This window comes from Anolis sagrei, chromosome X (genome assembly GCF_037176765.1).
Source record: "Anolis sagrei isolate rAnoSag1 chromosome X, rAnoSag1.mat, whole genome shotgun sequence".
NCBI lineage: Eukaryota > Metazoa > Chordata > Lepidosauria > Squamata > Dactyloidae > Anolis > Anolis sagrei.
The window spans coordinates 69,408,121-69,552,299 of NC_090034.1; the positions used below are offsets into that span (position 1 = coordinate 69,408,121).

General features: G+C 44.0%; 1 protein-coding gene across 1 annotated transcript; it reads left to right on the plus strand.

The window, feature by feature from the left end:
* Positions 1–28,752: 28,752 nt before the first annotated feature.
* On the plus strand, positions 28,753–83,582 carry LOC132780798 (gap junction beta-3 protein). The gene is made up of 2 exons (XM_060784589.2): positions 28,753–28,976; positions 75,206–83,582. Exon 2 carries the CDS (start codon positions 75,243–75,245, stop codon positions 76,038–76,040), a length of 798 nt encoding a protein of 265 aa, XP_060640572.2. The 5' UTR covers positions 28,753–28,976; positions 75,206–75,242; the 3' UTR covers positions 76,041–83,582.
* Positions 83,583–144,179: the final 60,597 nt, after the last annotated feature.

Consider the following 144,179-nt stretch of genomic DNA (forward strand, 5'->3'; position numbering starts at 1 on the left):
AACCTCCAAAACCTTCTGAAGCTTCCCTCTCCCTCTGTTGTTGACTGTTGGTGTGATATTATAATTTTTTTTCACTAATTAAACCATAAAACTGGCCCAGACATGCGGAAATAATAACGAAACGACCTCAGAACAATAACGAAACGAATACAATAACAAAATACGAAGCATTTACAAAACGTCTTTAAAAATTCGTTTTTTTTAATGATTGCTCCAGAATGGTTCGTTATCGTTTTGTAATTGGAAAAATTAACGAATTATTAACGAATTACGAATTAACGAAACGAAACCGCCCAGGCCTAGAGGTAACGTGTATGTCAGGCCCGTAGCCAGGATTTCGTTTTGGGGGGGGGGGGGTGAATTTTTTTCAGGGGGGGTTTCGGGGGGGCTGAGTTTTGGGGGGGCTGAGTCTGAGTGAAAGAGGGTCTAGCCTAGCAAACCTTTTGTATCATTACCCCAATACCCTCATGCATATGGGATATATTGAGTATGGTGATCAGATCATGATATGAATAAACATAACAGCCTAAATAATGCACCAGTAAGGCCTTTTCGCGAACCACCATGAGAATTGGGGGGGGGGGGGGGCTAAAGCCCCTCGAGCCCCCCCCCCCCCCCCGGCTACATGCCTGGTGTATGTACTTGGGTAGAGTTGCTGCCACCACCTAAATTACTTAGGATATTAGAGATGTTTCCCCTGAGGTAAACTTCTTCCTGCCCACCAGCTCTCCCTTAGCTCCTTAAGATGACTGTGATGTAAAGATGTTAAAACAGATATAAATATTGTCACAGGAATGAATCACTACTGAGGCTTCTTTAAAAGCTGAACTAGAGAAAATGTTTATTTAAAATATTGAACAAACAACTATCTTCTTTAATGAGGCGCAAAAGCTTGAATGGTTACTGAAGTACAATATTCTTGATGGTTACGTTAAACAGGTTCTTTGACTTAGATACAAGTAAAACTCCTCACTCTACAATAACACAGTAGCAGTGAGTTCCCCAGACTAACCTAAACAGGTTGTCCCTAGAGCAATTAGCTACACTCTAAGCAGAGTCCACTATAAGCTAATCTACTCTAACCCAGAGAGCAAACCACTTTTGTAAAAACCCACACAAGCACCCAGGCGACTACTTTGACTACTTACTTACTTACTTTACTTACTTAGGTGATCCCCTCATTGGACGTGTTGGATAGTCTTCCAGGATCAGTATTCTTGTGGATCTGTAGGTGGCTGTGGAGCCCTATTCTTGACCTGCATCTTCTCCCACAGTGAGGGCATCGGTTTCCAGGAGGAAGGCGGTCCCAGTCAGGGTTGGCTTGATGTGCCTTCCTCTTGCTACGTTTCTCCCTTTCGCCCTCCATTCGTGCCTCTTCAAATTCTGCAGCACTGCTGGTCATAGCCGACCTCCAACTGGAGCGCTCAAGGGCCAGGGCTTCCCAGTTCTCAGTGTCTATGCCGGAGTTTTTAAGGTTGGCTTTGAGCCCATCTTTAAATCTCTTTTCCTGTCCACCAACATTCCGTTTTCCATTCTTGAGTTCGGAGTAGAGCAACTGCTTTGGGAGATGGTGGTCGGGCATCTGGACAACGTGGCCGGTCCAGCGGAGTTGATGGTGGAGGACCATCGCTTCAATGCTAGTGGTCTTTGCTTCTTCCAGAACGCTGACTTTTGTCCACTTGTCTTCCCAAGAGATTTGCAGGATTTTCCGGAGGCAGCGCTGATGGAATCGTTCCAGGAGTTGCATGTGACGTCCGTAGACAGTCCACATTTCGCAGGCATATAGCAGGGTTGGGAGGACAAAAGACAAGCACCTTGGTATCCCTACGGATGTCCTGGTTCTCAAACACTCTCTAATTCATTCGGAAAAATGATGCACTCGCAGAGCTCAGGCGGTGTTGTATTTCAGTGTCGATGCTGACTTTGGTGGAGAGGTGGCTGCCAAGGTACCAGAAATGGTCAACATTTTCTAATGTTTCACCATTAAGCTGTATCTCTGGCATTGGAGAGGGATTGGGTGGTGACTGATGGAACAGCACTTTGGTTTTCTCGATATTCAATGACAGGCCGAGCTTCTCGTATGCTTCTGCAAAGGTGTTTAGAGTGGCTTGTAGATCTTCTTCTGAATGCACACAGACGACATTGTCATCAGCATACTGGAGTTCTATAACAGATGTTGTTGTAACCTTGGTTTTGGCTTTCAGTCTGCTGAGGTTAAACAGGTTGCCATCTGTCCGATAGATGATTTCCACTCCGGTGGGAAGCTTCCCATCAACAAGGTGAAGTATCATAGCGATGAAGATGGAAAATAAAGTTGGGGCAATAACACATCCCTGTTTCACGCCTGATTCCACCTTAAATGGGTCACTTTGGGAGCCATTGCTGTCCAAGACTGTTGCGATCTTGTCATCATGGAGGAGCCGCAGGATGTTCACAAATTTGTTTGGGCACCCAATTTATTGGAGGATAGTCCAGAGGGCGCTGCGATTCACTGTGTCGAATGCCTTTGCAAGGTCAATGAATGCCATGTACAGAGGTTGATTTTGTTCCTTGCATTTTTCTTGGAGCTGTCGTGCAGTGAAGATCATGTCCACAGTTCCTCTGGAGGGGCGGAAGCCATTCTGGGATTCTGGGAGGGTGTCTTCTGAGAGGGGTAGAAGGTGGTTTGCAAGGATTCTTGCGAGGATTTTCCCAGCTGAGGTTAGAAGGGAGATACCTCGCATGTTCCAATACTTCATTGGAACACGCAAGCCCTCTCACCACGACCCAGTGACAGTCCATCGAGGGGGAAGTAAATAATCACTCTTGATAGGACTGGGGATAATGAGAATTGGACTCCAACAATGGTTGTGGTTCTGAGGTTGGAGAAAGGCTAAAGGACATTTTAATGTCAGAGATCATATCCAAGAGCCTTGTATCTAAATTCAAACCCACTCTCCTGATTAAACAGAACTGCAGCCTTCCAATATGTTACAGTATCTCAATTCCCATCAGGGCCACATAAAAGGATGTGACGGGCCAAATTTGGCCTGCGGGCCTTGGGTTTGACACATGTCTCCCTGTAAGCCAACGTCTTCTCACTCTAGATGCTGACACAGGAAAACTAACAGACCCCGTTTTCAGCCAATGCTGGAATGCTGTCATTAACTCAAAGCCCTGGATGAAAGAAGCTCCTTTTTGTTGTCTAGCCCAGCCTGTTTGTTCTGCTGCAAGGCATGGGATGGGGACCACGTTCGCCTTCTTTTTTCCCTTCTCATCCTTTTATTCCCCTTTGGGGCAAGAAGGGCGTTGAGGCTTGGCGTTGCTTCTCCTCCAATTTATTGGCTTTGCTAACTGAGCCAAAGTTGCTCACACACCCTTTGCTTTCATGCCCTCGTGTTTCTCCCACAGTTTTTGTTGGATGGAGGGGATTAACCTCTTCATTTCTCCAAGTAGAACTGATGTATATAGAACCAAAGAGCCACTGGGTCTTCGAGTTTGAAGGATCTACTATTTAGTCCAATACCTGTCATATAACCAAAACACTTCTGAAAAATGTCCATCAAACCTCTAGTCAAAGATAACAAAAGAAGGAGAGTTCACCATCCTATTCTAACAGGAAAGAGGTTCTTCCTAATATTTAAGAAGAATTGTTTGGGTTGCATCTATACCAGGCATGGGCAAACTTTGGCCCTCTGGGTGTTTTGGACTTAAACTCCCACAATTCCTAATAATAATAATAATAATAATAATAATAATAATAATAATAAGCAGATGAAACAATCGATCCCATCCTCAGCTGCTGCAAGAAGATCAGGCAGACAGACTACAAGCAGAGGCACAACACCGTTGCTCAGATGATTCATTGGAACTTCTGCCACAAATACCATCTGCCTGCGTCAAAGAACTGGTGGGATCACAAACCGGAAAAAGTTACAGAGAATGAACACGCCAAACTCCTTTGGGATTCCCGATTCAGACAGACAGAGTTTTGGAGCTTAATACTCCTGACCTCACAATCATGTTTAAAAACAAAGTATGGATCGTTGATGTTGCAATCCCAGGTGACTGCAGGATTGCAGAGGAACAACTAGAAAAGCTGACACAATATGAGGATTTAAAAATTGAACTGCAAAGACTCTGGCACAACCTAGTAAAGGTGGTCCCAGTTGTTGTGGTTCAACAACAACAGCATGATGGGGACGAGAGTGAGAGTGCAGCTGATGATGTTGGCTTTCAGTTTTCTCAGTCACAGCCTGTATCTGTAGAGAGGCCGCAGTTCTCACAGGAAAGGAATGCAGATGATAAGACAGACGCTGAGAACCAGGGTCGAGGTGCCCAGGTGTTGAGACTGAGCCCACGGATTGCGGCCAAATGTTGAGATCATCAGTTTGGTGGGAAAGCTGCTTGTTTTGATGTTTAGTGAATATATGCTCTGCTCTGGAGATTTCTAGTTGTCAGTTCCAACGTTGCTTTATGGCTATCTCCGGCTCCGGGCCTTGGGGAAGGCTGCTTCATGCTATTTCATGGACTTTACACTGAACCTGTGCTTCAAGTCTCCTGCTTTGGCAATATGGATTATATTGGATTATAACCTGTACTATTGATCTTTTCACTGCTTATGAACTGCCTTTTGTTTGGAAACCTCACAATAAACTATATACCTCACAACTGTGGCTGGTTTATTGTAGAGAGCAAGGTGAATCTTATTCTTAGACACAACACCAGTGATGATAGGCACACTGGGTGCAGTGCCTAAAGACCTTGGTCTGCACTTAAACACAATTGACGCTGACAAAATTACCATCTGCCAACTACAAAAGGCCACCTTACTGGGATCTGCAGGCATTATTCGCCGATACATCACACAGTCCTAGACACTTGGGAAGTGTCTGACGTGTGATCCAATTCAACAGCCAGCAGAGTGTCTGCTGTGGACTCATCTTGTTGTGTTTCTAATAATAATAATAATAATAATAATAATAATAATAATAATAATACACTTTATTTATAACCTGCCACCATTTCCTCAAAGGGGACTCGGGGCGGCTAACATGAGGCCAAACCCAAAATAATACAACATAATAAACACACAATAACAAAATACATCATAACAAAAGATGAAATAACAAAATCAACAATATAAAACAGCATAGTAAAACCAGACACAGAGGGCGGGCCAAATGTATGAGGTAGTAGTAGTCATTTTATTGATTAGCCCTTAGGCCATATCACAGTAAGAAACAGAACAACAAGGCCTGACAAGACCTGATCACACTTCACGTAGAAAGTTAAAATAAGACACTTATAATAATACAGTAAATACATATGATAAGACATGATAAAACTGATAAACTGATCAAGCTGAGTTTATACATCATATTTCATTATCACCCCTACAATTTACCCCAATCAGCCCTACATATGTAGTTCTCAGACATATTGTTTTGCTTAAGTACAGAGCTGTTTTATATGTTATTTTTGAGTCTTGGCCACACATAAAATACGTTGTTCTGATGTGAGAATCCCAATGCATTGTCCGTTTGATATATGGACCAAGGTGGAAGTCTCTCACCTTTTGATACAATTTGCAATCAAACAATATGTGTGCTATATCCTCAATTTCAGGTGCCCCGCAGATACAACTGCATTCATTATAAGGGATGCTGTTAAATTTCCCGTATCTAACCATTGTCTCGAGCTGGTCAAATCTGGCTCGAGTGAATACCTCCCTGAGATGTTTTGGTATTTGCATTTTTAGGTAGTTAGCAGTTTGAAAGGTACGTTTATATTGACTCAGCCATTTTAGGTTAGCAGTCTTACTGAAGGTGGCTATATCTTTTTGTGCTTCTATATCCAAAATTCTTTGTATAGCACCCTTTCTTACTTGGTCATTTGAGGCGCAGGAATCAGGAAGCCCACAACTTCTTATATAACTTGTCAGTTGTGTAATCCAGGAGGTCGGTAGTTGGGATTTTATCTGTTCTAGTAGGCACAATTTTGGGAGTCTATCAGGCTCCATTACATTGATTTTACACCAGTAATTGTACGCTCTAAGATTAGACTGTGCATTGATTGTGTAGATTTCCAGTTCTGCTCTCACTGCAGCAGCAGAGGTCCTTTTATCTACTCCCAGTATACTTCTCAAGTGCTGAGATTGTGCTTGTTCTATTACTGAGATGGAACTTCAACCCCATACTTCTACTGCATATAAAAGCATAGGTGTAACCTTAGCTTTATACACTTTAATTATTGGGATTAGGGTACCTGGGTAGCTATTAGGGCTGGGCGGTTTCGTTTCGTTAATTCGTAATTCGTTAAAAATTCGTTATTTTTTTTATAACGAAGCGATAACGAACCATTCTGGAGCAACTTAAAAACGAAACGAATTTTTCAATTCATTTCGTAAATGCTTCAGATTCGTTATGTATTCATTTCGTTATCGGTTTGAGGTCGTTTCGTTATTATTTCCGCATGTCTGGGGCAAGTTTTATAGTTGTTTTTTGTTTAATTGGTGAAAAAAAATTATAATATCACACCAACAGTCAACAACAGAGGGAGAGGGAAGCTTCAGAAGTCCCCCCGTCCCATTTGGAGGTTTTTTATTTATTTATTTATTTATTTATTTATTTGATGCATTTATTAACCGCCATTCTCAGCCCTTTAGGGCGACTCATGGCGGTGTACACACATATAAAAGACAATTTACAGAGAGGCAATTACAACAACATATAAACTACATAACAATTACAAACTACACTAAAAATCCGCTTCGTCTCGTAGTGGAATCATAACCAATCTCATATTCCTTGTTCCATTCCAGTCATCTTTACCACATTGTTATAGCACTTAATTAAATGCCCTCTCGAACAGCCAGGTCTTGAGTCTTTTTCGGAAGGACATGAGGGAGGGCGCCTGTCTGATGTCTGCAGGGAGAGTGTTCCACAGCCGGGGGGCCACCACCGAGAAGGCCCTCTCCCTCGTCCCCGCCAGACGTGCCTGTGAGGCAGGCGGGATCGAGAGAAGGGCCTCCCCAGACGATCTCAAGGTCCTCGTGGGCTCGTAGGCCAAGATGCGGTCCGAAAGGTATTTTGGGCCGGAACCGTTTAGGGCTTTGTAGGCCAAAACCAGCACCTTAAATTGGGTCCGGTAGCAAATCGGCAGCCAATGGAGCTGGGACAACAAGGGCATTGTATGCTCCCTGCCACCCGCTCCAGTTGGTAACATGGCTGCCGCGCGCTGAACCAGCTGAAGCTTCCGGGCCGTCTTCAAGGGCAGCCCCACGTAGAGAGCGTTGCAGTAGTCAAGGCGGGATGTGACCAGAGCGTGTACCACCGTGGCCAAGTCAGACTTCCCGAGATACGGGCGCAGCTGGCGCACGAGCCTGAGCTGTGCAAATGCTCCCCTGGTCACCGCTGTTTGTTTCGTTAATGTTTCATAATTTTTTTACATTTACGAAATTTCGTAAATATCGAACTTTTTAAAAGAAAAAATTCGGAATTCTTTTAAATATCGAAACGCAAAAACCCCCAAAAAACGAATCGATTTTAGAAACAAATTTTTCCGTTGTTACCCAGGCCTAGTAGCTATGTGTTTTTAGCTTAAGTATTAGATTCAGGCTAGCCTTTGCCCTGAGGACACTCCTTTGGTGATGAGAAGTCCAAGAACCAGTCTCAGAGAACGTTACTCCAAGGTAAGGGAAGGTGTTTACTTGTTCTATTACCTCACCATCCAATTGCCATCCGTGTCTCTGCTGCCTTTTTCCAAATACCATTATTTTTGATTTTGTCTTGTTGATGATTAGAGAGTTATTCTGGCAATAGGAACTGAGTCTTCTTAACAACCTACGAAGTCCAACTTGCGAGTGTGATGGTAATATCATATCATCAGCATACAGCAGAGTATTAAAATATGTGTTTAGGACTTTAGGCATATGAGTTACAGGGTTTTTCATTACTCCAGGTAGGTCATTGATATAAAGATTAAATAATATTGGTGCTAAAATACACCCTTGTCTTACCCCTTTGTATGTGTTGATCCTGCTTGTCATAGCTCCATTTACCCCAAATGGAGAATGGGAGAAGTTCCAGCAGATTGGAGGAGGGCCAATGTGGTCCCAATCTTCAAGAAGGGAAAAAAGGATGACCCAAACAACTACCATCCGGTCAACCTCACGTCGATACCGGGCAAGATTCTGGAAAAGATTGTTAAGGAAGCGGTCTGCAAACACTTAGAAACAAATGCAGTCATCGCTAATAGTCAACATGGATTTATCAAAAACAAGTCATGCCAGACTGATCTGATCTCTTTCTTCGATAGAGCTACAAGCTGGGTAGATGCGGGGAATGCCATGGATGTAGCGTACCTGGATTTCAGTAAGGCCTTCGACAAGGTCCTCCATGACCTTCTGGCAAGGAAACTAGTCCAATGTGGGCTAGGCAAAACTACGGTGAGGTGGATCTGTAATTGGTTAAGTGGACGAACACAGAGAGTGCTCACTAATGCTTCCTCTTCATCTTGGAAAGAAGTGACGAGTGGAGTGCCGCAGGGTTCCGTCCTGGGCCCGGTCCTGTTCAACATCTTTATTAATGACTTAGATGAAGGGCTAGAAGGCATGATCATCAAGTTTGCAGACGACACCAAATTGGGAGGGATAGCCAATAGTCCAGAGGACAGGAGCAGAATTCAAAACGATCTTGACAGATTAGAGAGATGGGCCAAAACTAACAAAATGAAGTTCAACAGTGACAAATGGAAGATACTCCACTTTGGCAGAAAAAACGAAATGCAAAGATACAGAATGGGTGACGCCTGGCTCGAGAGCAGTACGTGTGAAAAAGATCTTGGAGTCCTTGTGGACAACAAGTTAAACATGAGCCAACAATGTGATGTGGCGGCAAAAAAAGCCAATGGGATTTTGGCCTGCATCAATAGGAGCATAGTGTCTAGATCTAAGGAAGTAATGCTACCCCTCTATTCTGCTTTGGTTAGACCACATCTGGAATATTGTGTCCAATTCTGGGCACCACAATTCAAGAGAGATATTGACAAGCTGGAATGTGTCCAGAGGAGGGTGACTAAAATGATCAAGGGTCTGAAGAACAAGCCCTATGAGGAGCGGCTTAGGGAACTGGGCATGTTTAGCCTGAAGAAGAGAAGGCTGAGAGGAGATATGATAGCCATGTATAAATATGTGAGAGGAAGCCACAGGGAGGAGGGAGCAAGCTTGTTTTCTGCTTCCATGGAGACTAGGACGCGGAACAATGGCTTCAAACTACAAGAGAGGAGATTCCACCTGAACATTAGGAAGAACTTCCTGACTCTGAGAGCCGTTCAGCAGTGGAACTCTCTGCCCCGGAGTGTGGTGGAGGCTCCTTCTTTGGAAGCTTTTAAGCAGAGGCGGGATGGCCATTTGTCAGGGGTGATTTGAATGCAATATTCCTGCTTCTTGGCAGGGGGTTGGACTGGATGGCCCATGAGGTCTCTTCCAACTCTTTGATTCTATGATTCTATGAAATGTATGAGGTAAAATGTTAAAAAGTTAAAACCCTGGGTGAGATAGGGATAAAAGTGCATTTGTAGGGGAGCCTACCATCCGTTTGCCCATGCCTGATCTACACTGTAGAATCAATGCAGGCTGGCACCATTTAAACTGTCTTGGCTCCATACTACAGAATTATAGGAGTTGCAGTTTTACAAGGTCCGTAGTTTTCTCTGCCCAAAAGTGCCAATGCCTCACCAAACTCCAAATCCTAGGATTCCTGAGCATTGAGCCATGGCAGTTAAAGTATTGTCCAACTGCATTAATTTACTAGGCAGAATAACTCCAAGACCTCCAGGGCAACCCAATAGGCAAGTTCCAGCACAAGTTCTCATATTACATAAAACCATGAATAATCAAAACCACAAATGCTAAACCCGCAAATATGGAGGACTAATTGTACTACATCCTCCTCCAGCTCCTCTTTTTGGCACGGAATAAGTTCCAACTATGCAACGATGTACTTTTTAATGACATTTTTGTAGGAAGGAGAAAAATGAGAAAGTTATTGTTTCTTGTCTTCAAGAAGGGAGTGTATGATTTACATCCCTGGTTCGAACTACGTGTGCTTTTGATGTGGCTGGATACATGCTCTGCTACAAATAAGGTTTTGTGCATTTTTTTTAAATGTTCCTTGGATTTTCACTTCACTAAAGACTACAAGGTTGCCTTCAAAACATTTATATTTGAATACACAGGCTGGCAACCTGTTGGTGACATTGTTGTTGTTGTTCATTCGTTCAGTCGTCTTGGACTCTTCGTGACCTCATGGACCAGCCCACGCCAGAGCTCCCTGTCGGCCGTCACCACCCCCAGCTCCTTCAAGGTCAGTCCAGTCACTTCAAGGATTCCATCCATCCATCTTGCCCTTGGTGGTGACATATTCATGCAAAAATCATGCTATCCATGTGGAGTGAATTTTTCACTGTAGTATTTATTTATCGTATCAGAAGTTAACTAGGTACAGTTGTAACATATCTTAAAACACAAACAAAGTTTAAAAATGTATTGTCGAAGGCTTTCATGGCCGGAATCATTGGGTTGTTGTAGGTTTTTTCGGGCTATATGACCGTGTTCTAGAGGCATTCTCTCCTGACGTTTCACCTGCATCTACGGCAAGCATCCTCATTTTCCCAGTTTTTTGTGTAAAATTAGGTGACTCAGCTTATATTCGGGTCGGCTTATACTCGAGTATATACGGTAACTCAAAAACCACTGGACAAATTGACACAAAATTTGGACACAATATACTTAACAGTCCAATAAGTGTCCATCAGCCCTAAACACACACACACACACACACAAAACCACAGTGGAACAGACTTAACCCCCCCCCCCCCCCAAATACACAATATATACATATGCAGTTATATACATATACACATGCACACATTCATACACATCCACATGTGTGTGTGTATGCGCACAAACACACACAAATATACGCACACATATACACACAAATATGCATATAGACAAGCACATTTATTTATTTATTTGCTTTATTTCTATACCACATTTTTCAGCCTAATTAGGCGACTCAATGCGGTTTACACAATACAGGTTATCACAACAATATCCTAAGCAGTTAAAACACATCATACACAACAGACAAAATCAACAATCATTATCATATCATAACGCCTCGATAACAAATCAGAATCAGTTCTCATAATCCTTGTACCATTCCTATGTTCAATTTTACCGTCTTCCTGTGTTCAGTTGCACTGTTTAGCCAAACGCTTGTTCGTAGAGCCAAGTCTTAACCTTCCTCCGGAACGCCAACAGCAAAGGGGCCTGTCTGATGTCTACAGGTAAGGCATTCCATAGCCGAGGGGCCACCACCGAGAAGGCCCTGTCTCTCGTCCCCGCCAACCGTGCCTGTGATGCAGGCGGGACCGAGAGCAGGGCCTCCCCGGACGATCTTAATGTCCTAGTCGGTTCATAAGTGGAGATGCGTTCGGAGAGGTAAGTGGGGCCACACAAATACACAAATATATATATATATATACACACACACACACTTATATAGCACGCGCGCACACACACACACACATATATATATAAATGCTCTGGGCATAATGAGTTCCTTAAAAACAAAAGAACTAATGAACGAAATTTGGCAACAAAACGTCTCACGACACAAGGAGTGACCATCACTCAAAAAATTATGATTTTGTCATTTGGGAGTTGCAATTGCTGGGATTTATAGTTCACCTGCAATCAAAGAGCATTCTGAACTCCACCAATGATGGAATTGAACCAAACTTGGCACACAGAATTCCCATGACCAACAGAAAATATTGGAAGGGTTTGGTGGGCATTGACCTTGAGTTTGGGAGTTGTAGTTCACCTACATCCAGAGAGCTCTGTGGACTCAAACAGTGATGGATCTGGACCAAACTTGGCACAAGCACTCAATAGGCCCAAATATGAACACAGGTAGAGCTTGGGGAAAATAGACCTTGACATTTGGGAGTTGTAGTCACTGGGATTCACGGTTCACCTACAATCAAAGAGCATTGTGAACCCCACGAACGACAGAATCAGGGCAAACTTCCCACACAGAACCCCCATGACCAACAGAAAATACTTAAGGCCATCCAGTCCAACTCCCTTCATCAGGGCAAGAAAACATAATCAAAGTCTTCCTGACAAAGACCTATCCAGCCATAGATATAGACAGATAGATATGATTCACACACATACACAGATATAGTATCATAGATTTGAAAGGGACCCTTAAAGAAGGACAATGATATATTGTATGTTCCAAGGTGGGCAAACCAGACACTCTCCACATCAACACTGACAAAGAAACAACAAGAAATACTGTTTACTCACAAGCATAAAGGAATTACATATATTAGAAACCAACACTTTTTCATTACTTTATTTTCCAGATCAACAGACTGGGCCACAGCAATGCGTGGCAGGGGACAGCTAGTACACACACACACACACATATATAAACACACATATATACACAAATATATACACACATAAAAACATATATACACACACAAAACACATATACACAGACTGGGCCACAGCAACGTGTGGCAGGGGACAGCTAGTATTCATATATTCTGTTATCTTGGATAGTCAGTCTTCTATTGGGGGGGGGGGGATCTCGTCCTTTCCATTTTTGGGCTACTGTAATTCTTGCAGCTGCAGACAAATAAAACGGAATCTTCTCTTTGTTTTTCCCCATTTCAAAATTGGTTATGTTCAATAGATAGTATTCTGATTTCATATCATATCTAATTGTGTATGTGAATTAATGTCCAATATTTCTTGATTGTTTTACATCCCCACAATAGGTGAGAATAAGCTCCTATTAGGAACATGTCTGTATTTTAGATGGATTAGGAACCAGCTGGTTTTCCCTGTAATAGGCAGTAAGAGCAGCTAAAGCTTCGGAGAGCTTCTGTTCAACCATTTCAAAGCTGCCTGCTTGGGTGGTGATGGCATGATCATCAGCAGAAATGAAACTCTCTGTCACAGTAGTGCAATGGACAGATTATGGTGAAAATGGTCAAAAGAGGGACACATAAAGCAACACTACACATTTTGGTTGTGCATTGCATTTTGCGATTGGACATCTCTGCCCCGGAGTGTGGTGGAGGCTCCTTCCTTGGAAGCTTTTAAGCAGAGGCTGGATGGCCATCTGTCAGGGGTGATTTGAATGCAATATTCCTGCTTCTTGGTAGGGGGTTGGACTGGATGGCCCATGAGGTCTCTTCCAACTCTTTGATTCTATGATTCTATGATTCTATGATCATAGATTTCAGTTCTGTGTTGTGCATTTCACATTGCAACACCAAGTCATTGATATGCGTTGTGAAATATTGCTGTCTTACAAGGAGGATTTGCCTAGTGCTGGCTCAGCTTATATCTTCATATGGGCATTTACACTGCTGCAGGAATCTTGGATGGCAGCCACAGTAAAACAAACACTTCAGAACACCATAATATAAGGCTGTCTTTATGCCTGACCTTTCGTTCTTACTCATGATCAGATGTTTACAATTAGAGCTAGATAAGTGGCATCACATAATTCCATTTAATTCACTTCAAGCATTTCATAAATTAATTTGAGAATGCATCCATTCACGGATTGTTCATTTCTGATATCTGAAGGATTGTCATGTGGAAGGAGTGAGCTTGTTTTCTTGAGTTCCATTGGGTAAGATTCAACCTGGAAGAAAGAAGATTCAGACTAAATGTTAGGGAAAACATCCCTGCATTGAGCGAAGGTTATGAAAAGGAGTACTGTGTCTAAATCAGCGGTTCTCAAAGTGTCCTCTGCGGAGCTCTGGGGCTCCGTGAAGCATGCTGTGGAACTCCATGCTTCTCTCCTTCTTCCTCCTCTCTCTCCCCTTTCCTGCTCTTCCCAGTCCCCCACCTCCCTTGCCCAAATAGCCTTTTTTCCTCACCTTCCTTGCTTCCAAAACCCTGCTTCCCTCCCACCACTCAGGGGATGCCTTCGATTGTGCTTTTGCCCTGATGAAGGGAGTTGAATTGGATGGCCTTAAGTATTTTCTGTTGGTCATGGGGTTCTGTGTGGGAAGTTCGACCTGATTCTGTCGTTCGTGGGGTTCAGAATGCTCTTTGATTGTAGGTGAACTGTGAATCCCAGTGACTACAACTCCCAAATGGCAGAAGGGGTTGGACCTGATGGCCACTGGGGTCATTCACTTAAATACTGTTAAGTTTATGTTGGTCAAAAAGTTTTTTTTAATGCCTGATATATATACATTATATATAATACTAGCTGTCCCCTGCCACGCGTTGCTGTGGCCCAGTCTGTTGATCTGGAAAATAAAATAATGAGAAAGTGTTGGTTTCTAATATATGTAATTTCTTTGTGCTTGTGGGTAAACAGTATTTCTTGCTGTTTCTTTGTCAGTGTTGATGTGGAGAGTGTCTGGTTTGCCCACCCTGGAACATGCAACATATCATTGTCCTTCTTTAAGGGTCCCTTTCGGAACCCCCAGTGGCACAGTGGGGTAAACCCCTGTGCCGGCAGGACTGAAGACCGACAGGTTGCAGGTTCGAATCCGGGGAGGCGGATGAGCTCCCTCTATCAGCTCCAGCTCCTCATGCGGGGACATGAGAGAAGCCTCCCACAAGGATGATAAAAACATCATCTCATCTGGGCATCCCCTGGGCAACGTCCTTGCAGACGGCCAATTTTCTCACACCAGAAGTGACTTGCAGTTTCTCAAGTCACTCCTGACATGACAAAAAAGGGTCCCTTTCAAATCTATTATACTATATCTCTGTGTGAATCATATCTATCTATATCTATGGCTGGATGGCTCTTTGTCAGGAGGGCTTTGATTACGTTTTCTTGTCCTGATGAAGGGAGTTGGATTGGATGGCCTTAAATATTTTCTGTTGGTCATGGGGGTTCTGTGTGGGAAGTTTGCCCTGATTCTGTCATTCGTGGGCTTCAGATTGCTCTTTGATTGCAGGTGAACTATTAATCCCAGTGACTACAACTCCCAAATGTCAAGGTCTATTTTCCCCAAACTCCATCTGTGTTCATATTTGGGAATACTGAGTGCTTGTGCCAAGTTTGGTCCAGATCCATCATTGTTTGAGTCCACAGTGCTCTCTGGATGTAGGTTAACTACAACTCCCAAACTCAAGGCCAATGCCCACCAAACCCTTCTAGTGTTTTCTGTTGGTCATGGGAGTTCTGTGTGCCAAGTTTGGTTCAATTCCATCGTTGATGGAGTTCAGAATGCTCTGTGATTGCAGGTGAATTATAAATCCCAGCAACTACAACTCCCAAATGACAAAATCATAATTTTTTGAGTGATGGTCACTCCTTGTGTTGTGAGACGTTTTGTTGCCAAATTTGGTGTGATTTCGTTCATTGGTTCTTTTGTTTTTAAGTGTACTCATTATGCACAGAGCATTTTTTAAACCACTAAGCTGCAGAACTTACTGACCAGAAGGTCGGGAGTTTGAAACCGTGGGACAGGGTGAGCTCCCATTGTTAGCCCCATCTTCTGTCAACCAAGCAGTTCAGAAACATGCAAATGTGAGTAGAGCAATAGGTGCAACTTCAGTGGGAAGGTAGCAGCGCTCCATGCAGTAATGCAAGCCACATGACCTAGTAGGTGTCTAAAAACAACTTCAGCTCTTCAGCTTAGAAATGGAGATGAGCACCACCCTCCAGAATCAGACTCAACTAGACTTAATGTCAAGGGGAAATATTTACCTTTACCTTTACTTTATCTTTACCTTTCTATAATATAATATAATATAATATAATATAATATAATGTAATTTAATATAATATAATAGATAAACATTTGTTAAGACTCTGCAAGAAACTTTTGCTTCAAAAAGGGCTCCATTACTGAAAAAGTTTGAGAACCCTTGGTCTAGATCAGCAGTTCCCAACCTGTGGTCCATGGACCACCACTGGTCCGCAAGAATGAAAATATGGTCTGCGGCCTCACGTTTACTACACCATTCCTTCAAAACCACATGACAATGAGAACGACTGGTCTCACAAAACTCTCTTATAGTGCCCAGGCAACAGGGATGTTGGGTGGGGAGAGGCTAACTACCCGCGAAAGAATACTGCTCCCACATCAGCTCTAGATTATTAAATATGTTTTTCTGTGGGTGAGTAGATGGTGACTACTGGGTGGCATATGTTCTGTATCAGAAACTAGAGGTGATGTGGTCTATCGAATTTAATTTTCTGAATCAGCACCCCAAATAACCAGACCAAAGCTAAAGTTGACCAAAAACTGATTTGTAACCCTTTCGGTACTAATATTGGAGAGTGGTCCTTTGTCAAAATGGTCCCTGGTCAAGTGGTCCCTGGTCAAAAAAAGTTTGGGAACCACTGGTCTAGATTAAGGCAAGTAATGGTGCCTATCTATTCTGCACCATGAATACTGTGTCCAATTCTGGGCCCCACAATTCAAGAGGGATATTGACAAGCTGGAAGGCATCCAGAGGAGGGCAACTGAAATGATCAAAGGTCTAGAGACCATAACCTCTGAGGATCGGCTTAAAGAGCTGGGTCTGTTTAGCCTACAGAAGAGAAGGTTAAGAGGAGACCTGATAGCTATGTTTAAATATGTGAAAGGTTGCCATAACATGGAGCAGGCTTGTTTTCTTAATAACCATCAAGGTTATTAAGATCTTCTGGAGGGGCACGGCTCTCGGTCCCTCCTCTTTCGCAATCGCGATTGGTGGGGACGAGGGACAGGGCCTTCTCGGTAGTGGCTCCTCAGCTCTGGATTTAATCTCCTGATGGAGATTAAATCTGCCCCTTCCCTCCTCACTTTTAGAAAGCTGGTAAAAACATGGCTTTGGAATACTGCATTTGCAGAGTCAATAACTGCTGACTACATGCGCAGATGGCGATGAATTTATGATTTATTCTGACGAATTGACCTTTTGTAAGTTGTATAATTGTATTTTAATGTATTTTTGTACTATTGTATTATGATGTTTACTGTGGTTTATCTTATTGTATTTTAATCCTATGCTGTTAGCCGGCCTGAGTCCCTCTTCAGAGGTCGAGAAGACCGGGTTATAAAAGCTCGAAATAATAAATAAATATTGTTTTCTGCTGTGCTGCAGATTAGGACTCAGAACTATGGGCTCAAATTACAGGAAAGGACATTCTTCCACCTGATCATTAGGAAGAACTTCCTGATTGTACAAGCTGTTCAACAGTGGAACTCTCTGCCTCAGAGTGTAGTCAAAACTCTTTCCTTGGGGTCTTTTATACAAAGGCTGGATGGCCATCTATCAGGGGTGCTTTGATTGTACTTTTCTTGCATGGCAAGAAGTTGGACTAGATGACCCATGTGGTCTTTTCCAACTCTATTATTCTATGATTATTCTATGATTAGTTGTTGTTGTGGGCCTTCAAGGTTTTTTTCTCATTTATGGCAGCCCTGAGGTAAAACTACATGGGGATTTCATGACAAGATTTGCTCAGAAGGAGATTGCCATCTCCAAAACCAAAGGACACTGCCCTCCAAACTCTTCCAGTATTTTCTGTTGGTCATGGGAGAACTGTGTGCCAAGTTTGGTTCAATTCCATCGTTGGTGGGGTTCAGAATGCTCTTTGATTGTAGGTGAACTATAAATCCCAGCAACTACAACTCCCAAATCACAACATCTATTTTTTGAGTGAAGGACATACATTGGCCTGAGAGGTGTCTTGTGTCCAAATTTGGTGTCAATTCGTCCAGTGGTTTTTGAGTTCTGTTAATTCCACAAACAAACATTACATTTTTATTTATATAGATTATTATTATTTTTATTATTATTATTAAATCTTAAGAATGTTCTGCTAATCATATCGTGTCACCTACATTGTTGATAATCCTTCCTCCAAGTTTTACACCTTCTTCCTCCAAATCTGATCCCACTTTACATTGGGTATTATATTTCAGCCTGTATTAAGTAACTCGCCACTGGGGGAAGCGCGGAGTACAATCCAGCTCAAGTCCTGTTCACATCCGAACCGCGGGGAGAACAGAAATTCTGCAGAGTTCTTTGGGATTCTTTGAGCGTACAAGAAGGAAGCTAAAGGCCTCATGCAATCCATATGCTTTTTTAGCACCCCGATATAAGGAAACACAACCTCAATATAAACTCTTCATCATGGCCAGGGGCGGCTCAACCCATCACGCAAAGTAAGCATTCGCAGTATAGCTGATTTTGGCCAGGGGCTCTCTTGAGGGAAAATAGACCTTGACATATGCGAGTTGTAGTTACTGGGATGTATAGTTCACCTAAAATCAAAGAGCATTCTGAACTCCACCAATGATGGAATTGAACCAAATATGGAACACAGAACTCCCACGACAAACAGAAAATATATATCAATGATTGGTGTTGGGGGCAAAATACTGTTTGCTTACTGTTGAAAATTACCTAGGGCCGCCTCTGATCATGGCCTTGTTCCTCTTGTCAGTATGACTCACAACACAGGAATATTCAACAGGAATATTGGAAACTTTTCATCTGTGGAACTGTTGCCACTCAGGTCACTTTTGACCTGGATGGAGAGAGATGGTGACCATCTTTTCCCCGCTTTGTTGTTGCTGCTGCTGTTTGGGTCAACTGTTCCACAGATGAAAAGCAACACGTGGAAGGGACAGCTAGTATTTAATAAAAACCGATCAGCATAATTCAAAATCTGATTGATTCGTTTCCCCCCTGAACACCCTCATTTCCATTGATAGTTTATCATTTAAGGTTACGTTCCAAACGTCCCCATATCATGCTACCAGCGTGAGATTGGTTACTATCTTCCAATTCCTTGCAATTATTAGGGCTGGGCAACCACGGAAAAATTTGTTTCTAAACTCGATTTGTTTTTAGGAGGTTTTTGCATTTCAATTTTTAAAAGAATTCCGAAACTTTTCTTTAAAAAAGTTCGAAATTTATGAAATTTCGGAAATTACGAAACAATTACGAAACAATTACAAATCGATTCGTTAATGGCGGACGCGACCGCGCAATACGCTAAAAAACCTCCAAATGGGACAGGGGGAACTTCTGAAGCTTCCCTCTCCCTCTGTTGTTGACTGTTGGTGTGATAATTATATATATATATATTCACTGATAAAACAAACAACAACTATAAAACTTGCACCAGACATGCGGAAATAATAACGAAACGATTTCGAAACGATTTCGAAACAATTACGAAACAATTACGAAACGAATTGAAAAATTCGTTTCGATTTTTAGTTGCTCCTGAATGGTTCAATATCACTTCGTTATCAAAAAAATCACGAATTAATAACGAATTACGAAATTAACGAATGAAACCGCCCAGCCCTAGCAATTATAAGTCTCATCACTGTGAGTAAAATAATCACCAATTATTTCTTTTCCATTTCTAAATTCAACTTTGTGCCATCCATTAGTAATGGTAACCTAGCATCTGGGGTGATGTTTAGTCCTCTAATGTTACCTATTTCCATAAATATGTTGTTCCAAAAACTCTTCTGCTGAGGGCATTCCCACCATAAATAAAAATATGTCCCTTTGTGCATGCCATATCTCTACCAGATGTTACTTTGCTTCCAATCCATCTGGTGTGGTATACCATCTCCATATGACTTTGTACATATTTTCTTTTAATCTTATTCACAGATATTTAAGTACTCTCCACTTTAGACCCTTTTAGATCCATCAGGGACCCTAGGTCTCCTCCCCATACTTTTTCTAACAGCTTCAGCCATATTTTTTCGCCTATTAATCCATTCTGTATTTTTCCAAATAGAGGGAGAGAGAAAATGTGGAGGCTGTGACAGACTTTGTATTTCTAGGTGCAAAGATTACTGCAGATGCAGACTGTGGCCAGGAAATCAGAAGACGCTTACTTCTTGGGAGGAGAGCAATGTCCAGTCTCGATAAAATCGTAAAGAGTAGAGACATCACACTGGCAACAAAGATCCACCTAGTCAAAGCCATGGTATTCCCTGTAGTCACCTACGGATGTGAGAGCTGGACCTTAGGGAAGGCTGAGCGAAGGAAGATCGATGGTTTTGAACTGTGGTGTTGGAGGAAAGTTCTGAGAGTGCCTTGGACTGCGAGAAGATCCAACCAGTCCATCCTCCAGGAAATAAAGCCCAACTGCTCATTGGAGGGAAGGATACTAGAGACAAAGTTGAAGTACTTTGGCCACATCATGAGGAGACAGGAAAGCCTAGAGAAGACAATGATGCTGGGGAAAGTGGAAGGTAAAAGGAAGAGGGGCCGACCAAGGGCAAGATGGATGGATGGCATCCTTGAAGTGACTGGACTGACCTTGAAGGAGCTGGGGGTGGTGACAGCCGACAGGGAGCTCTGGCGTGGGCTGGTCCATGAGGTCACAAAGAGTCGGAGACAACTGAACGAATGAACAACAACATATTTTTCCAAATAATCCTTTCTTGCTTTTTAAGTTTTCTTAGCCATTCTTCATATTTTTTCAACTCTCTACATCTGGGATTCTTACCTAACCAGTACTTTTCCCAACTATATAGCTGTTGCCTCTCAAACCAATTCAGAATACCTTGTTCTAACTTGTTAAACTTGCCCATCGAATTTTGTATCCATTCCTTTCACGAAAGAACAGTTTCTACCTCCACTCTTTTTTTATTCTCAAGTTCAATTCTCAGGTCTTCTGGGAAATTTTCCAGTAAAACTATTGGGGTTAGGGGAGAAACTCCTGGAAATATATATTTTTAACTTAACTCATGTCTCCATAACATCTTTAGCCAGGTTATTTTTACAATCCTTAATTATTTTGCCTGTTTTTGACATGAAAAACATTTAATAATAATAATAATAATAATAATAATAACAACAACAACAACAACAACAACAACAACAACAACAACAATGAAATGTTATCTCTACGCGGATGATGTTCAGATCTGTCACTCCTTCTCACCTGTCACCAAGGAGGCTGTCCAGACCTTGAATCGGTGTCTAGCTGCTGTGTCGGACTGGATGAGAGCTAACAAATTGAAACTGAATCCAGACAAGACAGAGGTCCTACTGGTCAGTCGTAAGGCCGAACAGGGTATAGGGTTACAGCCTGTACTGGATGGGCCTGAAGTCGCAGGTTCGCAGCTTGGGAGTGATCCTGGACCCACCGCTGAGCCTGGAGCCTCAGGTCTCAGCGGTGGCCGGGAGAGCTTTTGCGCAATTAAAACTTGTGCACCAGTTGCACCCATACCTCGGGAAGTCTGATCTGGCCACAGTGGTCTACGCTCTTGTTACATCCCGTATAGACGACTGCAACGCACTCTACATGGGGTTGCCCTTGAAGACTGGTCCAACGAGCGGCAGCCAGACTGCTCACCGGAGCGACATACAGGGAACACACAACTCCCTTGTTGTGTCAGCTCCACTGGCTGCCAATCCAGTTCCGAGCACAATTCAAGGTGCTGGTTTTGACCTACAAAACCCTTCACGGTTCCGGTCCAGCGTATCTGTCTGAACGTATCTCCCTCTACGTCCCACCCCGGAATTTGAGATCATCTGGGGAGGCCCTGCTCTCGACCCCACCACTATCACAAGTGAGGCTGGTGGGGACGAGGAGCAGGGCCTTCTCAGTGGTGGCCCCCCACCTGTGAAACTCACTACCGGGGGAAATCAGGACATCAACATCCCTCCTTGCCTTCAGGAGAAAGGTAAAGACATGGCTATGGGACCAGGCCTTTGGGCATCCTGACAATTAGATATGGAATCCAGATGGATAGGACTGACAATGTGCGGAAAGTAGAACCTAAACTATGAGTCTGTTAAACGCTGACCAGCAATGAGGTTTGTATTGCTTTTATTGTTTTAATTGCTTTTATGGGTTTTTTGGATGTGTTGCCGATAATAATGATTGCTTATGTTAATTGTTATCATTGCTATAATTGCTATTGTTATTGATGTTATGTACAGGGTTAGTCAAAATGCTAGGCCAATAAGCCATTCAATTGCATTTTGACTAACCCTGTATTTGTTGTCATGTAATGCGGGCATCGAATTGTGCCTTGTTGTGTAAGCTGCCCTGAGTCCCCCTTGGGGTGAGAAGGGCGAGGTATAAGCGACCGTAATAAATAAATAATAAATAAAATGAAACTTTATTTGTACCCCGCTACCATCTCCCCAAGGGACTCAGTGCAGCTTACATGAGGCCGAGCCCAGAATACAACAATAAACAATAACAACAATAATACAAAACTATAAATAAACTCATAAGCAAAAAACAAGCAATAACATTAACACCAACATGACGCGTTTAAAAACCTATGGCTGGGCCAAATGTAATAATTATTTTTTTTAAAATAATGCTGGAAATGACAAGGTGATATATAACTGGGATAGAAGTTTTAGAGAGGGATGAAATGTGCAGACAATCTTAGATCACTAATAAAGTGCGTTTAGGGACATATTGCTGGGAGTTTCCTTATTCTGGGAAGGCACACTGAAACAACCACGTTTTCAGGCTCCTCCTAAAGACTGCCAGAGTTGGGGCTTGCCTAATATCCTTGAGGAGTGAGTTCCAGAGTCGAGGGGCCATAATCTTTTTTCCCCATAATCTCTTTGCCAATATTTACCTTCCAGTTCCAATACTTAAACCAATACTCAAATTGCTTCCTCACTCCGGACCTCTTCTCATCTTTGCCGTTCTCTCATCTCCTCCCCTTTATTGACTTTATTTACTCAAGAAGCAAGCTTCTTAGGGCAAAGAACTAGGTTTTACCTACTCTATTCACTGGATAGTCTATTGTCCCTAATTGAAATGATTATGGCTTACGTGCAGGCCCGTAGCGGGGGGGGGGGGGGGGGGGGGGGGGTTAGGGGTTCAAACCCTCCCTGAAATGTTTCAGATTTTTTTTAAAAAAAAAACCTGGTTTACTCATGAATTTTAACTGGTTAACCAAATTGCCATGCTAAGTCTATGAGATGCAAAAAATCAAGAGTCCCTCCAGAACTGCAAGCACTATCTCAAGCAAATATTAGCAATTTATTCACACTGTCATTACTTGCAGCAATAGCCGATGTAGTTGTTCTGGTACAGCTGTACCAGGAGCTCCAACTTTATTTGCTTTGTATTAAATGTTTGCTTGCAGTCCTAGGTTTCAGGGACTCTGCAGATAGGTGGCTTCTTTGGTTGCAGTCATAGGGCAAGTCACCTGTCCATCCTTGTTAAGTTTTGGTTCCGCCCCTTGCTCAGGGCAATTGGGAAGGGAAGGGAGCCATTTTTAGTTAGTCTCAGCAAGGAAAGCTAATGTACAGGATGTGTGCAAGCTTCCCCTGTACAAAAGCTTCAACCCTTAAGACCTTCCGGGGGAGAAAGGTCTTAAGAGTCTCCAAAGAATTTCCAGGAAAACAGCCCTAAAGACCAAAGAACTCCAGCTGGAGAACATCTACTGCCTTGCTGGTAGGTCCACTCGGCATTCGAGACGCAGTTCAACCCGGTAGCGGAGCCCACATCAGTAAGGGTTAGATTACAGTCCGCCTGGGAGAAGTTAAAAAGGGGATTTTCCTTTAAAGAAGTTATTGAAGACAGTTGCCTGTCCTTCGTGGGCAAGATTAGGAATTCACCAGTTGCCTAAAAGCTTGAAATCATTTGCTTAACTTTACTGAAGACGAGAGAAGTTTCTGTTTGATTGTTCATTAATAAAAGACTTTGTTGTACTTCTCAAGCCATCTAAAGACTGTTTGTGGTGGAAACCTCTGAGAACTTCTCTTTAGGCCCCCTGGCTTCCCGCTGGGCAAAGGTTGCACATCCTGTTCTAAAGGCAATTATTTACAGGCCCAGCACGCGACAGAACAGTAGTGATGCAACCAAGTTGGGGGGGGGGGGATGTTGAATGCTCTCATTAGGAGACCAGACTTGGTGGAGGTGGTTGACAAGGGGGGAGCTGCAGGCTATTGAAGGCTGCTCTGCCCCCTGCTGTGCTCTTTGCTTCAGCGTGAGCTAGGAGGCAGGTTTCAAACCCCCCCTCGCAAATTTTTTTTCTGGCTACGGCCCTGCTTACGTGGTTTGCATATCATAATGAGTCACATTTCTTCCAAGACTAGGGGTGGTTCCAGACAGCCCTTTATGCCAGGAGCATCCGTGTTTAAAAAATGCAGATGTTCATGGGGGCCTGTCTACAACCAGCCCAGAAAGCGTGTTCTTTCTAAGGTGGGTGTCCAGATGTTCTGCCAGGACTGGCCCGGCAAAGCATCTGAGGACTCTTTCCCCCACAGCCCCCAAACCCCTTTTAAAAGTAAAATAAAGTTATCTGGCCTCCATTATAGTTTTGCCGAAACTCTTTCTGTGCGTAGAAATGACGTACTCGCCCCCCCCCCCCCCCCCAGCTCTCTTGGCTTGTCATTTCTACGTGCTGGGAGAGCTCTGACAAGACTATAATGGAGGCCAGGTTAGTTTATTTTAATTTAGTCCAGAAAACTGTGGGAATTGTGTCTGTACTGGAGTCCAGACACTAGACGTTGTGGGGTTATTCCGTGCCTTCCAAGAAGGTGCAGAATAAATCTACTATCAAATTAATTCACCACAAACCAGGGTTTTCCTGGTTTGTGGCGAATTAATTCGGGATTGTCCAGAATGTTCTCTGGACAGCCCCCTTTTTATTGTGGAAGTTTCCGCAATAAAGTTACTGTCTGGATAGGCCCTAGATGTTGGGAAACTAACCTTGAGGGGACAAGGAAAGGGGACTCTTCCAAGCCCTTAGTTACCTCTAGTTGACCACTTAGTTACCTCTAGATTGGACTACTGCAATGCACTCTATGTGGGGCTACCTTTGAAGATGGCTCGGAAATTACAACTTGTCCAAAGCTTGGCAGCCAAATTAATAACAGGGGCGAATTATAGGGAGCGGTCAACCCTCCTGTTTAAGCTGCTCCATTGGCTGCCGTTCATTTTCCGGTCTCAATTCAAGGTACAGCTTATTAACTATAAAGCCCTAAATGGTTTAGGATCCGCCTACCTTCGTGATCATATCGCCCTCCATGAATCTGCCCGATCCCTCCGATCTTCGGGGGAGGTTCTCCTTTCCAGACCACACCTGGAATATTGTGTCCAATTCTGGGCACCACAATTCAAGAGAGATATTGACAAGCTGGAATGTGTCCAGAGGAGAGTGACTAAAATGATCAAAAGTCTGGAGAACAAATCCTATGAAGAGCGGCTTAAGGAGTTGGGCATGTTTAGCCTGAAGAAGAGAAGGCTGAGAGGAGATATGATAGCCATGTATAAATATGTGAGAGGAAGCCACAGGGAGGAGGGAGCAAGCTTGTTTACTGCTTCCTTGGAGAGTAGGATGTGGAACAATGGCTTCAAACTACAAGAGAGGAGATTCCATCTGAACATTAGGAAGAACTTCCTGACTGTGAGAGCCGTTCAGCAGTGGAACTCTTTGCCCCAGAGTGTGGTGGAGGCTCCTTCTTTGGAAACGTTTAAACAGAGGCTGGATGGCCATCTGTCAGGGGTGATTTGGATGCAATATTCCTGCTTCTTGGCAGGTGGTTGGACTGGATGGCCCATGAGGTCTCTTCCAACTCTTTGATTCTATGATTCTGTGATTCACCCCTGCCATTTCCATAGGCCAGCCTTGTGGGAACAAAGGAGAGAGTATTCTCCTCAGTGGCCCCCTGACTTTGGAACTCATTGCCCGGTGAGATTAGGCGAGCCCCCACCTTAGAAACCTTCAAGAAGGATCTCAAAACCTGGCCTTTCCATTGCGCTTTCGGAGAGTAACCAAGTAACCATACAATCTTATATCGCTGCTCCCCTTCAAAGTTAGTTTCTATAGTATATTTCCCCCCTCTGGTATGAAGGTTCTTTTTCAACCCCATCCTGATGAGCTCCTCCCACACATACAATCTGCTCCATGTCTATCCCATCCCGATAGGATACTAAAACTAACCTTGTCTTAGTTTTAGTATTTTGTCTGTACATGCGGCCCGCTCGCGTCACTGTAATTGTGAAGGATTTTATTGTAATTTTGTATTGCTTATTGTATTTTATGTTTTATGCATTTTATTTGCTGTTGTTTGTTGGGCTTGGCCTCGTGTAAGCTGCCCCGAGTCCCCATCGGGGAGATGGTGGTGAGGTATAAATAAAGATGATGATGATGACTTTTATTTCTTTTTTATTTATCGTGTCATCCACAACCAGACCATTGTATTACATTTCTAACAGAACAAAACAAATAAACAGATTAAAAAACACAGATTTTGCAAACTTGGTAGTTGATTAAATGTCCTTTGACCAGTATCTGGCCACTTGGAGTGCCTCTGGTGTTGCCGCAAGAAGGTCCTCCATTGTGCATGTAGAAGGGCTCAGGTTGCATTGCAGCAGGTGGTCAGTGGTTTGCTCTTCTCCACACTCACATGTCGTGGATTCCACTTTGTATCCCCATTTCTTAAGGTTGGCTCTGCATCTCGTGGTGCCAGAGCGCAGTCTGTTCAGCTCCTTCCAAGTCGCCCAGTCTTCTGTGTGCCCAAGGGGGAGTCTCTCATCTGGTATCACTCACGGATTGAGGTGCTGGGTTTCAGCCTGCCACTTTTGGACTCTCGCTTGCTGAGGTGTTCCAGCAAGTGTCTCTGTAGATCTAAGAAAACTATGTCTTGATTTAAGTTGTTGATTTAAGTGCTGGCTGATACCCAAACAGAGGATGAGCTGGAGATGTCTCTGCCTTGGTCCTTTCACTATTGGCTGCTACTTCCCGGCGGATGTCAGGTGGTGCAATACCAGCTAAGCAGTGTAATTTCTCCAGTGGTGTGGGGCACAGACACCCTGTGATAATGTGGCATGTCTCATTAAGAGCCACATCCACTGTTTTAGTGTGGTGAGATGTGTTCCACACTGGGCATGCATACTCAGCAGCAGAGTAGCATAGCGCAAGGGCAGATGTCTTCACTGTGTCTGGTTGTGATCCCCAGGTTGTGCCAGTCAGCTTTCGTATGATATTGTTTCTAGCACCCACTTTTTGCTTGATGTTCAAGCAGTGCTTCTTGTAGGTCAGAGCACGGTCCAGAGTGACTCCCAGGTATTTGGGTGTGCTGCAATGCTCCAGTGGGATTCCTTCCCAGGTGATCGTCAGAGCTCGGGATGCTTGTCTGTTCTTAAGGTGAAAAGCACATGTCTGTGTTTTAGATGGATTAGGGATCAGTTGGTTTTCCCTGTAATAGGCGGTAAGAGCACCTAGAGCTTCGGAGAGCTTCTGTTCAACCATCTCAAAGCTCCCTGCTTTGATAATAATAATAATATAGTGTAGTGTCGTCCTACTTGGAGCTAAAAGTAGCTAAACAAATTTCAGGACAAAGTCCCTCATTTATGGCAACATCCAAAAGCCAGCAGGCAATGGTACCCTGGCTTGTTTCTCCCCAACACAAGCCAGAAAAAGAAACCCAAGACAAGTCATGAATTCCTTCTCCAAGTTACTGGGGAGAAACCAAGCCAGAACACTGATTGATTTGGATATCGCTATAAACAAAAACAGAAGCCAACATTTTGTGGTTTGTTTAACTGCTTCTGCTTTAAATGGGAGAAGCAAGCCAACCTCAGATAGCCCAAGTTTATAAGAAGCCCAGAAAGCTGTATCACCCCATTAGGACAACATCCAAAAATGACCAGCTGCAATGTCAGAATAAGCTTTCAAGTTCATCAGAACTTTTCTTCATCCTAACAAAGCATCTCTTCCCTCTCTCCTCATCCTTGCCTCTCCTTCCTCTCCTCTTCTCCATTCTGTGGTTGAAATCTGGATGTATGCTCCCTAGGTGCTTTCTATGGCTGTCCAACCACGGAAAAAATTGTTTCTAAACTCGATTCGTGTTTAGGGGGTTTTTGCGTTTCGATTTTTAAAAGAATTCCGAAATTTTTCTTTAAAAAAGTTCGATATTTACGAAATTTCGGAAATTACGAAACAATTACGAAACAATTACGAAACAATTACGAATCGATTCGTTAATGGCGGACGCGACCGCGCAATACGCTAAAAAAACCTCCAAATGGGACAGGGGGAACTTCTGAAGCTTCCCTCTCCCTCTGTTGTTGACTGTTGGTGTGATAATTATATTTTTTTTCACTGATAAAACAAACAGCAACCCTAAAACTTGCACCAGACATGCGGAAATAATAACGAAACGATTTCGAAACGATTTCGAAATGATTTCGAAACAATTACGAAACAATTACGAAACAAATTGAAAAATTCTTTTCGTTTTTTAGTTGCTCCTGAATGGTTCAATATCGCTTCGTTATCCAAAAAAAACGAATTAATAACGAATTACGAAATTAACGAACGAAACCGCCCAGCCCTAGTGCTTTCCTTTGCTCTCCAAGAGCCAGGTATGCAGTACATTTATAATGAGGGGAAAAGAAATAGGGCAGCAATGCTCATCTGTTCCTTCCCGCATTCTGGTGCAATTTCCAAAGAGCCTTGGCACCCAGGCCTGCCCAAAGCAGCCCATTAAGCAAGGACCAGTGTCCCAAAAGAGGGGCTTCCCTCATCCTCGAAAAGGAGAAGAAGATGTATTGTTTGTTATGATAGGGCTTTTGGAAGGGGGGGGGATCAGAAACTCCATTAGCCCCTAGGCACCATTTTGGAGCCCAATCAGCTGCAAAACCGGCTGAGCAAAAAACATAAGTCCACACATACACACATACACACACACATACCCGCCTTCACTACTCGAAAAGGATTCCTTTCTCCTTGCACAACATCAGGGCTCAAACCACACCCTCATTAGTCACACAAAAATAAGGCAGCTCATTACAGTGCCATGAGCCGAGAGCGCCTTGCTTGCTTCTCTATGCAAGGCAGGGAGAAAGTTCCATGGCATAAACCCTAAGGTGACGTTGGTGGTGGTCCAACCTTCTCCAGGGTGAAGCCCTTCTGCTTTTCTCTCAGGGAAGCTGGCAAGAGGCAAGGCCAGAGAGGATTCTGAGTTGGTAAGCAAAACTTTAAGTTCTTCCACTTCAGCATCATCCTTGCTGCCTCTCTCTTTTGCTGTCGTCCCGGCAAAGGATTTGGGGGAGCAGTGGATGGAGTGCAAATGTTCTACCTGTCTTTCTGTTTGTAAACCAAAGTTGGAAGTGAGAATTTTGTGCCACGAATTGCGAGGAGTCAGATACCGAGGTGGCAAGATCACGTCGATGGTGTGTTTTCAGGTGGAAAGAATTCACTCTCTGCCTGAAAAACACCATAAACAGGATCTCTGGGTATCTAATCTGATCTCTAATCAGGAAGCAAAGATTATTTTGAAGTGAATTCCATTCCAAAATAGTGTTTTCAACTCTGTTTGGGGACTCTCCGCTCTTCTTTCTTTGCCTAGTTTAGGTCAGAAACAACGCGATCCCTTTGCCAAGGGAAGAAATCAAAAACACATGGTTGGTAAGAGTTTGTTCAATTTACGAAGCAAGATCAGAAAGGCATATGGGTTGTTGCAAGTCTCTGTGTGTTTAATATCAATTATAAGGAATCGTCCTGCTTCACTTCCTAATTTTTTACTTTATGTGATTTGACTCAGTTTAGGGCTTCACTTTGATTTGAAACGCGAAACTAAAGGCAACCAGACAAGTTTAAGGGCGGAAACGAACCTATCTTAGAGGAGATGGGTACAGCTGTGTTCTGGCTCTTTTTTATGGATTTGATCCAGTGAAAGCTGAATATTCTCTGAATACTTTTAGGTTAGGCATGTGCTCAATTCTTCCATTATGGGACCAACAGAGGAAGACTTTATGACCCAAGACACAAGCCGAACACTGCAATCTAATGACAACTAGCTTCCTAGTTCAACTAGCTTCCTAGTTGAACTAGGAAGCTACTCTCGCTGTTTTTCATGAGGTTTACTCCCCTGTAAAGAAGCAACATCACACTAGGTTGGAGCCCCCAGTGGCACAATGGGTTAAACCCTTGTGCTGGCAGGACTGAAGACCGGCAGGTCGGTAGTTCAAATCCGGGGAGAGCGCGGATGAGCTCCTTCTGTCAGCTCCAGCTCCCCATGCGGGGACATGAGAGAAGCCTCCCGCAAGGATGATAAAACATCAAAACATCTGGGCATTCCCTGGGCAACATCCTTGCAGGTGGTCAATTATCTCACACCAAAAGCGACTTGCAGTTTCTCAAGTTGCTTCAAAGATGAAAAAACACTAGGTTGAGAATACTATTCAGAAAAAAGGTATGCTTTAATGCCAATTGTTTATATTCTTAGGAGAAAGCAGTCATGCAGGTTGGGAACACAGCGGACAGGGAGGGAGAATGGCTTTTGATAATTTCCCTCTATTTACAGTCCTAAATCTGCCATCCAGCCCAATTCAAGCGGGTAGTTTGCTCTAAAACTGCTGTTGGCTGCAAATTTCCACCCTTTTAAAAGTGAATCCAGGATTGCCACCAAAAAGATCAAGCAGGTATAGCTTCCAAAGAAATTTTGCTTACAAAGGGAAATAGTAACTATTTCTTACAAAGGGAAATAGTAACTCTTAGGTAACCTATGGGTTACCTAAGAGTTTGTGAAGTCAGCTGATATTTGTTGTTGTGTGCCTTCCGTTTTTTCCAACTTATGATGACCCTAAGGTAGCCCTATTACGGATTTCTTTTGTGGCTGAGAGTGTATGACTTGCCTAAGGCCACCCAGTGGATTTCCATGGCTGAAACCTGTTGTCCGGAATTGTAGTCCTAACACTCAAACCACTACACTCACTCTCCTTGGAATAATTTCCAGATTTGGTTTAACTTTAATTTTGGTCTATTTTCAACAACTTCTTCCTTAACTGGGAAGCAGGTTGTGGATGAAAAAGCAAGTTTTTTGAAATGTTTTTGCTAGGTTTAGGGTTATTTTCATCTCCACACCAGAGAAATAGCAGTCTAGTTGAGGCTCCTTCTTTGGAGGCTTTTAAGCAGAGGCTGGATGGCCATCTATCAGGGGTGCTTTGAATACGATTTTCCTGCTTCTTGGCAGAGGGTTGGACTGGATGGCCCATGAGGTCTCTTCCAACTCTATACTTCTATGATTCTAGGTGCCTTAGAAAGTCAGGGTGGTTTATAGCTTTGGATTAGAACTCCAAAAGACCAGGGTTCAAACATTTTTGAGATACTCAGTTCTTGTGGGTTTTTTCGGGCTATATGGCCATGTTCTAGAGGCATTTCTCCCGACGTTTCGCCTGCATCTATGGCAAGCATCCTCAGAGGTGAGGTCTGCTGGAAATGGGAAAAAAGGGGTTTATATATCTGTGGAATGGCCAGGGTGAGACAAAGGGGCCTTTGTAAGTTGGGCTGGGTGTGAATCTTTCCACTGACCACCTTGATTAGATAGATCGTTCTGTGACTCATGATCAAAAATACAGATCATATGTATCCCTCCTTACAGGATTGTTGAATAGGCTATAATAGAAATAATCATTCTGAGACTCTTATTTGTTCTATTTCTATCCTCACTTTCCTTCTCTTAGTTCAAGACAGGGCTTTACTCCACCTGGGATTTTCCGCACTATACTGTAAAGTAGGATGAGATCATAGAATTATAGAATCATAGAATCAAAGAGTTGGAAGAGACCTCATGGGCCATACAGTCCAACCCTCTGCCAAGAAGCAGGAATACTGCATTCTAATCACCCCTGACAGATGGCCATCCAGCTTCTGTTTAAAAGCTTCCAAAGAAGGAGCCTCCACCACACTCTGGGGCAGAGAGTTCCACTGCTGAACGGCTCTCACAGTTAGGAAGTTCTTCCTCATGTTCAGATGGAATCTCCTTTCTTGTAGTTTGAAGCCATTGTTTCGTGTCCTAGTCTCCAGGGAAGCAGAAAGCAAGCTTTCTCCCTCCTCCCTGTGGCTTCCTCTCACATATTTATGCATGGCTTGGCTATCATATCTCCTCTCAGCATTCTCTTCTTCAGGCTAAACATGCCCAGCTCCTTAAGCCTCTCCTCATAGGGCTTGTTCTCCAGACCCTTGATCATTTTAGACGCCCTCCTCTGGACACATTCCAGCTTGTCAATATCTCTCTTGAATTGTGGTGCCCAGAATTGGACACAATATTCCAGGTGTGGTCTAACCAAAGCAGAATAGAGGGGTAGCATTACTTCCCTAGATCTAGACACTATGCTCCTATTGATGCAGGCCAAAATCCCATTGGCTTTTTTTGCTGCCACATCACACTGTTGGCTCATGTTTAACTTGTTATCGACGAGGACTCCAAGATCTTTTTCACACGTACTGCTCTTGAACCAGGCATCCCCCATTCTGTATCTTTACATTTCGTTTTTCCTGCCAAAGTGGAGAACCAGTAATGTGTAGTGACTTGAGTGCTGGGTAATCATAACAACTAGGGGCATGTCCTAGAGGTTTGGGGTCTACAAAAAGTTTGTCGAGCCATACATTCTCCTGCTCTGGTTTGCCAATACAGAGAAAATAAAGGAATTGATGGAGGCGAGGAGAAAAAGAACTTGGGAAATACCCATTATTTCCAGCCAACCTAGCTGGAGTTGCAGTCCTGAAGAGCTGCAGTCCTGAAGAGGAAGCACTGATAAGCTCCGAAAGACACGTATTCTCCCAAGAGTGGCAAGGCAAGATGGCAAGGAAGTCTGCTGTTTCTCTGAATATATATATTTAGGCCCTGGTGTAGAGCAGGGGGAAGTTCTCGCTTCAGGAGGCACCATTGGGTAACTTCTTGGTTAGATGGAGGCAGGAATGGTTATCCAAAAGGTCTTGGGGTGGACTTGTGTTGGTCGGAAGAATCAGTACTAAGGGTTTTGACTGGTTGGAAAGCACAATGAGTCCCATAGGGGAGAAAGGGCAGTTTACAAAAATTATTATTATTATTATTATTATTATTATTATTATTATCATCATTTCATTTATCAGGGCTCCAATGGCATTATCTACACTTTGGACAGAAATTCCCCTCCCCCAGGAGTGATTGTACTACAAGCAGTGCAAGGCCCCTTCCACACTCCCATATAAAATACAGATTATCTGCTTTGAATTGGATTATATGGCACTGCAGTGTAGACTCTTGGGATGAGAGCAATGTCCAATCTCGATAAAATAGTGAAGAGTAGAGACATCACACTGGCAACAAAGATCTGTATAGTTAAAGCAATGGTATTCCCCGTAGTCACCTACGGATGTGAGAGCTGGACCGTACTGAAGGCTGAGCGAAGGAAGATGGATGCTTTTGAACTGTGGTGTTGGAGGAAAGTTCTGAGAGTGCCTTGGACCGCCAGAAGATCCAACCAGTCCATACTTCAGGAAATAAAGCCTGACTAAAATTGTAGGGAACGGTAGTAGAGGCAAAGATGAAGTATTTGGCCACATCATGAGAAGAAAGGAAAGCTTAGAGAAGACAATTATGCTGGGGAAAATGGAAGGAAAAAGGAAGAGGGGCCGACCAAGGGCAAGATGGATAGATGGCATCCTTGAAGTGACTGGATTGACCTTGAAGGAGCTGGGGGTGGTGACGGTCTACAGGGAGCTCTGGCGTGGGCTGGTCCATGAGGTCACAAAGAGTCGGAAACAACTGAACGAATGAACAACAAAAATACTCATAGTATTGTCTGTTGGTCATTAGGGTTCTGTGTGGGAAGTTTGGCCCAATTCTATCATTGGTGGGGTTCAAAATGTTCTTTGATTGTAGGTGAACTATAAATGCCAACAACACCAAATGTTAAGTCTATTTTCCCAAAACCCCACCAGTGTTCGCATTTGGGCATATTGGGTATTCATGCTAAGTTTGATCCATTCATATCATTGCTTGAGTCCACAGTGCTCTCTGGATGTAGGTTAACTACAAATCCAAAACTCAATATCAATGCCCACCAAACCCTTCCAGTATTTTTTGTTGGTCATGGGAGTTCTGTGTGCCAAGTTTTCTTCAATTCCATTGTTGGTGGAGTTCAGAATGCTCTTTGATTGTAGATGAACTATAAATCCCAGCAACTACACCTCCCAAATAACAAGATCAATCCCTCCCCAACCCCACCAGTATTCAAATTTGGACGTATTGGGTATTTGATCCACTGAATGAAAATACATCCTGCACATATCAGCTATTTACATTAGGATTCATAACAGTAGCAACATTACAGTTATGAAGTAGCAGTTATGGTTGTAGGTCACTGTAAGGAACTGTATTAAGGGGTCGCGACATTAGGAAGGTTGAGAAGCACCATTACAAGAAGTCCCCAAGTTACAAACAAGATAAGTTCTGTAGAATCATAGAGTCATAGAGTTGGAAGAGACCTCGTGGGCCATCCAGTCCAACCCCCTGCCAAGAAGCAGAAATATTGCATTCAAATCACCCCCGACAGATGGCCATCCAGCCTCTGTTTAAAACCTTCCAAAGAAGAAGCCTCCACCACACTCCAGGGCAGAGAGTTCCACTGCTGAACGGCTCTCACAGTCAAGAAGTTCTTCCTAATGTTCAGATGGAATCCCCTTTCTTGTATTTTGAAGCCAAGTTGAATTTGTTCATAAGTTGGAACAGAGACATTTTTTAGTGTAACGCCATGCCAATATGTATAATCTTTAGCTTTAGATAGTAGGCCTGGGTAACAATGGAAAAATTTGTTTCTAAAATCGATTCGTTTTTGGGGTTTTTTGCGTTTCGATATTTAAAAGAATTCCGAATTTTTTCTTTTAAAAAGTTCGATATTTACGAAATTTCGTAAATGTTAAAAAAATTACGAAACATTAACGAAACAATTTCGAAACAATAACGAATCGATTCGTTAATGGCGGACGCGACCGCGCAATACGCTAAAAAACCTCCAAATGGGACAGGGGGAACTTCTGAAGCTTCCCTCTCCCTCTGTTGTTGACTGTTGGTGTGATATTGATAATTTTTTTTCACTAATTAAACAAAAAACAACTATAAAACTTGCCCCAGAAATGCGGAAATAATAATGAAACGACCTCAAAACGATAACAAAACGAATACATAACGAATCCGAAGCATTTACGAAACGAATTGAAAAATTCGTTTTGTTTTTAAGTTGCTCCAGAATGGTTCGTTATCGCTTCGTTATAAAAAAAATAACGAATTTTTGACGAATTACGAATTAACGAAACGAAACCGCCCAGCCCTATTAGATAGTATAGGAAAAGGTAAACACCCCCATGGTGTTTCCTTTGCTAACTGTGCCCTTGTTCAGAAGATTTCGCCTCACTTTCTGTCCCTGTGAGAATTGGATTTTGAAATATTTGGATCGTTGTGGAAAAAAAGGATTGGTGGGAAAGCTTCAGTGGAGACTCCTTTTCTCCATGATAATAACTCTTCCAGGAGTGGATTTCCCTTCCTGTTGTCTAAGCCCCGTTCTTAACTACAAGTCAGTTGGGTGTTTGTAACTGGGGGACTGCCTATATAGTGAACTCTACCTGACAGCTTCTATGCACAGCTTCAAATAAGATTTTTCCCCTATCTGAAGACATTGGGAAGTGAGCCAGTGAACTTCTGCATGCAAGGAGTATGTCCAATCACTAAACATCTGAAGTGTTGCTTCACTTTTTGATGCAAAACAGACCTTTAACTTTGAAAATATTATTGTATACTTGCTGTAAAAAGTGACAGAGACCAGTATCTCCTCTGAACACCTCTGCCTTGTTTTACATAGAGCTAAGAGAGGTTTTCTTTTTGGACTACAATTGCCAGAATCACCAGTACAGTTTGGGGTATTCTGGAAGTGATAGTCCATAAAGTACTGTATATATTCGAGTATAAGTTGACCCGAATATAAGCCGAGGCACCTAATTTTACCACAATTTTACTGGGAAGGCATATAGACTCAAGTATATGCCGAGGGTGAGAAATGGAGCAGCTACTGGTCAATCTATATAAATAAAAATGTAATGTTCGTTTGTGGGGTTAACAGAACTCAAAAACCACTGGACGAATTGACACCAAATTTGGACACAAGACACCTAACAACCCAATGTATGTCCTTCACTCAAAAAAATGATTTTTGTCATTTGGGAGTTGTAGTTGCTGGGGTTTATAGTTCACGTACAATCAAAGAGCATTCTGAACCCCACCAACGTTGGAATTGAACCAAACTTGGCACACAGTTCTCCCATGACCAACAGAAAATACTGGAAGGGTTTGGTGGGCAGTTTTTTTGTTGTGTCAGGAGTGACCTGTGAAACTGCAAGTCGCTCCTGTTGTGAGAGAATTGGCCGACTGCAAGGACATTGCCCAGGGGACGCCCGGATGATTTGATGTTTTATCATCCTTGTGGGAGGCTTCTCTCATGTCCCCGCATGAGGAGCTGGAGCTAATAGAGGGAGCTCATCCGCCTCTCCCTGGATTCGGACCTGCAACCTGTCGGTCTTCAGTCCTGCCGGCACAGGGCTTTAACCCACTGGACTACCGGGGGCTCCAAAAACAACCCAATGTATGTCCTTCACTCAAAATTTTTGTCATTTGGGAGTTGTAGTTGCTGGGATTTCTAATTTACCTACAATCAAAGAGCATTCTGAATCCCACCAATGATGGAATTGAACCAAACTCGGCACACAGTTCTTCCATGTCCAACAGAAAATACTGGAAAGGTTTGGTGGGCAGTGTCCTTTGGTTTTGGAGTTGTAGTTCACTTACATCCAGAGATCACTGTGGACTCAAACAGTGATGGATCTGGACCAAACTGTACACGAATACTCAATACCCACAGAGTTGGTCACAACTGGACTTATTGTCAGGGGAAAAGTGCTGGTGTTAGCCTATAAAGCCCTAAACGGTTCTGGCTCTACTTACCTCTCCAAATGCATCTCCTCCTATGAACCAACTAGGACATTAAGATCATCTGGGGAGGCCCTGCTCTCGGTCCTGCCTGCATCACAGGCGCACCTGGCAGGAACGAGAGACAGGGCCTTCTCAGTGGTGGTCCCTCGGCTGTGGAATGCCCTTCCTACAGATATCAGATCGGCCCCCTCCCAGTTGGCCTTTCGGAGGAAAGTGAAGACCTGGCTGTTCGAACAAGCATTCGATTAAGCAGTGTAATTGAACACTGGAATACAGAATAATGGATGATGAGATTGGATTCTGATTTTACTGATGAGATGCTAATGATTGTTATATTGATGTTTAATCGTTGATGATGCTACTGTTTTTAACTGTCCCATATTCGTTTTGTGACGTTTTTGCATTGAATTTTGCTGTTGTTGACCGCTTTGAGTCGCCTGAGGGCTGAGAAAAGCGGTATATAAATGAAGCAAGTAAATAAATAAATAAATAAATAAATTTTTTACCTTAACCTTTCTACAATGTAAATTTGCGTACATATCCTTCCAATAATAATAATAATAGAGTAACATAATAAACGTAATAGAAATAATAAATGTATAATAATAATAATAATAAATAGAGTAAAATAATGGAAATGTAGGAATAGCAGTAATAATAGAGTAAAATAATAGTAGTAATAATAATGAAGAAGTAAAATAATAAATGTAATAATAATAGAGTAAAATAATAAATGCAATAAAAATGATAATAGAGTAAAATAATGTAATAGTACTAAAATAATAGAGAATAATAATGATAATAATAATAATAATAATAATAACAGAGTAAAATGATAAATAACTTTAACTCAAGTATAAGCCAAGAGGGCCTTTTTCAGCTTAAAAAAAGAGCTGAAAAACCCAGCTTATACTTGAGTATATATAGAATCATAGAATCAAAGAGTTGGAAGAGACCTCATGGGCCATCCAGTCCAAAACCCCCTGCCAAGAAGCAGGAATATTGCATTCAAATCACCCCTGACAGATGGCCATCCAGCCTCTGCTTAAAAGCTTCCAAGGAAGGAGCCTCCACCACACTCTGGGGCAGAGAGTTCCACTGCTGAACGGCTCTCACAGTCAGGAAGTTCTTCCTCATGTTCAGGTGGAATCTCCTTTCTTGTAGTTTGAAGCCATTGTTCCGCGTCCTAGTCTCCAAGGAAGCCGAAAACAAGCTTGCTCCCTCCTCCCTGTGGCTTCCTCTCACACATTTATACATGGCTATCATATCTCCTCTCAGCTTTCTCTTCTTCAGGCTAAATATGCCCAGCTCCTTAAGCCGCTCCTCATAGGGCTTGTTCTCTAGACCCTTGATCATTTTATGGTACCTTCTCTGGGCTCTAGCTAACACCTTGCTAAACAACACAGCTTAGACACCATGGCCAGAATCTGTTGGGTTGGGTATATATGAATGTGCAATCGAGAGTTATGCCTTCATAACTGCTTCATAGTCACAATCTTTACTACTGTCTCCTTTTTTATGACATACACAGGGATTGTGAAAGTCTCTAATTGACATCTCTCAAGCAGTAGAAGCCACTGAGATCAATGGAGATTGCTCATACAAGGGAGTGGAAATACTCAAGAGCTACTTCCCTAGCAATAGGGGCATGCAAACACCGCCAAATATCTGGTATGAGTCAACAGTGTGATGCAGCTGCTTAAAGAGCCAATGCAATTCTGGGATGCATCAGTAGCAAAACGGTGTCTAGATTAATGGAAGTCATTAGTCCCAATCTATTGTACTTTGGTCAGGATGCTGTGTTCAGTTCTGGACACCACAATGTATAGAAAAGGGCAAGCAAAATGGTAAAAGGTCTGGAAACTAATAATCTCTATGAGGGAAGGCTCAGAGAATGTAAAGAGAGTACATGATAGCCATGTAGAATTATAGAATCAAAGAGTTGGAAGAGACCTCATGGGCCATCCAGTCCAACCCCCTGCCAAGAAGCAGGAATATTGCATTCAAATCACCCCTGACAGATGGCCATCCAGCCTCTGTTTAAAAGCTTCCAAAGAAGGAGCCTCCACCACACTCCGGGACAGAGAGTTCCACTGCTGAACGGCTCTCAGTCAGGAAGTTCTTCCTCGTGTTCAGATGGAATCTCCTTTCTTGTAGTTTGAAGCCATTGTTCTGCGTCCTAGTCTCCAGGGAAGCAGAAAACAAGCTTGCTCCCTCCTCCCTGTGGCTTCCTCTCACATATTTATACATGGCTATCATATCCCCTCCCAGCCTTCTCTTCTTCAGGCTAAACATGCCCAGCTCCTTAAGCCGCTCCTCATAGGGCTTGTTCTCCAGACCCTTGATCATTTTAGTTGCCCTCCTCTGGACACATTCCAGCTTGTCAATATCTCTCTTGAATTGTGGTGCCCAGAATTGGACACAATATTCCAGGTGTGGTCTAACCAAAGCAGAATAGATGGGTAGCATTACTTCCCTAGATCTAGACACTATGCTTCTATTGATGCAGGCCAAAATCCCATTGGCTTTTTTTACCGCCACGTCACATTGTTGGCCACATCACATCACATGTAATAATCATAATCATTTATATAAATAAAAATGTAATGTTTGTTTGTGATATTAACAGACTGGATGAATTGACACCAAATTTGGACACAAGGCACCTAACAACCCAATGTATGTCCTTCACTAAAAAAAAAAATGGTTTTGTCATTTGGGAGTTGTAGTTGCTGGGGTTTATAGTTCACCTACAATCAAAGAGCATTCTGAACCCCACCATACCAAGAGAAAATACTGGAAGGGTTTGGTGGGCAGTGTCCTTTGGTTTTGGAGTTGTAGTTCACCTACATCCAGAGATCACTGTGGACTCAAACAATGATGGATCTGGACCAAACTCTACAAGAATACTCAATATGCCCAAATGTGAACACTGGTGGAGATTGGGGAAAATAGAATGTTGACATTTGGGAGTTGAAGTTGCTGGGTGTTATAGTTCACCTACAATCACAGAACATTCTGAACCTCACCAATGATAGAATTAGGCCAAACCTCCCACACAGAACCCCCATGTGGGCCACAGCAACGCATGGCAGGGGATGGCTAATAATCATAATAAATATAATAATAATAATAATAATAATAATATTTCATTTATATTCCACCCTATCTCCCCAAGAGGACTCAGAGTGGATAACAGGATATACAAACACAAACACAGGCAAGCATTCAATGCCTTGATACAATTTACAGAAATTCACAAAGATCCACAGACAAACACGATGGCAAAGGCTTCTTCTTTCATCTCCAGCTTCTGTAGGCAGTGCTCATCTTCCAGCTCTAGGGGAGGTGTTTATTTCCATTTCCAAGCCAAGGAGCCTGCGTTGTTGGTAGAGCTGCCTCAACGTATGGTGGAGTCTTCATTGGAAGCTTTTAAACAGAGACTAAATGGCCTTCTGTCATGAGTGATTTGATTGTAGATTCCTTAATGGCAGAAGGGAGTTGGAGTGGATAGTTCTGGGGGGTGTTTTCCAACTTTACAATGCTATGATTCTATGCTTACAGTGACTGAAGCATAGAACCCCTTCTACACTGCCATATAAAATCCAGATTATCTGCTTTGAACAGGAGCCCCTGGTGGCGCAGTGGGTTAAAGCACTGAGCTGCTGAGCTTGTTGATCGAAAGGTCGCAGGTTCGATTCCGGGGAGCGGCGTGAGCTTCCTAGCTTCTGCCAACCTAGCAGTTCGAAAACATGCAAATGTGAGTAGATCAATAGGTACCACTCCGGCGGGAAGGTAACGGCGTCTATGCAGTTATGCTGGCCACATGACCTTGGAGGTGTTTACGGACAACGCTGGCTCTTCGGCTTAGAAATGGAGATGAGCACCACACCCCAGAGTCAGACATGACTGGACTTAATGTCAGGGGACTACCTTTACTTTTTTTTATATGGCAGTGTAGACTCATATGATGCAATTCAAAGCAGATAATATTTTTATTTATTTCTCGCACTTCTACCCCACCCTTCTCAACCCCCGAAGGGGACACAGGGCGGCTTACAAAAGGCACAATTTGATTCCAACACAGCAATAAAATAAAAATAAAACATATATAAACAGTGATTAAAACAATTAAAACAATCCCTTATACATCATAATCAATAAACACCTGTCTAGTGTTCAACGTTTGTCAGCTCAGAGTCCGTAAATTCATTCCACATTGTCAAATCCATCAATTTTGGTCGTTGCTTGTCCTTTGTCTATCTGCCAGATTACCCAAAAGCCTGGTCCCATATCCATGTTTTTAATTTCCTTCTAAAAGAGAGGAGGGATGTTGATGACCTAATTTCCCCGGGGAGTGAATTCCACAGGTGAGGGGCCACCACCGAGAAGGCCCTGCTCCCCATCTCCACCAATCTCACTTGTGATAAAGGTGGGGCCGAGAGCAGGGCCTCCCCAGAAGATCTTAAACTCCGAGGTGGGACGTAAAAGGAGATACGTTCGGACAGCTACTCTGGGCCAGAACCGTATAGGGTTTTGTAGGTCAAAACCAGCACTTTGAATTGTGCTCGGAACTGGATCGGCAGCTAGTGGAGCTGACATAACAGAGGGGTGGTATGCTCCCTGTATGACGCTCAGGTTAGTAATCTGGCTGCCTCCTGCTGGACTAATTGAAGTTTCCAAACAGTCTTCAAAGGCAACCCCACGTAGAGTGTGTTGCAGTAATCTATTCGGGATGTAACAAGAGCGTGGACCACTATGGATTATCTGCTTTGATAATCAGGATTATATGGCAGTGTAGAAGGGGTCTAAGATTCTCTCAGCCAGCATTCTGAGAGTTGTGGTTGTTTTGGAAGCACTGGCTCAGTCCCATATCGACATTATGCTTCACTGACCAGCCCTAGATAGGCAAACTCACTCCATCAAAGTGCAATGCATATAATGATAAGAATATGGGAACTATTGGACTTGGTAAAAAAAAATCTGTTCATAGATGCATCTCATCCCATGGCTTGAGCATCAAGATATAAGCATCCATATGGGAACCTTTCACTTTAGATTTCAATTCTCAAGTTTCTCATGACACATCATTGGTCTTTGTACCTTACAATATTGCTATCATTTGCCATCAGTACAGCTTTATCTAATGGTTACCCTATGAATGACAGTCCTCCAAAAGTCTTGGCCATCAACAGCTTTGCTTAGGTCGTGCAAATATGAGGATGAGGCTTCCTTGACTTTGTGTACTGTGGTCTTCTTCTTTTCCTACTCATTTCCACTCTGCCGGGGTGCATTGAATGTGATTTTTCTGCTTTTCGGTTGGGCTGGATGGCCCACGAGGCCTCTTCCAACTCTATGATTCTATGATAAGTATTATCAGCTTTTCAAATGGTTTCTATACCCCATGGCATGTCCATAATAGAGTCTCCTCAACTTTGTCAAAACATTTTTGCGAGCCAGCATGGTATTCTGGTTTGGATTCCAGAAGACCAGGATTCAGATCAAATATCCGCTTGGGCACGGAAACCCAACGGATTTTTTTTTGTCGTGTCATAGAATCATAGAATCATAGAATCAAAGAGTTGGAAGAGACCTCATGGGCCATCCAGTCCAACCCCCTGCCAAGAAGCAGGAATATTGCATTCAAATCACCCCTGACAAATGGCCATCCAGCCTCTGCTTAAAAGCTTCCAAAGAAGGAGCCTCCACCACACTCCAGGGCAGAGAGTTCCACTGCTGAACGGCTCTCACAGTCAGGAAGTTCTTCCTAATGTTCAGATGGAATCTCCTCTCTTGTAGTTTGAAGCCATTGTTCCGCGTCCTAGTCTCCAAGGAAGCAGAAAACAAGCTTGCTCCCTCCTCCCTGTGGCTTCCTTTCACATATTTATACATGGCTATCATATCTCCTCTCACCCTTCTCTTCTTCAGGCTAAACATGCCCAGTTCCCTAAGCCGCTCCTCATAGGGCTTGTTCTCCAGACCCTTGATCATTTTAGTCGCCCTCCTCTGGACACATTCCAGCTTGTCAATATGTCTCTTGAATTGTGGTGCCCAGAATTGGACACAATATTCCAGATGTGGTCTAACCAAAGCAGAATAGAGGGGTAACATTACTTCCTTAGATCTAGACACTATGCTCCTATTGATGCAGGCCAAAATCCCATTGGCTTTTTTTGCCGCCACATCACATTGTTGGTTCATGTTTAACTTGTTGTCCACGAGGACTCCAAGATCTTTTTCACACGTACTGCTCTCGAGCCAGGCGTCACCCATTCTGTATCTTTGAATTTCATTTTTTCTGCCAAAGTGGAGTATCTTGCATTTGTCACTGTTGAAGTCAGGAGTGACTTGAGAAACTGCAACCCAACGGATGAACTTGATGACTCAGATCCTTCCATCTTCAGAGGAAGGAAAAGCAAATCTCATTCGAAGACGGAAAGGAGATTCCACCTGAACATTAGGAAGAACTTCCTGACTGTGATAGCTGTTCAACAGTGGAATTCTTTGCCACCGAGTGTGGTGGAGGCTCCTTCTTTGGAGACTTTTAAGCAGAGGCTGGATGGCCATCTCTCGGGTGCTTTGAATGTGATTTTCCTGCTTCTTGGCAAGGGGTTGGACTGGTTGGCCCATGAGGTCTCTTCCAACTCAATGTTTCTATGATTCTATGAAAACTAGCAAACAAAATCCTATGTTAAGACCACCAATGAGAGCCAGCATGGTGTAGTGGTTTGTTTGAGTATGACTATGGAATCCAGGGTTCAAATCCTTGCTTGGCTATGGAAACCCACTGGATGACCTTGAGCGAGTCAAATTGTCTCAAAGGAAAGCAAAGGATGGAGATATCTTGCTAGGAAAACCCCATGACAGGGTCATCCTAAGTCCAAAACAACTTGAAGACACTCAACAGCAACAATTAAGTCAGAAGCAAACATAAGGCACACAACACAGAGATAGTGATTGTTTGTCAGTGGGTTCCTGCTGGTCCCCTGGAAACTCAGAGGTTAATGCTTTCCCCTTCAACTCTGAACATTAATTTGACAGCTCACCTGCCATGCACTCCTTCATCAGTGAACTCCCATCTAAGCACCGCATGGAATGCAAGAGCGAAGCCACACAGTTATAAACCTGTTCTCTTTGAGCAAGTTTTTGCAAGAATGGAAAACAGGACGTTTTGATTTAAAGACGCAATTGTTTTCGACTTCCACAAAAAAATATTGAGCAGAGGGAGGTAATGATAGGGAAGTTACAGAACGATTGAGTCCAGTTAGTTATTCGATTCCAGCCATGTGATTAGTATAAAACTCTGGGTAAGAGTGCCAACTTTTCACTTGAACTGTACTTCTTGTCTTTACTTGTAAACAGAAGGAGAGAAATTGCGGGTTGCAAGTTTCACCACGCCATTGATTTCTATGTCCTGGAAAAAAACTAATAAACTTCTTTAGAGTGTTTTTTTTTTCCTAAAGCAGTAATTGTTTTTTTTTTAAAGAAGCAATTGTTCTGACCTCCAGGAAAATAAAATGAGTACAGGAAAATAATGATAGCGAAGCTAAGAACTATTAGGTCCGATTGTTGAATTCCAGCCATGCAATTAGAATGAAACTTTGGGTAGGGCTGGCAACTTTTCATGACCTCTAAGCAGAAGGGAAGATTGTGAGACCCTTTCTATACTACCTTTATATCCCAGGATCGGATCCCAGATTATTTTCTTGTCCCAGATTATCTGGCAGTGGAGATTCATATAATCCAGTTCAAAGCAGAAATCTGGGGGCGATTCCAGACAGCGGTAAAGTCTGCGAGACATTCAGACCCAGGCCTGTAGCGAGGGGGTGGTTTTAGGGGTTCAACCCCCCCCCCCCCCGAAATGTTTCAGATTTTTTTAAAAAACCTGGTTTACTCATGAATTTTAACTGGTTAACCAAATCCCCATGCTAAGTCTATGAGATGTAAAAAATTAAGAGTTCCTCCAGAACTGTAAGCACTATCTCAAGCAAATATTGACAATTTATTTACACTGTCATTACTTGCAGCAATAGCCGATGTAGTGAAGCAACCAAGTTGGGTGTGTGTGTGTTGAATGCTCTCATTAAGGAGGCCAGACTTGGTGGAGGTGGTTGACAGGAGTTGAGCTGCAGGCTACTGAAGGTTGCTCTGCCCCCTGCTGTGCTCTTTGCTTCAGCGTGAGCTAGGAGGCAGGTTTCAACCCCCCCCTCCCCCGAAATTTTCAACCCTCCCCGAAATTTTCAAACCTCCCCCCCCCCCCCCGAAATTTTCAACCCTCCCCGAAATTTTTTTCTGGCTACGGCCCTGTTCAGACCACCCCCCAACCCCCCCCAAAAGCCATTAAAAATAAAATAAGTCTGAAACAACTTGAAGATTCAGCAGATATCTTGCCTCCCCTATGGCATATTTAACAAACTTAGAGGTTCCCATTCATCGAAGGGCTTTCACCCTGGCTCGATGCCACGCTCTCCCATCAGCTGTACTCGAAGGCCACTACCAGAAGATCCCTTTCCCAGAGAGACTCTGCCGCGGTGACTCGGGTCATATAGAAACAATAGAACATGTGCTCCTCCAGTGCCCATTCTACAGGGATATCCGTGCCAGGCTTATCTTACCTCTGATAGACAAGCACCCAGGCCATTCAGGACAATTTTATACCTCCATGCTACTTGCAGATATTAATTCAGCTACAGCCTACAATGTTGCAAACTTCTGTGCAGCAGCATACAAAATCCGTCAGGGAATGACTAGTCCCAAAAGTTAACTATGTGTCCAGTAATCTTCTTCTCTGAATCTACAATTTGGTGATGGATCTGGGCATGGTATGTTTTAACCCTGTTTCCCCTTCCCTTCTGCTCCCTCACCCATATTGTGCTTCAGTAGTTATATTTATATTTTTAATGTACCAAACATACCAAGTTTGTATGAAAATGTGACTATTTCTGGTGCTGGTTAATGACCGAAATAAATGATTTGATTTGATTTGAACTTGAAGATATTCAACAGCAACAATTAGCATGGTGCCGGAAGTCTCCTGGCTCACAGGAATGCCATGCCAGGAGAAGGGCATGTCATTCCTATTTGCCAGGAGAGGACTGGCAGCACTGTAACGGCGGCCGGGTAAGTTATTTTATTTTTTAAAGGTTTTTTTGTGGAGTTGAGGAGGGGGTTAGAGGGGATCAGCTTGGAAAATGTGAAACGGCTGTGTGGACAGTCCCTTCAGAAGTCCCAGGACTTCTGAGGGGCCAGTCCAGACTCTGCCCACAGTGGGAAAGACATGGGTTATTTCAAGAAGACCCACTTCTTTCCCGCTAACAAAAAATCTCAGCACAAAGCAGTTTCCTGCATTGTGCCAAATGCACTTGCTTTTCTGTGGAATGTAATCTGGAAGCTCCACTTGAAGAAGCAGGAGTGCACGCATTTTAGGGCCTCTCTGGATGGCACCTGGGATTAAATCCTAGGATATAACGCAGTGTAGATCCAGCCTGAGTTTCACCATACAACTGATTTCTTACTCTGGAAAAACTAAACTCATGAATTTCTTCACAGATTTTTTTAAGCGAAGGATGGGAGAAAAGTTAAACTTTGGCAAACCATAGCATGCAGAATCAGGTTGTTTGAAATGCAGTCATCCTAAAGCCAGGAGGATGAATAATGAGGATGAAAATGGGAGTCTGGGTATAATTGTTAATTTTTTGAGCCTGCTAGTGCAGTTTTTTTCAACGTTCCTTAATACAGTTCCTCATGCTGTGGTGACCCTCAGCCATTAAATTATTTTCATTGCTACTTCATAATTGTAATTTTTCTACTGTTATGAATCGTAATGTAAATATCTGATATGCAGGATGTATTCTCATTCACTGGACCAAATTTGGCACAAATACCCAATATGCCCAAATTTGAATACTGGTGGGGTTGGGATGGGAGGATTGATTTTGTCATTTGGGAGTTGTACTTGCTGGGATTTATAGTTCACCTACATTCAAAGAGCATTCTGAACTCCACCAACGATGGAATTGAACCAATCTTGGGACACAGAACTCCCATGACCATACTGGAAGTGTTTGGTGGACACTGACCTTGGGTTTTAGAGTTGTAGTTTGCCTACATCCAGAGAGCACTGTGGACTCAAACAATGATGGATCTGGACCAAACTTGGCACGAATATTCAATATGTCCAAATATGAACACTGGTGAAGTTCGGGGGAAATAGACCTTGACATTTGGGATTTGTAGTTGCTGGGATTTATAGTTCACCTACATTCAAAGAGCATTCTGAACTACACCAACAATGGACTTGAACCAAACTTGGCACACAGAACTCCCATGACCATACTGGAAGTGTTTGGTGGACACTGACCTTGGGTTTTAGAGTTGTAGTTCGCCTACATCCAGAGAGCACTGTGGACTCAAACAATGATGGATCTGGATCAAACTTGGCATGAATATTCAATATGTCCAAATGTGAACACTGGTGAAGTTCGGGGGAAATAGACCTTGACATTTGGGATTTGTAGTTGCTGGGATTTATAGTTCACCTACTACCAAAGAGCATTCTGAAGCCCACCAACGATAGAATTGGGCCAAACTTCCCACACAGAACTCCCACGACCAACAGAAAATACTGTCTGTGATGGTCTTTGGCGACCTCTCTGACACCCCCTCGCAACCCCTTCAGGGGTCCCGACCCCCAGGTTGAGAACCACTGTGTAGTGCATCTATGAACCCTTCCATGCAAACATATTGCCCAGAATATCAAGGCAGATAATCCACAATATCAGCTTTGAAGTGGGTTATCTGAGTCCACACAGCCATATAACCCAGTTTAATGTGGATTTTATATAGCTGTGTGGAAGAGGCCTATGTCTTTGAGAGATTTTGTACCTGCGCACTGGAATTAATTGCCCTTACCTGTATGTTATGAGAAGCTCTACTGTACTTGCCTCATTCTATAAACCACTGCTTATGTAAAGCTTAGATCCCGCCCCATCTCTAGGTCGTTTAGATAGACATTTCCACTCAAGTGATTTTTGAGAATTCAGACCCATCCACACTGAGCCAAGCAAATGAATCAGCAAGCAAAGGAATGTGGCCTCGGTGGTATCTATTTGCTTGTTGTTGGGTGGAGACACTAAGCCCTAAGTCTGGAGGGTACAGTCATATTTTCAACCCAATGCAGAAGGGTTCGCCGCTCGCAGCTGCTATGACTTTACCAGATAATAACCAATTGTTTTTGAGATTTCGCATAAATACTACAAAATCAAATTATAATGTCCAAGTTTTCACATAAAATTGTGTGTTCCACAAAAATTATTGTGAAAATGAATATACTCGAAGCAAGGTTAGATCCTGGGTTCAGCAGTTGGAAGCACTAGAAGTTATGGTGTGTCTATACTGTGGAATGAATGCAGTTTGACACCACTGGAACTGACATGGCTCAAAGCTATGGAATTGTGGAATTTTACAAGGCCTTTCGCCTTTGCTTCTCAAAAGCGTTGGTGCCTCGCCAAACTACAAATCCAAGTGTGCCACAGTATTGAGCCACGACAGCTAAAGTGGTGTCCAACTGCTTTCATTCTTCTGTGTAGATGCTCCCCTAATCTGCTCATAACTAATCTGCCCCACTATGGTCACTTCTACATTGCCATATAATCTAGATTATCAAAGCAGATAATCCACATTATTCGCTTTGAACTGGATTGTATGAGTCTACACTGCCATACAATCCAGTTCAAAGTAGGTTTTTAAATCCTTGTACATTACTGTTTACATGTGAGTTATTTTAATTGTATTGTTTTTGCTTATTGTTTTTTATTTTATTGATGTGTTGTCGGGCTTGGCCTCACGTAAGCCGCTCCGAGTCCCCTTGAGGAAATGGTGGCAGGGTATAAATAAAGTATTATTACTATTACTAGCCGTCCCCTGCCACGCATTGCTGTGGCCCTCATGGGGTTCTGTGTGGGAAATTTGGCCCAATTCTATCGTTGATGGGGTTCAGAATGCTCTTTTAGGAGCCCCTGGTGGCGCAGTGGGTTAAACCCCTGTGTCGGCAGGACTGAAGACTGACAGGTTGCAGGTTCGAATCCGAGGAGAGGCAGATGAGCTCCCTCTATCAGCTCCAGCTCCTCATGCGGGGACATGAGAGAAGCCTCCCACAAGGATGATAAAAACATCAAAACCATCTAGGCGTCCCCTGGGCAAACGTCCTTGCAGACGGCCAATTCTCTCACACCAAGTCGCTCCTGATACGACAAAGAAAAAAAAGAATGCTCTTTGACTGTAGATGAACCATAAATCCCAGCAACTATAACTCCCAAATGTCAAGATTCTATTTTCCCCAAACTCCACCAGTATTCACATTTGGACATATTGAGTATTCTTGTAGAGTTTGGTCGAGAAACCATCATTGTTTGAGTCCACAGTGATCTCTGGATGTAGGTGAACTACAACTCCAAAACCAAAGAACAGTACCTACCAAACCCTTCCAGTATTTTTCCGTTGGTCATGAGAGAACTGTGTGTCAAGTTTGGTTCAATTCAATCGTTGGTGGGGTCCAGAATGTTCTTTGATTGTAGGTGAACTATACATCCCAGCAACAACTCCCAAATGACAAAATCATTTTTTTTTTGAGTGAAGGACATACATTGGGTTGTTAGGTGTTTTGTGTCCAAATTTGGTGTCAATTCGTCCAGTGGTTTTTGAGTTCTGTTAATCCCACAAACAAACATTACATTTTATTATTATTATTATTATTATTATTATTATTATTATTATTTTATGGCAGTGTAGAAGGGGCCTAATTTCATTGTGTCTGCTTTAAGTAGAAGCCAATATTGGTGTACTGGAATAATAATTGGAATAACCAGGGTTCAAATCCTCATTGGGTAACTTCAAACCATTATTTGTGGCAGTAGTATGTGTACCCCCTTTTCTCAAAATCCGGGACTATAGGCTAAGCAGGTCTCCTCTCTAAGCCTTAGAGGAAGGCAATGGCATCCTCTCAGCAAATCTTACCAAGGAAATCCTGGATAAGTTGAAGGTAAATCCAGACATAACAGTAGAGAAGTCAGCCATAGCAGAGCACCTGATGAACCAGCCTGGACACAGCATATTATTTGAGAACACAGAAATGCTGGACCACACCAACAACCACCATGTCAGACTACACAGAGAAGCCATTGAAATCCACAAGCATGTGGACAATTTCAATAGAAAGGAAGAGACCATGAAAATGAACAAAATCTGGCTACCAGTATTAAAAAAACTCTAAAATTACAACAGCAAAACAGCAGAGAGGAAACAACCAGGCACATCTTAACACCTCTCAACAAAAGGTTTTCCCAAGCTCAGGCAGGCCTTCAAATGCTAATGAAGGTGGTCAGCTGAAACATTCACCCCTACCTCTAGCAGAGACGAGCTCCTTGCCCCACCCCAGCCATTCCAGAGATATATAAACCCATTGTCCTATTTCCAACAGACCTCACTACCTCTGAGGATGCTTGCCATAGATGCAGGCGAAACGTCAGGAGAGAATGCCTCTAGAACATGGCCCTATAGCCCGAAAAAAGCCACAAGAACCTAGTAGTACTCCTGATCAGTCGGAAGGTGGATCAGGGTGTGGGATGGGTGGAATCGCACTCCTTCTGAAGGCATAGTTCCACAATCTGGGGATGATCCTGGACTCATCACTGACCCTGGAATCCCAAGTGTCAGTGGTAGCCCGGAGCACCTTCGCACAACTAAAATTTGTCTTTCAGCTGCACCTATACCTACAGAGAAGGCCCTGCTCTTGGTCCCACCCACGTCTCCGTCACGGCTGGTGGGAATGAGAGAGGGGGCCTTCTCCATAGTTGCTCCCTGTCTCTAGAACTCCCAAAAGAATTAAAAAGTGCCCCCTCTCTCCTCACTTTTAAAAAGTTGCTAAAAACCCACCTATGTACTCTGGCGTATGAGAGGAGGAAGTCTACATACATCATTGTCTAGGTGGCACAGTGGTTTAAAACGCTGAGCTTTTGAACTTGTTGACTGAAAGGTTGCAGGTTCGAATCCGGGGGGTAGCATGAGCTCAGCTGTTAGCCCCAGCTTCTGCCAACCTAGCAATTTGAAAATGTGCAAATGTAGGTAGATCAATAGGTACCGCTCTGGGGAAGGTATCGGCGCTCCATGCAGTCATGTCAGCCACATGACCTTGGATGTCTGGCGTACGAGAGGAGGAAGTCTACATACATCATTGTCTAGGTGGCACAGTGGTTTAAAGCGCCGAGCTTCTGAACTTGTTGACCAAAAGGTTGCAGGTTCGAATCCGGGGTGGCGTGAGCTCAGCTGTTAGCCCCAGCTTCTGCCAACCTAGCAATTTGAAAATGTGCAAATGTAGGTAGATCAATAGGTACCGCTCTGGGGAAGGTAACGGCGCTCCATGCAGTCATGTCGGCCACATGACCTTGGATGTCTGGCGTACGAGAGGAGGAAGTCTACATACATCATTGTCTAGGTGGCACAGTGGTTTAAAGCGCCGAGCTTCTGAACTTGTTGACCAAAAGGTTGCAGGTTCGAATCCGGGGTGGCGTGAGCTCAGCTGTTAGCCCCAGCTTCTGCCAACCTAGCAATTTGAAAATGTGCAAATGTAGGTAGATCAATAGGTACCGCTCTGGGGAAGGTATCGGCGCTCCATGCAGTCATGTCAGCCACATGACTTTGGATGTCTGGCGTACGAGAGGAGGAAGTCTACATACATCATTGTCTAGGTGGCACAGTGGTTTAAAACGATGAGCTTTTGAACTTGTTGACTGAAAGGTTGCAGGTTCGAATCCGGAAGGTTGTGTGAGCTCAGCTGTTAGCCCCAGCTTCTGCCAACCTAGCAATTTGAAAATGTGCAAATGTAGGTAGATCAATAGGTACTGCTCTGGGGAAGGTAACGGCACTCCATGCAGTCATGTCGGCCACATGACTTTGGATGTCTGGCGTACGAGAGGAGGAAGTCTACATACATCATTGTCTAGGTGGCACAGTGGTTTAAAACGATGAGCTTTTGAACTTGTTGACTGAAAGGTCCCAGGTTCGAATCCAGGGAGCAATATGAGGTAACGGCTCTCCATGCAGTCATGTTGGCCACATGACCTTGGATGTGTCCACGGACAATGCTCCACTGGCAGCCGATTAGCTTCCGAGCACAATTCAAAGTGCTGGTGCTGACCTATAAATCCCTAAACGACTCCAGCCCAGTTTACCTGTCTGAACGGATTCTCCCCTATGAGCCATCAAGGTTATTAAGATGGTCTGGAGGGGCCCTGCTCTCGGTCCCACCACTTTCGCAATCATGTCTGGTGGGGACGAGGGACAGGGCCTTCTCGGTGGTGGCCCCTCGGCTTTGGAACTTTCTCCCAATGGAGATTAGATCTGCCCCTTCCCTCCTGACTTTCAGAAAGCTGGTAAAATCTTAGCTCTAGAACATAGCATTCTCAGAATGATGATCGAGTCAATAACTAATGACCCCACTGATGAATTTGTGATTTACCTTGACGACTAGGCTTTATGTAATTGTTTAATCTGTATTTTAATGTATTTTTAATGTATGAACGTATTATGATATTAATATGCTTTAGTTTATTTGTGTATGAATGTCCTGTTGTTAGCCGGCCTGAGTCCCTCTTCGGAGGTCGAGAAGACCGGGTTATAAAAGCTCCAAATAAATAAATAAATAAAAGAACATTCACAATTCACAGTTTATTCTGTGCATAACTGCAGGGACAATGTAAAATATCCATTCTTGAGCGGAAAATGCAGATTTTGCGCAGAAAATTCTCCAATTGAGGATTTTCTTTAGCCTAAAACTTAAATATGCACAAAAAAACTGCATTTTCTGCACAGAAATTAAGCTTAAGTGTTATTTTCCATTAAAAAACCTGTTCCCTGGAAAGAAAATGCTGTTTTCCAAGCAACACAACCACATGGGAATTTTGCACAAAATAAATCCTAAATTGCGATTAGCCTTAGAAACTCTGAGTTTTTCAAAGACTTTATCACAGCAGGAAGAAAACTATTTGAATAGATCTTTGCTACCTTTGAGAAGAATATTAGGCTGGATCTACACTGCCATATAATCCAGACTATCAAAGCAGATAATCCAGATTATCTGCTTTGAACTGGATTATATGAGTCTACACTGCCACATAGGAGCCCACGGTGGCGCAGTGAGTTAAAGCACTGAGCTGCTGAGCTTCTTGATCGAAAGGTCACAGGTCACAGGCGTGAGCTTCCGCTGTCAGCCCTAGCTTCTGCCAACCTAGCAGTTCGAAAACATGCAAATGTGAGTAGATCAATAGGTACCGCTCCGGCGGGAAGGTAACGGCGCTCCATGCAGTCATGCCGGCCACATGAGGAGGTGTCTACGGACAATGCTGGCTCTTCGGCTTAGAAATGGAGATGAGCACCACACCCCAGAGTCAGACATGACTGGACTTAATGTCAGGGGACTACCTTTACCTTTACCTTACACTGCCACATAATCCAGTTCAATGCAGATAACCTGCATTTTATATGAAAGTGTAGATGGTGCCCTAGAGTGTATCTACACTGTAAAATTAATTCACTTTAATAGCTGTGGCCCAATGCAATGGAATATTCAGAGTTTTTACAATGCCATTAGCCTTCTCTGCCAAGGAGGGCTGATGCCCCACCAAACTACAACTTCCAATATTTCAAAGCATTGCGGCATGACTAAGAAAGCAGTGCCAAATTGCATCCATTCTATAGAAGTATAGAAGCACTCACTGGCCCCTTCTACTTTATTTATTTATTTATTTATTTATTTACAGCTTTTATATTCCGCCCTTCTCAGCCCGCAGGGGACTCAGGGTGGATTACAGTGTACACATATATGGCAAACATTCAATGCCAAGTTTTGACATACAAACATATACAGACATACACAGAGGCTATTTAACGTTTTCTGGCCACCAGGGGAGCTGTCGCTTTCATCGTCCATCTGCGACTCTGATGAAGCACTTCCGCATTCCCCACATGCTTCCCCGCTGGTATGCTTTGCTGGAGTCTTCTTTATGGCCTCATTAATCAGTTAATTTAGCCTCCCCACACTTTAAAGTGGTACCTTATTTTCCTACTTGTCAGATGCAACTGTCTTTCGGGTTGCAAAGGTCGACAACAGGCTATACACAATTGGTTGGAAACCCACTGCAACCCGGGCTGGCTTCGAACTCATGAGTGATCTTAATGCAGCTGACACTCAGCCAGCTGTGCCACAATCTACATTGCTATATAGAATCCAGGTTAACCGATTTGAACTGGATTATATGGCAGTGTAGACTCATATAATCCACTTCAAAACAGGTAATGTGGATTATCTGCTTATATGGTAGTGTATAAAGAGGCCTCAGTGGAAAATTGCATTCTTAAGGTGCATTCACATTGTAGAATTAAAGTGTTTTGATGCCACTTGGACTGCCATGGTCCAATGCTATGAAATCATGGGATTTGCAGCTCAGTAAGGCCTGTAGCCCTCTCTGCCAAATTGTGCACAAAACTACAACTCTCAGAATTCCCTAACATTAAACATCAAACTGCATTAAATTCCACAGTGTAGATGCACCCTTAGATGACAATTCTGAAAGTTCCCCAGTTTCTATGCTAATTCAGGGATGCATTATCCAAAAGTAACTTTTCCAAGCTCAGGTGGCATCTCTTTTACATCTCCAGCAGCTGAGGTCCCCATGGGTTGGACTCAACGTAACACCCACGTTCTCTTCATTGACATTAAGAAATCCGAGTTGCAGCAAAGAGCACTTTCATCAATGCAAATACAGGGGCACAGCAAGGGTTTGAGAAACCAGAGCTACTTAAACTGCTCAAATGTGGAAATCCTTGAGTCATGAGTGTGATTACGGGCAATATACAAATTGGCAGCATCGTGGCAGTCTGATTCATCAGCCAACTGAGATGGAGGGAGGTTCAGCAACTTTTTCCTCTCCACTCGCCAACTTCAATCTTGGACCTTAAAAAATAATTTGCGGTTTTCAGACAACAGTCAATCATAGCATTGGAAGAGACCACAAGAGTTACTCAGTCCAACCCTGCTCTACCATGCCATTCATAGTATTTACTAGCCGTCCCCTGCCATGCGTTGCTGTGGCCCAGTCTGTGTATATGTGTTTTGTGTATGTGTGTATATATTTGTGTATATATGTAGTTTTGCGATTGCGTTGTAATGTATTTTTTTAAAATGGCCTTTTAAGTCTTTTCTGCTGTGTTTTTCAGTGTTTTTAATGAGTGATGGTCACTCGGTGGCCTGATAGGTATGTTGTGTCCAAATTAGGTGTCAATTCGTCCAGTGGTTTTTGAGTTACGTTAATCCCACAAACGAACATTACATTTTTATTTATATAGATTAGGCTTGTGCATTCAGGGTAAACCTTGACCTGTTTTGTCTCCCATTATTTGGGAGCCTCCCAAAATCAGAAGGGCAGATATCCGTTTTGCTCTGGGATGCTGAAAGACCCATTTTCTATAGGTTCATTATGGGGGGTGGGGTTCCCAGGCTCCCCTTCCTGTCATTCTAGGCATTTAAGTTTTACTCTAGAGGAGAGGCACTCAGTGGCAGGCAGACACAAGCTTTAAGCAGACTTCTTTTACCCGTTTCTACTCTAGAGGAGAGGTGCTCGGCTGCAGGCAGGCACGAGCTTTAAGGAGGCTTCTCTTACCTTTTTTCTACTCTAGAGGAGAGGCGCTCAGCTGCAGGCAGGCACGAGCTTTAAGGAGGCTTCTCTTACCCATTTCTATTCTAGAGGAGAGATGCTCGGCTGTAGGCAGGCACAAGCTTTAAGCAGACTTCTCTTACCTGTTTATACTCTAGAGGAGAGGCACTTGGCTGCAGGCAGGCACAAGCTTTAAGGAGGCTTCTCTTACCAGCTTCTACTCTAGAGGAGAGGTGCTTGACTGCAAGCAGGCACAAGCTTTAAGGAGACTTCTCTTACCTTTTTCTACTCTAGAGGAGAGACACTCGGCTGCAGGCAGGCACGAGCTTTAAGGAAACTTCTCTTACCTGTTTCTACTCTAGAGGAGAGGCGCTCAGCTACAGGCAGACACGAGCTTTAAGCAGACTTATCTTACCCGTTTCTACTCTAGAGGAGAGGCGCTCGGCTGCAGGCAGGCACGAGCTTTAAGGAGGCTTCCCTTACCTTTTTTCTACTCTAGAGGAGAGGCGCTCGGCTGTAGGCAGGCACAAGCTTTAAGCAGACTTCTCTTACCTGTTTATACTCTAGAGGAGAGGCACTTGGCTGCAGGCAGGCACAAGCTTTAAGGAGGCTTCTCTTACCAGCTTCTACTCTAGAGGAGAGGTGCTCAACTGCAAGCAGGCACAAGCTTAAAGGAGACTTCTCTTACCTTTTTCTACTCTAGAGGAGAGACACTCAGCTGCAGGCAGGCACGAGCTTTAAGGAGACTTCTCTTACCTGTTTCTACTCTAGAGGAGAGGTGCTCAGCTACAGGCAGACACGAGCTTTAAGCAGACTTATCTTACCCGTTTCTACTCTAGAGGAGAGGCGCTCGGCTGCAGGCAAGCACGAGCTTTAAGCAGACTTCTCTTATGTGTTTCTACTCTAGAGGAGTGGTGCTCAGCTGCAGGCAGGCATGAGCTTTAAGGAAGCCTCTCTTACCTGTTTCTACTCTAGAGGAGAGGTGCTCGGCTCACATATGTATGTTTTCAAACTGCTAGGTTTATATTTATTCTAAACTGCTAAGTTTATATTTGTTAAAATAGTTCTTCATTTTAATTATTGTATTATTTAAAGTGTTTTTGCACTACAAATAAGATATGTGAGGTGTGCATAGGAATTCATTCATTTTTTTTTCAAATTATAATCCGGCCCTCCAACAGTTTGAGGGACTGTGACCCGGCCCTCTGTTCAAAAAGTTTGAGAACCCCTGGTCTTGGGGATCCTTATTCCAAATTAGAGCTGTAGTTTTACAAAGTATTCACCCTTCTTCTCCAAAAAGTGCTGGTGATGCCTCACATCAAACTACAGCTCCCTGGATTCCATAACATTGAGCCATGACAGTTGAAGTGGTGTCAAACTACATTCATTCTACAGCGTAGGTGTTCTGTGCTAGGTTGCTATTACAGTGCCTTGTGGCTGATGCAGATAAAGGATCCATCTCACTATGTAAAGTGTGGAAAAATCCCAAAGCATCCGTGATCCTGATGGAGATTGAAAGAGGAAGGGCAGGAGCCAAGGAGTTAAAAAGAAAGCCGCTCCACCAGTTTGGTGTGTTCCTTCCCAGGGCACAAAAGGCTCCAGGTTAATAGCTGACAAGCAGTACAATTAAAGGGAAGGAAGAAAACTGAAAATTAACTGAGTTGCTGAACAAAAAAGCTCTTCCTGGATGAGGCAGGGAGTTATGGTGGCAAGACACCTCTTCCAACCGGCTCTGGTGCCTTTGGCAATGGCCCACGCTGTTCATCCCAGGAACTAAAGATGGAGAGAAACTGGATCATCTGCCAGTGTTTACATAGCAAGCTGCTACTTAAAACACAGCAGCAGGGGGTGATGGATACGTTGGCAACCCCAGTGTATCCATCACAGTGGGACCAGTTGCAGGGAAAGTTGTCTGCTGCCTCTGTGCTCAAATTCGTAATGGACAACTATTCCCAGTGTAGAAACAACTATGTTTCCCATATCCGATTGTCATAGGATTAAAAGCAGGGCACTCGTCAAAGAAAGCCCCAGACAAATTGAGCTCTAACACATTCAGTGCGAACAAAAATAATCACACTGGGATTCCAAAATAGGCTTCTAAGAATTGTTGTTATGTGCCTTCAAGCCAACTATGATTTATGACAATACTGTCAAAGGCTTTCATGGCTGGAATCACTCAGTTCTTGTGGGTTTTTTCGGGCTATATGGCCATGTTCTAGAGGCATTTCTCCTGACGTTTCGCCTGCATCTATGGCAAGCTTCCTCAGAGGGTGACCTCACCCTCTGAGGAAGCTTGCCATAGATGCAGGCGAAACGTCAGGAGAAATGCCTCTAGAACATGGCCATATAGCCCGAAAAAACCCACAAGAACTGTATGACAATACTATTGAAGACTTTTTTAATATACAAGATTTATTCCAAGGAGGTTTGCTATTGCCTTCCTAGCCTGAGATGGAATGACTTGTCCACAGTCACCCAAAGTGCATCTATTCTACATTATAGTTTGACACCACTTTAACTACCCTGGTTAAATGCTATGAACTCTTGGGATATGTTGCTTGATAAGGCAGAGGCAGCTAAAAACTACAACTCCGATGATTCTATACTAAACTATTCTATACTATACTAAACGGTTCCGGCCCAAGATACCTAACTGACCGCCTCTCGGCCTATGAGCCTACGAGGACTTTGAGATCTTCCGGGGAGGCCCTGCTCTCGATTCCGCCTGCGTCACAGGCACGGCTGGCGGGGACGAGAGATAGGGCCTTCTCGGTGGTGGCACCTCGGCTGTGGAACACCCTTCCTGTGGACATCAGGCTAGCCCCCTCCCTGTTGATTTTCCGCAGGAAGCTAAAGACCTGGCTGTTTAAGAAGGCATTTGATCAAGAAGTGCAATGACTGGAGATTTGACCATAGGAATGGAACAACGGAAATGATATCGGATTGTGGGTTTGACGATGAGACGATTCGGAATGTAGTAGAAATTTTGTAGTATTGTTGATGTTTGATAAGATGTTTTTTTGATAATGATGATTGTGGATATCTTGCACTATGTCTTGTAATTTGCACCTGTTTTTATGTTGTACACCGCAATGAGTCGCCCTCGGGCTGAGAATTGCGGTATATAAGAGCAGTAGATAAATAAATAAATAAATAAATAAATACTACTGAGACAGGTGTTTAAAGTGATGTCAAACTGGATAAATTCTACAGTGTAGATACACCCCTAGTTTGTTTCTGGACATGGATTTGAACCTTAGGTAAATCTACACCAGGGGTCCCCAAACTTTATAAACAGAGAGCCAGGTCACAGTCCCTCAAACTATTGGAGGGCCGGTTTATAATTTGGAAAAAAATGAATGAATTCCTATGCACACTGCACATATCTTATTTGTAGTGCAAAAAAAAAAAAACAATACAATAATTAAAATGAAGAACAATTTTAACAAATATAAACTTATTATTATTTGAATGAGAAGTGTGGGCCTGGTTTTGGCTGATGAGATAGGATTGTTGTTGTTGTTGTTGTGTGCTTTCGAGTCATTTCGCACTTAAGTTGGCCCTGAGTTAGGGCCGGGTAAATTATCCTGGAGGGCCGTATTCGGCCCTCAGGCCTTAGTTTGAGGACCCCTGATCTATACCATAGGAGCCCCCGGTGGCGCAGTGGGTTAAACCCCTGTGCCGGCAGGACTGAAGACCGACAGACAGGTCGCAGGTTCAAATCCAGGGAGAGACAGATGAGCTCCCTCTATCAGCTCCAGCTCCTCATGCAGGGACATGAGGAGAAGCCTCCCACAAGGATGATAAAAAAAACATCAAATCATCTGGGCATCCCCTGGGCAACGTCCTTGCAGACGGCCAATTCTCTCACACCAGAAGTGACTTGCAGTTTCTGAAGTCACTCCTGACATGACAAAAAAAATCTACACCATAGAATGAATGGAGTTCAGCACCATTTGAACTGCAATGCTTGATGCTATGGAATCCCACAACTACATCTTTGTTCTCTTTCTAAAGTTCAGGAGGGAGGGTGCTGATCTAATTTCATTTGGGAGGGAGTTCCACAGTCAAGGAGCCACTACTGAGAAGATCCTGCCTCTAGTCCCTGCCAACCACACTTGTGATTGAGGTAGGACGAAGAGAAGGGCCTCCCCAGAAAATCTTAACCTCTGTGATGGTTCATAGAGGGAGATATGTTCGGACAGGTAAGCTGGGCCAGAACCATTTAGGGCTTTATAGGCTAAAGCCAGCACTTTGAATTGTACTTGGTAGCAAACTGGCAGCCAGTGGTGCTGGTGTAGCAAAGGGGTTGTATGCTCCCTGTATCCCACTCCAGTGAGAAATCTGGCTACTGTTCGTTGGATCAATTGAAGCTTCCAAACAGTCTTCAAAGGCAACCCCACGTAGAGCGCTTTGCAGTAGTCTATACAGGATGTAACCAAAGTATGGACTACCATGGCCTACTGTGGCCAACTTTGACTTCCCAAGGTACAGGCACAACTGGAGTACAAGCATTAGTTGTGCTCCCCTGGTCACCACTGAAATGAGTCCATAAGCATTTTTCCACAATCTCCCAGCAAATAGAAGTGCTCTTCATATGCAATTTGATCACTGCCTCACATTCCAGAATGATTTGGAGGACTAAAGTCAAATCTCAAGGGGAGTGGAGCAAAGTCCTTCTCCTCTCCAAGGGTTACACTTCTGAATATATTTGAAAAATTCTCTGCCATTGATTTCAACTAAGGAAGCTCCAAAGCAAAATTAACACCCACAGATCAATCAAATCAAGTGGGAATGAAAATGTTAATCCTTTAGAAACTTAAAGATATGATGGAAAGATGGTGATGATGAACTGGTATAAAACCAGAAGCAAAGCCGAAATAAAACTGGAAAGTAAGGCTGTGTCTGACCACTTCCGAAGCAATGGATTCCCCATGCTGCATTCTTTTCTTTCTTAAATCTTTCTCCACCTGACTCTTGGTTTTAATGTGGAAAATTTACACAGTCGGTCATTGTCTTTATCAACACACCCATCTGTAGTTTTTCAAAGGAGAAAGAAAAAACCCTCTTGGTGTGCTCAAGATGATTGCATCAAGATTTAATAGGTATTTGTGCTCTGCAGGGGGCCATTTACGTGTTCCTGCACTTGGATTTAAATGCCACGAGGAAAGAGTCTAGATACAAAAGATAACATCAGAAATGTGATTTTGATTTTAAAAAATAGTGTTCCGTAACTCTACAGAAAGTGTGGGAATGGCAAGACTCTCCAAGGACATTGTCAGGAGACTGGCCAATAAGCTCCTTGATCCATAAAAGTATTTGCGTGTGGATGGGCGACACTCCTCCCGCCATAAGAACCAGAGACGACACTGTCACATAGATGGAGTAAAACATGGCCACAACTTAATTTATTGTTTACAGGAACAAGGGGTTGGCTGCCAGGCATAGGTTTTGGATCAAGATCGATCAGCCCGCTGCTGACCAATACGAGATGAGGCCCACCGGCACAATACTGGGCAACGAAAATGGTACCCCTGGGAACAGCCGTATCTTCCCTCCCCGGCCAGTAAGGGAGGGGCAGAAACCAGATCCAGGGCCCATGCCACATGCCAACTCAAGTTGTGACGAACAGATAATAACCAAAAAAACTGCAATACTATACAACAACATGCAACATGCAGGGTGGGTGGGAGGACAACTCGAAGCAGGTCTGGGCCTGCCTGGCCCAGCACAGCCTATATAAGGCTGTTGGGCGAGGGAGAGGCCGGCCCCTTAGCCCCTTAAAGGTACTGGGTGGGACCGGCCGCTGATTGGCCTGCTGACCAGGCGGCGGGAAAGCTTCCCGCCACGCAGGGGGCTTCTGGGGAGAAGCCCCCTGCTCCCCACGTGGCTGGCGGGAGAGCGCCCCCCGCCGCAACAGGCCTTGCCCGGTAAGTTGGGCAATGCATTTGCGTGTGGATGGGTGACACTCCTCCCGCCATAAGAACCAGAGACGACACTGACACATAGATGGAGTAAAACATGGCCACAACCTAATTTATTGTTTACAGGAACAAGGGGTTGGCTACCAGGCATGGGTTCTGGATCAAGATCGATCAGCCCGCTGCTGACCGATACGAGATGAGGCCAACAGGGGGCCCACCGGCACAATACCGGGCAACGAAAACGGTACCCCTGGGAACAGCCGTATCTTCCCTCCCCAGCCAGTAGGGGAGGTCAACTCGAAGCAGGTCTGGGCCTGCCTGGCCCAGCACAGCCTATATAAGGCTACTGGGCGAGGGAGAGGCCGCTCCCTTAGCCCCTTAAAGGTACTGGGTGGGGCCGGCCGCTGATTGGCCTGCTGACCAGGCAGCGGGAAAGCTTCCCGCCACGCAGGGGGCTTCTGGAAGGAGAAGCCCCATGACCCCACGTAGCCGGCGGGAGAGCGCCTCCCGCCGCAACAGGCCTTGCCCGGTAAGTCGGGCAATGCATTTGCGTGTGGATGGGCAACACTCCTCCCGCCATAAGAACCAGAGACGACACTGACACATAGATGGAGTAAAACATGGCCACAATTTATTGTTTACAGGAACAAGGGGTTGGCTGCCAGGCATGGGTTCTGGATCAAGATCGATCAGCCTGCTGCTGACCAATACGAAATGAAGCCAACAGGGGCCCACCAGCACAATACCGGGCAACGAAAACGGTACCCCTGGGAACAGCCGTATCTTCCCTCCCCGGCCAGTACGGGAGGTCAACTCGAAGCAGGTCTGGGCCTGCCTGGCCCAGCACAGCCTATATAAGTCTGCTGGGCAAGGGAGAGGCTGCCCCCTTAGCCCCTTAAAGTTACTGGGTGGGGCCGGCCGCTGATTGGCCTGCTGACCAGGCGGAGGGAAAGCTGGGAAGGAGAAGCCCCCTGCTCCCCACGTGGCTGGCGGGAGAGTGCCCCCCGCCACAACAGGCCTTGCCCGGTAAGTCGGGCAATGCATATATTGGGGTATTTGTCAGAGGATAATCTGATCCAATTTTCATCTATCTATTGGTGCATCTAGACCAGTGGATCCCAACCTGTAGTCCGTGGATCACCAGTGGTCTGCTAGAACTAAGAAACCTCCCTTGAGTTGCCTTAGGCTTGTTTGATCCAAAAAAATTGTTCAAAACTCATATCAGATGTAGGGGGTGCTGGTGGTTCGATTCTAAAGCCAATTCCGATTTTCATAGAAAAAATGTTCAAAACTTTTCGAAACTTCTGAGACTTCGGAATCCTTCCTTAATGATTTGAAAGTGTTATTTCCTGTTTTATTGGGTGGCCTTTACTTTGAAAGTAGTTGTTTTACTCCAAAAGCAGGGGGGAAGCAAAGGGAGGAAATTCATCCACTCTGCTTTAAAACGCTTCCCAGGCTCCAGACAGAAGCGAGGGGAGAGGAGAGGGAGGAAATTCATCCACTCTGCTTTAAAATTTTTCCCAGGCTCCAGACAGAAGCGAGGGGAAAGGCGAGGGAAGAAATTCATCCACTCTGCTTTAAAACGCTTCCCAGCTGCTTTAAAATGCTTCCCAGGCTCAAGACAGAAGCGAGGGGAGAGAAGAGGAAGGAAATTCATCCACTCTGGTTTAAAACGGCTTCTCAGGCTTGAGCCGAGGCTAGGGACCTGTTCTGTCATGCGCTGGGCCTGTAAAGAATTTCCTTTAGAACAGGATGTGCAACCTTTGCCCAGCGGGAAGCCCAAGGAGAAGTTCTCAGAGGTTTTCCACCACAAATAATCTTTAGATGGCTTGTGAAGTATAACAAAGTTCTTTATTAATGAACAATCAAACAGAAACTTCTCTTGTCTTCAATAAAGCTAAACAAATTCTTCCAAGCTTTATGCAACTGGCGACTTCCTAATCCTGGCCACAAAGGACAGGCAACTATCTTCAATAACTTCTTTACTTTAAATGGAAAATCCCCTTTTTAACTTCTCCCAGGCTGACTGTAATCTAACCCTTACTGATGTGGGCTCTGCTACCGGGTCGAACTGCGTCTCGAAGCACCGAGTGGACCTACCAGTAAAGGCTTAGATATTCTCCAGCTGGAGTTCTTTGGGCTGTTTCCCTGGAAATCTTTGGAGACTCTAAAGACTGTTCTCCCCCGGAAGGTTTTGGGTGCTCTTAAGACTGTTTTCCCCCGGAAAGTCTTAAGGGTTGAAGCTTTTGTACAGGGGAAGCTTGCACACGTCCTGTACATTAGCTTTCCTTGCTGAGACTAACTAAAAATGGCTCCCTTCCCAATTGCCCTGAGCAAGGGGCAGAACCAAAACTTAACGATGATGGACAGGTGACTTGCCCTGTGACTGCAACCTATCTGCAGAGTCCCTGAAACCTAGGACTGCAAACAAACATTTAATACAAAGCAGATAAAGCTGGAGCTCCTGGTACAGCCATACCAGCACAGGACCAGAAGCAGGGAAACGCTGAATCATTTCCAACTCACTTACTGCTTCGTAACAGAAATGGCGGAAAAAGCTTTGGAAGGGCAAAGGGACTTCCAGTTTCCTTAAAAACTTTGAAATTGCTTCAAAAAGCAAATCTTTCTGAATTTATTCCGAATTACGAAGATTCTGACCGAACCTAACCATGCCTAGGGCCGAGGCTTATTAAATATGGTTTTCTGTGTGCAAGCAGGTCCTTATCAAGCAACATGTATTGATTAGTCCACTGACCATATCAACAGTAGAGACAAAACAAAAAGTACACAAATAGGGCAAGTAGGTGGCAACTACTGGATGGCATATTTTCAGTATCAGAAACTAGAGCTGATGTGGTCTATCCAATGCAATTTTCTGAATCAGGACCCCAAATAACCAAACCAAATCTGAAGTTGACCAAAAACTGATTTGTAACCCTTTTGGTGCTAATGTTGGAGAGTGGTCCCTGTTCAAAGTGATCCCTGGTCAAAGTGGTCCCTGGTTTAAAAAAGTTGGAACCACCGATCTACACTGTAGAATGAATGCAGTTTTGACACCACTTGAACTGCCATGGCCCAATGCGATGGAATCCTGGGAGTTTACAGTTTGGAAGAGAATGTTAAAGGTATTGTTAAAATATAACTCTCATGATTCCACAACATTGAGCCATGGCAGGTAAAATGATGTCAAACTGCATTCATGTAGTGTAGATCAGTGTTTCTCAACCTTCCTAATGCTGAGACCCCTTAATACAGTTCCTCATGTTGTGGTGACCCCCAACCATACCATTATTTTCATTGCTACTTCATAACTGTAGTTTTGCTACTGTTATGAATCGTAATGTAATTATATGATAAGCAGGATGTATTTTCATTCACTGGACCAAATTGGGCACAAATATCCGATAAGCTCAAATCTGAATACTGGTGGGGTTGGAGGGGGGTGATTTTGTCATTTGGGAGTTGTAGTTACTGGGATTTATAGTTCACCTACAATCTAAGAGCATTCTGAATCTCCACCAACAATGGAATTGAACCTAACTTGGCACACAGCACTCCCATGACCAACAGAAAATACTGGAAGGGTTTGGTGGACATTGAGCTAGAGTTTGGGAGTTGTAGTTCACCTACATCCAGAGAGCACTGTGGACTCAAACAATGATGGGTCTGGACCAAACTTGGCACAGATACTCAATATGCCCAAATGTGAATACTGGTGGAGTTTGGGGAAAATAGACCTTGACATTTGGGAGTTGTAATTGCTGGGAGTTATAGTTCACCTACAATTAAAGTACATTCTGAACCCTACCAACGATAGAATTGCACCTAATTTCCCACACAGAGACCCCCATGACCAACAGAGAATACTGTTTTCTGGTGGTCTTTGGTGACCCCTCTGCCACCTCCTCACGACCCTCCCGAGGGGTCCCAACCCCCAGGTTGAGAAACAATGGTGTAGATGAACCCTGCTATGGCCTAGCCCTTTTAATAAAGAAATAATCTGGAAGTTGACTTCTAGCCTCTAACTGTCTCATTCTGGTGATCTGTCCCTTATCCTTGGTTTTGGTTTGTTTATGTCAGCATGGGGTGAGCTCAATGGACATCTGTAGTGGTGACATGGGTTCAATCCATCCTCTTGCACTGACAAGCATAGCAAAAAGAGGACACTGGACTGGTCCACGTCGGATTTATCTGGCTATCCATATTATTCCCATAGTTCAAGAGTGCTCCAGAGTTTCACCCAGATTCTGGAGTGTTCCCCACTTTCCTTTGAATACAGTTTATCCTGCATGAAGAACCAGAAGTTCATGGACATCATGTAGACATCCAGAAGTGGCTTCTTACTGAATGTAGACTACACATCCCATGTAAATAAACTCTTAGATGTAGAACCTGTGAAGTATTGCTAGATGTGGCTACAAAGGGGAAAGGATTCCATTTTAGTTTTCCTTTGAAACAGATGTACAAAAACAACAAACCTGATGCTTACTTACTAAGGCGATCCTTCGTAGTCCGAGGATGATGGTCCTCCAAGACTGTAGGTGACTGTGGAGCCCTACTCTTGATCTGCATCTTCTCTGGCAGTGAGGGCATTGCTTTCCAGGTGGAAGGCAGTCCCGGTCGGGGTTGGCTTGATGCGCTTTCCTCTTGGCACATTTCCCTTTCACCCTCCATTTGTGCCTCTTCAAACTCTACAGTACTGCTGGTCACAGCTGACCTCCAGTTGGAGCGCTCAAGGACCAGGGCTTCCAAGTTCTCAGTGTCTATGCCAGAGACAGTAATGCACCCTATGATAGCTGGGGGAAATTCAGTTGTGGTTTAGCTTTGATTAGAAGTCAACCAACAATTCCAAATTAAGTGATTTCTATGCATTTAAACAGAAGGGTAACTATCAGATGTGCCATCCATAATTCAGATGTGTCTACCAAAAACTGAGAAAGATCTTTTCTTTTCCTACTAGAATTTCCTACTAGAATCAGAAACCTAGACCCACAATGCCAAATGGCTCTGCTGGCTGGGGATTTTGGGAAGTGTAATTCAAACAGGACATATTCCATGCTCTGTAGCAGCCAGAACCTGATCAAACTAAAACAACGGCTGGGACATCTTTCACCTTGTTTAGCACTGTTTGTGCTAACTGACAGGAGTTTATCCAGATTACAAACAGCAGACTTCTCTAGCTCTTCCTGGAGATATAAAAAATTACTGAAGCAGCAAACTTCTGCATACCGTTGTCAGGTCTGCACTTTGCCATTGAGCAAAGATGGCATTTGTAAAATAAATTTGCTCTTTCAAAAACAGCAATGTGCAATTTTACCAATTTTCATCCTGTTGCAGGATAGTCTTTAAAAGCAGTCTGCAAACTATTTGCAGTTTGGGATTTATTATCCATAAAATCTACATGTAGTGCAGATATATCCTTTCCTACATCAAAAACCTTGTAGCTTGGGAGCTGTTCTGCATGAAATGTTCATTTTTTAATACAAAAACGAGACATTTCTGCATGAGAAGCATCTTTTTTTGTGACAGAAAATAATATTCTTTCCTGGTGCTGTTGTATACACTGATATATATGTGATATATATGTGAAATACACTGTAAAAAAAGGTAAAGGTAAAGGTAGTCCCCTGACATTAAGTCCAGTCATGTCTGACTCTGGGGTGTGGTGCTCATCTCCATTTCTAAGCCGAAGAGCCAGCATTGTCCGTAGACACCTCCAAAGTCATGTGGCCGGCATGACTGCATGGAGCGCTGTTACCTTCCCGCCGGAGCAGTACCTATTGATCTACTCACATTTGCATGTTTTCGAACTGCTAGGTTGGCAGAGGCTAGGGCTCACAGCGGAAGCTCATGCCGCTCCCCAGAATGGAACCTGCGACCTTTCGATCAACAAGCTCAGCAGCCCAGTGCTTTAACCCACTGCGCCACTGGGGGCTCCGAAATACACTGTTTATACACTGAAATACACTGTGTATACACTGAAATATACACTGATATTATATGTGAAATTTGAGCAAAATCAGTCTGCAATGCAGTGACTCTCATCACTCCAAGATGTTTTCTTATTAGGTTTTGATAACACTCTGAAATACAATTTTCAACCATTTTCCAAATATTTTGTGATTTCTATCCAGTCCTCAGAGAAAAGCAATAGATGGAGATGTTGTAGTTCAACCTGTGATTGTGTCTGATGTTCATGATGGGAATGGCTATGAAGAGTTTTCTGAGCCTGGGTCTGTTGGCAGTGGGCATGAGGGTTAACCTGGGCCTGAGTTAAGCCTGAGGTGTCTCATGAAAATTCACAAGGTCTCATTCCTGGGAGAGGCCCTCAACAGTCTTTCTCTGAGAAACTGTCTTCTGAACATGAAATGTCAGGTGCAGAATTTAATGAGAGTGAAGATAGAAAACAAGTTTTTTTTGTAAACAGAGACAAAGTTCTCAGGGTTTGTTTGTTTTTGTTGTTGTTGTTGTGTCAGGAGTGACTGCAAGTCGCTCCTGGTATGAGAGAATTGGCCGTCTGCAAGGACGTTGCCCAGGGGACGCCTGGATGATTTGATGTTTTTATCATCCTTGCGGGAGGCTTCTCTCATGTCCCCACATGAGGAGCTGGAGCTGATAGAGGGAGCTCATCCGCCTCTCCCCGGATTCGAACCTGTGACCTGTCGGTCTTCAGTCCTGCCGGCACAGGGGTTTAACCCACTGCGCCACCGGGGGCTCCAGTTCTCAGGTGCAATGAAGGTCAATTTCTTTGTAGGAAAAGAGAGATAAGAAACTCTTATCTGGTTGTGAGGGCAAGAGAAATGCTTTCCTTTCAGTTCTGGAGTGAAGAACAGCTTTATATTGATACAGGAGAAAGAATTGCTACAGTCTCATCAACATTGGACTTTCATGACAGTCTTGTTTCAAGTATTCCTAGTTTCATGTACCAAGTTTTGCCAAGCTCCTGATCTGTGTACTGGATTATCATGCTGCCTTGTTCTATGGATTTTTGTACCTTTGAATCTTGTAATTTACGTTGTGCCTTGCAGTTCACGGACTATTCTTTATCTTGTGACTATATATTTGTTACTATTTTTACTGCTTTGCCTACATTTATTCTTCACTAAACCACTTGCTTATTTTATCAAGCTGGTGTAATGTTTAATAATAATAATAATAATAATAATAATAATAATAATAATAATAATATAATAATAATAATAATAATAATAATAATAATAACTTTATTTATACCCCGCTACCATCTCCCCAAGGGACTTGGTAAGGCTTACATGAGGCCGAGCCTGCAATACAGAGCAATACTAACAATAACAATACAAAGCAATTAAAAATAAAACACATACACAAATCGCATAAATGTTAAACAAATACAGTGCACATTTAAAACTATGGCTGGGCCAAATGTAATTAAAGTTTAAAAAATAATGCTAGGCATGGACAAGATGCAGGAGATGGGGTGATTGATGGAGAAATACCAGCAAACCTAAATCAATATAAAGTGCTTTGTAGGACATAGTGCTAGGGTTCATTACTCTGGGAAGGCACACTGGAACAACCACGTTTTCAAGCTCCTCCTGAAGGCTGCCAAAGATGGGGCATGCCTGATGTCTTTAGGGAGTGAGTTCCAGAGTCGAGGGGCCACCACTGAGAAGCCCCTCTCTCTCGTCCCCACCAATTGCGTTTGCGATGCAGGTGGGAGCCCGAGTAGGGCCTCTCCAGATGATCAAAGAGATCGTGTGGGTTCGTACACAGAAATGCGGTCACGAAGGTAGGCGGGTCCCAAACCGTTCAGGGCTTTGTAGGTAAGAACCTGCACCTTGAATTGGGATCGGAAAATGAATGGCAGCCAGTGGAGCTCCTTAAATAGGAGGGTTGACCTCTCCCTGTAAGGTCAGAGATGTTCCTGCTTTGAAATACAACAGAAGAGGATATATTTTACAGACATTTCTTTACCTGTGGTCTTCTCATCTAACGGCATGCTCCACTGTATGGCTTTGATCATTGATGCGTGTGAATGAGCATCAGGTCCTGAATTCGAAACAGGGTGTGTCAAATCTAACTCTTAACCTGAATTCTTATGAGATACTTATCCTGTGCCTTAATTATGCTCCAGAACCAAACCAGGAAGCCAGGGAGGCTGGGAGTCAACTGGAAATAATTGCCTAACAATTACTTGACTCTTTCCTTCCACAATCTTGTGACATCAACATTTGCCATAAGAGCAAATCTAGATGCCCTAAATAATAAAAACAGAGTGACTTGAGCATCTGAGTCATGAAAATGAACCCAGATTATGTGACCTGTATTTTCAATATTACCAAGAAAAATATGCACAAATTATACTCAAGAGACATTTGCCCCAAACTCAGTGTTCCACACAGTTTCAATATTGAAAGATGGATGATGTGTGTATGCAAACTTTTAAGACAATGAAACCATTACACATTGCAATTGCATACATGAATGGGCATGGCTATTTGTTAAGCATCTCAAGATTATAAAATCAATGATGCAAAGAAACTGGGAACCTTTCATTGAAGTAATATCATAGAATCATAGAATCATAGAATCAAAGAGTTGGAAGAGACCTCATGGGCCATCCAGTCCAACCCCCTGCCAAGAAGCAGGAACATCGCATTCAAATAACCCCCGACAGATGGCCATCCAGCCTCTGTTTAAAAGCTTCCAAAGAAGGAGCCTCCACCACACTCCGGGGCAGAGAGTTCCACTGCTGAACGGCTCTCACAGTCAGGAAGTTCTTCCTCATTTTCAGATGGAATCTCCTCTCTTGTAGTTTGAAGCCATTGTTCCGCGTCCTAGTCTCCAAGGAAGCAGAAAACAAGCTTGCTCCCTCCTCCCTGTGGCTTCCTCACACATATTTATACATGGCTATCATATCCCCTCTCAGCCTTCTCTTCTTCAGGCTAAACATGCCTAGCTCCTTAAGCCGTTCCTCATAGGGCTTGTTCTCCAGACCTTTTATCATTTTAGTCGCTCTCCTCTGGACACATTCCAGCTTGTCAATATCTCTCTTCAATTGTGGGGCCCAGAATTGGACACAATATTCCAGGTGTGGTCTAACCAAAGCGGAATAGAGGGGTAGCATTACTTCCTTAGATCTAGACACTATGCTCCTATTGATGCAGGCCAATATCAACCTCATCCTTCAATTGGGAAAATGGCTGAAGCATATTATTATTATTATTGACACAAAAGCACAGTATGTCACAGCAAACGAGATCTATATGCTGGATTTCATATCACAAAATCACAAGTCGAACACTTCCCAAGCATCTAGGACTGTGTGATGTATTTTCGAATGATGCGCGCAGATCCAAGTAAGGTGACCTTTTGCAATTGACAGATTGTGATTTTCTCGATGTTTATTGTTTCCAAATGCCGACTGAGATCTTTTGGCACTGCACCCAGTGTGCAAATTTATTTATTATTATTTATTTACCTTACTTATATACCGCTGTTCTCAGCCCGAAGGCGACTCACAGCGGTTCACAACAAATACGAACAGCAAAAATTCAGTGCAACAGTATAGAAACAGTTAACAACCTAACACATTACACGATTAATAAACAGTTACTACAATACCCATTCACTGTCGTCTCGTCATCAAAAACATGTTCCAGATTCGTTATCCATTGTTCCATTCCAGTGTTCATTAACCAATCATTGCAGTAATTATTCGAACGCCTGCTCAAACAGCCAGGTCTTCACCTTTTTGCGGAATACCATTAGAGACGGTGCTAGTCTAATGTCCGTAGGAAGGGCGTTCCACAGCCGAGGAGCCACCACCGAGAAGGCTCTATCTCTCGTCCCCGCCAGCCGAGCTTGAGAAGCAGGCGGGATCGAGAGCAGGGTCTCCCTGGAAGATCTCAAAGTCCTGGTGGGTTCATAGGCAGAGATGAGGTCGGATAGGTAGCTTGGGCCGGAAACGTTTAGTGCTTTAAAGGCCAACGCCAGCACTTTGAATTCAGCCCGGTAGCAGATCGGTAGCCAGTGGAGTTGGCGCAACAGGGGGGTTGTATGCTTCCTGCGCTCCGCTCCTGTTAAAATCATGGCTGCCGAGCGTTGGACTAGTTGGAGCTTCCGAGCTGTCTTCAAAGGCAACCCCACGTAGAGAGTGTTGCAGTAGTCTAAACGGGATGTAACCAGAGCGTGGACTACCGTGGCCAAGTCAGACTTCCCAAGGTACGGGCGCAGCTGGCGCACAAGCTTTAGCTGTGCAAATGCTCCTCTGGTCACCGCCGAAACCTGGCGTTCCAGGCTCAGCGATGAGTCCAGGGTCACACCCAAGCTGCGAACCTGCGTCTTCAGGGGAAGTGCGGCCCCATCCAACACAGGCTGTAACCCTATGCCCTGTTCAGCCTTGCGACTGACCAGGAGGACCTCTGTCTTGTCTGGATTCAATTTCAATTTGTTTGCCCTCATCCAGACCGTCACAGCGGCCAAGCACCGGTTCAGGACCTGGACAGCCTCCTTAGTAGCAGGTAGAAAGGAGTGACAGAGTTGGACATCATCCGCGTACAAATGACACCGTACCCCGAAACTCCGGATGATCTCCCCCAGCGGCTTCATGTAGATGTTAAACAACATGGGAGACAATATTGAGCCCTGAGGAACCCCACAAGACAATGGTTGTGGGGTTGAACAGGTGTCCCCCAACAACAACTTCTGAGATCGACCCTCTAGGAATGACTGGAGCCACTGCAGAACAGTACCTCCAAGACCCATTCCCGCGAATGACCACTGGGACCACCTGTACTGGTTTATGCCAGAGTCTTTGCATTATTATTATTATTATTATTATTATTATTATTATTATTATTATTATGTTTATGTTTATGTTTATGTTTATTTATACCACACTTTTTCTCTCCACGACCCATTTCAAAACCCATGGTTCTATCTTATGGGATCTTGGGGTTTCCATTGTAGTGCTTAACCAAACTACAAATCACAGGATTTAAAGGCTTGTAACCATGGCAACTAGAAGTGTTATAATTGGTTGATGTAAAAGGGTCTCTTGGGATGTGTATGGAAAATGATATTAAAACGGAATGGGTGACCAAGGAGAAAGGATATTATAGTCATCGGAAACTTGCTTTGGAGACTAAAACGCTTAGCGTCCGCCAGGCCAATTTGGCCAAGACACATTAGATAGAGTTGTTCAATTTCGATTTACTTCATTAGATAGACAAATTATCTTTAAAATATTCAGATGTGCACCTATCTTTGTCCCTTTTTGGTGAAGCATAACTAAGTATCTCAGGCAGAGCACAACCAGGGATGTTGGAGATCTTTCATAGGGTTGAATTGATGGAGCATAACAACAAGCACCTCTTTAGCAAAGATAAAATAAAATATAAAATAAAATAACTTGTCTTCACCAACATAAAGTTGGTTGTGTAAGACAATATGACACTTAGTAATGCAGGTAATATGTTCCTGAACTTATCATGAAAACAGGAAGGTAAAGGTAAAGGTAGTCCCCTGACATTAAGTCCAGTCATGTCTGACTCTGGGGTGTGGTGCTCATCTACATTTCTAAGCCGAAGAGCCAGCGTTGTCCGTAGACACCTCCAAGGTCATGTGGCCGGCATGACTGCATGGAGCGTCGTTACCTTCCCGCCGGAGCGGTACCTATTGATCTACTCACATTTGCATGTTTTCTAACTGCTAGGTTGGCAGAAGCTAGGGCTGACAGCGGAAGCTCATGCCGCTCCCCGGAATCGAACCTGTGACGTTTCGATCAACAAGCTCAGCAGCTCAGTGCTTTAACCCACTGCGCCACCGGGGGCTCCAAACAGGAAACCATAGATAATAACAAACTTAACGCCTTTGCCAGAAATTACCATAGAGCTATCCCAGAGGACCTTGAAAATTCTTCTCCTGGAATTTGCTAGTTTCCATTGGAAGCATATCACAGAATTACCTGGAGAACCTAGGAAATGACTAGTTTGATATATTTTATCTGATGTGTGTAGGTGAAGCCACACATACTGGTTCCATGAGTGGGGGGTAATAATAATAATAATAATAATAATAATAATAATAATAATAATCCTTTATTTATACCCCGCTAACATCTCCCGATATAATAGGAGCCCCCGGTGGCGCAGTGGGTTAAAGCACTGAGCTGCTGAGCTTGTTGATCGAAAGGTCGCAGGTTCGATTCCGGGGAGCGGCGTGAGCTTCCGCTGTCAGCCCTAGCTTCTGCCAACCTAGCAGTTCGAAAACATGCAAATGTGAGTAGATCAATAGGTACCGCTCCGGCAGGAAGGTAATGGCGCTCCATGCAGTCATGCCGGCCACATGACCTTGGAGGTGTCTACGGGCAACGCTGGCTCTTCGGCTTAGAAATGGAGATGAGCACCACACCCCAGAGTCAGACATGACTGGACTTAATGTCAGGGGACTACCTTTACCTTTTAACATCTCCCGAAGGACTCGGTGCGGCTTACAAGAGGCCGAGGCCCAAAACAACAAAAAACAACAGCATAACAAATACAACAATAAATAACTCATAAAACAAGCGATAAACATTAAAGCAATAGCAATTAACATTAGACAATAACATCATGACACATTTAAACTAAGGCCAGGCCAATGTAATGATTAAAAATTCTAAAATGCTGGGCATGACAGGTGAAATGGATAGGTTTTTGGAGATAGGTGCAATGTGCAGACAATCTTAAATCTCTAATAAAGTGCATTTGGGACATGATGCTTGGAGTTTCCTATTCTGGGAAGGCACACTGGAACAACCACGTCTTCAAGCTCTTCGTAAAGACTGCCAATGTTGGGGCTTGTCTGATGTCCTTGGGGAGAGAGTTCCAGAGTTGGGGGGCCACCACGGAGAAGGCCCTGTCCCTCGTCCCCACCAATCGCACTTGCGACGCAGGTGGGATCGTGAGCAATGCCTCTCCAGATGATCGGAGAGACACTGCACACATAGTTTCCTTGTGGCATAAGATATTGATGTATTGTGATTACCTCCATTTTGCTGGTTGCATGGCAAAGCATTGAATTTATATCAGAAAGGTCTTTGGCATTTGGAGGTGGAGATGGTATCTCTATGACATGGAAACTAGGTGCCAGTCAACATGATTTGTGCCTGCACACTTTTACTGTCGCAAAAGACTTGCAGTTTGAGACTGGAAAGATAAACCATTATCATCTATCATTTCATTGGCACTACTTTAGCTATGCATAAATGTCAATTTTATAGGTTTCAGCTTCAAAAAAAAGTTACTAGAAAGAGTCTGTTTATATTAATGCTCAAAGGGGGCAACTGTTGGGGCCAGGAGTTAAAATGGTTCCCCAAAAGAGATTAGGGGTCACTCCTCACTGTCTCTTCACTCTCCATTTTTTTAAGAGTCACCTTAAATGTGTCTTGAAGAAATGGGTGACAATTTTACCATGCCTTTGCTTCTCTCTTTGGCCATTTTAATCCCAGAAAAAATGTTTATTCCAACAGGAAATGATTTAGAAGTTGACCCAAAATATGTTCTTAGATGCCACAGAAACAACCCTGGGGCCCACATGTGTTCCATGCCCCAGCGTCAATCTCACTCCTGTTCATATCCTGCATATTTGCCTTTCTCTTCCTTTTTCTCTCTCCTCATCTGTGTAAACATAGTTTTAAAATCCAATTTTAAGGAGGAAGGGAGGAGAAAAATTGTCAGTCTGAAATACACAACTAGCTCCATTTTATCCATCATCCATTTCTGGTTTGATATGGTGAAGTAGGAAATGGACTATTAATATGGTTTTGTATTTTATTCTCCCTCTTTTCTCCTTAGGCTTGGGTGAGCAAAGCCTCCAGAGACTTTTGCCACCATGGACTGGAAGACGTTGCAAGGCTTGCTGAGCGGGGTGAACAAGTATTCCACGGCTTTTGGGCGCATCTGGCTCTCGGTCGTCTTTGTCTTCAGGGTCCTGGTTTATGTGGTGGCGGCCGAACGGGTTTGGGGAGACGAGCAGAAGGACTTTGACTGCAACCACCGGCAACCTGGGTGCACCAATGTCTGCTACGACCACTACTTCCCCATCTCCCACATCCGCCTGTGGGCCTTGCAGCTGATTTTTGTCACCTGTCCTTCCCTGCTGGTCATCATGCATGTGGCTTATCGCGAGGACAGGGAAAGGAAGAACCGGGAGAAGAATGGGGAGAACTGTCCCAAACTCTACAGCAACACAGGCAAGAAACACGGTGGCCTTTGGTGGACTTACCTCCTCACCCTCTTCTTCAAACTGGGCATAGAGATTGTCTTCCTCTATCTCCTGCATCGGATATGGGACAGTTTTGACCTGCCACGCTTGGTCAAGTGTGACCTCCAACCGTGCCCAAACACAATAGACTGCTACATTGCTCGTCCTACAGAGAAGAAGATCTTCACCTACTTCATGGTTGGCGCCTCTGCCCTCTGCATTGTCCTCACCGTGTGCGAGATATTCTATCTCATCTTCAAGCGAGTGGTCCGCTCAATGCAAAAGCTGAAGAAGAAAAAGCGGTCGCTCACCTACAGCAAGGCCTCCACCTGCCCATGCCATTCAAGGATGGAGCATGATGGGAAGTTGAAGATCTCACCTGTGGAGGCCTTGAGAGCCTCCGCACCCAACCTGACTTTAATCTGAGAGAAGGGGAGGGAAGGGCACTTTCAAAGTGGTTGGCTTTCCAGTTGGATTTTTTTTTAGTAAGTGGCATTTTGAAACATAAGATGGGGTAGGATGGCTCCAAACTGAGATCTCCCCCTTGGGTTGTGAAAGAAGCATCCACAAGGGGAGAGACCACCATGTTTGAAGGGAATCATCACTATGTTTGTTGAAGCCTGAAAAGCAAAACTATGGCCTTACTTACCTGTTTACATCTTATTATAACAATACTCAAAATGCATGATTCAGACATTCCAGCACAAGATGTGGGTTTGCCCATTATTGGAGAACATTGCAACCCTTCAAACCTTAAAGTTTATGCCTATCTCAGAATATTTGATTAATTTAGCTGAAAGAGTCATATCTACACAACATACTTTATGGTCATTAGAAGATCCATAGCAGCCAATGGCCTTTAGCTTTTGTTTATTCCTTCTTCTAATCATACAGTTGCTGCAGAGAGTTGCAGAGTCACTACTTTGGGCCAAGAAGAGCTATAATTAAGGACATTATTGACTCATGAAGTCTTTTGAGACCAAAGTTGTCTTGCAGACCAAGGGTTTCTCAAAAGGACTACGCTTCTGTGGTCTGCAAACTAAGCCACTAGGATCAAATAGAAACACTGCTTTTTTCCGTCAACCAGATGTTTGCATAAGAAATTCTCAGTGAATACGGTCATGGAGTATGAGCCCCCACAACCATCGGATGTTTAACCATCATGTCACCTACCCACATCCAACAAAACAATCCCTCACTAGGAATGTTCTAAATCCTCCAGGAGGTTCTATGGCATGGTTCTGTCAGACGTTAACATAGAGTTGCAATGGGGAACCTTACATATCTAGGTTCTCCAGGGCAACTCTAGGATAACTTCCAGTAGGAATCATTCATTTCAATAGGATCCACCATGGTTTCCTTTTTCTGTGGTATGTTGCAGATACAAGGGTCATTCTACATATCTCCATAGAACACTAATGGGATTTGAAAGGAGTCAAGGGTTTCTTAATGCAAAATGTCTTGTGGAGGAGGGATCTAGGCTAATTTATAGTTCATATGAAGGAGAAGAACCTTTATGTCTCTCTCTTGGACCCTTCTCTAGAGTAAATGCCTTTATGCTGAATTGTCTGCACACTTTTCATACATATCTCCAAAAGAAAAATTCTGTTCCACAAAATCAAACTAGAATACCCTAATATTCTTCTCTGGTACAACTTCTGATGTGGTCTTGTCATCCTTCCTGTAGAAGACAAAGGCATTCTGTAGAGGTGACATTTGATTCTGCTGTAATCCTGTCTACCATGAGATTGTAAATGAATTGCAAGTGTTCCTCCTCAAAGGATTCCATGGTGGAATTTCATATTAAGCCAAGATCCTCCAAAATGGCTCAGCTAGTGGAGTGTATGGATCACGAACATCCTTAGGGAGCAACTGGATTTATGTAGATTTCTAAAAGGGGCGGCAGATTTGCTCCACGGAGTTTTGAAGGAAGCAATGAGATGCTGAGAAGTTCTCAAAAACTTCTCAAGTTAATGGCACATAACTTCAGTAAGAATTCCATGAAAACTGGGCCATCTACAAATTGTGGAATTTGCAATTTTGTAAAGCACCAACACTCTTTAGCAGAACTGACTAAAGCAGTTAAAGTGCTTTCAAACAGCATTACATCTAGAATGTAGATCCATCCTGAGTCATACCATTAATCTATCTAGCTCAGCTCTTCCTTGTCCAACTTTCTCTAGAAATGTATGTATGAACTATTTCCATCCTCTCTTGCCAACTTGGCCAATATGAATTTGTTACAGTGCCAGCATAGAGGAGGAAATGACCATCGTCTCCATAGCAGCATTACATTACCATCCAAACATCTCCAATGTAACTTGATAGCTAGCAAATGCAACAAACTGCTTAGGGAGTTCTTTCTAGCATCGTAGTGACCAGTTGGATTTTTTTATAGTTATAGTTTCAAGAATATGGAGACTGGGATGAAAAGCTGGAGTGCAGCATGAAAATATAGTTATAAAAGAGGAGAGAGAGAGAGAGAAAAAACAATGATATGCCAATCCACCGAATAATAACTACAACTCTGAACATGATGGTTAAATGAAACCAGGGGCGGCTCATCCATTACGCGAAGTAAGCGGTCGCAGAACACTCTTTTTTTTGCCAGGGGCGCAGAGGCGCCTCTGTAAATGCCCCTCGACCGCCACTTGAGGAGCGCCCCCTCAGCTCACAACAGCCCTAGCAGTCCGGGGGGAGCCTCGGCTTTCTTTCCTCGCTGCCAGGCGATCCTCTTCCCAAAGGGGCCGGGGCCTTAAACCTCGCCTAGCCCCTCTTGTTCCTGCTCCACCCAGCTACCGGGTGCGCGAGAGAGAGAGATCCCCTCCGGCTGGAGGTATCTCCCACCTCCGCTCCCTCCTTTGTTTTTGCGCCTACCTTCAGGAAAGGTGGGCACCTCCACCTCTCTCTCTCTCTCTCTTTCTCTCTTTTTCTCTTGGTCCCAATGGCTGAGGAGAAAGTCAGGAGAAGAGGTGACTTTTGGTGCACATGCCAGGGTCTTCAGGCAAGCCTCCGGACCCAAAGCGGGTCAGGCAAGGGAGCAAGTGCGGCAAGTGTAGTTACTGGGATGTATAGTTCACCTACAATCAAAGAGCATTCTGAACTCCACCAGTGATGGAATTGAACCAAATATGGCACACAGAACTCCCACGATGAACAGAAAATATATATCAGTGATTGGTTGGGGGGGGGGGGCACCAAAATACTGTTTGCTTATCGTTGAAAATTACCTAGGGCCGCCTCTGAATGAAACCTATCCTCCACCATAGGCTTTGTATCCTCTTTTTATGGGCTGTCATACTTTTATGACTTCAAGGCATGGTGGAAACCTGTTGCTATAGAGTTAAGCTGTAACTCCCAACAATCCCTGCACTGGGGGATAATTAGACTCGCAACCCAGCATCCAAAAAGCAAAAAAAAAAAAACCCTTTTGGTAAAGTTCAGAAGAAATTTTCTGGATGAGGATAACCCTAGGTTTTCCGAGACTATTCTTTTCAATCCTCCTCTTAAACAGATAAGCTGATCCATTTGGCAAAATAGTCTTTTGCATATTCCCTGCTGTTTGCATTTTGAACTTGGTCTGCAGCCATTAGAATAAGCTGAGGGTGAAGGGGGAAGCCGGGAGAAGGAAACCGGGACATTTTAGCAGGATTACTTAGGATAATTTCAGACAAACAATGACAGTTGGAGAATATAACATTTCTCACTGCCTATACCAAGAACTGTGGTGGAACACTCCATAAAACATATGGGGACCATGAGTTGTACAATCTCAGTCCTTGCCTCAAAGAGTAAATGTCCTACCATTCCAGCTTTTCTTTCAGTGATCTTGGATAAAAGATCAACAGGGCTATATATGCACCTGAAACTCCTTTGTCCACGAGATTCTTGCTCTTTTTTTTTTGTTTGGAAAGGGTTTGTTGGCAACCAAACACAAAGGAAGTGTTGACAAATGACTACAAAGAAAAAGAATTGGCTTGAAAGAAGGCTGAGGGTAAAATAGCAAGCATGAACCTGAAAAGTTTGGCAAACAGGTCATACAAAAAGCATTTGGAAAAGGGTTAAAAGCTCTTGGAAGTCAAAGAAAAGTACACAAAGGTTGCAGGAAGGGAGATAAGTTAAACCGTCTCAAAAGAAAGTTCACTGGATTTAGGACAGGCATGGGTAAACTCTGACCCTCCAAGAGTTTTGGACTTCAACTCCCACAATTCCTAACAGTCTACTGGCAATGATTTCTTTCAAACTCTATAACAGGAATATATATAGTCTTTATGCTCCCCCCAAAAGCTAAAAATGCCACTAAAGGGGCACAGAGACATTTTAACCACTTTTGAGGACTCTTCCAAGCCATTTTAGGTCCAGGAATGGGTTGTTTTTATATAACAGGAATTAGCATGGAAGTCCATTTTTTCTATTGAATTATCCTGATTTTGTAAAAAAAAAAATGACCCTGGGGTGGCCCTGTTTATAGGCTGCACTTTTCCCACTATTAGGTACTCACCATAGGATAACCAGATTGTGCCTACTGCTGGCTTAGAATCATAGAGTTGGAAGAGACCTTGTGGGCCATCCAGTCCGACCCCATTCTGCCAAGAAGCAGAAAAATCACATTCAAAGCACCCTCGACAGATGGCCATCCAGTCTCTGTTTAAAAGCCTTGAAAGAAGGAGTCTCCACCACACTCCAGGGCAGAGAGTTCCACTGCTGAACAGCTCTCACAGTTAGGAAGTTCTTCCTAATGTTCAAGTGGAATCTCCTTTCCTGTAGTTTGTAGCCATTGTTCCATGTCCTAGTCTCCAGAGCAGCAGAAAACAAGCTTGCTCCCTCCTCCCTAAGACTTCCTCTCACATATTTTATACATGGCCCTCATAATGTCTCCTCTCAACCTTCTCTTCTGAAGGCTAAACATGCTCAGCTCTTTAAGCCGCTCCTCATAGGTCTTGTTCTCAAGACCCTTGATCATTTTAGTTACCCTTCTCTGGACACATTCCAGCTTGTCAATATCTCTCTTGAATTGTGGTGCCCAGAATTGGACACAATATTCCAGGTGTGGTCTAACCAAAGCAGAATAGAGGGGTAGCATTGTCGACATCTCCCTTCAATTGTAGTGTTTGGAGATTTCAGTACTGGGACTTAGGGACAACTTCTAGCGAAGTTACAGCGGACTTGTCCTGGTGATTAAAAATGAGAAAGGTTACCAAGAGAAGCCCCTGGTAACGACATTAGGCATGATACAATGGGCATGAAAGACAATTGTACACAAGCATGCCACTGAAATAAATAAACGCCAGGCCTAATGAATGTGGAAAGTATATACACTTTTCAAAGCTGTGCTCTCACCTTGAGATCCTTCCACCTTGTGCTAAGGACCAGAGCCAAAGCTCTGAGACGTAGGAATCATCTCCAGCAGAGTTAGGGTTCATATTGAGATGTTTTTAGGATGGTGCCTAATATCTGCCACACCTTTCAGGTTTTTCTGTTCCTTGTGAACCTTACCTTAGTACTTAAGGAAGTTGGAATGAGGAGGTATTTTCCTAGTGGTAGCATAACTTCCAACATTTGACATATGGAAACCAGGAATTGTATGGCCAAGCAACATCAGGATATGATCATGTTGGCAACAGTTATGAATAAAGAAAAACACACCATCTATGAAAGGCTGCTGCAGGTTGCTTTTGCTTGAGCCTAGGGCAGTGTTTCTCAACCTTCCTAATGCCACGGCCAGGGGCGGCTCAACCCATTATGCAAAGTAAGCCTTTGCAGTATAGTTGATTTTGCCCAGGGGCGCTCTTGAGGCGCTCTTGGGGGAAAATAGACCTTGACATATGCGAGTTGGAGTTACTGGGATGTATAGTTCATCTACAATCAAAGAGCATTCTGAACTCCACCAATGATGGAACTGAACCAAATATGGCACACAGAACTCCTACGACGAACAGAAAATACATATCAGTGATTGGTTGGGGGGGGGGGGGCAAAATACTGTTTGCTTACCATTGAAAATTACCTAGGGCCACCTCTGGCCATGGCCCCTCATGTTGTGGTGACCGCCAACCAAAAAATTATTTTCATTGCTACTTCATAACTGTATTTTTTCTACTGCTATGAATCGTAATGTAAATATCTGATATGCAGGATGTATTCTCATTCACTAGCCCAAACTGCTTTGAGTCCCCCTTGGGGTGAGAAAAGCAGTATATAAATACTGTAAATAAATATACAAATACTGGCATAAATACCTGATACGCTCAAATTTGAATACTGGTAGGGTTGAGGGGATTGAACCAAACTTGACACACAGGACTCCCATGACCAACAGAAAATACTGGAAGGGTTTGGAAGGCATTGACCTTGAGTTTTGGAGTTGTAGTTCATCTACATCCAGACAGCATTGTGAACTCGAACAATAATGGATCAGGATCAAACTTGGCACAAATACTCAATATGCCCAAATATGAACACAGATGGAGTTTGGGGAAAATAGACCTTGACATTTGGATGTTGTAGTTGCTGAGATGTATAGTTCACCTACAATCAAAGAACCCCTTGAACCCCACCAACGATAGAATTCGGCCAAACTTCCCACACAGAACCCCCAGGACGAACAGAAAATACTGGAGGGATTTGGTGGCGCAGTGGGTTAAAACACTGAGCTGCTGAGCTTGTTGATCGAAAGGTCGCAGGTTCGATTCCGGGGAGCGGCGTGAGCTTCTGCTGTCAGCCCTAGCTTCTGCCAACCTAGCAGTTCGAAAACATGCAAATGTGAGTAGATCAATAGATACTGCTCAGGCGGGAAGGTAACGGCGCTCCATGCAGTCATGCCAGCCACATGACCTTGGAGGACAGCGCTGGCTCTTCGGCTTAGAAATGGAGATGAGCACCACACCCCAGAGTCAGACATGACTGGACTTAATGTCAGGGGACTACCTTTACCTTTTTACCTTACGCCTGCTCACCAGCTCTCCCCTCCCTACTTGGAGTCTCAGAAACAGCCCTCCCCTTCACTGAGAGGCCAATTGAGAGGCCAGCCAATCACAGTGGAGGAGGGCTTTTGGTGAGATGATTCACCCTCTGTTTCCAAAAAGAAAGAGGAGAACAGGTGGAGTGATCTTCAGCCTTCTCTGCCAAAGGGGTTCCTAAGACCATCAGAAATATGTGTTTTCCGATGGTCTTTGGTGACCCCTCTGAAACCCCTCCTCATGCCCCCCCCCAAGAGGTCCTGACCCCCAGGTTACGAAACACTTGCCTAGGGGAAAGTCAAGGGTCAGCCTCTTCTTTCCTATCCTCTTTGCTATGTTAGTTGAGTGCAATCTACTTTTACACTTTGAAAACAGTTTTCAGCAATTGAAGTAAACTAAAGGCAAATGGAAAAGTGGGATGGAGGGAGTGCAAAAACAAGGACATTTAAAAAGCGACTGGAAAAGCGGGATGACAGAGGAGTAATCAGGACTGTCCTTGCCAAATATGGATAGCTGGAACGTATGAATAGGATGAACTTGCACCGGCCGGAATACTTTATTTCAGGAAAGGGTTAGATTAAGTGAAATTGATAAAGAATTGGGAATGAGAAGGAAAAGATGAATAATAGTGAATGGGTTGTAGGTGCATCAAAGCCTATCTTCAATGAGGAAGAGAGTTTCGAGGGAAGAAATTATGGAGTCCAACAGAGCAAAACCACCATCTCCAGCTCCCTCCTCCGCCTCTCACTTCCTGCCTTGGAGGAAATTGTGATTTCACGGCAACCACAGTGCAGATGGACTTTCAGGGCATCGGGCCAAGTCTTGCTGTTCCTGGACCAGGTGCCTGCTGCCTTATCCCTGTGGCATCGGCCAATTTGGCCAAAACATTTGCTAGACTCCTCTGTACTCCGCGCAAGACCTATCTGCTCCTTAGTTGCTGAACAAATATTATGTTTGCCTAGCGAACCATGTAATGCGAAAGGTCAAATAAAATGTTACTTTGTTTATATGTATGTGTGCCAGGTTCTTTACTGCCAACACAATGGGATATTATGGAAAGGAGAGAAGGCATCTGGAAGGAAGGAAGGAATGCTAAGCATTTTAGAGCCATGCACTTAAAGGAAGCTTATCTAGAACAGCTTACTGAGGGAGGGCAGCATTCTCCAACTGGATGTGTCGTAGTCTAATGAATCATAGAATCATAGAATCATAGAATCAAAGAGTCGGAAGAGACCTCATGGGCCATCCAGTCCAACCCCCTGCCAAGAAGCAGGAATATTGCATTCAAATCACCCTTGACAGATGGCCATCCAGCCTCTGTTTAAAAGCTTCCAAAGAAGGAGCCTCCACCACACTCCGGGGCAGAGAGTTCCACTGCTGAACGGCTCTCACAGTCAAGAAGTTCTTCCTAATGTTCAGATGGAATCTCCTCTCTTGTAGTTTGAAGCCATTGTTCCGCGTCCTAGTCTCCAAGGAAGCAGAAAACAAGCTTGCTCCCTCCTCCCTGTGGCTTCCTCTCACATATTTATACATGGCTATCATATCTCCTCTCAGCCTTCTCTTCTTCAGGCTAAACATGCCCAGTTCCCTAAGCCGCTCCTCATGGGGCTTGTTCTCCAGACCCTTGATCATTTTAGTCGCCCTCCTCTGGACACATTCCAGCTTGTCAATATCTCTCTTGAATTGTGGTGCCCAGAATTGGACACAATATTCCAGGTGTGGTCTAACCGAAGCAGAATAGAGGGGTAGCATTACTTCCTTAGATCTAGACACTATGCTCCTATTGATGCAGGCCAAAATCCCATTGGCTTTTTTTGCCGCCACATCACATTGTTGGCTCATGTTTAACTTGTTGTCCACGAGGACTCCAAGATCTTTTTCACACGTACTACTCTCGAGCCAGGCGTCACCCATTCTGCCCATAGTTCCTGCCACAGTGATACCGCAGATGATAAAGCATGCAACCAGAGGGTTAGCAGGTTGGGAGATCATGGATTTGGAAGAGTTGGGCCATCCAGTTCTACACCATTCTGCCATGCACACAGCCAATCTACTCTTGGTGGATGATCATCCATTCTCCAGAGGAAGACCACTATCAGGAGGTTTTCCCTACTGTTTAGGTCAGTGGTTCTCAACCTTCCTAATGCCGAGACCCCTTAATACAGTTCCTCATGTTGTGGTGACCCACAACCATAACATTATTTTCGTTGCTATTTCATAACTGTAAATTTGCTACTGTTATGAATCATAATGTAAATGTATTGTCGAATACATACCTCACTACCTCTGAGGATGCTTGCCACAGATGCAGGCGAAACGTCAGGAGAAATGCCTCTAGAACATGGCCCTATAGCCTGAAAAAACCCACAAGAACCCCATACTGTAAATATCTGATATGCAGGATGTGCTGTCTCATGCTGGGCCTGTACATAAGACTGTAGACAGACAGGACATAAATTCTGTGTGCCCAACGGGACGCCGGGGCTGCCTCAGATTAAAGGCCTTTGGATTTCCTTAAACAGAGTCTTTAGATTGCTTAAAGGTTCAACAAAGTTCTTTATTATTGAAATCAAACTATTACTTCAAGGCTTTCTTAATAGTCTATTGGCTCTCTCAATCTTGTCCACAGGGGACAGGCACTATCTTCATAACTGTATTTTAACGAATGGGGAAATCCTTAACCTCTTATCTGGGCAGTCTGTCTTTGCCTCTGATGGCGTGGAGCCCCTACACCTGGTACCAACTGCTTCTGGCTGCCGCGAGTGGCCCTTACCAAGCAGAGCTTTGTAGACTTCCAGGGGAAAAGAAGGTGTTCAGGTTTCAGTGATGGCTGGCTGAAGTGCTGTGGGACCGGATTCCCTCAGCAAAGGAGCTGTAAGGCTGTAGAATCCTCAGCAAAAGAGCTGTGCTGAGACTGTATCTCTCTGGCCAAATTATGGGCTGTATCTCCCCAGCCAAGCTATAAGGCCTTTTCTCCCCGGCCAAGCTGTAGAAGACAAAGCTTTCTACAGGAGCTCCTGGTTTTATGTCCTGTATGAAAGGCTTCTCTGTGTGGACTGACCCAAAATGGCTCCTATTCCCTCCAAAACCCAAAAAGGGGGCGGGACCAGGGAACCTAACGATAATTGACAGGTGACTTGCCCTATGATTGCAGCCAAAAAAAGCCACCTATCTGCAGAGTCCCTGAAACTTAGGACTACAACAAACGTTCAATGCACAGCAAACAAAATTGGAGCTCCTGGTACAGCTGTACCTGCACACAGGATGTATTTTCATTCACTGGACCAAATTTGGCACAAATACCAATACACCAAAATTTGCATACTGGCAGAGTTGGGGGGATTGATTTTGTCATTTGGGAGTTGTAGTTGCTGGGATTTATAGTTCACCTACAATAAAAGAGAAGACTGAACTCTACCAACAATGGAATTGAACCAATCTTGGCACACAGAACTCCCATGATCAACAGGAAAGTACTGGAAGGGTTTGGTGGGCATTGACCCTGAGTTTTGGAGTTGTCGTTCACCTACATCCAGAGAGCAAACAATGATGGATTTGGACCAAACTTGGCACGAATGCTCAGTATGCCTAAATGTGAACATTGGTGGAGTTTGGGGAAAATAGACTTGACACTTGGGAGTTGTAGCTGCTAGGATTAATAGTTCACCTACAATCAAAGAGCATTTTGAATCCCGCCAACATTAGAATTGTGCCAAACTTCCCACCCTCCTGACTAACATAAAATACAGTGTTTTATAATGGTTTTTTACAATCCCTCTGACACCCCTTGCCCCCCCCCCCCAGGAGTCCCGACACCCAGGTTGAGAAACACTGGTTCAGGTAGAATATCTTTTCCTTCAGTTTGAACTGAATGCTCCATGTCCTAGTTGCTAGAACAACAGAAAGCAAGCCTGCCTTCTCTTCAATGTGACATCCTTTCAAATACTTAAATATAGCTATCATTTCTCCTCTCAGTCTTTTCTTCTCTAAGTTAAACATATCCAGCTCCCTAATCTGCTCCTCATAGGGGATGGTTTCCAGATCTTTGATGATTTGGGTCACCTTTCTCTGGACATGATACACCTCATCAGGGGCGGCTAAACCCATTACACAAAGTAAGCATTTGCAGTATAGCTGATTTTGCCCAGGGGCACTCTTGAGGTGCTCTTGGGGAAAAATAGACCTTGACATATGTGAGTTGTAGTTACTGGGATGTATAGTTCACCTACAATCAAAGAGCATTCTGAACTCCACCAATGATGGAGTTGAACAAAATATGGCACACAGAACTCCCAAGACGAACAGAAAATATCAGTGATTGGTTGGGGTGGGGGGGCAAAATACTGTTTGCTTACCTTTGAAAATTACCTAGGGCTGCCTCTGCACCTCATCAATAAAAGGTTTTTCCTGACATTAAGTCTAGCCATGTCTGACTTTGCGGGGAGGGGGTGCTCATCTCCTTTTCTAAGCCAGCGTTGTCCATATGTCATGACTTTGAAGCATAGGTTCTTTTTATTGCAATTTCCAGTGTGAGAAGGTATATCAGATTACAGAAAAACATTTAGACAAAGAATGACATTGAACATACAGACATACAGATTCTATGCAACTACATTGGATTCACAATTAGATTGGTTAACAAACAAACAAAGGGGGATTACATTTTCACTCAACATTAACACACATGTACATGCATTCATATTACCATATCATTTACTCCCTCCTTGGAGAAACACCCGTTAGGCCAGACCCTGCTTTCCTGCAACCTGCCAATGCATAGTTCCAAAACTTCCATAACACCAAAACGTCAAAACGCTGAGATGCCAAAACTTCTTTCCCTAAGAACAATGCCAAGGACCAGATCTCTGTTTTCTATACAGCAGAACCTGACTCCCTGCACAAAACCCAAGACTCCAAAAGTGCACTTCTTCCTCTTCCCTTGAGAAAGAAGCCCCAAAGTGACCAGACTGCTCCCTTGCAGATCTGCCACTCTCCAAATACACCATCTCTCTCCTTCCCATGGAGCAGGCATGGCGGGTGGAACAGAGTCCTCGGTCTGCCACCATTTGAGCATTATTAGACTGAGTCTTTTATAGAAATATTCTGTTGATGTAGTCCCAAAGTTGTAAATGAGCGATAGATGTCTTCCATCCTGGATCCATCTCAGTTTCCTGGCCAGGTGTGATCTTCTTGATTGGTGTTGATCTTATGTTGACTTCCTTCTTAACATAAGGAATGTTGCAAACATTTCTGTTATCACTGTCCCAGTTCTTATCAGGGTTTCTCATCAGCAAGTCCAGCAAGAAGGTAGTTAGTCATTGCAGGCCTTAATATTATACTGGTGTTTCCAAAATTATTAACTCCAACCACACATCCTTCCATTCATTCCCACACATCATATTAAATTCATATTTGTCAAATCTGCACATTGAATTTCTTGTGACACATAGACACCTCCAAGGTCATGTGGCCAGCATGACTGCATGGAGCACCATTACCTTTCCGCCAAAGCAGTACTTATTGATCTACTCACATTTGCATGTTATCAAACTGCTAGTTTGGCAAAATCTGGGGCTAACAGTGGGAGCTCACCCCACTCCCCAGATTTAAATTGCCAATCTTTTGGTCAACAAGTTCAGCAACTCAGTGGTTTAACCCACTGCGCCACCAGAGGTCCACACCTTCTCAACATCCTTCTTGAATTCTGGTTTCTAGAACTGGACACACAATTATTCCAGGTGAGGTCTGAGCAAAGCAGAATAGAGTGGGACTATGACAGTGGTTCTCAGCCTGTGGTCCGTGGACCACCAGTGGTCCGCAAGAATGAAAATACACCATTGCTGAGGCTTATTAAATATGGTTTTCTATATGTGAGTATATTGTGACTACTGAATGGCATTTGTTCTCTATCAGAAACTAGAGCTGATATGGTCTATCCGATGCAATTTTCTGAATCGGCACCCCAAATAACCAAACTGAACCTAAAATTGACCCAAAACTAATTTGTAATCCTTTTGGTACTAATGCTGAAGAGTGGTATCTGGTCAAAGTGGTTCCTGGACAAGCAGTCCATGGTCAAAATGGTCCCTGGTAAAAAAAAAAAGGTTGGGAACCACTGGACTATGACTTCCCTCAATATTGTCTCTATACTCTTGTATAGAATCACATTGGCCTTTTGAGCTGCCACATCACATTGTTGATTCATATTCAGTTTGGGATCTACTATGACATCTAGATCCCTTTCACATGTATTGTTTTCAAGCCAGGTTTCACCTATCCTATATTTGCACATTTCATGATTTTCTACCTAAGTGTAGCACCTTGCATTTCCCCTGTAGAAAGTCATTTTTTGTTAGTTTTGGCCGGGCTCTCTAGCCTGTTTGGTCATTTTGGATTGTGTTCCTGTCCTCTGAACTGTTAGCTATCCCTCCAATTTGTCATCCGCAAATTAGAAAAGCATGTCCTCTATTCCATCATCCAAGTTATTAACAAAGATACAGTATAGTCTCATTCATCCAACATAAATGGCCCAGCAGAATATTGAATATGCAAAAAATGTTGGATAATAAGGAGGGATTAAGGAAAAGCCTATTAAATGTCAAAATACGTTATGATTTTACAAATTAAGCACCAAAATATCATGTTTTACAACAAATCAACAGAAAAAGCAGTTCAATACACAGTAACATTATGTAGTAACTAGCTGTACCCTGCACGCGTTGCTGTGGCCAACATTCCCTCCCTATTTCTCTCCTCCTTTCCCTCCTTCCCTTTTCTTCTTTCCTTCTCTCCTTATTTTATTTATTTATTTATTTACTGCACTTGTAGACCGCCGTTCTCAGCCCTAGGGCGACTCACGGCGGTGTACAACATATAAAACCAGGTTCAATTTACAACATAAGCAATATCGCAACAACAATAAACAACATCACTATCAATAATACAGTTACACTAAATCATTCGCGACGTCTCATCATCGAATCACAATCCAAATCTCGTTATCCATGTTCCGTTCCAATCGTCATTGTCAATTGTTGCAGCACTTACTCAAACGCCTTCTCAAACAACCACGTCTTTAGTCTCTTGCGGAATGTCATAAGGGAGGGCGCCAGTCTGATGTCCACAGGGAGGGTGCTCCACAGCCGGGGGGCCACCACCGAGAAGGCCCTGTCCCTGGTCCCCGCCAGGCGTGCCTGTGAGGCAGGCGGGATCGAGAGAAGGGCCTCCCCGGACGATCTCAAAGTCCTCGTGGGCTCATAGGCCGAGATGCGGTCAGACAGGTATTTTGGGCCGGAACCGTTTAGGGCTTTGTAGGCCAACACCAGCACCTTGAATTGGGCCCGGTAGCAGATCGGCAGCCAGTGGAGCTGGTACAACAAGGGCGTTGTATGCTCCCTGCGTCCCGCTCCTGTTAGTAACATGGCTGCCACGCGCTGGACTAGCTGGAGCTTCCGGGCCGTCTTCAAGGGCAGCCCCACGTAGAGAGCGTTGCAGTAGTCAAGGCGGGATGTGACCAGAGCGTGTACTACCGTGGCCAAGTCAGACTTCCCAAGGTACGGGCGCAGCTGGCGCACGAGCCTGAGCTGTGCAAATGCTCCCCTGGTCACCGCTGAGACCTGGGGATCCAGGCTCAACGATGAATCCAGGATCACACCCAAGCTGCGAACCTGCGCCTTCAAGGGGAGTGCGACCCCATCCAGCACAGGCTGTAACCCTATACCCTGTTCGGCCTTGCGACTGACCAGGAGTACCCCTGTCTTGTCTGGATTCAATTTCAATTTGTTCGCCCTCATCCAGACCGTTATAGCGGCCAGGCACCGATTCAGGACCTCGACAGCCTCCTTAGTAGCAGGTGGGAAGGAGTGACAGAGTTGGACATCATCTGCGTACAGATGACACCGCACCCCGAAACTCCGGATGATCTCACCCAGCGGCTTTATGTAGATATTAAACAGCATGGGGGACAGTATAGAGCCCTGTGGAACCCCACAAGTCAAAGGCTGTGGCGTTGAACAGGTGTCCCCCAATAACACCTTCTGGGTGCGACCCTCCAGAAATGACCGGAGCCACTGTAGAACAGTGCCCCTGAGGCCCATTTCTGCAAGACACCCCAGAAGGATACCGTGGTTGACGGTATCGAAGGCCGCTGAGAGGTCCAGGAGCACCAACAGGGACACACTCCCCCTGTCTAGCTCCCGGCGCAGATCATCCACTAAGGCAACCAAGACTGTCTCAGTTCCATGTCCCAGTCTGAAATCAGACTGTGCCGAATCCAGATAATCCATGTCTTTCAAGAATACCTGGAGTTGTGAGGCCACCACGCTTTCCATGACTTTGCCCAAAAAGGGGAGATTGGAAACTGGCCGAAAGTTGTCAAATCTAGTGGGATCCAGTGATGGTTTTTTCAACAGCGGTTTTATAATAGCTTGTTTTAAGCTCGCTGGAATCTTGCCTTCCCGAAGGGAGGCGTTAACCACCACCGTTACCCACTCAGCCAATCCCCCTCTGGCCTCCTTCAGAAGCCAGGATGGGTAGGGGTCTAGGATGGACGTGGTGGGCCTCATTCCTCCAAGTATCTTGTCCACATCCTCGGGCTTCACCATTTGAAACGAATCCATCAAAATAGGACAAGCAGGTGCTCGTGTCACATCCTCGGAGACTGCATTTAATATGGTGTCCAGACCGGAACGGATCAAAGCGACTTTGTCTGCAAAGAACCGAGCAAATGCTTCACAGCACGTGGCCGAATTGTCAGGGCTCCCGCCTGAGGTGGCGGGAGTTAAAAGACCTCTGACAATCCGGAACAACTCCGCCGGACGGTTCCTTGCAGACGCAATAGTAGCCACAAAGAAAGTTTTCTTTGCGGCTTTTATTGCCGCGGCATATGCCCTTAAAAAGGACACAAACCGTGCTTCCTTCTTTACCTCTTTCCTTCCTCCCTCCCTTTTTCTTTTCCTTCCCTTTCTCTTTCTTCCTTCTCTGCCTCTTACCTTCCTTTTCTTTTTTCTTTCCTTCTCTCCTTCCTTCTTTCTCTACCCATCCCTCTTCTTTTCCTCTTTCTCTCCTTTCTTCCTTCTTTACCTCTTTCCTTCCTTCCTTTGCTTTTTGCTTCCATGTTTCCTTCTCTCCTTCCTTCCTTCCTTCCTTCCTTCCTTCCTTCCTTCTTTTCCCCTTCCTTCCTTCCTTCCCTCCCTCTTCCTTCCCTTTTTTTCTGTATGTAATTTATCTTTGGGGGGGGGGGGTTAAAGACCTTTCCACTGTTTTTTGGGGGTGGTGGTGGTGATGAGTGATGGACACTCATTGGTCTGGTAGCATTCATGTGGCCAACCTTCCCTCCCCTTTTCTCTCTCTCCTTCCTTCCTTCCTTCCTTCCTTCCTTCCTTCCTTCCTTCCTTCCTTCCTTCCTTTTTTTTCCCCTTCCTTCCTTCCCTCCCTCTTCCTTCCCTTTTTTTCTGTATGTAATTTATCTTTGGGGGGGGGGGTTAAGACCTTTCCACTGTTTTTTTTGGGGGGGGGGTTGTGGTTATGAGTGATGGACACTCATTGGTCTGTTAGCATTCCTGTAGCCAACCTTCCCTCCCTTTTTCTCTCTCTCTCTCTCCTTCCTTCTTTCCTTCCTACTCTACTGTATTGGCAATGGAGCTACGATTCCAGATACCAACACGTTTAGGGATATTTAAAAATATGGGTCAGTTTTTTCCAAATCATGAGGATGTAAGAAGAGCCATGCTGGATGAATCCATTCCCTCAGGCCCGTAGCCAGGATTTCATTTCGGGGGGGGGGGGCTGATTTTTTTTCAGGGGGGGTTTTGGGGGGGCTGAGTTTTGGGGGGGGGGCTGAGTCTGAGTGAAAGAGGGTCTAGCCTAGCAAACCTTTTGTATCATTACCCCAATACCCCCATGCAAATGGGATATATTGAGTATGGTGATCAGATCATGATATGAATAAACATAACAGCCTAAATAATGCACCAGTAAGGCCTTTTCGCAAACCACCATGAGAATTTCGGGGGGGGGGGCTGAAGCCCCTCGAGCCCCCCCCCCCCCCCCCCCCCCCCCGGCTACATGCCTGCATTCCCTCATTTCCCATAGAGACAACCAGGGTTACTGCGAGCAGGCTCATGTCTGTCTGAGATTCTTTTTCCTTGGTCACTAGAAGTTTGCTCATTCTCTCAAGGTCTTTTGAGTCTTCATAGGAAGGGAGAAAGGAATTCCCAGCCTTTGCATTCACATCTGGGACCCTCCTTACCACCTGCTCAATTTCACCTTTTGACTCATACTTCAGCTGGGATACAGCGTTCAAATCTGGGCACTCTGTTGTAAGAAGGATATAGACAAGCTCGAGCAGGTTCAGAGAAGGGCAACAAAGATGATAAGATATGCAAAGAACAAAACATATTAGGATAGGTTGAAGGAGCAGGGCATGTTCAGCCTGGTGAAGGGAAGACTAAAGAATTGCATAATTGTTTTATTTACATACCTCAAAGGCTTGTCACTGAGAGGAGAGGGCAGATCTCTCCTCTGCTGCCCCAATGGGAAAACCAGATTGAATGGTTTGAAGTTATAGGAGAGTAGATTTTGACAGAACATTTGATGAAACATTTTGACAGTAAGAGGTGTTTGTCAATGGAACTAATTGCCTAGAGCAGGGCTTCTCAAACTTTTTCAATTACAGAGCCCTTTTTGAAGCAAAAGTTTCTTGTGGAACCCCAAGAAATCTTTCTGTATTTTATTATATATTGTATGATTTATCTATACAAATAAAAATGTAATGTTCGTTTGTGCTATTCACAGAACTCAGAAACCACTGGGGCAGTTGACACCAAATTTGGACACTATGTCCCTAACAACCCAATGTATGTTCTCCACTCAAAAAAACAATGAAAACCAAAAGCAGAAAGGACTTCTAAACTGCATATCCACAAAGGGGAAACTGCATGCCTACAGAGACCCATTGCCACACACCCCCCTCCTCCTCACGGGGAAACAGCCGGCCGTTAAAGCAAGGTGCACGTGCACGGCCACACACACACACAAGCGAGTAGAGTGGAGGTGGAGGTGCGCCACATGCAGCCCCTTCTCTTTCCCTCCTATGTCAGGAGAGCAGTTTCCCTAAACTGCCCTAAACGACTCCGGCCCTGTTTACCTCTCCGAACGTATTCTCCCCTACAAAGCATCAAGATTATTAAGATCATCTGGAGAGGCCCTGCTCTCGGTCCCACCGGCCTCGCAAGCGCGCCTGGTGGGGACGAGGGACAGGGCCTTCTCGGTGGTGGCCCCGCGACTCTGGAACTCTCTCCCTCTGGAGGCCAGAACCGCCCCATCCATCCTAACATTTAGGAAATGGGTGAAGACGTGGCTGTGGAGTCAGGCCTTCGATGAATGAGACAACACCATAGGACCCTGGATGGAAGCTGATGTAGATCCATCTTAATAGGACGACTGACCACTGTAGTTTTATATATAGTGTTTTTAAAGTTGTTTTTGTAATTGTGATATATGATATTTTAATGAGTGTATATGTTTTTTATGGCTGGAAACCGGGCTGAGTCCCTCAATGAGGTTGAGAAGCTCGGTATAGAAAACTGTGAAATAATAAAAATAATAATAATTTCCTCCTCCTCCTTTCCCTGTTGGGAAAGGAGCTGCAACGGAGCATCCACGCAAGGAAGAAGGGGTGGAGGGGGGGGGGGCAGGAGGAGGAGGGGGAGGGCAGGAGGCAAGGAAGGTCCACGGTGCTTGAATGAAGGACGTTCCTTCTCTCCCTCCCTTCCCTTCTTTCCTCCCTTCCTTTCCTTTTCTTCTTTCCTTCTCCTTCCTTTCCTTCTTTCCCTCCTTCCCTTCCTTCCTGTCCCTCCTTCCTTCTTCCTTTCCTTCTTTTCCTCCCTCCCTTCCTTTCCTTCTTTTCCTTTCTTCATTCCTTTCCCCTTCATTTCCTTCCCTCCCTCCTTTCTTCATCCCCGTCCTTTCTTTCCCTCCTTCCTTCCTCCTTCCTTCCTCCTTCCTTCCTTCCTTCTCCTCCCTCCCTTTCCCTCCTTCTTTCTTTTCCTTCCTTCCCTTCTTTCCCTCCCTCCCTTCCTTTTTCCTTCCTTCATGACCCTTCTTCCTTCCTTCTTCCTTTCCTTCTTTCTATGTAACATATAAATACAATATTAAATGGAGGGGACAGTCAAGAAGTAATGAGAGAAGGAGGGAAAGAGGGAAGGAAGGAAGGAAGGAAGGAAGGAAGGAGAGAAGGAGGGAGGGAAAGAAGGAAACAAAGAAAGATAGAGAAGCAAGGAAGGAGAGAAGGAAATAAAAAGTGAAAGCAAAAAGAGAGGGGAGGAAGGAGAGAAGGAACGAAAGATAGGGAGGGAAGGAAGGAAGGAAGGAAGGAAGGAAGGAAGGAAGGAAGGAAGGAAGGAAGGAAGGAAGGAAGGAAGGAAGGAAGGAAGGAAGGATGGATGTAACCAAAGAGCAAAGGAAGGGCGGAAAGAAACAGGTAGAGATGGAAGAAAGATGAGAGATAGGGAAAGAAAAAGAGGAAAGGAAGGGTTTTTATGTGTGAAAAAGACCTTGGAGTCCTCGTGGACAACAAGTTAAACATGAGCCAACAATGTGATGTGGCGGCAAAAAAAGTCAATGGGATTTTGGAGTGCATCAATCGGAGCATAGTGTCTAGATCTAGGGAAGTCATGCTAACCCTCTATTCCGTTTTGGTTAGACCACACCTGGAGTATTGTGTCCAATTCTGGGCTCCCCAATTCAAGAGAGAGATTGACAAGCTGGAATGTGTCCAGAGGAGGGCTACTAAAATAATCAAAGGTCTGGAGAACAAGCCCTCTGAGTAGCGGCTTAAAGAGTTGGGCATGTTTAGCCTGAAGAAGAGAAGGCTTAGAGGAGATATGATAGCCATGTATAAATATGTGAGAGGAAGCCACAGGGAGGAGGGAGCAAGCTTGTTCTCTGCTTCCCTGGAGACTAGGACACAGAACAATGGCTTCAAACTACAAGAATGGAGATTCCATCTGAACATGTGGAAGAACTAACTGACTGTGAGAGCCGTTCAGCAGTGGAACTCTCTGTCCCAGAGTGTGGTGGAGGCTCCTTCTTTGGAAGCTTTTAAACAGAGGCTGGATGGCTATCTGTCAGGGGTGATTTGAATGCAATATTCCTGCTTCTTGGCAGGGGGTTGGACTGGATGGCACATGAGGTCTCTTCCAACTTTTTGATTCTATGATTCTATGAACTACAACTCCAAAACTCAAGGTCAAGGTCCAAAAAACCCTTCCAGTATTTTCAATTCTTCATGGGAGTTCTGTGTGCCAAGTTTGGTTTAATTCCATCATTGGTGGAGTTCAGAATGCTCTTTGATAGTAGGTGAACTATAAATCCCAGCAACTACAACTCCCAAATGACAAAATAAATCCCTCCCTACCCCACTAGTATTCAAATTTGGGCCTATTAGATATTTGTGCCAAACTTGATCCAGTGAATGGAAATACATCCTGCATATCAGATATTTACCTTACGATTTACACAAATGACCAGCCACTGCCAGAAGGGACAGAGAGCTTCATCTATGCTGATGATCGTGCCATTACTGCTCAAGCAGGGAGCCTTGAGATAGTTGAACAGAAGATATCTGAAGCTCTAGGTGCTCTTACTGCCTATTACAGGGAAAACCAGCTGATCCCTAGTCCATCTAAAACACAGACATGTGCTTTTCACCTTAAGAACAGACAAGCATCCCGAGCTCTGAGGATCACCTGGGAAGGAATCCCACTGGAGCATTGCAGCGCACCCAAATACCTGGGAGTCACTCTGGACCGTGCTCTGACCTACAAGAAGCACTGCCTGAATATCAAGCAAAAGGTGGGTGCTAGAAACAATATCATACGAAAACTGACTGGCACAACCTGGGGATCACAACCAGACACAGTGGAGACATCTGCCCTTGAGCTATGCTACTCTGCTGCTGAGTATGCATGCCCGGTATGGAACACATCTCACCACGCTAAAACAGTAGATGTGGCTCTTAGTGAGATATGCCGCATTATCACGGGGTGTCTGCGCCCTACACCACTAGAGAAATTACACTGTTCAGCCGGTATTGCACCACCTGACATCCAATAGTGAAAGGACCAAGGCAGTGACATCTCCAACTCATCCCTTGTTTGGGTGTCAGCCAGCATGTCAACGACTTAAATCAAGAAACAGTTTTCTAAGATCTACAGAGACACTTGCTGGAACACCCCAGCAAGCAAGAGTCCAAAGTGGCAGGCTCAAACCCAGAACCTCAATCAATGGCTGATACCAAATGAGAGACTCCCCCCTGGGCACACAGAAAACTGGGCGACTTGGAAGGCGCTGAACAGACTGTGCTCTGGCACCACGAGATGCAGAGCCAACCTTCAGAAATGGGGCTACAAAGTGGAATCCACGACATGCGAGTGTGGTGAAGAGCAAACTACAGACCACCTGCTGCAATGCAACCTGAGCCCCGCCACATGCACAATGGAGGACCTTCTTGCAGCAACACCAGAAGCACTTCAAGTGGCCAGATACTAGTCAAGGGACATTTAATCAACTACCAAGCTTGCAAACTTTGTATTTTGTTTGTGTGTTTGTTAAAAATGCAATACAAATGTCTGACACGATAAATAAATAAATAAATAAATAAATAAATAAAATAACCTTACAATCCATAACAGTAGCAAAATTACAATTATGAAGTAGCAACAAAAATAATTTTATGGTTGGGGGGGTCATCACAACATGAGGAAATGTATTAAAGGGTTACGGCATTAGGAAGGTTGAGAAACACTGCTTCAGAAGGTTACTTTTCTTCTTTCTTCCTTTCCTTTCCTTTCTTTTCCTTTCTTTTTTTTCTTTCCTCTTTAATGACATTTTGTTTTTCAACATGTACATGCTAATGTAACATCTGGAGTGCAGGATGAGTAAAAAAAAAAAACGAATTCAGCATGACCGGTCTCAAGGATGTTTAGACAATAGAGAGAACATTCTAATATTTACAGAAATCTTTTCCTTCAGGGGAACAAATCTTTCCACAAGTGTTTTAGGAGTTGGATAAATCTGTTTTGTGCCATAACAAAGGAAAAGAAAGGAAATAATAATCAAGCCTTTCTGAATCACTAAAATGCCTAACAATATTTTTAAAGTCATTCTTTGGCTCTTTAGTAATATAGAAGTCTGCGTGTTAAACACAGGAAAATGGTAACAATTATGAAGATTGTATTGTCGAAGGCTTTCATGGCTGGAATCACTCAGTTCTTGTGGGTTTTTTCGGGCTATATGGCCATGTTCTAGAGGCATTTCTCCTGACGTTTCGCCTGCATCTATGGCAAGCATCCTCAGAGTTCCATCAGACCTCACTACCTCTGAGGATGCTTGCCATAGATGCAGGCGAAACGTCAGGAGAAATGCCTCTAGAACATGGCCATATAGCCCGAAAAAGCCCACAAGAACTGAATTATGAAGATTATTTTGACTGTTTTGTATAAATTTGTGATGACAGCTGGTTGGTTCTAGGAGCTAAAGTTTGGAATATAAAACCTACACAAGCTCTGTCCCCGTCTCCAGAACCAAACAAGCATTTACATACCTATTTGGAATTAAGGAACACATATAACAGTGTTTCTCATCCTTCCCCTCATGTTGTAGGGACCCTCAATCATAAACGTATTTTTGTTGCTACTTCATAACTGTAATTTTGCTACTCTTATGAATCATAATGTAATGAATCATAACTGAAACTAAATCCAGACAAGACAGAGGTACTCCTTGTCAGTCGCAAGGCCGAACAGGGCATAGGGTTACAGCCTGTGCTGGACGGGGTCGCACTCCCCTTGAAGGCGCAGGTTCGCAGCTTGGGTGTGACCCTGGATTCATCGCTGAGCCTGGATCCCCAGGTTTCAGCGGTGATCAGGGGAGCATTTGCACAGCTTAGGCTCGTGCACCAGCTGCGCCCGTATCTTGGGAAGTCTGACTTGGCCACGGTGGTACACGCTTTGGTCACATCCCGCCTCGACTACTGCAACGCTCTCTACGTGGGGCTGCCCTTGAAGACGGCCCGGAAGCTTCAGCTAGTCCAACGCGCGGCAGCCATGTTGTTAACAGGAGCAGGGCGCAGAGAGCATACAACGCCCCTGCTGTCCCAGCTCCACTGGCTGCCGATTTGCTACCGGGCCCAATTTAAGGTGCTGGTGTTATCCTACAAAGCCCTAAACGGTTCCGGCCCAAAATACCTTGCAGACCGCATCTCGGCCTACGAGCCCACGAGGACCTTGAGATCATCCGGGGAGGCCCTTCTCTCGGTCCCGCCCACCTCACAGGCACGTCTGGCGGGGACGAGAGAGCGGGCCTTCTCGGTGGTGGCCCCCCGGCTGTGGAACGCCCTCCCTGCTGAAGTTAGACAGGCGCCCTCCCTGATGGCCTTTCGTAGGAGCCTGAAAACATGGCTCTTCGAGCAGGCCTTCAACTGAGTGTATCATTGGAACGATACTGGAATGGATTATGACTACGAAATTGACTATGACCCCAGGATTTTGACGAAGCGGATTTTTAGTGTATGTTATGTAGTAGTAGTTTGGTATGTGTTGTCGTGATTTGCTGTACACTGTCTTTTCCATGTTGCTGTTCACCGCCACGAGTCGCCCTAGGGCTGAGAGTGGCGGTCAATAAGTGCAAGTAATAAATAAATAATAAATAATAAATAATGTGAATATCTGATAGGCAGAATATATTTTCATTCACTGGACCAAATCTGACACAAAACTAGGCCTGGGTAACAACGCAAAAATTTGTTTCTAAAATCGATTTGTATTTGGGGGGTTTTTGCGTTTCGTTATTTAAAATAATTACAAAATTTTCCTTTAAAAAAAGTTCAGTATTTACGAAATTTCGTTAATATTAACGAATCGATTCGTTAAGATGGCGGACGCGATTGCGCAATGCTAAATGCTCTATAAACAAAATCATTTCATAAAATAAATCAAATAAAATAATCAAATAGAACAAGATATTAAGATATTAAATAAAAAAGTAATAAGATAAAGTAGCCAAAACTGAGTCAATTTAATAATATAATGGAAAAAAAAACAATAATATAATAATAAAATTTAAATAAATAAAATATAAATAATTGATTAGATTATTATATAAGAACTTGCTTGAATGGAACACTGAGAGGGAGGTGGTAAAAGAGAATATGGTCAAGTGGGCTAGGGACGTAGGTCACTCCATCTTATTAAGTGAATGGGAGCAAGCATGGAAAACCAAACTGAAGTACACCAAATCCATCAATATTGTTGAGAACTGGTTTAAGGTTTTCTATAGGTGGCATCTGACTCCGGTCCAACTAGCCAAGTTTAGCAAAAACCCTAATAACCGATGCTGGAGGTGCGGAAAAGAAGCTGGCACTTATTTTCATATGTATTGGAGCTGCAAAAAAATAAAAGCTTTCTGGAAAATGATACACGAACATACACAAATCATTATAAAAACGAAATTTGACATAAAACCCGAATACTACCTACTAAATATCTCGGCCTATCAGCCCACCAGGACCCTTAGATCTTCAGGAGAAGCCCTTCTCTCTATCCCACCTGCTTCACAGGTGCGGCTCGTGGGAACGAGAGATAGGGCCTTTTCTGCGGTGGCCCCCCGGCTTTGGAATGCCCTCCCTACTGAATTAAGATCAGCGACCTCGCTAATGGCATTTAGGAAAAAACTAAAAACCTGGATGTTTGAGCAAGTCTTCAATTGACCTTCGTCGTGATGTTTTATCTGACCATGGATTAGGAATCAAGACAACGAATTGGATGACGATTTTAACTATGAGATGTCCCGATCTGTATTGGTGGCCCAATACTGTGTATATCTTTTGTATGTATTCTTAATTTTAATTTTTATATGCTTAAGTGAATTGTATTTTTTAACATTGTATATTTTAACATGTTGTAAACCGCAATGAGTCGCCGCTCAGGCTGAGATATTGGCGGTATACAAGCATACCAAATAAATAAATAAATAAATAAATATAATGGAAATCGGGCTAGGGAAAAATGAAGAAAATTTTTTTTTCTATTTATCATCGGCGGCTAGAATACTAATAGCGCAAAAATGGAAAAGTAAAGAGATTCCCTCCAAGGAAGAATGGATAAAGAAGATAATAGACTACAGGAACTGTGATAGCCTATCGTGCTTACTAGAGGAGCAGAATAAGAAGAAACAAACAAATTGGAAATACCTTAAAGAATACTTAAAAGGAAAAATCAAACTGGACATATAAATTTCTATGGGGAAAGAAACAAGAATTACGAGAAGAAGGCAAAAGAATAAAGGAGACAAACAACTACCCTCTGTGGACTGAACGGAAGTTGTATATACATGTGTGTATACCCCTACCCCAACAACCCCTCCCACTATCTTCTCATCCCCCTCCTTTCCCCACCCATACCCACCCACAATTCTGTCCTTCACAATCTGTCTAAATTCTGTGACTTTCTATCACAATGATTGTTCCCCCTCTTTCGTTGTAAAGAAAAACTGTATAAAAATATAAATTAATAATAATAAAAAAAAAAAAGGATGGCGGACGCGATTGCGCAATGCTAAATGCTCTATAAACAAAATCATTTCATAAAATAAATCAAATAAAATAATCAAATAGAACAAGATATTAAGATATTAAATAAAAAAGTAATAAGATAAAGTAGCCAAAACTGAGTCAATTTAATAATATAATGAAAAAAAAAACAATAATATAATAATAAAATTTAAATAAATAAAATATAAATAATAATAAATAATAATAATAATTTATAAATAATAATAAATAAATAATATAAAATTATATAATATATACAATATAAAATAAAATTAAGAATAAAAGAAATATATTTATCAGAAATATTTAAAATGGAAAATTAACAAAATGCTTGCCCTGCCCTGTTGTAGGGCGAAAACAGGGCAAAGCCTCCCTGTTGCTCCCAGCCCAGGTCCTTCAACCGCCCTCGCTCTCCCAACAATGAATGTGAATGAATGTGAATGAATGCAAGCAATGAATGAATGAATGCAAGCAAGCCAAGCCAAGCCTCCCTCCCGCACCGCTCGTCTCCATGCCTTCGCAATGAGCACTGCGGCCATGCGCGCGGAGCCACTTTTAAAGGGCAGCCTGCCCAATCACAATGAGCCACGGTGCTTGGGAGCGCCGGATTGGCTCCCGGTGCACCCAGCATCCTCCATCCCTAAAACATTCATTTGCGAAACGGGCGGAAGCCCGTAAAAAAGATGGAGGATGCCGTTTCGATATTTAAAAACACTTCCGGGTTTGAAAATAGGTTTTGTATTCATTTTGTAATTGTTAAAAATAACGAATATTTGACGAATTACAAAATTAACGAACGAAACCGCCCAGGCCTGCACAAAACCCAATACATCCACATTTGAATAATGGTGGGGATGGGGTGGGGTTGATTTTGTCATTTGGGAGTTGTAGCTGTTGGGATTTATAGTTAACCTACAATCAAAGAGTATTTAAAACTCCACCAATGAAGAAATTGAACTAAACTTGGCACACAAAACTCCAATGGCCAACAGAAAATATTGGAAGTGTTTGGAGGAAATAGACCTTGAGTGTTGCGGTTGTAGTTCAGCTACATCCAGAGAGCACTGTGGACTCAAACAATGATGGATCCAAACCAAACTTGGCATGTATACTCAATATACCCAAATATGAACACTGGTGGAGTTTGGGAAAAATAGACCTTGACATTTGGGAGTTGTAGTTGCTGGGATTTATACTTCACCTACAATCAAAGAGCCCCTTAAGCCCTGGGGGGGGGGTCATGAGGGGGTGTCAGAAGGGTCTCCAAAGACTATCAGAAATCCCAGCAACTACAACTCTAAAATGTCAAGGTCTATTTTCCCCTTAGTCCACCAGTGTTCTCATTTGGGCATATTGAGTATTCATGCCAAGTTTGGTTTGGATCCATCATTGTTTGAGTCCACAGTGCTCTCTGAATGTAAGTGAACTACAACTCCAAAACTCAAGGTCAATGCCCACCAAACCCTTCCAGTATCTTCTGTTGGTCATGGGGTTTCTGCGTGGGAAGTTTGGCCAAATTCTATCATTGGTGGGGTTCAGAATGCTCTTTGATTGCAATCCCAGCAACTGTAACTCCCAAATATAGGGATTTATAGTTCACCCACAATCAATTCCTTTTAAATTTTCATGCTCCTCCACAGCTCTTCCATTTTGTATTATTTGCTCGAATTGATTAAGCTTACTTCCGTTTTTATTATTTTTTACCCAGTTTTTAAACCATTGTTCTAATTGTATACAATGAAACCATGTCAATTTTATTTCTCTAAATTCTTCCATAATCATTTCCTTCTTCATTCCCACCTTTATCCAATCTCCTATTTTGTCTATGTTTTTTCCCCTTAACAGAAGCAGTACCTATTGATCTACTCATATTTACATGTTTTCAAACTTCTAGGTTGGCAGAAGCTGGGCCTAACAGCGGGAGTTCACCTGGCTCCCCGGATTCGAACCAGCAACCTTTCAGTCAGCAAGTTCAGCAGCTTAGCGGTTTAACCCACTGTGCCACCAGGGGGCCCTGGTAGTCCACGCCTTAGTCCAGTGTTTCTCAACCTGGGGGTCGGGACCCCTGAGGGGGTCACGAGGGGGTGTCAGAGGGATCACCAAAGATAATCAGAAAACACTATTTTCTGTTGGTCATGGGAATTCCATGTGGGAAATTTGACCCAGTTCTATCATTGGTGGAGTTCAGAATGTTCTTTGATTGTAGTGAATTATAAATCCCAACAACTACAACTCCCAAATACTGTGGCCCACTCTGGTGGTCATAGGGGTTCTGTGTGGGAGGTTTGGCCCAATTCTATCGTTGGTGGGGTTCAGAATGCTCTGTGATTGTAGGTGAACTACAAATCCCAGCAACTACAACTCCCAGTGGTCAAGATTCTATTTTCTCCAGACTTCACCAGTGTTCACATTTGGGCATATTGAGTATTTGTGTCAAGTTTGGTCCAGATCCATCATTGTGTGAGTCCACAGTTCTCTCTGAATATAGGTGAACTACAACTCCCAAACTCAAGGTCAATGCCCACCAAACCCTTCCAGTGTTTTCTGTTGGCATGGGAGTTCTGTGTTCCTAATTAAATTCCATCGCTGGTGGAGTTCAGAATGCTCTTTGATTATAGGCAAACTATAAATCCCAGCAACTACAACTCCCAAATGACAAACTCAACCTCGCCAGTTATTCATATTTGAGCGTATTGAGTATTTGTGCCAAATTTGTTCCAGTGAATGAAAATACATCCTGCATATCAGATATTTACATTATGATTTATAACAGTAGTAAAATGACTGTTATGAAGTAGCAACTAAATGTTATGGTTGGGGGTCACCACAACATGAGGAATGGTATTAAGGGGTCACGGCGTTAGGAAGGTTGAGAACCACTGCCTTAGTCACATCCCGTCTAGACTACTGCAACACTCTCTACATAGGGCTGCCTTTGAAGATAGTTTGGAAGCTTCAACTAGTACAGAGATTGCCTGCCAGGCTACTAACAGGAGCACCACACAGGGAGAGAACTACTCCCATGTTGCGGCAGCTCCACTGGCTGCTGATCTGCTTTTGGGCTACATACAAAGTGCTTATTTATTTGTCGTGTCAGAACAACCAGTCAAATTATATTACATTTCTAACAGAACAAAGCAAACAAGCAGATTACAAAATTTGTGAGTATGAGAGTTGATTAAATGTCCTTTGACCAGTATCTGGCCACTTGGAGTGCTTCTGGTGTTGCTGCAAGAAGGTCCTCCCTTGTGCATGTGGCAGGGCTCAGGGTGCATTGCAGCAGGTGGTCAGTGGTTTGCTCTTCTCCACACTCGCATGTCGAGGATTCCACTTTGTAGCCCCATCTCTGAAGGTTGGCTCTGCATCTCGTGGTGCCAGAGCGCAGTCTGTTCAGTGCCTTCCAGGTCGCCCAGTCCTCTGTGTGCCCAGGAGGGAGTCTCTCGTTTGGTATCAGCCATTGGTTGAGGTTCTGGGTTTGAGCCTGCCACTTTTGGACTCTCGCTTGCTGAGGTGTTCCAGAGAGTGTCTCTGTAGATCTTAGAAAACTATTTCTAGATTTAAGTCGTTGACGTGCTGGCTGATACCCAAACAGGGGATGAGCCGGAGATGTCTCTGCCTTGGTCCTTTCACTATTGGCTGCTACTTCCCGGCGGATGTCAGGTGGTGCAATACCGGCTAGACAGTGTAATTTTTCCAGTGGTGTAGGGCGCAGGCACCCCGTGATAATGCGGCATGTCTCATTAAGAGCCACATCCACTGCTTTAGTGTGGTGAGATGTGTTCCACACTGGGCATGCATACTCAGCAGCAGAGTAGCACAGCGCAAGGGCAGATGTCTCCACTGTATCTGGTTGTGATCCCCAGGTTGTGCCAGTCAGTTTTCGTATGATATTGTTTCTAGCACCTACTTTTTGCTTGATGTTCAGGCAGTGCTTCTTGTAGGTCAGAGCACGGTCCAGAGTGACTCCCAGGTATTTGGGTGCGCTGCAATGCTCCAGTGGGATTCCTTCCCAGGTGATCCTCAGAGTTCGGGATGCTTGTCTGTTCTTGAGATGAAAGGCACATGTCTGTGTTTTAGATGGATTAGGGATCAGCTGGTTTTCCCTGTAATAGGCAGTAAGAGCACCTAGAGCTTCGGAAAGCTTCTGTTCTACCATCTCAAAGCTCCCTGCTTGAGCGGTAATGGCACGATCATCAGCATAGATGAAACTCTCTGTCCCTTCTGGCAGTGGCTGGTCATTTGTGTAGATGTTGAACATGGATGGAGCAAGCCCGCTCCCCCGAGGCAGGCCGTTCTTCTGTTTCCGCCATCTGCTTCTCTGGGGGACATGAGAGAAGCCTCCTCGCAGGATTGCAAGATATCCGGCGTCCCCTGGGCAACGTCTTCGCAGACGGCTGATTCTCTCAATCCAGAAGAAACCATACAAAGTGCTGGTCATAACCTTTAAAGCCCTAAATGGCTTAGGTTCAGACTATCTGTCAAATTGCATCTCCTCATATACACCATCTTAGACACTGCAATCATCGGAGGAGGCCCTGCTCTCAGTTCCACCCCATCTCAAGTGAGGTTGGTGGGAACGAGAGTGAAGAACTTCTCCATCATCGCCCCCCACCTCGGGAACTTCCTCCTCAAACAAATAAAAATACCCCCTCCCTCTTCTCCTTCAAAAAACAATGAAAAACATATTTCTGTTCATTGGCATACAGAGAGGAGGATGATTAGAAGTTCATATTCAATCAATGTACCTGTTTTGAACTTGTGACCATATTCTGACTCAGTTGGTTTTGGCTTAGTTGGTACAGTTGACCTTGCTGGCATTACTGCATAATATCTTAATAATTATTTTAAAGGAATGTTACTGTTTTTTATATAATTTATTAGACCTGGGTAACAACGCAAAAATTTGTTTCTAAAATCGATTTGTAATTGGGGGTTTTTTTTGTTTCGATATTTAAAATAATTACAAAACTTTCCCAAAAAAAAGTTTCGGTATTTACGAAATTTCGTAAATATTTACAAAACATTTTGTAAAGATGGCGCCCTTTTTTTTTCAATATTTTTTCAATATTTTTTAAATTTAATTATTAATTTAGTAGAATAGGGATTAATTATTATTAATTATTATTAAGGAGGGAAGGCAGGCACTCACTCTGGCGGGCCCTCTCGCTCACCGCTCGCTCGCCCCTCTCACTCGCCGCTCGCTCGCCCCTCTCGCTCCAGCAGACAAGAGTTCTTCCTCCCACCCTGAACATTATTCCACAGATATATCAACCCCACTTGCCTAGTTTCCAACAGACCTCACAACCTCTGAGGATGCCTGCCATAGATGTGGGTGAAATGTCAGGAGAGAGTGCTTCCGCCCCTCTCGCTCGCCGCTCGCTCGCCCCTCTCGCTCGCCACTCGCTATTATTATTAATAGGCAATGCTAAGCAAGCTGGCCAATTGCAACATTCAGGCAGGAAGCAGCCAGACCATGAAGCTGCAAGGCCATTCGATGCTCATCAAGCTGGCCAGCTGCAACATTCACGCTTGCCTCCAGCAGACAAGAGTTCTTCCTCCCACCCTGAACATTATTCCACAGATATATCAACCCCACTTGCCTAGTTTCCAACAGACCTCACAACCTCTGAGGATGCCTGCCATAGATGTGGGTGAAATGTCAGGAGAGAGTGCTTCCGCCCCTCTCGCTCGCCGCTCGCTCGCCCCTCTCGCTTGCCCCTCTCGCTCGCCCCTCTCAGCAAGCATCGGCAGGCGGCCATCTTACGTATTTCCGAAATGGACGGAAATACAAAATTTTTTGGCGCCTGCCGTTTCGATATTTAAAAACACTTCCAGGTTAAAAAAAATGTTTTGTAATCGTTTCGTAATTCAAAAATTAACGAATTTTTTAACGAACTCCGAATTAACGAAACGAATTGACCAGCCCTATAATTTATGTCTAATGTCTGCAATGTTAGATTGTTTTTTGGGGGGACATGGTTGTTTGTTTTATGTTCCTTATTTATGAATTGGATCTGGCGTTGAATGTTTGCCATCTTTTGTTGTGAATCCGCCCTGAGTCCCCTCAGGGAGAGAGGGTAAATATAAATAGAGTTGGCTTGTTGTAGGTTTTTTTCGGGCTATAGGGCCATGTCCTAGAGGCATTTTTTCTGACGTTTCGCCTGCATCTATGGCAAGCATCCTCAGAGGTAGTTGGAACTAGGAAAAAGGGTTTATATATCTGTGGAATGACCAGGGTGAGACAAAGGACTCTTGTCTGCTGGAGCTAGGTGTGAATGTTTCAACTGACCGCCTTGATTAGCATTTGATTGCCTGGCAGTGCCTGGAGCAATCTTTTGCTGAGAGGTGATTAGATGTCCTTGTTTGTTTGTTTTTCTTGGTGGGTCTGTAGATAGTTTGTATGTTGTGTTTCCTCATCAGCTTCCCTATGCGGTCAGTGGTTCCCTTGATGTATGGCAAGAACACTTTTCCTCTGTGTGGATCTTTGTCTTTACTCTTGTGGCTTGTTCTCTGTCTTGTAGCTCTTCTGATGTCTGAGGTGGAGTATCCATTGGCCTGTAGAGCCCATTGGCCTGTAGAGACCCATTGGCCTGTAGGAAATATGAAAGGCACTGCAGACTACTTCAACCAGAGAAGTCAGTAGGCCTGGGTAACAACGCAAAAATTTGTTTCTAAAATCGATTTGTATTTGGGGTTTTTTTTTGTTTCGATATTTAAAATAATTACAAAATTTTCCTTTTAAAAAGTTCGATATTTACGAAATTTCATAAATGGTAAAAAATTAACGAATCGATTTCCGAAACAATAACGAATCGATTCGTTAATGGCGGACGCGACCGCGAAATACGCTAAAAAACCTCCAAAACCTTCTGAAGCTTCCCTCTCCCTCTGTTGTTGACTGTTGGTGTGATATTATAATTTTTTTTCACTAATTAAACCATAAAACTGGCCCAGACATGCGGAAATAATAACGAAACGACCTCAGAACAATAACGAAACGAATACAATAACGAAATACGAAGCATTTACAAAACGTCTTTAAAAATTCGTTTTTTTTAATGATTGCTCCAGAATGTTTCGTTATCGTTTTGTAATTGGAAAAATTAACGAATTATTAACGAATTACGAATTAACGAAACGAAACCGCCCAGGCCTAGAAGTCAGCCATAGCAGAGCACCTGATGAACCAACCTGGACACCGCATATTCTTTGAGAACACAGAAATGCTGGATCACTCCAACAACCACCATGTCAGACTACACAGAGAAGCCACTGAAATCCACAAGCATGTGGACAATTTCAACAGAAAGGAGGAAACCATGAAAATGAACAAAATCTGGCTACCAGTATTAAAAAACTCTAAAATTAGAACAGCACAACAACAGAGAGGAAACAAACAAAGACATCTAATCACCTCTCAACAAAAGATTTCTCCAGGCACTGCCAGGCAATCAAATGCTAATCAATGTGGTCAGTTGAAGCATTCACACCTAGCTCCAGCAGACAAGAGTCCTTTGTCTCACCCTGGTCATTCCACAGATATATAAACCCTTTTTCCTAGTTCCAACAGACCTCACTAACTCTGAGGATGCTTGCCATAGATGCAGGCAAAATGTCAAGAGAAATGCCTCTAGAACATGGCCATATAGCCTGAAAAACCTACAACAACCCAGTGATTCCGGCCATGAAAGCCTTCGACAATACATAAATAGAGTTGTTGTTGTTATTATTATTATTATTGACACAAAAGCACAGTATGTCACAGCAAACGAAATCTATATGCTGGATTTCGTATCACAAAATCACAAGTCGAACACTTCCCAAGTGTCTAAGACTGTGTGATGTATTTTCGAATGATGGGTGCCACCTTGTTGTGGTGGGGGGCTTAACTGCTCCAAGGATGCTGAGAGCTGTGCTGGCGGTAGTGTAACTACCAGCAGGTCCAACCAAGCCAGAGAGGTCTCAGCTGAGGAGTGGAACCAGGAGCACCTAACCAATTAGCACTATGGAGAAGCAAACCAAAACAAAGTCTATAGTGGCTTGGTCGACGTCCAGGATAAAAAGAACCGCGGTGGATGCTGCTGATTCTGGACACCCATCGACAAGTGGGCTACAGAATCAAAATACAAATGAAACATCACAGAAGCAGCAGAAATATACAATGCCAGAAAAATGCACAGTTGTTGTTGTTGTTATTATTATTATTATTACACGCTCTGGTCACATCCCGTCTTGACTACTGCAACGCTCTCTACGTGGGGCTGCCCTTAAAGACGGCCCGGAAGCTTCAGCTAGTCCAACGCGCGGCAGCCATGTTGCTAACAGGAGCAGGACGCAGGGAGCACACAACGCCCTTGTTGTCCCAGCTCCACTGGCTGCCGATCTGCTACCGGGCCCAATTTAAGATGCTGGTATTATCCTACAAAGCCCTAAACGGTTCCGGCCCAAAATACCTTAAGGACCGCATCTCGGCCTACGAGCCCACGAGGACCTTGAGATCATCTGGGGAGGCCCTTCTCTCGATCCCGCCTGCCTCACAGGCACGTCTGGCGGGGACGAGAGAAAGGGCCTTCTCGGTGGTGGCCCCCCGGCTGTGGAATTCCCTCCCTGCTCACATCAGACAGGCACCCTCTCTCATGGCCTTTCGTAAGGGCCTGAAGACATGGCTCTTCGAGCAGGCTTTCAACTGAGTGCTATGCTACTGGAAATGACAACCGGAATGAATTACGACTACGAGATTGAGTATGATTCCATAATTTGACGCAGCGGATTTTTAGTGTAACTTAAATGTTGTGTATTAGTGATGTTAGTTTGTCGTCTTGAATGCTCTGTAAAGTGTCTTTTTGTATTGTACACCGCCACGAGTCGCCTTCGGGCTGAGAGCGGCGGTTAATAAATGCAAGAAATAATAAATATTATTATTATTATTATTATTAGAAAAACAACAAGATGAGCCCACAGCAGATAAGATCACTCTGCTGGCTGTTGTATTGAATCACACGTTGGACACTTCCCAAGTGTCAAGGACTGTGTGATGTATCAACGAATAAAGCATGCAGATCCCAGTAATGTGGCCTTTGGCAGATGGTAATCTTGTCTACGCCGATTGTGTTTAAGTGCAGGCCAAGGTCTTTAGGCACTGCACCCAGTGTGCCGATCACCACTTGGACCACTTTTACTGACTTGTGCCAGAATATTTGCAGTTCGATCTTTAAATCCTCATATCGTGTCAGCTTTTCCAGTTGTTTCTCGTCAATCCTGCTGTCGCCTGGGATTGCAATATTGATGATCCACACTCTGTTTTTTGACACGATCAGGAGTATTGTGCTCCAAAAGTCTTTCAGACTGAATTCAGAAGTCCCAGAGTAGTTTGACGTGTTCATTTTCTGTAGCTTTTTCAGGCTTGTGATCCCACCAGTTCTTTGTCGCAGGCAGATGGTATTTGTGGCACAAGTTCCAATTAATCATCTGCGCAACGGTGTTATGGTGTTAATAACGGTGTTGTTGTTGTTGTTGTTAAATCTACAGTGTAGATACATAATCAAGTCTAAGTTTTGTAATCCATCAGTAGATCTTCTAGTGGCATAATGCACTCAGTCAACTGTATGCCAAGAAATCCGATTGCTCACCTGTCCTGAAATCTCTTATCTCCAGTTTCGCTGGACCACTCCCATCTGACATTTTGGCATGGTGCGAGAGGGAAGCCTAGCATGACCCATTTCCCACTTCCTCTGTGCCATCGATCATGATCTGTCCTGCCTCCCCACCTTACCCATCTTTTGCCTCTCAAAGGTTTCCTCATAGGGCAAATTCCTGCAACACCAATGAACATTTGGGACACTCTTTGTAATGCCTTTTCCAATTTGGCAATGATCTTCTGGAAAGGTAATGTGGTTTTATCATAGCAAGGGATAGAGGGGAACTCTGATGAAATGCACCAGGTCAGTGGTTCTCAACCTTCCTCGTGCCGCGACCCCTTAATACAGTTTGTCATGTTGTGGTGACTCCCAACCATAAAATTATTTTTGTTGCTACTTCATAACTGTAATTTTGCTACTGTTATGAATCGTAATGTAAATATCTGATATGCAAGATGCATTTACATTAACTAGATCAAATTTGGCACAAATACCAGATAAGCCCAAATTTGAATACTGGTGAGGTTGGGGGAGGGATATTGATTTTGTCACTTGAAAGAGCATCCTGAACTCCACCAAGAATGGAATTGAACCAAACGTAGCACACAGAACTTCCACGAACAACAGAAAATACTGAAAGGGTTTAGTGGGCATTGATCTTGAGTTTTGGAGTTGTAGTTCACCTACATCCAGAGAGCACTGTGGACTCAAACAATGATGGATCCGAACCAAACTTGGCACAAATACTCAATATGCCCAAATGTGAACACTGGTGGGGTTTGGGGGAAATAGACCTTGACATTTGGGAGTTGTTGTTGCTGGGATTTATAGTTTACCTACAATCAAAGAGCATTCTGAATCCCACCAATAATAGAATTGGGCCAAACTTCCCACATGAAACCCCAAGACCAACAGTAACAGAGTTTTCTGATGGTCTTTGGCAACCCCTCTGACACCCCCTTTTTTGTCATGTCAGGAGTGACCTGAGAAACTGCAAGTCGCTTCTGGTGTGAGAGAATTGGCCGTCTGGATGCCCAGGGGATGCCCGGATGATTTGATGTTTTATCATCCTTGTGGGAGGCTTCTCTCATGTCCCCGCATGAGGAGCTGGAGCTGATAGAGGGAGCTCATCCGCCTCTCCCCGGATTCGAACCTGCGACCTGTCGGTCTTCAGTCCTGCCGGCACAGGGGTTTAACCCACTGGGCCACCGGGGGCTCCGACACCCCCTTGAGACCCCCCACAAGGAACCAAGCCCCAACAAAGGTCCCAGTTCCCAGATTGAGAAATGCTGCCCTAGGCCTTTTCAGAGTTTGAGAAGGTTACGTTTTTGGAATACATCTCCTCGAGTCCTTCAGTTCTGGGGATGGTTGCCAAAAGCTTTCACTGCTCTGACCTTCTTCCATAAATTATAAAAACTAAGTGACTAAGGACCACAAAAGCATCGATCTTCCTTCACTCAGCCTTCCCAAAGGTCCAGCTCTCACATCCGTAGGTGACTACAGGGAATACCATGGCTTTGAGCTGTGGTGTTGGAGGAAAGTTCTGAGAGTGCCTTGGACTGCGAGAAGATCCAACCAGTCCATCCTCCAGGAAATAAAGCCCGGCTGTTCACTGGAGGGAAGGAGACTAGAGACAAAGTTGAAGTATTTTGGCCACATCATGAGGAGACAGCAAAGCCTAGAGAAGACAATTATGCTGGGGAAAGTGGAAGGCAAAAGGAAGAGGGGCCGACCAAGGGCAAGATGGATGGATGGCATCCTTGAAGTGACTGGACTGACCTTGAAGGAGCTGGGGATGGTGACGGCCGACAGGGAGCTCTGGCGTGGGCTGGTCCATGAGGTCACGAAGAGTCGGAGACGACTGAACGAATGAACAACAACAAAGGACCACAAAGCCATGAGTTCAAATCACATACCAGCAATGCATGGTCCTCAAGTCACTCTCATCCAGATGTGCAATGAATGGATTGTACATGTTGAATCTAGCAGAGGTCTACTAAGGACTAGCAAGACTGAAGCCACCATCCTGAACCTGGAACCTGGAATCTGTATTATGGAAAAGCAAAGGATGTAAAGAATTACAAAGTTCATGAACTTTGGCAATAAAATTGCTGATAAGAGAAAAATTGGTGAACTGAACTAAGATACTTGGATGCAGACAACCCATGTTTATATAGTCAGAGAAGTGACTCTTTAAATTGAGGAAGTTAAACAACCCATTCGTTCCAGGATGGATGAGGTTCCATCAGGTCAGAGCTGAATGACAGACATATGATGGACGGCAAAAATTCTACATAAGGAGGCCCTCTTCCTTATCGAGTGTGTGCCAGATCTGGCCATCTAGCCACCTGCCTCTTCTGTCCGAACAGCAGGTCTGAACAGAGGGCGGATGGTGAGTATGAATGTTGAATGTATGGATTGTGAGTGAACTTTGAGTAAATGTGATGCTTCCCCTTTGTCTGTGTAATCAAAATAATAATAATAATAATAATAATAATAATAATAATAATAATAACTAGCTGTCCCCTGCCACGCGTTGCTGTGGCCCAGTCTGGTGATCTGGAAAATAAAGTAATGAGAAAGTGTTGGTTTCTAATATATGTAATTCCTTTATGCTTGTGAGTAAACAGTATCTCTTGTTGTTTCTTTGTCAGTGTTGATGTGGAGAGTGTCTGGTTTGCCTACTCTTGAATATGCAACATATCATAGTCCTTCTTTAAGGGTCTCTTTCAAATCTATGATACTATATCTCTCTGTGTGAAAGAGAATGATATCTATCTATCTATATTTATGACTGGATGGCTCTTTCTCAGGAGGGCTCTGATTACATTTTCTTGCCCTGGTGAAGAGAGTTGGACTGGATGGCCTTAAGTATTTTCTGTTGGTCATGGGGATTCTGTGTGGGAACTTTGCCCTGATTCTGTCGTTTGTGGGTTTCAGAATGCTCTTTAATTGTAGTGAACTATAAATCCCAGTAACTACAAATCCCAAATGTCAAGGTCTATTTCCTCCAAACTCCATCTGTGTTCATATTTAGGCATATGGAATTTTTGTGTCGAGTTTGGTCCAGATCCATCATTGTTTGAGTCCACAGTGCTCTGTGGATGTAGATGAACTACAACTCCCAAACTCAAGGTCAATGCCCACCAAACCCTTCCAGTGTGTTCTGTTGGTCATGGAAGTCCTGTATGCCACGTGTGGTTGAATTCCATCATTGGTGGAGTTCAGAATGCTCTTTGATTGTAGGTGAACTATCAATCCCAGCAACTACAACTCCCAAATGTCAAGGTCTATTTCCCTTAAACTCCATCTGTGTTCATATTTGGGCATATGGAATATTTGTGCTAAGTTTGGTCCAGATCCATCATTGTTTGAGTCCACAGTGCTCTCTGGATGTGGGTGAACTACAGTTACCAAACTCAAGGTCAATGTCCACCAAACCCTTCCAGTTTTTTCTGTTGGTCATGGGAGCCCTGTGTGCTAAGTTTGGCCCAATTCCATCATTGGTGGAGTTCAGAATGCTCTTTGATTGTGGGTAAACTATAAATCCTATAAATGACAATTCCCAAATGACAAAATCATTTTTTTTTTGAGTGGAGGACATAAATTGGACTGTTAGGTGTCTTGTGTCCAAATTTGGTGTCAATTCCCCCAGTGGTTTTTGAGTTCTGGTGGTAGCACGAACGAACATTACATTTTTATTTATATAGATAATAATGTATTATTGATGGCCTGCATAAATAGGAGTCTAGTGTCTAGATCCAGGGAAGTCATGCTATCCCTGTATTCTACCTTGGTCAGGCCACAACTGAAATATTGTTTCCAATTCTGGGCACTACAGTTTAAGGGAAATGTTGACAAGCTGGAATGTGTCCAGAAGAGGATGACTAAAATGATAAAGGGTCTGGAGAACAAGCCCTATGAGGAACAGTTCAAAGAGCTGGGTATGTTTAGCCTGCAGACGAGAAGACTTAGAGGAGAGATAATGATCATGTGTGAGGGGAAGTCATAGGAAGAAAGGAGAGGCTTATTTTCTGCTGTCTTGGAAACTAAGCCGTGGAACAATGGCTTCAAATTTACAAGAAAGAAGATTCCACCTGAACATTAGGAAGAACTTCCTACCTGTGAGAGCTGTTAATCAGTGGAACTGAGTGTGATGAAGGCTCCTTCTTTGGAGGCTTTTAAGCAGAGGCTGGATGGCCATCTGTTGGGGGTGCTTTGAATATGATTTTCCTGCTTCTTGGCAGAATAGGGTTAGACTGGATGTCCCACATGATCTCTTCCAACTGTATGATTCTATGATTCTAATAACTTTATTTATAACCTGCCCTCTCTCCTCTCTCCACCAAACCCTTCCAATATTGTCTCATTTGCCCACCCTGGAACATGCAACATATCATTGTCCTTTAAGGGTCCCTTTCAAATCTATGATACTATATCTGTGTGGGTGTGAATCATATCTATCTATCTATATCTATGGCTGGATGGCTCTTTGTCAGGAGGGCTTTGATTACGTTTTCTTGTCCTGATGAAGGGAGTTGGATTGGATGGCCTTAAGTATTTTCTGTTGGTCATGGGGATTCTGTGTGGGAAGTTTGCCTTGATTCTGTCGTTTGTGGGGTTCGGAATGCTCTTTGATTGTAGGTGAACTGTGAATCCCAGTGACTACAACTCCCAAATGTCAAGGTCTATTTCCCCCAAACTCCATTTGTGTTCATATTTGGGCGTATTGAGTGCTTGTGCCAAGTTTGGTCCAGAGCCATCATTGTTTGAGCCACAGTGCTTCTGGATGTCGGTGAACTACAACTCCCAAACTCAAGGTCAATGCCCACCAAACCCTTCCAGTATTTTCTGTTGGTCATGGAAGTCCTGTATGGCATGTTTGGTTCAATTCCATCGATAGAGTTCAGAATGCTCTTTGATTGTAGGTGAACTATAAATCCCAGCAACTTCAACTCCCAAATGACAAAATCATAATGTTTGGAGTGATGGTCACTCCTTGTGTTGTGAGAAGTTTTGCTGCCAAATTTTATATGATTCCGTTCATTGGTTCTTTTGTTTTTAAGGTACTCATTATGCACAGAGCATTTTATATATGTGTGTGTGTGTGTGTGTGTGTGTATACACACACACACACACACACACACACACACACATATATATATATATATATATATATATATTAATGCAATTTGACAGCACTTTAACTGCTATTCAATATTAGGATTTGTAGTTTGGTGAGGCCCCAGGATTCTTTGCCAAAGAAAGCTAAAGACCTTGTAAAACTACAGCTCCCAAGGGGCCATTGATTGGAGCCATGGCATCAACCGTGTCATGCAATGTTTTCATCCGTGTAGAAACAGCTTCTTTATGAAAGTTGATAGATGGGTAGGACGTGGGACGGATGCATAATGACCTTTTGCCTCATTGATTTTCAAAACTGCAGCAGTGGAAACTTTATTGCATTGATCGTATTCCCTGTGACATGTCTTCCTGATCGACAGCTGAGTTGGAGAATATCGGAGAAATGATTCAACATTAGGTGTGTGTCACCACACCAGAGAACGGAAAGTCATGGATGTGGATCCAAGAGAAAGGTCTTGATGGGAATAATGGACACACAAACTAATTCTCAAGTCCAACATCTGAACTAGATTTGATATGGTCCTATTTGTATTTATGAGTTTTTAGGTTATTTATTTACCCAGTGTGGTGTAGCGGTTTGAGTGTTAGATAACGTCCCCATAAACTAGGGTTTGAATCCTTATCCAGCCAATGGGTGGCTTTGGAGACGTCACAGTCTCTCAGCCTCAGAGGAAGTCAAGGACAAACCTCTTTGAAATATATTTCGGAGCTCAAGAGAACACAAGAAGAGTGATGATTGAGGCTTTTTCTAATTATTTGGACACTAGCCGTCCCCTGCGGTGCGTTGCTGTGGCCCAGTCTGGTGATCTGGAAAATAAAGTAATGAGAAAGTGTTGGTTTCTAATATATGTAATTTCTTTCTGCTTGTGGGTAAACAGCATTTCTTTCTGTTTCTTTGTTGATGTGGAGAGTGTCTGGTTTGCCTACTATGGAACATGCAACATGTAATTGTCCTTCTTTAGGGGTCCCTTTAAAATTTCTATCTGTGCATGTGTGAATCATATCTATCTATCTATATCTATGACTGGATGGCTCTTTGTCAGGAGGGCTTTGATTACATTTTTTTGCCCTGGTGAAGGAAGCTGCACTGGGTAGCCTTCAGTATTGATCATGGGGGGGTTCTGTGTGAGAAGTTTCCCCCAATTCTGTCGTTGGTGGGGTTCAGAATGCTCACTGATTGTAAGTGAACTATAAATCCCAATAACTACAACTCCCAAATGTCAAGGTCTATTTTCCCTAAACTCCACCAATGTTCATATTTGGCCATATGGAGTATTTGTGGCGAATATGGTCCAGATCCATCGTTGTTTGAGTCCACAGTGCTCTCTGGATGTAGGTGAACTCAAACTCCCAAACTCAGGGTCAATGTCCACCAAACCCTTCCAGTATTTTCTGTTGGTCATGGGAGTTCTGTGTGCCAAGTTTGGTTCAATTCCATCGTTGGTGGAGTTCAGAATGCTCTTTGATTGTAGGTGAACTATAAATCCCAGAAACTACAACTTCCAAATATCAAGATCTATTTCCCCCAAACTCTATCTGTGTTCATATTTGAGCATTTGGAATATTCGAGCCAAGTTTGGTCCATATCCATCATTGTTTGAGTCCACATTGATCTTGAGATGTAGGTGAACTACAACTCCACAACCAAAGGACACTGCCCACCAAACTCTTCCAGTATTTTCTGTTGGTCATGGGAGAACTGTGTGCCAAGTTTGATTCAATTCCATCATTTGTGGAGTTCATAATGCTCTTTGATTGTAGGTGAACTATAAATCCCAGCAACTACAACTCCCAAATGACAAAATCAATGTTTTTGAATGATGGTCACCCATTGGGTTGTGGCACAGTGGGTTAAACCCCTTTGCCAGCAGGACTGAAGACCGACAGGTGGCAGGTTCGAATCCGGCGAGAGGTGGATGAGCTCCCTCTATCAGCTCCAGCTCCTCATGCGGGGACATGAGAGAAGTCTCCCACAAGGATGATAAAACATCAAATCATCTGGGCATCCCCTGGGCAACGTCCTTGCAGACGGCCAATTCTCTCACACCAGAAGCTGTATTGTAAATGTGGTGCTTTATTTTTCAAAAAATAAAAAATATTCCAAAAAAGGAACTGGCAAATGACGTCATCAATAAGAAAAATATGGTTTTCTTTTAAAATGCTATAACAGCTGCCCGGATAGTTTATGCCAGAAAAAAGTGTCATTCCATCTGTAAGTGAATGGTTGACCAAACTGTGAAATCTTGAAGAATTTGATAAATTGACTTGTCTCCTTAAAAATAGATCAATACAATGTTTTCAAAATGATTGGAAGCTTTTTGCAGAATACATGGGTCGAATATTTAAAAACTGGCCCGTAATGGCTTTTAGTGACTCAAAATCGTTGACAAAAAAGAGGAAGGTTATGACAAATGTTACACAATTAGGTCATCTTTGTCTATTATAGGAGGGGCGGAGGGAGAGGGGGAGATAGGATAGAGATAGATAGATAGATAGATAGATAGATAGATAGATAGAGTTTTTAAGAACTTTTCCAGGACAATGTGTTGTGTGAGAAGTTCGGCCCAATTCTGTGGTTGTTGGGGTTCAGTATGCTCTTTGATTGTAGGTGGACTATAACAACCAGAAACTATAACAACCAGTGGGTTGTTGTAGGTTTTTTTGGGCTATATGGCCATGTTCTAGAGGCATTCTCTCCTGACGTTTAACCTGCATCTACGGCAAGCATCCTCAGAGGTAGTGAGGATGCTTGCCATAGATGAAGGTGAAACGTCAGGACAGAATGCCTCTAGAACATGGCCATATAGCCCGAAAAAAACCTACAACAACCCAGTGATTCCGGCCATGAAAGCTTTCGACAATACATATAACAACCAGTTTTCACACCTGGGGATATTGAGTATTCACGCCAAGTTTGGTCCAGATCCATCATCATTTGAGTCCACAATGCTCTCCGGATGAAGGTGGACTACAACTCCAAAACTCAAGGTCAATGCCCTCCAAACCCTTCCAGTATTTTCTGTTGGTCATGGGAGTCTTGTGTCCCAAGTTTGGTTCAATTCCCTCATTGCTGGAGTTCAGAATGCTCTTTGGTTGTAAGTGAACTATAAATCCCAGCAACTACAACTCCCAAATGTCAAGGTCTGTTTTCCCCAAACTCCACCAGTTTTCACATCTGAGTATTCATGCCAAGTTTGGTGCAGATCCATCATTGTTTGAATCCACAGGATTCTCTGGAGGTAGGTGAACTGCAACTACAAAACTCAAGGTCAATGACCACCAAACATTTCCAGTATTTTCTCTTGGTCACGGGAGTTCTGTGTGCCAAGTTTGGTTCAATTCCCTTGTTGGTAGATTCAGAATGCTCTTTGATTGTAGGTGAACTAAAAATCCCAGGAACCACAACTCCCAAATGTCAAAATTATTCCCCCACCCCACCTCACAAGTATTCAGATTTTGGCATATCAGGTATTTGTGCCAAATTTGGTCCAGTGAATGAAAATGTACATCCTATATATCATATTTTTACATTACGATTCATAACAGTAGCGAAATTATGAAGTAGCAACTAAAATAATTGTACGGTTGGGGGTAACGACAAAATGATAAACCACAAAATGCGTATTAGGAAGATTGAGAACCAGGGCCTTAGGGGCACCATTCAGGCATGTAGCCGGGGGGGGGGGGGGGCCTCGGGGGGCTTCAGCCCCCCCTGAAATTTTCATGGTGGTTTGCGAAAAGGCCTTATTGGTGCATTATTTAAACTGTTATGTTTATTCATATCATGATCTGATCACCATACTCAATATATCCCATATGCATGGGGGTATTGGGGTAATGATACAAAAGGTTTGCTAGGCTAGACCCTCTTTCACTCAGACTCAGCCCCCCCCCCGAAACTCAGCCCCCCCGACCCCCCCCCGAAAAAAATTTTTAGCCCCCCCCCCCCCCCCCCCCCCGAAATGAAATCCTGGCTACGGGCCTGGCACCACTGGTTTAAAAAAAAAGCCTTGAAGGCACATAATAATAACCTTGAAAGTCTGTGTTTTAGCTTTCCAACCTTCAAATATGGGATATTTGCCTATAAGAGAAGAGAATTTGATCTTTCATATAAGTGACATATATCAAGATGACATGATGAGGTCAGTTCTCTTCTCTTGAAGGACAGAGCTTGTTCTCCAACTTCCAGATTCCACAGCTAGCATAAGGGATCCTAGGACTTGGGTGTGCAGAAAAGTAATTTTCCACACTTGTTGCTCAAGCACATTTCCTGCATGCATTCACCACTGCAAACCCACACTTCCCATGCGCATCCTAATTCACAACTTCCCAGGCAGTCGAGGATCATTAAATTTTCATTCCAACCAACCCAGCACCTGTCTGCCCTAGGAAGGCCACCAGGGATGAGCATCCATTATTCACCAGCTGTGAATAAATATTACAAAAAAATAAAAAGACATCAATTTCACTTACTCTTAAAGAGGTCTTCAAGGGAAGGTTGCCTCCACCTTCTCCCCATTTCCCCAACCAAAAAATGTAATTGCTGGTTCTTGAGTCTCTTTCGTATTCATCTTTTCTTACCACCTTTTCTATCACAAATTCAGAAGTTCGTGCTTTTCGGAAGGGTCAAGTAAACCAACGGAGGAATTCTGCAGTTTCAGCCAGTGAGAGATGCTGGGCATGGCAGTCCAACACTATCTGGAGGGACATGGGATTCTCACTCTTGAAGGTGGACTCTGCAAAAGATCTCAGACCTAAAGCAGTGGTTCTCAACCTGTAGGTCCCCAGGTGTTTGGCTTACAACTCCGAGAAATCCCAGCCAGTTTACCAGTTGTTAGGATTTTGGGAAGCTGAAGGCCAAAACATCTGGGGACTCACAGATTGAGGACCATTGACCTAGAGCTTCCTAGAGAGAAGATCTTTCTAGATATTTATGAATTTTATGGTCAAAATCCAGCAAAAGTTGACCCTAGGGTCATGCTTGAGGTTCTAGAGCAGGGGTCCCCAAACTACGGCCCACGGGCCGAATCCAGCCCCCTGAGGGCATCTATCCAGCCCGTGGGCTGTGGAGAAGGGTGAGAGGCAGGCGAATGGGGAGGGAGGCGGCGGGTGAAGGGGGGAGGTGCTGGGCAAAGCACCTTGGGCCCACTTTGCCCTCCGTCTCCATGGGCCCAGCCTGCTCTCCTGCCTTCGGGATGCGGCCTTGCCGCATCCAGGAGGGAGGAGAAGGGGGGGGAGGTGGCAGGCAAAGCGGCTTGGGTCCACTTTGCCCTCCGTCTCCATGGGCCCAGCCTGCTCTGCTGCCTTTGGGATGTGGCCTCGCCGCATCCAGGAGGCAGGAGGGGGGGGGAGGCGGCGGGCAAAGCTGCTTGGGTCCGCTTTGCCCTCCGTCTCCATGGGCCCAGCCTGCTCTCCTGCCTTTGGGATGCGGCCTCGCCGCATCCAGGAGGGAGGAGAAGGGGGGGGAGGTGGCAGGCAAAGCGGCTTGGGTCCACTTTGCCCTCCGTCTCCATGGGCCCAGCCTGCTCTGCTGCCTTTGGGATGTGGCCTCGCCGCATCCAGGAGGCAGGAGGGGGGGGGGGAGGCGGCGGGCAAAGCTGCTTGGGTCCGCTTTGCCCTCCGTCTCCATGGGCCCAGCCTGCTCTCCTGCCTTTGGGATGCGGCCTCGCCGCATCCAGGAGGGAGGAGAAGGGGGGGGAGGTGGCAGGCAAAGCGGCTTGGGTCCACTTTGCCCTCCGTCTCCATGGGCCCAGCCTGCTCTGCTGCCTTTGGGATGTGGCCTCGCCGCATCCAGGAGGCAGGAGGGGGGGGGAGGCGGCGGGCAAAGCTGCTTGGGTCCGCTTTGCCCTCCGTCTCCATGGGCCCAGCCTGCTCTCCTGCCTTTGGGATGCGGCCTCGCCGCATCCAGGAGGGAGGAGAAGGGGGGGGAGGTGGCAGGCAAAGCGGCTTGGGTCCACTTTGCCCTCCGTCTCCATGGGCCCAGCCTGCTCTGCTGCCTTTGGGATGTGGCCTCGCCGCATCCAGGAGGCAGGAGGGGGGGGGGGAGGCGGCGGGCAAAGCTGCTTGGGTCCGCTTTGCCCTCCGTCTCCATGGGCCCAGCCTGCTCTCCTGCCTTTGGGATGCGGCCTCGCCGCATCCAGGAGGGAGGAGAAGGGGGGGGAGGTGGCAGGCAAAGCGGCTTGGGTCCACTTTGCCCTCCGTCTCCATGGGCCCAGCCTGCTCTGCTGCCTTTGGGATGTGGCCTCGCCGCATCCAGGAGGCAGGAGGGGGGGGGGGAGGCGGCGGGCAAAGCTGCTTGGGCCCACTTTGCCCTCCGTCTCCATGGGCCCAGCCTGCTCTGCTGCCTTTGGGATGTGGCCTCGCTGCATCCAGGAGGCAGGAGGGGGGGGGGGGGAGGCGGCGGGCAAAGCTGCTTGGGTCCGCTTTGCCCTCCGTCTCCATGGGCCCAGCCTGCTCTCCTGCCTTTGGGATGCGGCCTCTCCGCATCCGGGAGGCAGGGTGGGGAGGCGGTGGGCAAAGTGGCTTGAGTCTGCTTTGTCCTCCGTCTCCATGGACCCAGCCTGCTCTCTTGCCTTCGGGATGCAGCCTCGCTGCGTCCAGGAGGCAGGAGAGGGGGAAAGGCGGTGGACAAAGCGGCTTGGGTTTGCTTTGCCCTCCATCTCGGTGGGCCCAGCCTGCTCTCCTGCCTTCAGGATGCGGCCTCATTTTAATTATTGTATTATTTAAATTGTTTTTTGCACTACAAATAAGATATGTGAGGTGTGCATAGGAATTCATTCATTTTTTTTCAAATTATAATCCGGCCCTCCAACAGTTTGAGGGACTGTGACCCGGCCCTCTGTTCAAAAGTTTGGGGACCCCTGCTCTAGAGAGTCCTAGAATGAAAACATCTCTAGGTATCTGTACATCTTACAGAACAATTCTATGATCAGGCTCCAGCAGAAGTTGTCCATAGGGTCACACTGGAGGATCTAGAGATTTCTGAAGACTCTAGGTATTTATGGGTCCTCCAGCACAATTCTGTGGTCAGCATCCAGCAGACATTAACCATAGCATCATGCTGAAGAATCTAGAACTTACTAGAACAAACACTTCTCTAGACATTTCTGGATCACTTATGGCACAATTCTACGGACAACGTCTAGCAATAGCTGAGTAATGCGGGGGAACTGAGACCCCTTGTACACTGCCATATAATCCACATTATCAAAACAGACAATCCATTTTATCTGCTTTGAACTCGGTTATATGAGTCTACACTGCCATATAATCCAGTTCAAGGCAGATAATCTGGATTTTATATCGCAGTTTAGAAGGGGCCTTAGAGATTCCTAAAGAAAAAAATTATCTTGGAATACTTTAGGTGGTTGTGGACCTCCAGCACAATTATATGGTCAGCATCCAGAAGAAGTTGATCATAGAGTCACATTAGAGGACGTAGAGGTTGCTAGAGAGAAAACTATTCTAGAGATTTATGGGCCGTCCAGCACAATTCTGTGACCAATCTTCATCTGAAGTTGATCATAAAGTTACACTGGAGAAACTAAAGTTTCCTAGAGAAAACTACTCCAGCGATTTATGGGTCTACCAGCAAAATTCTTAAGTCAATATCCAGCAGAAGCTGATCGTAGAATCACACTGGATGATCTGGAGCTTCGTAGAGAAAACTACCCTACATATTTATGGGTCCTCCAGCAAAAGTTGACTATAGAGCAGTGTTTCTCAACCTTCCTAATGCCATGACCCCTTAATAAAGTTCCTCATGTTGTGGTGACCCCCAACCATAAAATTATTTTCGTTGCTACTTCATAACTGTAATTTTGCTACTATTATTAATCATAATGTAAATATCTGATATGCTGGATGTATTTTCATTCACTGGACCCAATTTGGCACACATACTCGATACACCCAAATTGGAGTGCTGGTAAGGTTGGGGGGGGGGGTGATTTTGTAATTTGGGAGTTATGGTTGCTGGGATGTATAGTAAACCTACAATCAAGGAGCATTTTGAACTCCACCAACGATAGACTTGAACCAAATACTGGAAGGATTTGGTAGGCACTGACCTTGAATTTTGGAGTTGTAGTTCACCTACATCCAGAGAGCACTGTGGACTCAAACAATGATGGATCGGGACCAAACTTGGCACGAATACTCAATATGCCCAAATGTGAACACTGGTGGAGTTTGGGGAAAATCAACCTTGACATTTAGAGGTTGTAGTTGCTGAGATTTATAGTTCACCAACTATCAAAGAGCATTCTGAACCCCACTAACAATAGAATTGGGCCAAACCTCCCACACAGAACCCATATGACCAACTGAAAATATTGTGTTTTCTGATGGTCTTTGGCTCCCCCTCTGGCATTATTATTATTATTATTATTATTATTATTATTATTATTACTTATACCCCGCAAAATCTCCCGAAGGACTCGATGCGGCTTACAAAGGCCGAGGCCACCAACAAAACAACAGCATACAAATACAACAGTAAAACTCATAAAGCAAATAATAAAACATCAAGCAAAACAATAAAACACTAAAACAATAACACCATGACGCATTTATTTGGCTGGGCCAAATGTAATAGACAAAATTTAAAAAGTGCTAGACTTCACAGGTGAAATGTAGAGGTTTTTGGAGGTAGGTGCAATGTGCAGATAATCCTAAATCTTTAACAAGGTGCATTTGGGACATGATGCCAGGAGTTTCCTATTCTGGGAAGGCACACTGGAACAGCCAGGTCTTCAGGCTCTTCCTAAAGACTGCCAACATTGGGGCTTGTCTGATGTCCTTGAGGAGAGAGTTCCAGAGTCAGGGGCCCACCACAGAGAAGGCCCTGTCCTTCGTCCCCACCAGACGCGCTTGTGACGCCGGTGGGATCGTGAGCAGGGCCTCTCCAGATGATCGAAGGGAGCGTGTGGGTTCGTATATGGAGATGCGGTCATGCAGGTAGGCGGGTCCCAAACCGGTTAGGGCTTTGTAGGTGAGCACCTGCACCTTGAATTGGGACTGGAAAATGAACGGCAGCCAATGGAGCACCTTAAACAGGAGGGTTGACCGCCAGTTAACAACCTGGCCGCCGACCGTTGGACCAGTTGGAATTTCCGAGCCGTTTTCAAGGGCAGCCCCACGTAGAGCGCATTACAGTAGTCCAATCTAGAGGTGACCAAGGCATGGACCACCCCGGCCAGATCAGCCTTTACGAGGTACAGTCGCAGTTGGCGCACGAGTCTCAATTATGCAAAAGCCCTCCAGCCACCGCCGACGCCTGAGCTTCAAGCGTAAGTGATGAATCCAGGAGGACACCCAAACTGCGGACCTGTGACTTCAGGGGGAGTGTAACCCCGTCCAGCACGGGCTGCCACCCTATACCCCGATCCGGTTTACGTCTGACCAGGAGGACCTCTGTCTTGTCGGGATTAATCTTCAGCTTGTTCATCCTCATCCAGACAGCCACAGCAGCCAGGCACTCGTCCAGCACCCGAGGGGCTTTCTTGGAGTTAGGTGGAAAAGAGTAGTAGAGTTGTGTGTCAACTACATAGAGATGGCACCTAACTCCAAAACTCCGGATGACCTCATCCCTTCGTGACCCTGCCACAGGGGCCCCGACCCCCAGATTGAGCAATGCTGCTATAGAGTCATGCATAGAGATTCCTAGAAAGAAAACGACTCCAAACTTCTATGGGTCCCCCAGCACAATCCTATAGTCAATCTCCAACAGAAGTTGACCATACAGTCATGCTGGAGAATCTAGAAATTCCTAGAGGAAAAAATACTCTAGGCATTTGTAGGTCCTCCAACACAAATCGATAGCCAACCTCTGGCAGAAATACTCTTCCAGATAAAGTGCCACTAACCATGGAGGATCTATATTTATATGGCTTCCTGGGAAGATTTTGAGCCATCCTTTGCTTGCTTTCTTAGAACCTAAACCTCCAAAAACTTGCCCGGAGGGGCCTCCTTTGATCAGAAATATTCCTTCTTGCTTTGCAATCGTGTCTCCTGCCTCCTTGCCATTGCTTCCCCCCTTTTCTCTTTCTTTCTACCAGCTTCAAACATCCACAAGCCCAGTGGGCATAGCAGCTAATTCAGGAGGCGGCCCGAGCAATGTGTCTAAGCAGCCCAGTGGCTTAAAATTTTAATAGCATCTTATGGGCCTCTCCATATTTAATTCTGCTCCAGCCTTTAGATCGGGATGTTCTCTTAACTCAGCAAAAGGTTTATTTATGAGACAGCAAGAAAGAGAGAGCAATTTATATTTAAAACAGCAGATGCACCATTTGGGGGGAAAGTTTTTTTTTCCAAAAAAGAGAGAGAGAGAGCGAGAGAAAAGAAACTCCCCAAAGTTCAGATAGCAAAATGATTGCTATTTCAGCACCACCCAGCGATCGCTGATTTTATTACAGGGTTGTTATAGGTTTTTTCAGGCTATATGGCCATGTTCTAGAGGCATTTTCTCCTGACGTTTCACCTGCATCTATGGCAAGCATCCTCGGAGGTAGTGAGGTCTGTCGGAACAAGGAAAATGGGTTTATATATCTGTGGAATAACCGGGGTGGGGCAAAGGACTCTTCTCTGTTGGAGCTAGGTATGAATGTTTCAACTGATCACCTTAGAATAATAGAATCAAAGAATTGGAAGAGACCTCATGGGCCATCCAGTCCAACCCCCTGCCAAGAAGCAGGAATATTGCATTTAAATCACCCCTGACAGATGGCCAACCAGCCTCTGTTTAAAAGCCTCCAAAGAAGGAGCCTCCACCACACTCAGGGGCAGAGAGTTCCACTGCTGAACGGCTCTCACAGTCAGGAAGTTCTTCCTCATGTTCAGATGGGATCTCCTTTCTTGTAGTTTGAAGCCATTGTTATATATGATAGCCATGTATAAATATGTGAGAGGAAGCCACAGGGAGGAGGGAGCAAGCTTGTTTTCTGCTTCCCTGGAGACTAGGACGCGGAACAATGGCTTCAAACTACAAGAAAGGAGATTCCTATGACTTTCCTATGCTTAAATAGAGGAAATTGAGGTTCTCTCAAAGCCTAGTTTCCAGCTCTTGAATCAGACTGCATCCACACTGCTATTCAATGCTAATCAAGGGGATCAATTGCAGCATTCACATTTGCCTCAAACAGATAAGAGTTATTTCTCCCACATTGCTCAAATATATAAACCCCACTCACCTCGTTTCCAACAAACTTCACAACCTCTGAGGATGCCTGCCAAAGATGTGGACAAAAGATCAGGAGACAATGCTTCTGGAACATGGTCATAGAGCCCTGAAAACTGACAGCATTCCAGTGATTATGGCAATTTATTTATTTATCGTGTCAGGAGCAAGCCAAACAGTTGTATTGCTTTTTTAACAAACAAAACAAACAAACAAACAAAACACAAAGTTTGCAAGCTTGGTAGTTGATTAAAGTGACCAGTAGCTGGCCACTTGGAGTGCATCTGGGTGTTACTATAAAAAGGTCCTCCATTGTGCATGTAGCAGGGCTCAGGTTGTATCGCAGCAGATGGTCTGTAGTTTGCTCTTCTCCACACTCGCATGTCGAGGATTTCTTAAGGTTGGCTCTGCATCTCGTGGTACCAGAATGCAGTCAGTTCAGCGCCTTCCAAGTCGCCCAGTTTTCTGTGTGCCCAGGGGGGAGTCGCTCATTTGGTATCAGCCATTGATTGAGGTTCTGGGTTTGAGCCTGCCACTTTGGGACTCTTGCTTGCTGAGGTGTTCCAGCGAGTGTCTCTGTAGATCTTAGAAAACTATTTCTTGATTTAAGTTGTTGATGTGCTGGCTGATACCCAAACAGGGGATGAGCTGGAGATGTCACTAGTTTGGTCCTTTCACTATTGGCTGCTACTTCCCGGCAGATGTCAGGTGGTGCAATACCAGCTAAACAGTGTCGTTTCTCCAGTGGTGTAGGGCGCAGGCACCCCGTGTGTCATTAAGAGCCACATCCACTGTTTTAGTGTGGTGAGATGTGTTCCATTGGGCATGCATACTCAGCAGCAGAGTAGCAAAGCGCAAGGGCAGATGTCTTCACTGTGTCTAGTTGTGATCCCCAGGTTGTGCCAGTCAGCTTTTGTATGATACTGTTTCTAGCACCCACTTTTTGCTTGAAGGCAGTGCTTCTTGTAGCTCAGAGCACGGTCCAGAGTAACTCCTAGGTATTTGGGTGTGCTGCAATGCTCCAGTGGCATTCCTTCCCAGGTAATACTCAGAGCTCAGGATGCTTGTCTGTTCTTAAGGTGAAAAGCACATGTCTGTGTTTTAGATGGGTTAGGGATCAGTTGGCTTTCCCTGTAATAGGCAGTAAGAGCACCTAGAGCTTCGGAGAGCTTCTGTTCAGCCATCTCAAAGCTCCCTGCTTGAGCGGTAATGGCACAATCATCAGCATAGATGAAACTCTCTGTCACTTCTGGCAGTGGCTGGTCATTTGTGTAAATGTTGAACATTGATGGAACGAGCACACTCCCCTGAGGCAGCCCGTTCTTCTGTTTCCGCCATCTGCTTCTCTGGCCCTGGAACTCAACACAAAAGCTCCTGTTTTGTAGCAGGTTTCCTATGAGGTGCATGAGGTGGTAGTCCTTTGTGATATTATACATTCTGGCCATGAAGGCCTTTGACAACAGATAGAATTAATGCAATTTGCAGTCACATTAAGTGCAGCGGTTTAATGCAATGCAATCCCGAGATTCACATTTTAGTGGAGGCACCTGCACTCTTTGACTAAAGACTTTGTAAAACTACAACTCCCAGTATCCCATAACATTGAACCGTTACAAATAAAGTGGTGCAAAACAGCATCTATTTTTCAGTGCTGATGCATCTTTGGTTTTTCTTGAACTGAGTCCTTGCCTTGAAATAGATTTCCACTAGATGGTAGCATTTCCTTAGTTATAACATCCCCAAGCCATGTAAGTTGAGAACTTTACTTATCCAAAAGCTTAAAGAGTTTCAGGTTTGTTTGTTTTTTCAGATTTTGGAAAAGCCCTTTTTGCATTTATGTACATTATGAGACATCTTGGAGAATGGAATTCTACATTGCTGATACCTGTTCTTTTACCCGATTTCCTTGTAAAATTAAAATATTGTCATGCACAAAAATAAATTACATGACACACACATTTCTATCCCCAATTTGTGAATTTCCTATGCTTAAATAGAGGAAATTGCTTCTAATAAGGGATGGTTCTATCAAAGCCCAGTGTCCAGCTTTTGAATCAGACTGCATCCACACTGCTATTCAATGCTAATCAAGGCGATCAATTGCAGCATTCACATTTGCCTCAAACAGATAAGAGTTAGGTTCTTGTGGGGGTTTTCAGGCTATATGGCCATGTTCTAGAGGCATTTCTCCTGACGTTTTGCCTGCATCTATGGCGAGCATCCTCAGAGGTGAGGTCTGTTGGAACTGGGAAAAGGGTTTATATATCTGTGGAAAGACCAGGGTGAGACAAAGGACTTTTGTCAGTTGGGCTAGGTGTGAATCTTTCAACTGACTACCTTGATTAGCATACAATGGGCTGACTGTGCCTGGAGCAAACTCTTCTTGAAAGGTAATTAGATGTCCCTGCCTGTTTCCTCTCTGCTGTTTTTGCTGTTGCAATTTTAGAAATTTTTTAATACTGGTAGCCAGTAGGGCTGGGCGGTTTCTTTTCGTTAATTCGTAATTCGTTAATAATTCGTTAATTTTTTCAATTACAAAACGATAACAAACCATTCTGGAGCAATTATTAAAAAAAACGAATTTTCAAAAACGTTTTGTAAATGCTTTGTATTTCGATATTGTATTCGTTTCGTTATTGTTTTGAGGTCATTTCGTTATTATTTCCGCATGTCTGGGCCAGTTTTATGGTTTAATTAGTGAAAAAAAATTATAATATCACACCAACAGTCAACAACAGAGGGAGAGGGAAGCTTCAGAAGGTTTTGGAGGTTTTTTAGCGTATTTCGTGGTCGCGTCCGCCATTAACGAATCGATTCGTTATTGTTTCGGAAATCAATTCGTTAATTTTTTACCATTTACGAAATTTCGTAAATATCGAACTTTTTAAAAGGAAAATTTTGTAATTATTTTAAATATCGAAACAAAAAAACCCCCCAAATACAAATCGATTTTAGAAACAAATTTTTCCGTTGTTACCCAGGCCTAGTAGCCAGATCTTGTTCATTTTCATGGTTTCCTCCTTTCTGTTGAAATTGTCCACATGTTTGTGTATTTCAATGGCTTCTCTGTGTAGTCTGACATGGTGGTTGTGAGAGTGGTCCAGCATTTTTGTGTTCTCAAATAATATGCTGTGTCCAGGTTGGTTCATCAGGTGCTCTGCTATGGCTGATTTCTCTGGCTGAAGTAGTCTGCAGTGCCTTTCATGTTCCTGGATTCGTGTTTGGTGGTCCCTATGTAGACTTGTCCACAGCTGCATGGTACACGGTAGACTCCTGCAGAGGTGAGAGGATCCCTCTTGTCCTTTGCTGAACGTAGCATTTGCTGGATTTTCTTGGTGAGTTTGTAGATTGTTTGTATGTTGTGTTTCCTCATCAGCTTCCCTATGCGATCAGTGGTTCCCTTGATGTATGGCAGGAACACTTTTCCTCTGGGTGGATCTTCATCTTTACTCTCATGGGTTGTTCTCGTTCTTGCAGCTCTTCTGATGTCTGAGGTGGAGTATCCATTGGCCTGTAGAGCCCAGTTGAGGTGGTTCAGTTCATCTTGAAGGAGGTGGGGTTCGCAGATTCTTTTTGCACGGTCTGCCAAGGCTTTAATTGTGCTTCTTTTTTGACTTGGGTGATGGTTGGAGTTATTTCCCCAAATTGTGACTTTCCTATGCTTAAATAGAGGAAATTGCTCCTAATAAGGGATGGTTCTATCAAAGCCCAGTGTCCAGCTTTTGAATCTGACTGCATCCACACTGCTATTCAATGCTAATCAAGGCGATCAATTGCAGCATTCACATTTGCCTCAAACATATAAGAGTTATTTCTCCCACATTGCTCAAATATATAAACCCCACTCGCCTCGTTTCCAACAAACTTCACAACCTCTGAGGATGCCTGCCAAAGATGTGGCAGTGGCTGATCATTTGTGTAAATGTTGAACATTGATGGAGCAAGCACACTCCCCTGAGGCAGGCTGTTCTTCTGTTTTCGCCATCTGCTTCTCTGTCCCTGGAACTCAACAAAAAAGCTCCTGTTTTGTAGAAGGTTTCCTATGAAACTCTCTGTCCCTTCTGGCAGTGGGTGGTCATTTGTGTAAATGTTAAACACTGATGGAGCAAGCACGCTTCCCTGAGGCAGCCCGTTCTTCTGTTTCCGCCATCTGCTTCTCTGGCCCTGGAACTCAACGAAAAAGCTCCTGTTTTGTAGCAGGTTTCCTATGAGGCAGGTGAGGTGGTAGTCCTTTGTGATATTATACATTCTGGCCATGAAACCCTATGACAACAGATAGAATTAATGCAGTTTGCAATCACATTAAGTGCAGCGGTTCAGTGCAATGGAATCCCGAGATTCACATTTTAGTGGAGGCACCTGCACTCTTTCACTAAAGACTTTGTAAAACTACAACTCCCAGTATCCCATAACATTGAGCCGTTACAAATAAAGTGGTGCAAAACAGCATCTATTTTTCAGTGCTGATGCATCTTTGGTTTTTCTTGAACCGAGTCCTTGCCTTGAAATAGATTTCCCCTAGATGGCAGCATTTCCTTAGTTATAACATCCCCAAGCCATGTAGGTTGAGAACTTTCCTTATCCAAAAGCTTAAGAGTTTCAGGGTTTGTTTGTTTTTTTAGATTTTGGAAAAGTCCTTTTTGCATTTATGTACATTATGGGACATCTTGGAGATTGGAACCAAGTCCAAACATGACATTTATTGATGTTTCATATATACAGTGGAGCCCCCGGTGGCGCAGTGGGTTAAAGACCTGTGCTGGCAGGACTGAAGACCGACAGGTCGCAGGTTCGAATCCCGGGAGAGGCGGATGAGCTCCCTCTATCGGCTCCAGCTCCTCATGCGGGGACATGAGAGAAGCCTCCCACAAGGATGACAAAACATCAAAAATCATCCGGGCGTTCCCTGGGCAACGTCCTTGCAGATGGCCAATTCTCTCACAACAGGAGCGGTTGCTCCTGACACGACATATATATATATATATACACACACACACACACACACACACAGTGTTCCCTCACTTATCGCGGGGGTTCGTTCCAGGACCACCCGCGATAAGTGAAAATCCGCAAAGTAGAGATGCCATATTAATTTTAATAGTTATAATAATTTTATATTTTACTAGCTGTCCCCTGCCATGCGTTGCTGTGGCCCAGTCTGTTGATCTGGGAAATAAAGTAATGAGGAATTGTTGGTTTCTAATATATGTAATTTCTTGATGTTTGTGGTAAACAGTATTTCTTGGTGGGTCTTTGTCAGTGTTGCCGGTTTGCCCACCCTGGAGCATGTAACATATTATTGTCCTTCTTTGTCCTTAGATCCAGTGTCTAGATCTAAGGAAGTAATGCTACCCCTCTATTCTGCTTTGGTTAGACCACATCTGGAATATTGTGTCCAATTCTGGGCACCACAATTCAAGAGAGATATTGACAAGCTGGAATGTGTCCAGAGGAGGGCGACTAAAATGATCAAGGGTCTGGAGAACAAGCCCTATGAGGAGCGGCTTAGGGAACTGGGCATGTTTAGCCTGAAGAAGAGAAGGCTGAGAGGAGATATGATAGCCATGTATAAATATGTGAGAGGAAGCCACAGGGAGGAGGGAGCAAGCTTATTTTCTGCTTCCTTGGAGATTAGGACGCGGAACAATGGCTTCAAACTACAAGAGAGGAGATTCCATCTGAACATTAGGAAGAACTTCCTGACTGTGAGAGCCGTTCAGCAGTGGAACTCTCTGCCCCGGAGTGTGGTGGAGGCTCCTTCTTTGGAAGCTTTTAAGCAGAGGCTGGATGGCCATTTGTCAGGGGTGATTTGAATGCAATATTCCTGCTTCTTGGCAGGGGGTTGGACTGGATGGCCCATGAGGTCTCTTCCAACTCTTTGATTCTATGATTCTATGACTGTGAGAGCCGTTCAGCAGTGGAACTCTCTGCCCCAGAGTGTGGTGAAGGCTCCTTCTTTGGAAGCTTTTAAGCAGAGGCTGGATGGCCATTTGTCAGGGGTGATTTGAATGCAATTTTCCTGCTTCTTGGCAGGAGGTTGGACTGGATGGCCCATGAGGTCTCTTCCAACTCTTTGATTCTATGATTCTATGATTCTTTACTATATCTCTCTGTGTGTGAATCATATCTATCTATCCATCTATCTATCTATCTGTCTATCTATCTGTCTGTCTGTCTATCTATCTATCTATCTATCTATCTATCTGCCTATCTATCTATTAGGCTTGGGCAATCCATGGTTCTAAATGGTTCTAACGTACTTACAAAGCTAAAGTTCTGGTGGTGAAAATTTCAGAACTCTAACAAAACTTTCAAAATGTAATTATTATTTCATTATTGGTGATTTTTATGACAGAACCAATTAGGAACTGCCATTTATAAAGAAATGTTGAGAGTTTTGTTAGAGTTTTGAAATTTTCATCACCAGAACTTTAGTTTTGTAAGTACTTTAGAACCATTTAGAACCATGGATTGCCCAAGCCTACTATCTATCTGCCTATCTATCTATCTATCTATCTATCTGCCTATCTATCTATCTATCTATCTATCTATATGGCTGGATGGCTCTTTGTCAGGAGGATTTTGATTACGTTTTCTTGCCCCGATGAAGGGAGTTGGACTGAATGGCCTTAAGTATTTTCTGTTGGTCATGGGGGTTCTGTGTAGGAAGTTTGCCCCGATTCTGTCATTTGTGGGTTCAGAATGCTCTTTGATTGTAGGTGAACTATGAATCCCAGTGACTACAACTCCCAAATGTTAAGGTCTATTTTCCCCAAACTCAATCTGTGTTCATATTTGGGCATATTGAATGCTTGTGCCAAGTTTGGTCCAGCTCCATCACTGTTTGAGTCCACAGTGCTCTCTGGATGTAGGTGAACTAAAATTCCCAAAGTCAAGGTCAATGCCCGCCAAACCCTTCCAGTATTTTCTGCTGGTCATGGGAGTTCTGTGTGCCAAGTTTGGTTCAATTCCATGGTTGATGGAGTTCAGAAAGCTCTTTGATTGTAGGTGAACTATAAATCCCAGCAACTACAACTCCCAAATGAGAAAATCATAATTTTTTGAGTGGTGGTCACTCCTTGTGTTGTGAGACGTTTTGTTGCCAAGTTTGGTGTGATTTCGTTCATTGGTTCTTTTGTTTTTAAGGAACTAATTATGCACAGAGCATTTTTATAGATTTTGTTACCCACACTTCCTTACCCGCCTCCTGGCCCATCCCAAGGGCACCTGGCTGGCTCCACAGAGCCTCCAGTGCCCGCTGTCCCTGAGGTCACTGCACTTCTCCAGTCTGTGGAGGCCAGGGAAGCAGGCATTCCCCACCGTGCCTCAGGCTGCCACACTCTGCCACAACCAGAGTGCACTTTGGGCTGAAACAATGATGGATCTGGACCAAACTTGCCACGAATATTCCATATGCCCAAATATGAACACATACTTTCTATTTGGGGAAAATAGACCTTGAGATTTGGAAGTTGTAGTTACTGGGATTTATAGATCACCTACAATCAAAGAGCATTCTGAACCCCCCAAACGACAGAATTGGGCCAAAATTCCCACACAGAACCCCATGACCAACAGAAAATACTCCCTGGCCTACACTGGATGTAAATATTTAATATTTTTATTAATATTGTCAAAAAGCCGCGAAACAACGAGTCTGCTAAAAGCGAACCGCGAAGTAGCGAGGGAACACTGTACCTTGTACACATAGCCTCAGCGTAACTATTGGGGAAGAGGGCAAAACGAAAACATTATTTCATCTCTAAGGCCTTTTCTACACTGCCATATAAAATCCATCTTATCTGCTTTGAGCTGGATTATATGACAGTGTAGACTCATATAATTTAGTTCAAAGCAGATAATGTGGATTATGTGGCAGTGTAAGTAGCCTAACATTCTGCTTTGATGTGTCAATGCAATTTTGCTTCAGCTTTCTAATTTCTAGCGTCGTGCAAAGGACCACATTGAACACTGTTCACTCAAAACACTTCTAGCTGTTGTGTTCCTATTCTCTTAGTCTCTTTGCCTAGTCCTATTTTCTTTTAATGTCTTAAGTCTATTTCTAAAGGCTTGACTGGAAATTTTTTTTACTGCTAGAAGTTTGAGGACTGAAGCAAAATTTTATTACTAGGGAGAAGTCGGTTGTTGTGAGTTTTCTGGGTTGTATGGTATAATAAAACCAGGGTATTATAACTCATAAATATATCACGCCGCTGGTCAGCAGTTTAAAGGATCACTGATACTGTGGCAGCCGTTAGAAGAAAATAAAATAATAATAAAGGGAAAATCATAATTTAGAATAAAAATAAAATTTTGTTCCTACCTGAATTCTGAAAAGACCAGCGTGAGAGAGTTAAATTTGCAAGCATGCAAAGACCTGCAGATGGTAATGATTGATAAGGGGTCAGAGAGCTCTGGCAAATGTTTGTCCTGGCCAATGTTTGTTTTAGCCAATGTTGACAATAGATATGAAGCAACAAGAGAATTTGGCAGGGCACAGAAATCAATATATCGATCCAAGACTTGGAACATCTAAGGTCATATGGTGAGAGAGCGCCATCCCCATACCACTTAATGTAAATAGCAGGCAATTTCAGAAACACTTTTATTTTAAGCAAATTCCTTTGGTCTTCATATTAAGAACTAAGCTGTAATGAAGTATTTAAGGCAGGATTGATTAGGAGATTGCCTTGATCAAATCTTATGTTATAAGCATATAAAAGTTATAATTCAAGTTAAAGGAATTAAAGCAATTGAACGTGTCATCTTAGGATAATGGGTGAAAGTTGAGATAAGTTATATAACCGAGCAGATGTTTGGGGTCACAATGTGCCTGCCAAAGACCTAATAAAAGATGTCCTTGGCAACTATATATGAAAACACCTGTTAATGATTGTATTGTGTAAATGTCAGATTTGTTCTGCGCATGTGTAAAACTAGTAATTTCATGCTATAAAAACTGGAACAATTGCGATGTCAGGTTGTGTCAGCCCCTGGTTTTGCTGAACACCCTATACTCCGGAGATAGAAATAAACACCTGGAAATCTGCCAAGCTGTCTCTCCATCTTCTTCCTTCTCCAAAGGTACTCTCATGATCCCGGGTAACGTATATTCCGCAACGATACTAATGCCACAACTGTGCACCTATATGTTGGAATATGCTTCTTGGCACGGAGCGTTTAGATGTATGTTGAGGTAACGTGTATACTCTGGTAGAGTTGCTGCCACCACCCAAAATACTTGAGAAATTAAAAGATGTTGTCCCTGAGGTAAACTTCTTCCTGCCCACCAGCTCTCCCTTAGCTCCTTACGAGGACTGTGAAGTAAAGATGTTAAAACAGATGGAAATATTCTCGCAGGAATGAATCACTACTGAGGCTTTTTAAAATGTTGAACTAGAGAATATGTTTATTAATATATTTGAACAAACAACTATCTTTCTTAATGAGGCACACAAGCTTGAATGGTTACTGAGGCACAATAATCTTGATGGTTACTTAAACAGGTTCTTGACTTAGATATGAGTAAGACTCCTCACTCTACAAGAATACAGTAGCAGTGAGTTCCACAGACTAACCTAACCAGGTTGTCCCCAGAGTAATTAGCTACACTCTAAACAGAGTCCTCTACAAGCTAAACTATTCTAACCCCAGAGAGTCATCCACTTGTGTAAAAACCCACACAAGCACCCAGGCATCTACTTTGACCCTCCTGGCCAAATAATGCAGAATCGCCTGTCACAAATGCTCTCTGACAGAAAAATCTAAGCTCAACAAAAATCTACCTCTCTCCTCTGTTCCCCAAAACCACTCTTTCTTCTTCAAAGCCAAAAATCAATCTCTCTTTTTCCTCTCAGGGCTAAACTCCTCCCCTCCATCCTAACCAATCAAAAGAGAGCTTCAGCTCCTCCCCTCTTCTCCTCTTACACTCCCAAGATGTCTGCTTCCTATGCTTACACTCCCAAAATGGAGTCCTGCTTACTGATATTCCAGGCTTCTCCTTCGGCCTATGGGGTAAGAATCATTACATATGGCCATGTTCCAGAAGCATTCTCTCCTGACGTCTCGCCTGCATCTATGGCAGGCATCCATGCCATAGATGCAGGCAAAACATCAGGAGAGAATGCTTCTGGAACATGGGCATACAGTCTGGAAAACTCACAACAACCCAGTGATTCTGGCCATGAAAGCCTTTAACAATACAGCGTTCCCTCAATTATTGCGGGGGTTACATTCCAGAACCTCCCACAATAAGTGAAATACCGCGATGTAGGGACGCTATATTTATTTTAATACTTACACATTATTTTAGTAGTTATATACTATTTTAAGTCTTTATAAACTTAAAATAAAGTGAAGGAAAGGAAGGAAAGGCCCGTCAAGGCTGGAGGAAGGACTGAGGAGGGAAAGCGCCTCGGAGAGCAGCGGCGGTGGCAAAAACCCGCAAAACAGCGAAAATACCGCAATATATATTTTAAATTAATATTTTTTGAAAACTGCAAAACAGCGCGTCCGCTTAAAGCAAACTGAGAAGTAGCGAGGGAACACTGTACTAGGGAGAACATTTCTTATTGATAAGGCAATGTGGATCCATCCTGTTCCCTTCCCTTGTAGCAAGGCTCCATTCTCCTGAAAAGGCCAGGAAGTATACAATTAATGAATCATGGAATAATAGAGTTGGAAGAGACCACATCGACCATCCAATCCAATGCCAATCTGTCAGGCAGGGAAAGCGCAATCAAAGCATCCTCAACAGATGACCATCCAGCCTCTGTTTAAAAGCCTCCAAGGAAGGGGCTTCCACCACACTCTGAGGCAGAGAGTTCCACTGCTGAACACCTCTTCCAATCGGGAAGTTCTTCCTAGTGTTCAAGAGGAATCTTCTTTCCTGTTAATTTGAACCCATTGCTCCTTCGAGTCCTGGCCTTAAGAGCAGCAGAAAAGAAACCTGCTCCCTCTTTCTTATGACATCCTTTCAGGTATTTATACACAGGGGTAGCTCAACCCATTACGCAAAGTAAGCATTTGCAATATAGTTGATTTTGCCCAGGGGCGCTCTTGAGGCGCTCTTGGGGGAAAACAGACCTTGACATATGTGAGTTGTAGTTACTGGGATGTATAGTTCACCTAAAGCACAATTCCACTACAAGTTGTGGTACACAAAACACAAAGGTAAATATATTCTTTCAGCTAATATAATGCAATATTGAACAAATAACAATTTTATATAGTGTGGCATACAGCAGTATATAATGAATTACAAACTGTGATTTACACAGTGATTATACAACCATAGCAAAAAGAGCCTTTCTTGGTGTAAAGCCAACTTCTCTATAGGGCATGAAGTCCCTTATTCTAGAGAAGGATACTCTTGAGTGAGGTTTTCAGTTTCTTGTAAGAAGATACCCACATTTCTCTTGAGGGCATAAAATCCCTTACTTTAGAGAAAGTTACTCTTGAGTAAGTTTTGAGTTCCTTGTACGAAGATATCCACGACCGGTTTCGACTAAAGTCTTCCTCAGGTGGAGAATTGTAGAGAGTAATGAAGTGGACATCAAGTTCTCCACAATAACTATGCCTCCTCGGATGTTTTATACAATGAAACAGTGGATCTACAGGGAATATACACAAGTGGCTAGAACATGTCCCACAAGGGATAAACATTTGCATATTATGATAATATGTAAGGTATACATAACAAAAAAGGCCTAGGTACTTACAACAGGTTCTCAAGGGCCGTGCTCTGCAAAGGTATGTTTCTGTAGCAAGCACATGGCCAACAGATAGAAACAAGTTTATAAAGTAAAGCAATTAAAAGGGTCCAACCCAGGTAGAGCAAGTCATTAAACTGTTAAAGAGCTATACACTATAATTTACATGAAACATTGGAATGAAATGGTGTCATTCAGGCCATTGTGATGTACAGTTTTAAGGGTGAAAATCCAAAAGGATTCACGCTGTAGTAATTTAGCACCCAAATCCAAATTAGAGGGAGGTGTGACAACCTCTAAAACCAGCACCCGGATTGATCCGCATTGTGATTTAAATCAGCAAAATGTTTATAAAAAATAGAATCAGCTAAATGATTTCTAATTTTGCTCTTGTGTTCGATGATCCGTTGTTTAACTTGTCTGCTTGTTTGGCCAATATACATAAGAGAGCATGGGCAAAAAATAATATAGACCACACCTTTAGTCGGACAGGTGGTAAAATGTTGTAACCGGTAAGAGGCTTTAGTGACAGGATTCTGAAATGTCTTTGTCTGGATGAATTGTGGACATATCGAACAATGATGGCAAGCAAAATTTCCTACTAAGTTGTGTTTGACTTTAGTGGTTCGAGAAAGGTAATCTATGTCAGAATGCACCTACAATCAAAGAGCATTCCGAACTCCACCAATGATGGAATTGAACCAAATATGGCACACAGAACTCCCACGACGAACAGAAAATATATATCAGTGATTGGGGGGGGGGGGGCAAAATACTGTTTGCTTACCATTGAAAATTACCTATTTTGTTTATACATGGCTCTCATGTCTCCTTTCAACCTTCTCTTCTGCAGGATAAACATCCTCAGCTCTTCCAGCCGCTCCTCAGAGATCGTTTTAGTCGCCCTCCTCTGGACACCATCCAGGATGGCGAGAGACCTCCTGAATTGTGGGGCCCAGCATTGAAAACAATACTCCAGGTGAGAGGGGATGCAACATTACTTGTCTTGATAAGACACTATAGTCCTTCTGATGTAACCCAAAATCCCATTGGTTTTTTTTTAGCTGCTGCATCTCACTGTGGGCTCAGGTTCAACTTGCTGTCCACTAATGCCTCATCTACACTGCCATATAAAATCTGCTTTGAGCTGGATTCTGTGGCTGTGTAGATGGGGCCTAAGATTCCAAAATCTTAGGGATCCTCTCACCTCTGCAGGAGTTTACCATATACCATGCAGCTGTGGACAAGTCTACATAGGGACCACCAAACGCAGCACCCAAACATGAATCAAGGAACATGAAAGGCACTGCAGACTACTTCAACCAGAGAAGTCAGCCATAGCAGAGCACCTGATGAACCAGCCTGGACACAGCATATTATTTGAGAACACAGAAATGCTGGACCACACCAACAACCACCATGTCAGACTACACAGAGAAGCCATTGAAATCCACAAGCATGTGGACAATTTCAACAGAAAGGAGGAGACCATGAAAATGAACAAAATCTGGCTACCAGTATTAAAAAACTCTAAAATTACAACAGCAAAACAGCAGAGAGGAAACAACCAGGCACAGCTTAACACCTCTCAACAAAAGATTTTCCCAGGCTCCGCCAGGCCTTCAGATGCTAATGAAGGTGGTCAGTTGAGACATTCACACCTAGCTCCAGCAAAGAAGAGCTCCTTGCCCCACCCCAGCCATTCCACAGATATATAAACCCATTGTCCTACTTCCAACAGACCTCACAACCTCTGAGGATACTTGCCATAGATGCAGGCGAAACATCAGGAGAAATGCCTCTAGAACATGGACCTATAGCCCGAAAAAACCCACAAGAACCTATTCCAAAATACATTTCATAAAGACTATTGTAGAGCCAGGCATCCCCCATCCTGTATCTGTGCATTTCATTTTTTCTGCCTAAGTGAAGTATCCTACGTTTCACCTGGTTGAAATTCATTGTGCTAGTTTTGGCCAATCATCTCTCTAATCTAAGAACACCTAAAGCTTTGGAGAGCTTCTGCTCAACCATTTCAAAGCTCCCTCCTTGGGTGGTGATGGAACAATCATCAGCATAGATGAAGCTCTCTGTCCCCTTTGGCAGTGGCTGATCATTTGTGTAAATTTCAAAGACGTAAACTAGGATATATGTGTCTAAGCAACATCAGACATGTTAAGATGACAGAAGGTATTAATGAGAAAGAAGGGACAAGCCTCTTTTAAGGCTGCAGCAGTTTGCTTTTGCCTGATTCTACAGGGAAGAGTAAGAGTTATTTATTTATTTAGAACTTTTATATACCGGTCTTCTCAACCTCCGCAGAGGGACTCAGTCTGGTTCACAACCAAGATTCATAAACAAAAGTTTAAAAACATCACATCTCATAATACACTAACACATTAAAATACAACCATATAATTACATAAGGCCAAGTCATCAGGATAAAGTCACAATTCATTGCCATCCATCCATGTGGTCAGGAGTTATTGACTCACTCATGAAATGCCAAATTCCAGAGCCAAGTTTTCACCAGTTTTCTAAAAGTCAGGAGAGAAGGGGCAGTTCTAATCTCCATGGGAGAGAGTTCCAGAGCCAAGGGGCCACCACCGACAAGGCCCTGTCTCTCGTCCCAGGATAAACATCCTCAGCTCTTCCAGCCGCTCCTCAGAGATCGTTTTAGTCGCCCTACTCTGGACAGCATCCTCTGGACACCATCCAGGATGGCGACGCGATAGCGAGGGTGGTGGGACCGAGAGCAGGGCCCCTCCAGAAGATCTTAAAAAACCTTGATGGTTCATAGGGGAGAATCCGTTCGGACAGGTAAACTGGGCCAGAGTTGTTTAGGCACTTTGAATTGTGCTCGGAAGGTAATTGGCAGCCAGTGGAGCTGGCGCAACAGAAGAGTACTATGCTCCCTGTACCCCGCTCCTGTTAGTAATCTGGCTGCCGCACGTTGGACTAATTGCAGCTTCCAGGCAGTCTTCAGAGGCAACCCCACGTAGAGAGCGTTGCAGTAGTCTATACGGGATGTAACCAGAGCGTGGACCACCGTGGCCAAGTCAGACTTCCCAACGTACGGGCGCAGCTGGCACACAAGTTTTAATTGTGCAAAAGCTCCCCTGACCACCGCCGAGACCTGGGGTTCCAGGCTCAGCGATGAGTCCAGGATCACTCCCAGACTGCGAACCTGCGCCTTCAGGGGGAGTGTAACCCCGTCAAGCACAGGCTGTAACCCTATGCCCTGTTCAGCCTTTCAACTGACCAGGAGTACCTCTGTCTTGTCTGGATTTAGTTTCAATCTGTTGTCCCTCATCCAGTCCGTTATAGCGGCCAAGCACCGGTTCAGGACTTGAACAGCCTCCTCAGTAGCAGGTGGGAAGGAGTAACAGAGTTGGACATCATCTGCGTACAGATGACACCGCACCCCGAAACTCCGGATGATCTCTCCCAACGGCTTCATGTATATGTTAAACAACATAGGGGACAGTACTGAGCCCTGCGGGACCCCACAATACAATGGCCACGGAGTCAAGCAGGAGTCCCCTAATGACACCTTCTGGGAGCGACCCTCGAGGAAGGACTGGAGCCACTGCAAAGCAGTACCCCCGAGGCCCATTCCCGCGAGGCGTCCCAGAAGGATACCGTGGTCGATGGTATCGAAGGCCATGAGAGGTGAAGCAGAGCCCTCTTAGTTTGCAGCAGCTGGAATCAGCTGAGGATGAAGGGGGAAAGAAAGAGTATATCTGTGGTTCTCAACCTGTGGGTCCCGGAAATCTTAACAGCTGGGTAAACTGGCTGAGTTTTCTGGGAGTTGTAGGCCAAAACACCTGGGGACCCACAGGTTGAGAAGCACTGGAGTAGAGCAAAAGTGGGATATTTTCAAAGATTCAAACACTGGTCTCTTGGAGTCCTAGGGTGCATTTTTAGTAAAAGTCAAGATTTCTCTTACATTAAGTCTAGCCGTGTCTGACTATGGGGGTTGGTGCTCATCTCAATTTCTAAGCTGATGAGCTGGCATTGTCTGTAGACACCTCCAAGGTCATGTGAGTAGTATGACTATATGGAGCGCCGTTACCTTCCCGCCGAAGTAGTATGTATTGATCTATTCACATTTGGATGTTTTTGAACTGCTAGGTTGGCAGAAGCTGGGGCCAACAGCAGGAGCTCACCATCAACCTTTTGGTCAACAAGTTCAGTAGCTGCGCCACCAGGAAGCCCGGTACATCTCTACACCGGGATTGTGGCGCAGCTGGCTGAGTGTCAGCTCAATTAAGATCACTCTGACCAAAAAAGTCATGAGTTCGAAGCCAGCCCGGGTTGGAGTGGGTTCCCAACCAATTGTGTAGCATGTTGTCGACCTTTGCAACCCGAAAGACAGTTGCATCTGTCAAATAGGAAAATAAGGTACCACCTTAAAGTGTGGGGAGGCTAAATTAACTAATTTATGAGGCCATAAAAAAGACTCCAGCAAAGCATTCCAGCAAAAAAGCATGCGGAGAATGTGGAAGTACTTCATCAGTGTCGCAGATGGACGATGAAAGCAACAGCTCCCCTGGTGGCCAGAAAAAGTTAAATAGCCTCTGTGTATGTCTGTATATGTTGTATGTTAAAATTGGCATTGAATGTTTGCCATATATGTGTACACTGTAATCTGCCCTGAGTCCCCTGCGGGGTGAGAAGGGCGGAATATAAATGCTGTAAATAATAAATACATACATACATACATTGTCGAATTAATACAGTTTGACACCACTTTAACTGCCATGTCTCAATGCTAACAAATTGTGGCAATTGCCATTTTACAAGGTCTTTAGCCTTCTCTGCCAAAGAGGGCTGCTCAGTGCCTCAACAAACTACAACTTTCAACTTCAAATCTCAGGAGAAATGTGGCTTATGAAATGCAAATCACGAGAAACCATGGTTATTTAACTTAGAGCATTTGCACAATAGAATTAATGCATTTTGGCAGCACTTTAGCTGCAGCGGCTTGATGCTAAATAAATCCTGGAGGTTGTCGTGCCAAAGGCCTTAGAAAGCCAAAACTCATAGAATTGAGCCATGGCATTTCAAGTGGTGTCAAAGTACATCAAACCAACAATGTAGATGTCTTCTCAGACTTAAACCACCGCATCACTGAGACACTCAGCTCTACCCCAATCCCTGCAACATCTCATCTGGGATTCCCACGCTTCGTTAGTTGCATTAAGGGTCGGCAAATTCCACTTGTCCAGGATTTCCCCCTTGTTGCTCTTGGCCAGAAAGAGCAGAGCAATGCACAAGGGTTGTTATTTCAGTCTCCCTTGTTTTCCGACGCTTCCTATTTCCC

Bases quoted from the DNA above. Each gene is read 5' to 3' on its own strand.
- LOC132780798 (XM_060784589.2), top strand. From the start codon at position 75,243: ATGGACTGGAAGACGTTGCAAGGCTTGCTGAGCGGGGTGAACAAGTAT.